The 142,815-nt window shown below is 51.2% G+C and overlaps 1 protein-coding gene and 2 long non-coding RNA genes across 10 annotated transcripts; 1 reads left to right on the top strand and 2 right to left on the bottom strand.

The window, feature by feature from the left end:
• Positions 1-18,409: 18,409 nt before the first annotated feature.
• Positions 18,410-20,379, bottom strand: LOC117033117 (uncharacterized). The gene is made up of 3 exons (XR_004424838.1): positions 20,201-20,379; positions 19,009-19,137; positions 18,410-18,532 (listed from the first exon to the last, which is right to left on the bottom strand). It is a non-coding gene; the product is annotated as an uncharacterized LOC117033117 (long non-coding RNA).
• Positions 20,380-24,789: 4,410 nt separating this feature from the next.
• On the bottom strand, positions 24,790-142,581 carry DNMT3A (DNA methyltransferase 3 alpha). 8 transcript variants are annotated; one of them, XM_033125329.1, is made up of 23 exons: positions 142,420-142,581; positions 102,545-102,798; positions 89,729-89,833; positions 75,643-75,913; positions 69,648-69,691; positions 69,050-69,196; positions 44,899-45,114; positions 44,477-44,635; positions 43,955-44,062; positions 43,522-43,678; positions 43,046-43,195; positions 42,893-42,937; positions 42,056-42,135; positions 41,307-41,419; positions 40,985-41,168; positions 40,651-40,735; positions 38,308-38,453; positions 37,396-37,486; positions 37,066-37,214; positions 35,953-36,038; positions 34,129-34,198; positions 33,210-33,328; positions 24,790-32,455 (listed from the first exon to the last, which is right to left on the bottom strand). In XM_033125329.1, the coding sequence occupies exons 2-23, from the start codon at positions 102,605-102,607 to the stop codon at positions 32,314-32,316; spliced, it is 2,730 nt and encodes a 909-aa protein (XP_032981220.1). In that variant the 5' UTR covers positions 102,608-102,798; positions 142,420-142,581; the 3' UTR covers positions 24,790-32,313. The 8 variants fall into 8 exon arrangements, with proteins under 8 accessions (XP_032981220.1, XP_032981216.1, XP_032981215.1 ...); XM_033125325.1 differs by lacking the exon at positions 142,420-142,581 and adding an exon at positions 129,104-129,298; XM_033125324.1 differs by lacking the exon at positions 142,420-142,581 and adding an exon at positions 128,544-128,681.
• LOC117033251 (uncharacterized) lies at positions 127,266-134,229 on the top strand. Its single transcript, XR_004424860.1, has 3 exons — positions 127,266-127,418; positions 131,929-132,416; positions 132,541-134,229. It is a non-coding gene; the product is annotated as an uncharacterized LOC117033251 (long non-coding RNA).
• Positions 142,582-142,815: the final 234 nt, after the last annotated feature.

Below are 142,815 nucleotides of genomic sequence, written 5' to 3'. Positions count from 1 at the left end.
ACCGGACGTTTCTAGGGCCCCAGACGCTGCATTAGCACCCCTTTCGCTATTCCCCTCCTCTCATCAACAAAGAGAGTGAAGGGCTTCAGGGGGTCTGGCAATGCCAGAGCCGGGGCTCTTAGGAGAGCGACCTTGAGTTCATCGTATGCCTTCTGTTGGTCTGACCCGCAGGCCCAAGGGACCTTATCCTTGGTTGCCCCATACAGAGGTTTTGCTATTTCAGCATACCCCAAAATCCACAGCCGGCAGTAGCCTGTCGTCCCTAAAAACTCACGGACCTCTCGTGCTGAGGTCGGGACTGGAAATCTAAGAATAGTCTCTTTCATGGCCTGTCAGCTATCTGGTTCCTTCTTTCAGCTTATACCCCAGGTAGGTGACTGTTTGCCTGCATATTTGAGCCTTCTTTGCACTGGCCCGATAGCCCAACTGCCCCAGCTCCTGGAGGAGGTCTCCAGTGGCCTGTCGGCATTCGGCTTCGGAGGGGGCCGCCAGAAGCAAGTCATCTACGTACTGCAGGAGCGTAACTGAATTATGGCTCTGGCGAAGCGAGTCCAAATCCTGATTTAGGGCTTCATTAAACAGAGTTGGAGAGTTTTTGAAGCCTTGCGGTAGTCTAGTCCAGGTCAGCTGCCCGGGGGTTCCCGTATTGCTATCATTCCATTCGAAGGCAAAAATGTGTTGGCTGCTGGGTGCCAGGGCTATGCTAAAAAACGCATCCTTTAGGTCTAAGGTAGTATACCAGACATGTGAAGGGGGCAAGTGACTTAGTAAGGTATAAGGGTTGGGGACCATGGGGTGGATGTCTTCAACCCTCTTATTCACTTCCCTCAAGTCCTGGACTGGCCTATAATCTTTTTCCCCCGGTTTCTTAATGGGGAGAAGTGGGGTGTTCCAGGCAGAATGGCAAGGTTTCAGTATTCCAGCTTCCAGTAAACAGTTAATGTGCGGGGCAATCCCTTTCCGCGCCTCTGCAGACATGGGGTACTGGCAGATCCGGATAGGCTGGGCCGAGGCTTTAAGTTCGACCACTACTGGTGCTCGGCGGGCCGCCCGGCCCACACCCGCTATTTCCTCCCACGCCTGAGGGTACATTTTAAGCCAATAATCCATATCACGGGGCCATTCTGTAGAGGGAGGGTTGTAGGGGTTGTCCTGTAGGGCGAACAGGCGATGTTCATCCATAAGAGACAGGGTTAAAATGTGGAGGGGCTGTCCTTGGCCATCCAATACCTTAATGCCATCCGGCTCAAAATGGATCTGAGCCCTGATCTTAGTCAGGAGATCGCGCCCCAATAAGGGGGCAGGGCATTCAGGGATAACTAGGAAGGAGTGGGTCACTTGGTGGCGGCCTAAGTCCACTTGGCGCCTACTAGTCCACCGATAAGCCTTGGACCCAGTTGCCCCTTGCACCAAACTGGTTTTCTGAGATAAGGGCTCTGTAGGCTTATTCAAAACTGAGTACTGGGCTCCTGTGTCTACTATGAATCCTACTGGCTTGTCGGGGATAAAGGGCTTAAGCCAGGAGGGAGGACTCTCTACTAAGGCTTGCCACATCAAAATATAGGGATATTGGTCCGGATGGCGCCGATTAATAATATCTCGGACCTTCTTAATAATGTCTAGGCAGAAATTTCCCTGGGGGGGCCAGCCCACATTAAAAGTAGGCCATTCTGCAGAGCAGAAGGTATCAAACTTACCTTTCTTCACTTCCACACCATGATTACGAGCCTTGGCGCGGATTTCAGGAAAGTGGTTCAGGAGCAGGGTCTTAGGTGTTACCTGAACCTGTCCCATAATTGTCACAACGAGAAACCAAGAAAAGGCAAAAGAAAGGACAAAAGACACAGTGCCAGCAAAAACACAACTTCGCACGGGACTCTTCAACACCCACCGGCCGGTCAACCACACCACATCCACAGGCGCCGTTTCAATCACACCAGTCTCACCACGCTCAAGATCCTTACCCAGGGCCCGTCCAAACGGCGTCCACTGCGGACGTCGCTGGGCCACCTTCTCGTCGGGGACGTCTCCCACGACTTCAAGTAACGGAGCCTCCAGGGTCATAACCCGCACTTTCCTTCCCGTGAGAATTCTCAACTGGGACCGGGCAGAGACCTGTTTCAGTCTCTCCGGTCGAGGACCTGTTTCAGTCCTCCCCTGTTGGAGGTGGCCAAACCTCCTTCCGCGGTTCCCTATGTAAACCTCGGTATCGGGAGTTGTCTGTTCCCCTGAGGGGGGGCATCCCGGACGAGCCCCCAAATGTTAAGGTCCGGAATTGTCCCCCCTCAGACAGACAGAGAACCCGCACAATAATGCAAGTCACACAGCGAGGTTTATTTCCAGCCAGTTGGGGTCCGAGTCTCTGCCCGACGCAGCGGGTTTTAACAAGGACCCCAAACACTTAAAACCAAGGGGTTATATAGCATTTTCAAGGCTTTCCATAGCTTCTGAGAGTACTAGATAAACTTACAGGACTTACATAGCTTCAAAGAGTATAAGATTTACTACAGGACAAGGAGACCAGGAGTATAAGATAAGCTACAGGACTTGCATAGCTTCAAAGGGTATAAGATTTACTACAGGACAAGGAGACCAGGAGTATAAGATAAGCTACAGAACTTCTAGTCTCCATGCTGCAACTGCCCACATCCTGGACTTTTATAATTATGTTGTTTCAGGCTAGGGGCTGTTAGCCCTGACCTAAAGATAGCAGTTCTCATGCTAACAGTCTCTTACAGAGGCTCTCCTACATGATGTTCCGACAGCCACTCATTCCAGACAGGGCCCCGGAGCCAGCAGCCACTGTTCTGATGCATAGTGTCCTTTTGTGGGGAAACGCCTTTGTTAGGGCCTCTGGCATGACAGCCGCTTTTCCAGAAGAATGTGAGTTCTCTAGCCAGGGTTGAGACAAGCAGAGTGACGTAGTGGCCAGGAAGGACTGACGACGTACATCCATTAGTGCCTCACAGGAGAGGCATTCAGAGGCCCCGGAACTGTCCTCCTACCTTCAGACCCAACAATGGCTGCGTGGAGGGGGGTTGAAGTGGCCTTTTTACAGGCACTTAGCTCAATCCCTCTCTCTGAGCCCCGCCCACTGGGAGCCCATCTTCCATTTTTGTGTCCCGATCAAAGGCATGGAGCAGCCACGACTGAGGCCCAGAGAGCCCACGCCTGCCCTCAAGTCCCGTTGTCCTGGGAGAGTGACGCCAGTCCCAGGCAGAGCCGGTGCACAGTGACCTGATCTGTGGCAGCTCCAAGGGCCCATTTCTCTGCATCTGTGACCGAACCTGTGCAGTCGTGTGTGGGCGTGCGCGCGTAGATGATGTGACAATGCAAGGACATCTGGAAGGTAGTTTGGTTTGGTTTTTAACAAACTGGCCATAACCTTTATATCCAGATGAAAGTAATTCCCTTCAAAATGTCCCCTGGGCAGTTGTCCTTGATGCCCACGGTGGGGCCGGGGCTCCAGCCTTTGATTGACCCCTCTGGGGGAGCCGCTTCCAGGATCAGTTTCTAAGTCTCCTGAGAAGTCCTGTCTGCTGACTCCAATCACATTTTTTTTCCCCAAGTCAAGTTGTTGTCCTTTCAGTCTTAGTTGTGGAGGGCGCAGCTCAGCTCCAGGTCCAGTTGCCGTTGCTAGTTGCAGGGGGCACAGCCCACCATCCCTTGCGGGAATCGAGGAGTTGAACCGGCAACCTTGTGGTTGAGAGCCCACTGGCCCATGTGGGAATCGAACCGGCAGCCTTCAGAGTTAGGAGCACGGAGCTCCAACCACCTGAGCCACCAGGCCGGCCCCTCCAGTCACATTTTTAAAATGTATGAATTACATTCCTTTTACTTCTCCTTTATATTATAGTTAGGTCTTTCTATTAATTTTTTTCTATTCATGATGGGTGTGGGAAGGTTATATTACCTATGAATTTTATTTCAAGATAGTAAATAAGATCTTACACAGATCATTTGCTCTTAAAAGGGAGTTTTGCTGCTGGCGGGAATATAAAATGATGCAGCTACTTGGGAAGATAGTTCGAAATTCCTCAAAAAGTTAAACATTGTTAAAAACAAGACAACAGGCTCAAAATGGAGCTGCTTATGCTAAGCCCAACATCACCAAAACCAAGATTTAACTTAATTACAGTTTCAGTTCTCCCAGAAATAGAATCTTAAACCAGTCAATCCAGAATCTCCTGATTAGCCCCAGTGAGGTCACTGCCAGGTAGACCCACATCATTCCAAAGGAAAGTAAGTAACTTTGCAATAACCAATCTGCTTTTTGTTAGTATAACTTCCTTGTTCCCACTCCCTTCTGCCTATAAAATTCTTTCATTTTGCACAGCTCCTCGGAGCTCCTTTCTATATGCTAGATTGGATGTTGCCCAGTTCAAATTAATTTTTGCTCAAATAAACTCTTAAAATTTCTAATATGCCCCAGTTTATCTTTTAACAACATATAGTTACCACATGACCCAGAAATTCCACTCCTAGGCATTTACTCCAAAACTTACACATGAATACCCATAGCAGCATTATTCAAAATAGCTAAAAAGTGGAAACAACCCAAATGTCTATCAAGTGATGAATGAATAAGCAAAATGTGGTCTATCCACATATCCACAATGGAATATGATTCAGCAATAAAAAGAAATGAAGTACTGATAGATGCTAACAACACAGATGAATCTTAAAAACATTATGACAATTGGAAGAAGTCAGACACAAATGGCTACATACTGTTAAGGTCCGGAATTGTCCCCCTCAGACAGACAGAGAACCCGCACAATAATGCAAGTCACACAGCGAGGTTTATTTCCAGCCAGCTGGGGTCCGAGTCTCTGCCTGACGCAGCGGGTTTTAACAAGGACCCCAAACACTTAAAACCAAGGGGTTATATAGCATTTTCAAGGCTTTCCATAGCTTCTGAGAGTACTAGATAAACTTACAGGACTTACATAGCTTCAAAGAGTATAAGATTTACTACAGGACAAGGAGACCAGGAGTATAAGATAAGCTACAGAACTTCTAGTCTCCATGCTGCAACTGCCCACATCCTGGAATTTTATAATTATGTTGTTTCAGGCTAGGGGCTGTTAGCCCTGACCTAAAGATAGCAGTTCTCATGCTAACAGTCTCTTACAATACTACATGATTTCATTTATATAAAATGCCCAGAACAGGCAAATCCATAGAGACAGAAAATAAATCAGTGGTTGCCCGGGACTGGGGGTGTTGGGGAAAATGGGAAGTGATTGTTAATGGGTATAGAGGTTTCTTTGTAGAATGATGAAAATGTTCTAAAATTGTAGTGATGGTCACACAACTCTGCGAATATAATAAAAGCCATTTCACTGTACACTTTAAATGGATGAATTGTATAATACAGGAATTATATCTCAATAAAACTGTTATTTTAAAAGGGATGATTTTTTTGAGAGATAGAGAAGTAGCTACAGAGAAAGCTACGTGTTGAATCATCATAGCATTTGAGGAGAGAATCCTCTAGATGTGAAACTGTGAAAACCACCCTGACCTATTACCCCTCTGTGTAAGAAACCATCCAGTTTAACCCTTGTATGCCTTTCCTGTGAGTCTCCTTACTACTCACACAGAACACATCACTTCTGACACTTCTGGTCACTAAATGTGTGTTGCCGGGGCGGGTGAGGGAAGGGTTTCTCCACACCAAGAAATTCTCCACCACAATAGCTGGTATCCTACAATTTAACTCAATTCTGACACTATCTATATGTGAAAGAATGCTTATTCAAATACAAAATGCATTAGGAAAAAGTGTGGTTTCAGAGATAAAGACTCAATTTGAAGTAATGCAAGAACAAACAAACGCAAGAGAAAATAAAATTAAAAGCACAGAAAAGAAATAAAGTGTAAAAAAATAGGTAAAAGAAAACTTAATAAGAAAGAAAAAAGAAAGAAAAAGCTTCCAGAGGAAATGATGAAGAAGCTGGACAAAGGAGATATGACACAAAATTTATTAGAGACCCCAGAAAAGAAAACCAGAGCAATGGAACAAACACATATTTAAAACTATGATTCAAGGAAATGTTGCTGTAATAAAAAACTTGAAAATATAGACATACATGTATGTTAATATTTATATTGATAGGACATTCCATAACTTGAAAAGCAGACTCCATAAGAAAGAAAGAAAGAAAGAAAGAAAGAAACAAACAAACAAACAAACAAACAAACAAAGTTGACTCAAATTTTTCAATACCAACAAATATTCCAATATGATCTTTGGGCTTTAATTATAAGGAAAATATTCTCTGAGCAAAATGCAAAAAGTCCAAATCCATATAAATCAAAGAAAAGCAAAAGAAAATCAGATTGGCATCCGACTTCTCAGTAATATTTTAATTGAAGCAATATTCTCATGGAAAAGTTTGAGCCAAGGATCTAACCTTTAGCTCAACTCAACTATTCTTCAAGTATAAAGGCCACAGACAACCAGTTATGAGCATGCGGGAATCTACCTAAGAAAACTACAATGGGGCGGCCGGTTGGCTCTGTTGTTTAGAGCGCAGTGCTCATAACACCAAGGTCGCCGGTTCAATTCCCACGTGGGCCAGTGAGCTGCACCGTCCACAACAAGACTGAAAACAACAACTGGACTCGGAGCTGATCGGTCCTGAAAAAACCCACTGTTCCCCAATATTCCCCAATTAAAACAAAGAGTTTAAAAAAAGAAATAAATAAAAATAAAACAATATGATATGGATTCTTCTTTGTATTTCTCAGAAATCAAGCACATGTTTAAAAAAGAAAACTACAAAAATTGTTTTGAAGCTTCAGCATAAGTCTGGGGGAGGGAGGTTTCATATTACATGCAAGTAACGGCAGAACTAAAACTAAAAGATGGGCAGAGGAAGACGAAGCTATAATTAAGTGTTATATGCTCTGACAATGTCAAAATAATTCAACTAACTAAAAATGGGAGAATCAGGAAGGCAATAAGTATAAAATAAAATAAGGTCTTTGACTTTCTTTGGTTAGTATATGAAATATAAGGTAATATGACAAACGAGGACCAAATAAATATACTCATATATGTAAATAGACTTGCATCATCTATAAAGAAAAATATTTTTAGACAGGTTTTAAAAGATCCAATTTAGTGCTGTATAAAGAAACATACAAAAGAAAGGGAGAATGAGTTTGGAGGAAAATTTATTTTAAAATTGTAGTATATTTATAGAACTACTCAGGAGTACTACTCAGCAATAAAAAGGAATTAATTACTGATACATGCAACAACAGGGACGCATCTCACTATAAGGCCACAGTATCTCAAAAACATTGTATCAAGTGAAAGAGGTTGGAAGAGCTAACACCATATGCTTCCATTTATATCAAGTCCTCGAACCCTGGCCCAGAGACAGTCACTGAGAAGACACCCATGTCGTCAGGGGCCCCGCCTTTCCAGCTGAAGCTAGTGGGGAGAGAGGTCTGCCAGGCTCTGTCTTTCCCCAGTAAAGGCATGGCCTCTTCTTGGGCAGTGGCTGCCTCCATTCCACAGCCTAAGTGGACAAGGAGACAGGGAGGGAGGTGGGAACAAAAGAGGGGAGTCATGTCTCTATCTCCTCGCTCTGCTTTTAAAAAGCTTGAGGAGCTGAGAGGGCAAGTGGTTTGCTCAGGTAGATTTCCCAGATGGAGCCAGCGGGGGCATGGACGCGGGGAGCGGACAGGCTTTCAGGAGAGCGTAGCTCCTGCATGAGTGCCAGCAGGGGAGCCATTTGTCATTGTGCTCATGGCCTTCAGCCCTCTGCACTCTGGGTGAAGTGGATGCGAAACAAAGGCCCCGGAGCCCAATGAGTTGCAGCCCCATGAATGTTTCCGACACTAATGATGGCCAGACCAGGGTAATGGCATGGGAAGGGCACTGGGGGTGGAGGAAGGAAGGACGGAGGCTGGAGGTGGGGGTACCTCTCGGAAGTCCTCAGGGGACCTGGGGTCTCTCCGGCACAATCAGCCTCCCCTGCTGCCCTCTCGGGACCTGCTGGGCCCTCTATAATGACAGACTCGAAACCCCAAGGCTCACTCATGGTTGACAGGCTTGTGCCCTTCATAGTCAGGGGAGGGACAAGGACGCACACAGTCCCTCAACCCTGATTCTGGACAGAGCATGTGGCCTAGAGAGGTCAGCCAGGACCAGGGCCAAGTGGGGGTTCTCTTGTCTACCACCCCCAGGGGACAAGGCAGGGCCAGCAAACTCATGGCCGACATATGCATGAGAGGGTTGTTACCAACACAAGCACCCAGAATTCTCTCTCTCAGGTTGATTGAATTAAGTTCCTCCATGTTGGAAAAATGTATAATGATGTGGAAATATGCTCACACTTTTACTCAGTGAGAAACAGTAGGTCATAAATCAATATGTATGATATGATGCCATGTTTGCTGTTTTAAACGAGATCAATAAGAAAATCAGAAACTCTGGAGGCAGCATACCATACGACGGCTGACAATTATGTTCACGTACTTGTTGCACCAATGGTGCCAACCTTTTTTGGTATCAGAGGGATTATTCACTATGAATTTGTACCAACTGGACAAACAGTGAACCAAGTTTACTATTTGGAAGTGCTGAAAAAACTGCGTGAAAAAGTTAGACGACCTGAACTTTTTGCCATCAATTCATAACTCTTGCATCATGGCAATGCACCAGCTCACACGGCGCTGTCTGTGAGGGAGTTTTCAGCCAGTAAACAGATAACTGTATTGGAGCATCCTCCCTACTCACCTGATCTGGCCCCCAATGACTTCTTTCTTAACCCAAAGATAAAGGAAATGTTGAAAGGAAGACATTTTGATGACATCCAGGACATCAAAGGTAATACAATGACAGCACTGATGGCCATTCCAGAAAAAGAGTTCCAAAATTGCTTTGAAGGGGGGATTAGGCGCTGGCGTCGATACACAGCTTCCCAACGGGAGTACTTTGAAGGTGACCGTAGTGCTACTCAGCAATGAGGTATGTAGCGCTTTTTCTAGGATGGGTTCGTGAACTTAATTGTCATGAACTTAATTGCTAACAATGCTTAGCCAGAGGTTACTGGGAATTTTTCTCTTCTTTTTGTCTCCTAAATTTTCTAAAATAAGTACATAGTCCTTTTGCAAGGAAAAAAAAATCAACTTTTTATTAGTAATACGTTGTTAAAAAAATACAGAGTTCTGTCTTTCACATCCTCCTGTGATCATCTGAAACCCTCACATCTGAAAACAATCGTTTAGGTCAAGGCTTTGTCTCAAGGAGTGAAAGCTGAGGCTTGAGGGAACCATGCTTGTGCGGTTGAATGTCCCATCTCATCATGCTTCCAGACTTCGGCATGCAGCTTCTCCACCAAAGGCACCTCGGTGAAAATGTGTCACCTCATGAGAGGAAGTGTGTGGTCACGAACAGGACACAGGCATGACCCCAAGATGGAAGGACTCGGCATCCATGGGCATGATATGTGCCTTGAGATATCATCAACCGTGGAAATCTCAGAACTCTCGGAGGTCTGTGCAAGGACCAGTCTTCTGAAACTTTCATACATGACTCTCAAGAGAGGGTGCCAAACAATATCTGCCCTTCAAGGTTATAGGTGACACGGAGCCCTACAGGAGAGTGAAATTCTGAGTTGCTGGGGACAGATGTGAAGCAGAGTGGGAGGCTGTGTGTTTAACATGGACCAGGCTTTCTGTCGAGGCCAGGAAATGAATTAGAAAGACCGTCTGTTCCCTAATGGACTAGAGGGCTAGTGTGGCCAGAGAGACCACAGCCTTGATGGACACCAATAAGAAGGACATCAGAAATCAGACACAGAACGAGGCACACCCACCACCTTGGAAGTGGGTCGGGAGTCCTGGCCACCACATCCGGTGCAGGACACGATGGGAAAACAACTAGATAACCATCTCCCACCTTCCAGATCCATGAAGATGTTTAAGTGTGCTCATACCCAGGGCTAGGGAAGGTGCAAAGAAACTGACTCTGACTGATGGCTCAGGGAGTGTATACTTGAAACGACCTTGCTGGATAGCAGTCTGCATTTGTGTGTCCCTATTGTCATTGGGCCGCCCTTTATCGCTGCAATCCCATTTCTAGGATTTTATCCTAAGAAAATGCACGAAAATATATGAAGGAGGGCTTTTGCATTTGTAAGGGGAAAAAATGGAAACAATGTAACTATCCACCACCTGGGGATTGGCTTAATAAATCACGGTGCTTTCATATGCTGGAGTGACTGTGAGCCCCGTGAGGGCTCAGTGCATATCTGTTCCATCAACACTATACACCTAACATATAGGACAGTGTCTGGCACATAGTAGGCATTTGATCAATGAAGAAAGGGACAAATGAACAAACATAAAAGCTATATTATATAGCACTTTAGAAGAATGAGGCTGAGGTCTGGTACCGACTATATATTATAGAAGGACAGCCACCATAGGTTGTCACAGGTCACAACCCAGAATGATGGATCTGTATATGTGTTTGCTTAAGCCTGCAAGAATTCACAAGAAAACAAAACACAAAAGATTTGGAAAGGATACGCTGGAGGTATTAGCAGTGCTTCTTGACAGATGAATTAGATTATAGAGTCCTTTCTATTTATTATTTTTGTTTATATTTTCTGGCTTTTCTGTAATAACCACATTTCGATCTTATCAGAAAAAACACAAAGTTATGTTAAGTTTCAAAAACGATAAATGTGGAGATAAATTCCTGGCCCACAGAAGCCTTGAGCGTCATAAAATTGTTACTCTGAAGCTGCAAAACTTAGGGGATTTAGCAGTAATAAGAACCAAAATAATGATGATACAGAAGAGTATTCAGACTTTATAGCTCATTGTTCCTAAATGTTGACTATGGTTCCATTACAGAAATATCCTACAATTTGTCCAGCCAACGATGGCCATGTACATTGCCAGTGTTTACTGTTCCCTTATTCCATAAACACGTATTGCCAGGTACAGAGTGAGGTGCTGGACGCTGGGAATGGTCTGGTATAAAAAGCAGGCTTTGTTCTAGAAGCTTATGTTGCAATGAGAGACAGACATTGAAGAAAAGTAAACAACCAAGTGAATGTATAATTACTAAATGTGAGCAGTACCATGGAGGGGAAGAAACCTCCTAGGAATCTCTAACATGGGGCAACATTTGAAAATTATCAGGATGATGATGATAACAACAAACATTCAGAGAGTGACACAAGCAATTAGAAGCTCCAGGAAGAACAAAAAGCTGCCATAAGGAAGGCAACGTAGTCAGAGTACAAATTTGTAGTGAACAATGTTTACATAGTCCTAATGATTTAACTAAATGTAAAATATCAGTTTGGGGAATGATGAAAAAGGGGTTAGGTCAGAGGAAGTCAGTAGATGTTTAAAACGGATAAATCAAAAACAGCAGAAGTAGTATGTTGTTTAGGGAAACTGAGTTCATTACCAGAAGAAAACAATGAGAAGTGATTACCTCTGAGGACAAGGACTGGAGCCTGGGAAAGAGGCGGATAGTGGAACAGCTGTTTTGCATTCGTTCCTTTATTCATTCAACTCATATTTACTGAAGCTACTTTGGTGCCAGGCCTTGTTCTAGGCACTAGAGATACAGAAGTAAACAAAACAGCCACAAAATTGAGCTTATATTCTAGAAGGGGAGACAATAAATAAAATAAGTAAAATCCATACTATGTTACATACAGTAAGTGCTATGAAGATAAAAGCAGGAGAGAAGGATGGGATGGGGAAGGGGGCTTATGATTTCAGACCAGATGGGCCAGAGATGGTATCACTGAATGATGTTTAGGTAAAGAGGTGAAGGAGGCAAAGGAGAGAGCCAGGTGGTGATCTGGGAGAAAAGCATCCAAGCAGCGAGAACAGCAAGTGCAAAGGCCCTGGGGTAGGAGTGGTCCTGATGGGTTTGAGCAGCAGTAAGGAGATCTTGAGGTTGGGGGAGAGGTAGGAGGTGAGGTCAGGGAGGTAACTGTCAGTCAGATCTGGGAGGGGTTTGTGGGCCATTGTACCTTCTGGTAATAGTTGATTCTTTTCACCACGTGTATGTATAACTTTGGTTTAATTTTTTTTTTAATTTAAAAAAATCAACTCTGTCAGACAGTAGATTGGAAGGAGCAAGCCTGGAGGGTGGGGACTCCAACAGGAGACTACAGAAACGATTCAAGTGAGCAACGTTGGTGGCTAGCGTGTTGGCAATGGAGATGAATAAACTGACAGGTTTGAGATTTATTTGGGAGGTAGACTTGAGAGGACTCGATGCGTTTATTGAGGAAGTCAAGATTGTACGTAAGTGGTTTAAAGAACGATCCCTAAGTGTCTGCCTTGAACAATTGCGTACCAATTACCAAGACAGAGAAGAGTGTTCTGATATTGACACATTGAGTGCGAGAGCCCTCCGAGGCCTCTCACGGGAACCTCAAGAGGCTGTCAGTGAGAACCGCAGACATTGTTGGGGGGAATGTAAAATGGTGTGGCTGCTTTGGAAAACGGTTTGGCAGTTCCTCATAAAGTGCAACATAGACTTACCCGATGACCCAGTAATTCCACTCCTAGGTGTATATGCAGGAGAATTGAAAACATATTCACACAAAGACTTGTACACAAATGTTCATAGCAACATTATTCATAATAGTCAACAAAAAGTGAAAATAGCCCAAATGTCCACCCACTGATGAATGGATAAACAAAATATGGTTTATATGTATGGCATACAATAATATTTTATTTGGACACAGAGGTATGAAGTGCTGATACACGCTACGACATGGATGACCCTCAAAACCATTATGCTAAGTGAAAGAAGTCAGACACAAAAGGCTATCTGTTGTCTGATCCCATTTATAAGAAAAGTACAGAATAGGCAAATACATAGACAGAAAGATTAGTGGTTCCTTCGGGCTGAGGGGAGAGAGTGATGGAGAGTGACTGTTCATGAGTACGGGGCCTCTGTTGAGGGCGAGGAAAATGCTCTGGATTGTTCAGTGGTGATAGTCGCACAACCCTGTGAATATACCAAAAACCACTGAAATGCATACTTTAAAGTGGCAAATTTTATGGTACATGAATTATATGTCAAAAAATTAAATAAATAAAAGCCCGTTGGCTGACTGACACTGGAGCCACGCAGAGGTCAGGACTGGAGACGTGACCTAGGGAGAGTCAGTATAGAGATGACATTTAAGACCAAGGGAAGGGAGAGTCACACCAAGACAGCAGGCAGAAGGGAGAAGCTGTGGAAGTCTAGGGCCGGAGACACAGCCACATTCAGAGCTTGGGTGGCAGAGGAGAGGCCCACAGGGAGACAGAGAAGGGGAGGCAAGAGAGGGAGGGAATGAGGAGAGTGAAAGTCACAGGCTGCAGAAGTCACTTCAGATCATGCTATTTCAAAATACAGTGCACTGAGCAGTGATCCCTGGGCATGAATCTCTGCGTGTTTCTATAGGATAAATCTTAGAGGAAGAAATTCTATGTCAAAGGGCACGTATAATTTTGACAGATGCTGCAAATTCTCTCGTTCACACTGCATGAAAGTATCAGTAACAGATAAAATCTATTTCTGTTCTGGATTGGGAGTGAGAGAACCAAGGAGCCTGCCAAGTGCAGAGAGGACCTGAGCCAGCTCAGGGTCCCAGGAGAACAAGGCAAGGTTTGGATTGCTGGGCATGATCTGCCTGGGCTAGCAAGAAGCAAGAGTAACCAGCAGACCTCACCCTTAGGGGTGAGGCGATTCCTACAGTGGGAACAGAGGAGCCCATCTGAGAGCCTGGGGAAAGGAACAAAACAGCAAGAGATACACAGTGCAGGGCAAGAGTCCTCATTTCGGAATCTCAGGTGGCCACTAAGCTGCTGTTTGACCTTGGATGAGTGACCTCACCACTCTGGGATTCAGATAGCTCATCTGTCAGATTCAAGAACTGGCCAGGCATTTCTGGCCAGGATCCGTTCCCTGTTGGAACTCTGTGGCTCCTGTTTGAGAATAAGAATACATCTTCCTTTTAACTCCAAACACCAAAATCGGGGAAGTTTTTCCTCCCGAGGTTTTGTTCCTGTGGTGGGGTTTCCAATCTCTTTGGGGTCAGGAGGTCATGATGTCAAGCAAGCTCTGACCGGACAGCTCAGTTCAATTCAGAAAGCATTTACTGAGTCCCCAGGTGCAAAGTCACCATAATTTCACCTGGATGACCACCTTGCATCTCTGCAGACTCTTCTCAATGCAGCAACTCACTCTGAGCAAAAGGCAAACTCTAGAAGAGCCCACAGGATCTGTGGGATCTTGCACCCCTACAGGACCTGCACCTCACCACACACACTCATTCCCACCACAGCATACTCCACCTCAGGGCCTTTGCACATCCTGTCCCCTCTGCCTTCTCCCAGATGGCCACTAGTCCTGCTCCCTCACTTTATTAATGTCTCTGCTCAAAATTAGCCTCACCGGAGAAGATTTCCCTGACCTCTGTGTACAAAACAGTACCCCCAGCACATCACTCTCGGTCCCCACATCCGGCTTGTTTTCCTTCATTGCACTCATCACCACCTTTACACTGTGTCCTTATTTGTTTGCCTGTTCCCCGGCTGCCACCAAACTGTGAGCTTCCTGAGAGTAGGGTCTGCAGCTTCCCCAGTCCCCAAAGCAGTGCCTGCACAGACGTGGCACTTGGTGCATATTTGGGGGAGAATCAATGAATTCTCCCACAAGTCTGTCCCATGAGTCAGTCCCACGTGCTTTCTGAATGGACACACGAATAAATAAGATAGGTTCCTAAATCAAGCTCTTGACTTTTTTGCAAGGGTTAGCATCTCTCCAGGCCTGAGTTTTCCTGAGTGAATCTGAAGGTTAGCAAGCCTGGGGCAAGCTCCATGAGGGGCCGAACAGAGGCCTGTCCACTGCTTATCCCAGAGAAGAGTCTCGGAAGGAGCTCAACATGTAAAAATGGTTATGCAAACCAGAGATGCTTTTGCCCCGTATCTGGGAGTCAAGATCTAGGTGAGGGGGAAATGGGATTGATTTCCCGTTTCCTGGATACAGGAAGGTCCCAGGCATGTATTAGGTTGGTGCAAAAGTAATTGTGGTTTTTGCAACTATTAACCTTTTAAATCGCAATTACTTGTGCACCAACCTAATAAGTCAACCTCTGTATTACTTAAAGCCATTAGAAGAAACTTGGTCTGGCGCTTGCTTACAATCCCCAACAGTAGCACAGCCCTGCCCTCTGGTGGCCGCCTACTGCAGTGCCATCGTGGAAAAGCTTTGACAATTTAGGAAAAACTTTTCATTATGCAAGGCTCCATTATAAACAAATGGGAAAACATAAAATAAGGAAATAAAAAGTAACCACATCACCTTAATACCCTTGACGTTAGTCAAGCTTCCAGTCTGATGCCTATTTTATACCTAGTTCATCGATTGAATGAAGACTTTACAGAGCACCTACCATGTTCCAGGCACTGGCTGGGAACAAAACAAGTCACTGCATTTGCGCCACTTGCATTCCAGCTGTCATCACACTGTATTTTTCATTCTGATATCTTTGCTTCTATCATAACCTATGTTGCCATACACTCTTCATAAAAATCATTGTTGAAGGCTGTGAGTTTTACTGCCCCCATGTCCTCAGTCCTGGACGCCTGGATATTCATGTCCTCAGACCTGAAGTCAGGCCACATGATTTCTATTTAAATAAGGCGCCTTCACTCAACAACTACCACCTGCTGACACTCTTCTAGATGCTTGGGATAGAGCAGTGAGAAAGGCAGAGAGAGCCTGCATCTCCTGTAGAACCGTCTGGTGGGAAGGAGGCTTGAAACGCCATCATAATTCTAATTCATTGTCATACGTGGAAATATAAAAGAGGTGTCCCAGCTTTATCTGATTTCACCTGAGGCGTCCACTTCCCTAGGGAAGTCTCCTTTAAGCTCAGAACTCAAGGAGCAATCAGGCTGGGGCCGGGGAGAAGGCAGGTGTGGCTCCTGGAGCCCAGACCTCACAGGCTTTGTAAGCCAGTTAGGGAGTGTGGGGTTTATCCTAAGGGCAACAAGAAACCACTGCAGAGTTGTTCCCATTTTGAGCAAGATTGGCCTTTTAGAAAGATCCCCTGTAACAAACATAACCTGGAAAAAGAGTCTGTTGATAAGAGTAACACAAAGAACTACTTAGAAAGTCACTTATCAAGAAACATGTAATATGCATCTAAAGAAAAGCTGTAAACTTTACTGAGAGAGGAAAAGAAGACTCAAATAAACGGAAAGACACATTTTGTCTTGAACGAAAGACAGCATTGTGAAAATGTGAAGTTTCCTTAAATTTACCTACACATTTGCCACATACAGATAATAAAACCTGAATTGTAGGGCCCCTGGTTTACACTTTCCCAACTCCCAGGTCTTTCCCCCCCATAACACATACTGTGTGATTCAATTATTTTTGTAATTACATGTTTCAGGCTGCTGACTCACTACACTGATAAAAGAACACCAAATTCATCTGGAAAATATATAAGTGAAAATAGCCAGTAACTTCTAAAAAATAATCTTAGCAGGTAATAAAAATATATTCTAAAGCTAGCGTAAATAAAGCAATTTGGCACATATAGTACAATAGGCAGAAAGATCAATAGAACACAATAGAGAGACCTGAAGTAGCTCCAACTGTATGTGGAAATTTAGAATATGATAAAAGTGGCTCTATATCGGGGAGGAAATGGATTATTCAGTAAATAGCGTTTGAAAAACAGCTAGCCATGTAGAAAACAATTAAATGTGGATCTATATCTTTCTCCTTCACATCAAAATAAATTGCAGGTGGATCAGAGATTCAAATGTAAAAAACTGAATCATGAAACCATGAGAAGAAGACATAAATATATTTCTTTTGTAATTGCAGAGTAGAAAAGCATGATACTGATTCCATAAACCATGAAGGAAAAGATTAATTTGATTCTAAAAAGCATAAGACTTCTTTGCAACAAAAATGCAGAAGTCAAAAGACAAACAGAAAAGTGGAAGAAATATTTGCAACAGTCTGAGAGACATGTGCCAAATCCCTCACCTACAAAGAATGCTTAGAACTCAGTAAGTCAAAGATAAAGAACACAGTAGGAAGAACAGGCAAGACAGCACATAGAAAAGGATTCGCGTGGGTAACAAGTACACTAAAAGCTCAGCCAAACCCATAATTTTTAAAATACAGATGAAGATAAGTTACTGTTTTTTTACCTATCAGAGTGACAAAGATATGGGGACATGTCGGCAAGGGTGAGGAGAGATACCAGACCGTTGGGAGGGAGAGCAGTAGAGCCACTGTGAGAGGCATTTGGGCAATAACTATCAACAATTTCATCACACGTCCCGTGAAGCCAGCAATTCCTTCCAGGAATTGATTTCACTGCAGCATTACAATAAGAGCAAATCACGGGGAACAACAGGGCGGCAGCCCTTGGATATGGTGATGGGAAAAGAGCTCCAGCAGGCACTTTGAAGTGAAAAATGCAAGGTGAGAAGTCTGGGTTGTTTGTTTTTTAAGGTTACATGTATACCCACAGGTATAACTATACATTAATACAGTATGTGCAGTTATGTATACACCCATATAGAAAAGCATTTCTATGCTTTGAAAAATTTTGGAAGGATACAGAAGACACGGATTGCCTCCAGGAAACAGGCCTGGAAGTTGGGGACTAGGGAGAGAGGGTTCTGCCTTTGTTTTCACCTTACATCCTCCTTTACTATTTGAATTTTGACCATGAGCACGCACTGCTTTTGTAATAGTGCCAAAATGTGCCGTTGCTGTTGTTTTAAGATGGCTCAGGCTGCGGTGAAGTGAACTGGCCAAAGGGGCAGCCCGTGCTTGTGGAGAGACATTTGGCTGTCCAGATATGACATGTCCACTGCAATGGTGTCGGTGGGGCTGAAAAGAAATGAATGGATTCCAGTTGTACTTAAAAGGCAACCTCAACAGGAAGGAGGCAAGAATGGAACCACTCTGTGCTCCCAAAGCCACTCTCCCACCCAATTTTCTGCGCCTCGGCGAACATCATCCCTCACCACCACACTAGAAGCTCTGTGAGGACAGAGACCATGTCTATTATGTTCTCCACCATTTGGAACAGAGCCTGGAGGACCCCCCAGGAGGCCAACAGGTACCAGCACTGGCTCTAAGAGCTCAGAGCCTCAGAGTGAGGGTCTTCCCATGGGGCTAATGCAGAGAAAGGCACAGAGCCTGGGGGGACCTCAGGGAGGATGGCAGGATTTGAGAGGGCTCTGCTCACCGACGTCCCCCCCACACACACCCACACCCCCTCATAGGTACAAGCCTCAGCACCAAATGGGAGCCTGCTAGGCACCTGCTGAAGAAGGATTTGAATGGGTACTACCTACCCCAGATCCGGAAGGATATGCAGGCAGGCTGCCCTCCTGGCAGGTGCACCACCTACCTCCTCCACCATTCACTCCATCCGGCCAAACCCTGGTACCTGCCCAGCAGGGAAGGACGACAAACTCTTCTGATTGGCTGGACCTGGTCCGGGAGGAAGGATGCTCAGACTCCCCCTGCATCCTGGAGCCCTGGCCCCCACACTCCTTGCCCCGCCCTTTCTACTTGCTGCTTACAGGAAGTGATCCTTCTCTGGCCAACCCTGCTGCCCTTCCAGCTGGGCGTCCCTCTAAACCTCAGCACCTGTCAGCCCCAAATCCATAAAGTAGGGAGCCGCAGATTTGTCTTAGAACCACCAGGAAAGACAGGATGGGTTCTCAGAGGAGGCAACATCTGAGTTGGGCCTTGAAGCATGAAGAGGAATGAGCTTCTGCCAGATAAAAAAGGAGAAAAGAGGGTGTAGGTGTGCACAGCCCCAGCAAGCTGTTTGTAGCACGGGACTGAGCATCTGGCGAGGCTGGGTTGGCGGCAGCAGACTGTGCAACACTCTAGGGACTTACAGTCATAGTAGTGACCTCATGCCTCAGTGGACCCCCTGATGCCCTGGTGCTGCTTCTCACCCAGGTCTGTGTGTGGTTCATCTTCTCTACCAGACTTGAGTTCCTTAAGGAAGGGCTGTGGCTTCCATCTCCGTGCCCAGAGTGCCTGGCACACCCTAGGGCACAGGGGCTCAACAAATGTTTGTTGACCTAAAAAAGGCAGGGGTGGGGGGATATTTGTCATTGTAGTGATCACACAACCATTAACATAGGTTGAAACTCAGTGAATTGTCTACTTAGAATGGATAAGTGTCATTGTTTGTGAATTATAGCACAGTAAAGCTGACAGGAGGAAGTACAAGCACGTAGTAGGGTGTCTGTGCTTTGCAGTTCACCAGGCACTTTTCACATCACTCATCTTGTGTAAACCCGGCAACAGCCCCATTTCTCAAATGGAGACACTGAGGTGTCAGTGGCTTGCCCAGATCCTGCAGTGGCCAACCTAAGCCCCACTCTCGGAGCTTGTTGCTGGCAGGATACGAGCCTGAAGGACATTTTCAAAGATGTGTGTCAGTCATGGTTGGGAAAAATCCAACGTGCAGAGGTCATGGCTCCCTCTGCCGGTGCCAGTTGGTTCCCTTCTAAAATCCTGGGGGCAGGGACAGTGACTGTAGGCTGGTTACTGCTGTGACTCTTTCTATCTTGCCCTCAGGAAGCTCTGCCCTGTAGGACAGGTTGGGTACTTGGGTTCTGTTCATTGGGTCTCCTTGTGTGTACCTGGGAGACACTGGGTGACACCCACACTCCTGCCCCAATCCAATTTGACACGAACTGCTTCACTTTCTCTGTTAGGTATTAGGGTTTTCATTCAGCTTTCCTCCAAAGAAGGCTTTTGACAGCAAACAGCGTTGCCAGCTTTAAATAAAAATACAGGACAGAATACTTGGGACATACTTATACCAAATAGGACATACCAAACAAGATATACTTACACTAAAAAAATTACTGTTGCTTATCTGAAATTCAAATTTAACTGGGCATCCTGTGTTTTATCTGGCAATCTTAACTGCAAAAACATTTTTTTAAATTTAAATTTAAAAAGAAAATTAAATTAAAAATAAAATACAATAAAGAAACAAAGCAAAACAAAAAACAGTAACATGAAATATAAAAATAAAGTCAAATATAAGATACGATCTTAAAATAAAACACAAAATTTTAAAAATAAAATATAAACTAAAATAAAATTTAAAAATAAAATCAAACAACACACCACCAGTGGGCGAAGGCCCGCGCCAGTCCCCATTGCCTTCGCAGTCACGCAGGATGGCTGTGGCGTCTCCGAGGCCGCCCTACCCAGCACTTCAAGCCCTTGTCTCCGACCTCCGCGACGACGCGCGGCGGTAGCGGACTCCGGAAGAGTGACACAGAGGCCCTCAGAAAGCTCTAGAAGAGAGGTGGCCCAGGATTCGCCCTGCTGCGCCTCCACGACGGCGATCGCCCCCAAGAAATGGGAGCCTGTCAACCCAGCGCCCTCCAAACCGGGCGCCCAAGGGACGCAGCGGTTTCACAACTGTTTTTAACGGAATCCAGCGTGTTCTAGAAAAGGCTTTCTGCCAATCTGAAAGGAGAGCCGGAAGGGTGAGCAAATGCTGCTCTGTCTTTCGGAAAAGTCGCACCCCCCACCCCCACCCCAGCCTCTGCTGCTTAGTCTTGCTGGGGAGAAGGTCGTGTGCTCCACCCATGTCAGTGAGGTCCCAGGACGCCCGCCAAGGTCCCGTGGGAGGGTGATGCCGGTGACAGCTCCTCTAGCTGAACTTTGCTGCCCCTGCATTCTGCCACTCAAATCCCAGGTGACACTGCGTATGTAGGTAGAAACGGGTACTGGGGGTTCCTTGTTTTTCCCCCACGAATCTGAATGTGGAAAGGCACAGCAGAGAATTTTTGCTGGCTTGGGAAAAGGCCAATTTTGAACGTTAGCAAAGGCAATAATAATAAAGGTATCTTAGTATTAAATTAATAATACATAATATGGCCACAAAGTTCCATCCAACTTACGGCCAGTAACCCCACTCCCTGGGAATTTATCCTGATGAAATAGGTCAAAAGAAGAAAAGTGTTCTGTGCATAATAATGGCATTATTTGACAGTGGCTAAAAATTGGAAACAACCTAAAACCTAGTAAAGGAGAATGGTTAAGTAAACAATTTTACACCCAGAAGAGGGAATGCTGTGCAGCCATTAAGTGACTACTGCCAGGGCTGTAAAAACATGGGAAATGTTTATAATATAATCTTAATGAAAAACGGTTTACCATCAAATGGTACATACTTGTGGATCACAGCTCCTTCTGAATTGCTTTTTTTTAACTGAAGTTTTATTTAGATAATTGTAGATTTCACATGCGGTTGTAAGAAATAATATAGAGAGATCCCACTTTTACAGTTTCCTCCAAGATGGTAACATCTTGCAAAACCAGGCTTTGACTTGACAGTGATATAATCCACCAACCTCATTCAGATTTCCCCAATTTTATTGTGTATCTGTGCATTTAATTCTATACAATTTTATCATGTCAGAATGTTTTTTTAAAGAACACGTGCATGTTCTACCCGAGCCCACCACACCCCTCCCATCATACTCTTCTCTGCTGCTTTTCTCCTGATTGTGCTGTATTTGTGTGTGTGTGTGTGTGTGTGTTTTACAAAAATACATTAAAAGGATGCTGATTAGTGAAGGAACATGATAGAATTCTCATTCACTTCAGCATAGTCGATAACAGCACCCTGCAAATAAAAGACAGGAAAACAATACAAATGTCCAAAAACAGAGGATGGGTTAAATAAATCATAGTGCATCTGTGGGATGGAATAGTATGCAGCCATTAAAAATGATGTTTTCAATGAATGGTAACGTGGGGAAATGTTCACAGTCACATGTTAACAAAGTTATGATCTGTCACCGAGTGCGTTCTCACTATTAGTAATTATTACAAACAATATAATAATGAATCATACAATTTTAAATTAGTAAAATTCTAAATGAATCTAATGCAAAAGAAAAATAGAGAAACAAATTCCAATAACAATTATCTCTGGGAGATGGAATGATAAATATTTTTTTTCTTTTTAGTATTTTAAAATTTGGTGTAATTAATATACTTTTAGAATGGAGGCGAGTCATGTTCCATTAATTTTGTTAAAAAGCTATGGTCCACTCTCTTCAGTGTAGAGGTTGCCCTGAGACCACAGGCACACCTCCTCCACACACTGGGCAGATGCTCCTTTTGAGGAGGAAACCTGGAAGATGGAAACAGTCCAGTCGACTGGGATGTCAGATGGCACCTGTGTCCATCTTCTATCTGGAAAGTTACATAATCTTCATGAGCCTCAATGTTCCCATCTGTAAAAGGGGCATAATTACCTGGGTATGAAGCCTTTGCATGGGAATTAAACGAGACTGCATATAAAGAACTTGGCACAAGGCTGGATCCATGGGAAGTTCTGTCACTCTTGGCAGCTGCAGGTGGCTACATGAACCTGGGCCTCTGGGAGAACTCGGGGATGGGAACCCTGGAGCCCTTCAACATTTAGAGAACAGGAAGAGTAAAGGACCCAGTGGGGCAGGAAAACACACGGTATGAGGCCGGGAGCCCAGGGAGGGGTGTCAAGGAGGAGGGAAGTCACCCGGGGCCCCAGCTCCTGAGCGATCACGTGGGATGGTGGGTGCAGGCCCTGCCAGGTGGGTGGAGTTGAACGGGAAGTGAGAAACCAGAGCTGTCAAATACAGGCAGTGCTTTCAAGTTTTGCTGTCAAGTGGAGCAGAGAAATAAGGCATCTGGAGGGGAGTCAAGGGACAGTATGTGTTTAAGATGAAAGGGTGCCATTAAGGAAATGCTGGGGGGGCTGCGGGCTGGGGGGGATAGAGTGGAGAAATTGATGGTGCCAGACAGAGGGAGCCACAGCCCCGTGAGCAGACGGGGAGGGTGGGATTCAGAGCTGGTGGAGGGAGATCGCCCAGCAGAGCAGAGCAGCTCTCTCCTGAGACAGGCAAGAGGGGTGGGTTGGGGGAGGAAAGACAGGGAATAACGGAAGTCCTCACACTGGGCCAGGCAGCGCCCAGGAGATCAGTAAGGCTCGCAAAGTCGTGGCCAGCAAGTGAGAGACAGAGAATTTTTCGCTCTGCTGGTATTTTTCCTCCCTCCCTCCCCCCCCCCCCCCCCCCCCCCCCCCCCCCCCGCCAAGTGTGGGCCTTGTGATTCCCTCAGGGCCCAGGCGTCCCCAGAGGCCCCGAAGTTCCCGTCCTCCACCCAATGCGCCACTTTGGCCAAAGCCCTGAACACAGCAAGGGACACAGGGCGGTGTCTCCACAGGCAGGGCTCCTTCCCTCCCCAGACCCAGAAGCCACATGCTTCTCAAGAAAATCAAAGCCAGCTTTCCAATGAGAGGATGGAGGCTCAAGACAGGTAGCTAACCTGCCCAAGGTCACAAGGGACTTGGATCGGACTCCTTCGAATTCCATGGTCTTTCTTCTGACACAGTTCAGGACACCTGGGACTTCAGGCTTGAAAGTGAGGGGTTGACTGAGATTTGAATCCAGCTCTGAAGATGGCTGTTTTAATGGTGTATCTCTCAAGGCCCTCAGCCCATAACCTCCCCAATCTCCAGGCACTTTCCTTCCAACCCAGCTGCAGCCCCTCATAGATCCCAGATGAGTGGAGGGAGAAGTGCCCCTGAGATGAACGGGCTGTGGCCTTTTAAAATCTATTGGGACCCAGGAGAAAGGGTGCTTTGGGGATGACACCAGGAGGCTGTCCCAGGGAAGCCCCAAACCCCTTGCATATGACTTCCTTATGTCCGCATTTCCATACACTCTCTTCCCCTCGCTGCAACCCCTCACCTAACACCCACTTCCCCCAGGAATTACACCCACTGACATGGCTGCCGCCTCGGGCCCTGCTATGGATGGTTTTGGCTTCTCCACCAGTCAGCTCCCAGGCAGCCTCTTGTCTCCCTCCCTCCTCTGTTCCACTCGACCTACTGAGTCAAACTTGCTGAACCCAAGGACGTTTCTCTTGAACCCATAAACCTGGGCCTGGTGACGTGTGGTACCTCCTCCCCTCCTGGGCAGTCTCAGTGGGCAGGGGACCCCCTCACTTCATAACTGTCCAGCCCTGACTCTTCCCTGTCTCTCCCTACACCTCTACTACCAAATGACCGGTGTTTAAATCCTGGACGTTCACAGGATGGTTTTTACGAACGAAATGGCCCCAGCAGTGCCCTCCCTTAGGCTCTGGACAGACCATTCCCAGCTCAGATGACACCTGGCTTTCAGAGCTCCAGGGCACCCCTTTCTCCTTAACCTTGAACCAGTCTCTCTAAGATTCGGTCTGAATTCCATCTCCCACCAGGCTTCCCCCAGGTAGGCACACCAGGTGAGCTAATTATCAAAACTTAGAGATCAAGTAGTGTTGTTTCCACCTCTTGCTTCTCAAAAAAAAGTCTTAAGTCTTTACTTCCCTGCTGAGGTTAACATGTTTCTGAACTGGCCAAACTGAGGACATTTTTGTTTGTTTGTTTTTTTCTGAATTGAGGGTCTCTGAGCTGAAGATGAGCTATCTGTTTTGACCACTGGGAAGAAATCAGGCAAATGTGTCAGGAGTCAACCAAAATGTTCATCTACTTTGCCCCAATAAGTCTCATTTCTGGGAGTGTATCTTAAGGAAAAAAATACAAACTATACGGGGTTAAACGCCAACACAGATATTTATTGCAGCTCTATTTATAGCTAAAATAAAATGCATATATATAGAAACAAACATCCAACAAGAAAACGCCATGTAGCCATTTAAAAAAAAAAAAAGGAATTCTACATCAACACTGAAAAATATTGAGAAAAAAGTCAGATAAAGCTAAATGCACATTTACAATTTTGTAAAGAAAAGTGCCCATGAAAAAAAAAAGCCTTTTATTTTTTCTCAAAATTTCCTCTTATAACTTCTTTCAAAGCTGCCAGCAAAGTGGTGCAATCCTAAACCTCCCCCGAGTTTGATGTGGGCAAGAAACCTTGACCAACCCTCCCTCCTTAAAGGAAGAAACCATTGAATGGACCTGTTTGGCACTTAGGACGACAAACGCAGCACAGAATGTCCGGGGTCTTAGAGTGAGATGGGGTAGGAAGTCGCTCTTTTTATGTGCCTTCCGATTCAGTCTCTTAGATGGTGGGGACAGGGAACTAGTGACAGCCAGGGAAAGATTCATGAGGATGAAGGGGCTTTGTGTGTGAATGGGCTCTTCAAACCACAAGGCACCATCCACTTGCAAGACAGTTCTGAGGGGGGGCCAGGCAGGGAGAGGAACCCAGACTTGGGGTCTCCAGGAAGGCCACAGTACCCCCACATGGCTATCCACTTCTTAGCTAACCAGGGCTCCCTGCCCTCTCGACGGCCTCTTGCACTGTTGGCCAGAGGTGAAAAAGGATTTTCCTTATGCTCGGCTGAAATAGGCCGACTTCTGCCACCTGGCCCCACTTCTGCCTTCCTCATCGAACTACCCAGAATAATCCCAGCCCCTTGGACTTGCCCTGTGTTTGCAAACATCTCTCAATTTTCCCATGTTTAGGCCAAATGCCTGGTTTCATTGTAAGGTCCCTGCACAGTCCAGACTGCCCACCACTGGGTTGCTCACGTCTGGACACCCTTGTGTGTTGGAGAGCCCCCTAGAGAGGTGAGTGCTGCCCACAACCAAAAGCCCACCACCTCATCTGACAAGATACTGGCACAAAGCCCTCTCCTCTCGCCACTCTAGTCTGAAAACTTCTACCACTCGGCCCAGGACAGAATTCACTTTTCCAGCAAACTTGTCTCATCGTAACTTATCTTGAAGCTTCACGTCAATCAAACTGTCCTTTTTCCCACCCAGTTCACAGTCCCTAGTGAATGCTCAGGCAGGCGATGTTTGAAAGGGAGGAACTGCATTGTCGGGACCCAATGCTAGTAGTACTTAACCCCTCTGGAGAAGGCTGTGAACAGTTATGTCAGGGGAAAGGAGACGCAAGACAAAAGGACATTATTACGGTGCTTTTTCCATTTTTCTTTTTGCACAAAAACAGTCCATTTATTCAAGTGTTCTCCAGCACAAGTACATTAGAAAGGAGCTTTATTATATTCTTCTGGGCACAAAAAAAAAAAAAAAAAAAAAAAAAGTGATGAAGGCGGAACTGACAGACTTTCTACATCTGCTGTACGCATTGACCTCTTTAATTATTTCATAAACAGCTATGTCACGAGCATCACTTACACAGAGATACAACAGAACACCGGAGAGCGGGGGTGGGGACCCACTCAGGGCCCCCTTGCACGCGCCCCTCCCTGGATGTCCCAGAACCAGACTGTGAAATGTACATTATTATTGTCAATAAATAGAGAAGCAACCCTAAAAAAAAAAAAAAAAATACAGTGGTGAAAGGATGCTGGAACCAGGAGAAAAACAAAAAAGGAAAAAAGAGGAACTGAAGAGAAAGGGAAGAGGGCTGGGAAGGGAAGGATCTGGGGAGTTAAGTCCTGCATTTAGCTGCGTGGAATGTGGAGTAAAAGTGCTCTGCCGCCGGGGTCAAAGCGAAATCGTCTGTAACAGTAAAAGTTATTACCAAATCAGCTACGGAGTTTATTCTTCAGTATGAATACATGATTTTCCCACAAATAAGTAAGCACCCGCTACTTCAATGCCTCAGCTAAAACACATGAAATCGCTCATTTAGTTTTCAAGTACAAAGTTAAAATGCCTTTTTAATAATAATATATCAGAGTAAAATAATAGTCTCTTTTAAACTCCACTACAAGAAAACAAAACAAACAGTCATTGTCCAGACAGCAGACTTAATTTAACAATATATATTTTTAATAAAATGTTTTAGCACCTTGTTGAGTCACCTCCTCCCTCTGCGTATTCTAAGGAATTTCGGCATTTTTTTTGTTGTTGTTGCTGTTTGTTGAATTCTAGGTCTGTGCAACCAAATCAGTCTGTGAAGTGAAATGGGACTAAGGTGAGGCTTTCAATCCCTGCTCATCTCCTCAGGTGCGGGGCTGGAGGCCGCCAGACTGGGGTTTGAGAAAGCCACCCTCCATGCCCCTCGTTGGGGGAGTTTTCCAGTTACAGGAGCGCACAGGTCTCCATTTGGGGGACTGAGCCAGTCACGACTAGCAAAGAGACTTCTATTCTTGTCCTCGTCTGCTGTCCCCTTCCCCCAAACTCCACTGCCCAGGGTCAATGGTGAGCAAGAGGTCACCAACCAAAGGCCACCTCAGCTGGGTCTCTGCAACACACAGGTACAGGACGGGCTGCCCTCACTCCCCAAAGACCCCAGCCTTCCTTTACCAAAATGTAAAGATTTGAGAGCTTCTGCCAGAACAGTGGAGTCCATCCTTTATTCTCTTTCTTCCAGGATCCTCCAAACACTTGCAGGGAACGGTGGGAGGGCCATGCTCGCTCCAGGCTAGGTTTCCATAACACCTTCCCCATCCTGCCTTGGAGGAAAGACTTCAGCTGCTTCCTGCCAGAGGACAGGACAACTCCAGTGTCACCTCTAATCATAAGGACTGGGAACAACCTGACTAGTCAGTGCCAGATGACAAATTCAGATTCCTCATCTCTTGGATCAAAATGGGGCCTGGCTAGAAACTCAGTTCTCACCAGAATCTTGGCTCTGCTGCTCCCCTGACCAAAGCAAACAGCCCAAAACAAACAGCTAGCCCTTTTCAGCTCTCACTGCCTGGCAGGCCCCACGGCCCTAACCCACAGCTCCCCCCCCTTGGGGGGAGCTCAAGGGGGCTCCTGCAAGTTTCCGACAAATGACGCTTCTGAAAGACACCAGTGCCAAGGCAACTCTGCACCAAGCAGGACAACAGGAATTCAAAACCGCCTCCAGCATCCACTTTATATATACTTATATATAAAGGTATGAAAACTTGATTACGGTCTTGCTGCACAACATTTCCATGGCCCCGCTGAATGATTCTTTCCTTTGCTCTTATGGACCTTGCTGCAGAGATGGCGGGTCACTCCCATCTAAGCTTCCTCAGAATTGCCAGCTAAGCGGGAAGAGCGAGGAGCCAGCCCTTGTTAGACTAGCTCAATGTCCAACGGCCTTCCTTCCTGCTGAGTCTGCCTGTCCCAACCTGCACCTTAGCGACCCACCAAAATTCACATGGGCATCTCCACCAGCCAAGCACTCCCAGGCCTGTCCCCAAAGCTAAGAGGTCCTGGATGCTCTTCTACCAATTTCTCACAGGATGGCCAACAGAAGAAGGTTCTGCGGTCTAGAGAGAAAAACGGATCGTAACACACTAATGTCATCTGCCAACTGCAAGACCCCTTCCTGCTGCCAAACCTCACGGGCTGCTCCCCTAGCTGTTTCCCAGTCACAGGGTAGGGGGTTAGCACCAGCCAGCCTGAGGCCCACCGAGCTCAGCAGCCACCTGCTGGAGACCAGCTTCCTTCTCAGGCCGGCAGGCAACGGCTGTGACCCTGGCACGAGTCCCCCACTACTGCCCCAACACAAGCCACAGACCTCTTTGGCACCACACTCCACTTGGCACCTGCAGTACGTAGGGGGGCATCATCCTCAGTCCCTAGAAGCCTGTTTCCAGGGGTAAATGGGCCTGTTCTTTAGAAAGAATCTCTCACTGGGCACACACTCCAGAATTTTCCCTAGGCCTTAGTTTCTCCTGCACCACTGCCTCTACCCTCAGCCTCCTCCACAGCAAGTGTAACGATCCCCACCTTAATCCTAGGATGGCCCTGTCGAAGCACAGCTCCCCTTTAGGTGACCGGGTACCTGTCCCCAGAAGCCAGCCCCTCACGACTGGACGTGGATTAAGAGCATCCTGGCATGGCCAAGTTGGCACATTCCCCAAGTCCCCTGCACCCCACCAAGTTCTACTGTGGGACTGAGCCCACAGGTTGGCTGGAAGAAAAGCTGGTAATCGTTAGCTCATTCCTGCGAGGGGCACCTGATTAGGTTGCTAGGCCGGGCGATCAGCCACCAAGGAACGTCCTCTGGGAAGCTGGCCTGTCCATACTAATCCTCGGGCCTGCCACGTCCCTGGCTACCGCTGGCTACCACCTTTCTTCCTCACACCACCCCTTGGGGGGAGCTCGGGCCATTGGGAAAGGCAAACCCCTTCACGTAAGCAGCGGACGAAGGCCTAGGAGAGCCCAGAGAGCTGAAGGTCTGCAGAGAAAGGCCCAAACTGTCCCCCCACGGGGGCTGGCCAGCGGGGGAGGGAGCACCTTGGACTGCCTGAGGCAGCCCTCCTCCCCCCAGCCTTCCTGGAGTGGTGCTGGTGGACTCCAGGCCAGGAAGGAGCCTGGCCGGAGCAGAGGGGACGGGATGAGCACCACAATTAGGTACAGGGACTCCAGACAGGGAGGGCAGAGGTATCCCCCCTCTCCTAACCACTCCAGCCCCCTGGGGGCCGACCATCACCGCCTGCCACCGTGTGGCAGAGCTGGCAGGAAGCAACTGGGTGTGACCTTCAAAGCCAATCTGACAAGGAAACTAGTAGACTGGGGTCCAGCACTAAGCACCCCTAAAAGGAATGGGAGACTGGCCACCAGCAGTGAGCTTACTCCTGAGCAATGAGCAAGGGATTCAAAGCCTTGGTTTAATTTTGTCACCAATTACTAATTTGCCTTATTCAAAACACGAGGTTCACCGTCCCATTGATTTATTTTGAATGGAAGCCCCTTGGCCAAGACAGACCTGGGTGTCAATTGTCCTTTGGTGGGGGAAGAATAGGTAGGGGGAGCTGAGGGCTGACTTGACTGGTGCCTCGAGTTGCAGGTCAGTATCACAGGTTGCTAACAGAAGAATCTTTTGACATCACCAGGGGCAAAAGAGAGAGAACGCTACCTGCTAGAGGAGAGCACCTGCTAAAATAAAACCTCCTCCTTTTCCTGCCTTCAGCACCTAGCAACTTCTGGGATTGACAGTCTACCTGCAATCAGGGCAACAGAGGTAAAGAGCTGCAGGGCCTGACTCCACCAAGTCCTGAATCCGGGGAGAGTCGTGCGGGGTGCTCCCTGGCCGCGTGAGTGCATTTGTTATGCAACGGTATAGAAATGTTCCTGTGGATGCGTGTGGGATTGATTGATTGGTGTGGGGCTTTTGTGTGCAGCGGGACCTGAGGCTCAGCACGAGCCCCTCCCTCCGCTCCCCACTACATAATATTTCGTATACATGACCCTATCTATGTATTTATATAGCGCCTATCACCGTAGGCCCTATCTTTCTAGGGATGCGAACTGGGAGCCATGTGCTTCACAGCACACCTCCCAGCCCTGCCGGTCCCAGGAGGTGCCATCCCCCCTCCCATTATAAAATATATATCTCTATATGCCACATATCTACACCCCATCTATCCAGGCAAGCATCTGCCCATTGGGCCCTCACCCTGGAGCCGCCAATGCCGTCCCCGCCTACCGCCAACGCCAGGCTGCTCGCCTCGGTAGGAAGTGGAACCAAGTGTCATGCACTTGGGGCTCCAGGTGCTGCTGACTCGAGGTAAGAGCACAGCTATCATCAGACCAAGCACTAGAAAAGAAATACACACCACTCCAATCACACACACGAGGAGAGAGATGGCCTAGTCCTCCCTCCAGCCCTGACACACACGACTTGAGAGGAGGGGAAGTAGAAGAGAAGAGGGACGCACCGGAAGGCTGGCCGGGGACATTCCCTGGCCGCCCAGCTATCGCTGCGCCTGGTGGCCCACCTGGCCCGAGGGGTAGGGAACCAGGGCACCAGGACCACCACTGACTTAGAAGCACCCTGCTCCCCGCACCTTGGTTTGAAACCTAAAAGGAGGGGAGGGTGGGTTTTTGTTTTCTTAAAGAAAATCTGAAAACAAACAGAATTATAACCAGAACCATAAGAATAATTATAACAAAAGGTGTCATCAGCCTCCCAGTAAAAAACTGCAGCCGTTGGAGATGACCAAAAACATCACGTTCCAGGGGCTGGAAGCCGCCTTGTGCAGAGGGTGGATGGTGGGGCCTCATAAAAGAACACACAAAAGGCGACTTTAACAGGCAAGCACCAGTACGTTTTGTATGTTTTTTTATTTGCTCCAGGTGGGGTTTTACTGTCACTTTCCCACACTCTGGATTATTTCTGATCCCACCACGAGGAGCCCTCGGTTCAGCTAATGTTGAGAAACTGGGAATGAAGACCCCTTAACCTGCCATCTTGCTGAGGGAGTCTCCTTTTTGAAAAAAAAATCTAAAGGTTATTATGTGAGCCTGGATGAATTCCACTCTCAGCTGTCCACCGTCCCGACCACCTCATCTCACCCCCCCTTTTTGGCAGGGAGAAGCAGGAAAACGCTGTTCCCAAATTCTCCTTCATTTCGTTAATACCAAGGGAGGAAACCCCACCTCGGTAGTGATTCACCTGCAAGCTATCTCCCTCTTTTCCATCCTTGATTAAAACCCTTTGCACATAAGGCAACGTGGAAGCTGATGTTTTTACTCATCTCGCTGTTTGAAAGCACCATTATGAAGTCGGGTTGTACAGTAGTTAACAGTACCTTTTATATATATAGCTCATATCTATCATATATATATAAACTGTAAACAAGAGGTAACAGCGGCTTCTAGAAACTGATTTTCTTCAAGGTTTCCTGTGTGGTAGGCACCTGAAATACTGTATAAAAGGGTCTTGTGTGGTGTTCTCGTCTCCCTGTTGCTAGTTGGGTTCTGTTTTGCGTGACCAGGAATGGTGCTAGCAAGACAGTTCAGTGGCTGGGAGGGAATTCTGCCGCCTGAGTGTCTCTATTTTCTGTCCCCTGCTTTGTTCCTATCTGATCAGGCTAGAGACAACAACAACAAAAATATATAGTTTAAAAAAAAAAAAACCCAATACCAATATAGATTTCTAAAGAATTTCCTTTTTTCTGTCTCTCCCATCTTTCCTCTGCCAGGTATTGTTACGATTTTTTGTTACTCATTTTTGCTGCAATAAACCCTCTTGTTTCAGTCACAGCAAGAAACAAAAACCCAAACAAACAGAAAACCCCTCTGAAAAGAGAAAACAAAAGGTTTGACCAAAAAAATAAAGGAGGTGGGGGGGGGCGGGGGGAGAGCTTGGTTGTGTTTTTAAATAGGACTGAAGATTAACATTGAAAAATCAGGAGATGATGTCCAACCCTTTTTGCAAGGCAAAGCCCTCCGGTGTTTCCGCCTCTGTGGTTTTTGTTTTAAATTCCTTTTTCTCTTCTGGGTGCTGATACTTCTCTCCATCCTCACATTCTTGGTGTTTTATTGTGTTTTGTGTTTTTTGTTTGTTTGTTTAACTTGGTGTCACTACCTCAGTTTGCCCTCATGTCCCTTACACACAAGCAAAATATTCCTTCAGCGGAGCGAAGAGATGGCGGATGACCGGCACGCTCCACGACCGGCCCAGCAGTCTCTGCCTCGCCAAGCGGCTCATGTTGGAGACATCAGTATAGTGGACAGGGAAGCCAAACACCCTGGGGAGAGAAGGCAGAGGGCAGGGGTGAGCGCTGGCCTGTGGGATTCTGCTGAATCTTCCGTCCTTTATAACCAATTCAAGACTCGGGCAACCCGCTACTCTGTGGATTTGAAGAAAAGACAATCACAGCCTAGAGATTTATCACACAATAGAAACAAAGTTAGTATTTGTAAAAAAAAAACACCTGCAGGAGGACAGGCCCCACCTGAGATTTAGATCCACAGTGGGTATCGGAAGTCCGTAAGTCCTAACAACACATCCCTAATACCTTCCTCACCAGAGGGGTGGAAACCCTATAAAGGGGACTCTTGCCTGACTTCAAACGTTCCAGGAATTCCTGTTGACTCTGGCTGTTTGTCAACGGTCTCTTTGGCTAAATCGCAGTGACACTGGAGGAGGAGGTAATCTAGCCCGTGAGTCCACGGTGCTCAGGCTGTAAGGCCCACCTGGCCCTGTGCTGTCCTGGTTTGTAAGGTACGTAAAACGAGCAGCTCGCGTTAAGGAAGCTCCTGTAGCTGCCATGTTTCCTTGGAGTGCACAGGACCTCTGAGAGCCAGGGCATCATGGAGGGATGCCTCTTACTTTAGGACCATCCCCAGAAACCTGCCACGTTGGGAAATGCCTGGGAAAACCCACGCTGACATGCATCTGTGGAAGACACAAGTCTGGCCAGGAGAGACAGTGGTCCCTGCCTCAAGGACAAGTCAGCACACACACACAGCCCCACGACACCTGCACACGGCCCTGGGTACCTTTCCATTTCAGTGCACCATAAGATGTCCTCTTTCTCATTCATGAAGACGGGGAAATGCTGGTCTTTGCCCTGCTTTATGGAGTTCGACCTAGTAGTAATGGTCCTCACTTTGCTGAACTAGAAGGCGAGGAAAGAGGAATGAGCATCATTCGCTGGTCGTGCATTTACAACGTGTTCCGGGCGCTCGCCAGGGACTGGTGTCAACCCCTGCCAGGGCCTGGTCCGTCCAGGGCACCGGCGAAGGCCCCAGTCGTGAGCCTCCGAAGACCCCACCGCCATGCTCGTCGTCTTCCTACTTTGAGGTCACCCGGCCATCCTCAGTCTAATCCCGCTGGCCAAGGACCTGAGGTGTAGCAGCTTGAGCCACTGTCCTTCCTAAATCTTCTAAAAATTGCTTCTTTCACAGTGTAGTGACTTGCAGGCAAAAAGATGCCCAATTTCTGGGACTTGAAAACACCCCAGTGCTGGCACTTGCTCTCACGGAACCTCACTCGGGGAGGTTTCTCCTGAGAGAAACACTGCTTCCACATCACAGGAGAATGTCTGCTCTGAAGGCTCATGAAATAGGTCCTGGCCAAAAAATTACAAAGCCCTAGGAGATCTGGGGCCCTCAGCAAAGATTTCTCAGTGTCCGCCCCCCATGGGACAGCAAGCGATGCTCGACCAGAATGGCTGAAGGCAAGCAAGGACTTCTGATCTCTCTCCTGGCCCTCCAGGCTTTCCCCTGGACCCTCCCATTGAACCTACTGTGTGCGTGACCCCGTGTCACCTCCTAAACCACATTCTCCACACTAGCTGCCCGCACAGAGCCCTAGGGCAGGCAGAACACAGCCCTGGTGACAGCTCATCCTGTCCTCTGCCCTTCTCCTTACCCCCCCCCCCCCCCCCCCGCAGAGGGCACTGACGCTGGGGCTAACCTTGGCTATTCGGCCATGCTCCAGACACTCCTGCAGCTCCAGCTTATCATTCACAGTAGATGCCAACGGCCTAGGAGGCAGAAAAGAGAAGGTGACAACAGAAACCAGGAGAACAGGAACACACTCAGCAGTCATCTGACTCACACAGGTAAGCAAAAGGGGACTCTGTTTCCCACACCTGTTGGAAGCCCTTCAAACTCCCCCAGAACACGTGCACACACACTACAGCCATCCAGACACAAAACCGCCGAACATTAATCCTTAAAGGTGAATTCGAAAGTGGTCTCACAGTACAAATAAGCAGGTTAATACCTGCCCAGAAGGGGGAAAACCTAGTATTTTTGTATCAGTTATTTTAAAATATACCGAGTTTTAAAAGCATCCATGGCAAAGCAAGCTTGGGGGGGACAGAATGTTGTGTATCTTGGCTACGGTGACCATGACATGGGTGTGTACACTGGATGAAATTCACTGAAGTGTCTACCTTAAAGGTACAGTTAACCCGACTCAAATTCTGCAGACTCCCCTGAAGACTAAAATTCTGAGACACTGAACGTGTCACTTCTCAGAGGGCAGTTCAGATCACCGAGTACCACCCCCTTCAGCGCAGGTCTTGTCTGCCATTTGAAAATACTTAAGGGTGCACATAGTGGTCCATCCTCTCAGCGTGGAAACCACAGGGACCCACATTCCAACCGCCCCTCCCGACTCCTCCCTGTTTCGGGCCCCCATACACTCCACTTGGTCCCACCTGGTACCCCTGCTCCTCCCAGAAACTCAGAGGTCTAGAATTTTAGACTTGGAAGAAGCAGGTGGGGACAATCCCGTAGGACCAAGGTCTGTCAGAAGGCAGTTAGTGGCTCCATGAAAATACTGGACTATGTACAAGCCAGTCCATTTTCCCACTACACACGTCCATCTTGGGAACCTTAGGGGGGCACTGAGTGTTTTCAAGTCAGCTGCCCCACTGACCTATCTCTTTTCCATCTCCTTCAGCTCTGCTGAATGCGTATGAGACTGGGGGAGTTCCTGTAACTTCGTGCTAATGGCAGAGATGGAGATGAGATACCTGAGGCCAGGCTAAATGATGTTTCCAATTTACAGGGTATTACCAAGGAGGTTTAGAATCCACACTCAAAACATTCTGGAAACTATTTCCCTCCCTAAGCAGTATCTAGAGTGGCTGAATCGCACTCTGCTTTTGAACCGCTCGCTCTCCATCAGAATTCCTTTCTCCTCATAGGACTTTTTATAATGCAGCTATTACACTGAAGAAATGAAATTTTCTATGTGTGTAACCTAAATAAAGAGTAACCTTCCCACAAACGACGTGAAGCCAACTAAGTGTGTGGGTAATAAGTGAAGCAGGACCCTCTAACCTGCATGGTGCTGCTTCAAGATGCCCTCTGCTGGGGCAGGATGTGGCCGGGCTGTGGGCACCTCTTTGCCATCCCAACCCCATCCTCTACGACTTACCCTCGGGAAACTAAGGCCCAACTGACTCTAGACACATCACCAACGTAGGAGAACCAACTATTTAACTCAGCAGCATGTTGACTCTTCTTTTGCATAAATAGTGTGCTTTTAAAGGTCCTATATTCAACCACTAGTTATCCGTTTGTCAGGCAAGTATTTTCTATACCCTGACTCCCCTTCTTCCTCAAGAAGGAAATGGAGAAGAACACAGCAGAGCAGCAAGCTTGTCAGCCGGGGAGGCTGCCCCAAAAGGGCCCACTTAGTGATCCCCTCCTCGAGCCGGCCTGCCGCCGTCCTGCCTGCAGACACCAACCCGCAGCCACCCCAGGCCCGGGAGCTCTCACCAACCTGTTCATACCAGGAAGGTTCCCCCAGAAGTAGCGGGCCCTGTGTGCAGCTGACACTTCTTTGGCATCAATCATCACAGGGTTGGACTATAAAACAGGAGAGATTAAAGATGAGTGAGAGAGAGAGATGATGATTAAATAGTGCCAGGAAATTTTGCTAGTTTAGAGCCTTGAAGCGTCAAAGGCTCTTATTTCTCTCTCAGGAGGCCACACACTGGGACAGCCTGAAGCCTCCAAGAAAAGCCCAAGTTAAACCTAGCCACATTCCACATGATCTCACCAGAACATTCTAACCGGCACAGTCCAACTGAACATTCTATGATAAGGGAAACATTCTTTATCTGCGCTGTTCACTCCAGTAGCCACCGGCCCACCAGCTACAGGTGTCAAGTGAGGCGAGTGTGAATTTTAATGTTTCTCTGGATACCACATGTGGCTGATGGCTACCACACTGGACCACAAAGCTGTAGTTCACCCAGAGGCTTTGAGAAAGGAAGTTCCAACAAGTGTGGACGTGTTCACTGGACGTCCAGATTATGAGCCAAAGATACCTACTCGCATTCATAGTCAGAACAGCAACTTGAGGTGTTGACCCTCAGACTCGGAGCGTGGGCTGGACTCCCAGACCGCCCACGCTGAGAACGCCTCTGGCTGCAGAAATCCTCTGCGCACAGCTCAAACCTGGCTCAGGGCCGAGCTGGGACCCACTTTATGAGATAAGCCATTTTCTTCACAGGTGTCATAAAGCATCCGTCACAGTGCCAAGGAGTGAGGACAAGCCATTCTGGTCGGGAAAATCAACTTTGGCGTCTCCAAGGTTCCCCCATGAAACACCACACAGAACCCCAGCCCTAGGAGTCTGGCACCCCACCCTCTTAACAGTCAGGGCCTCCAAGCTCTGAGGCCCGTACCCAAATACCACCTCTTAGAGTGAGACCACGGGTTCTTTCCAGAATGGGCCTCTGACAATGCTTCCTCCCTGGCTAACTGGGAAGCCCTTGCAAAGCGGAAGTCCTCAGTCCCCAGCTCCACAATGCAGACGAGACAGGGATAAAGCGGCGGTCCAAGGTAGAAGCCATTAGTGAGCTGGCCAAACCAAGGGTGCTGGCTATACCTCGAGAAATCGCGAGATGTCCCTCTTGTCACTAACGCCCATGGCCACCACATTCTCAAAGAGCCAGAAGAAGGGGCGGTCATCTCCCTCCTTGGGCCGCGCGTCATGCAGGAGGCGGTAGAACTCAAAGAAGAGCCGGCCAGTGCCCTCTGAGAGGCGGAAGAGAAAGCCGTCAGCTGGGCTGTCTGCAGACAGCGGTGTGGCTCGGGCACAGGGAGGGCAAGGGAGGACAGGGTCATCGGGAGTAGCCGTCCCAGGGCAGAAATATCCGAGTAGGAAACCTCCGTGCAGAAGCACCAGCTGAGGTGGCAGGGGGAGCACAGCACCTACCGTAGAGTCCCTTGCGGGCAGGGTTGACGATGGAGAGATCATTGCAGGGACTGCCCCCAATCACCAGATCGAACGGGCCCCACTCCTGGATCTGGGAGGATAAAGGTATTGTGATGGGCCTGATGTCCGGGGACAGAGGCAGGAAGGAAAAGAGAAATTATCTGTGACTTAGGCAAAAAAGTACTGTGGCATGGGCAAGAGGTGACCGGCTTTGTATGCTCACTACATACACATTCGCACATGCACCACGACATGTATACACGCACACGCACACTGTGCAGCCACGGGCCAGTCACTAAGGCCCTCTGGGCTCAGTTTCCTAAACAATAAAGTGAAGGGACCAAACTGGATAATGTCTGAGGCCAGCAGGAGAAACAGCCACTCAGGGAGAAGGCGGTCCTGGCTGGACAGCTGAATGTGAAGGGACCTTGTGCTCCGCGCACTTTGGGCAGGGTGTCTGGGCCATGTGAGTGCCCTCCAAATGCCCTTCAGGATTCCTGAGGGCCTAGTAATAAACCTTACCCTGCCCAGTAGGCTGCCTTCAGGAGCAGACACAGATAACTTACAGGCAAAGGGCCACTTAGGCAAGGCCCCACCAGAGCCCCCAAGGATGGAGGCTGGTAAAGCTGCAACCTAAGCAAGTTGCAATCTAACTTGCTCAACTAAAAAGGGCTCTGAAACTAACCGGGGAGCAGCCCGAGCCCCCAAAGTCCAGCTCCCCAACTCCCATTTTAATCTGCCCATTATCCTCTTGAGACAGGACGAAAATGGAAGAGAGGCAGAGAGGCTTGAGGGGAAAACAGGCAAAAGAAAAGAATAAATGAACAAAACGAAAGGGGGCTGGCGCTGCCCCCAGGGGCTGAGTGCAAGGGACACAAGGGAGGCGGGACGGGTCCCACGGCCCTGACATACATGCTTCTGCGTGACGCTGCGGACGTCCCCGACGTACATGATCTTCCCTTGGTGCCTCACCATGCCCACCGTGATGGAGTCCTCGCACACCTCCGACGCAATGTAGCGGTCCACCTGAATGCCCAAGTCCTTCAGCACCAGAAGCCCTGCGCCAGCCAGCAAAAGGCACAGTCACCGGGTCACCTCCGGTCCCCTGGCCTTTGCAGGGGAGCCCTCTGGCCAGCCAGACACATGGGTCGGCCATAGGCCTGTACCCTACGCTGCCCAGTAAGCTGCCTTCTTTCTGGGTCAAACTGGAATATCAACAACAAGGACATCGAGGCTGTTTCATGCCTAGTTTGATCTACTTCAAAAACGGTCAAGGCCGGGAAAGACTGACCAGACAGGAGATGGATCCAGGGAGAATAGCAGTTAGCTTTTGGGTGGCCTTTTCTTTGCTGTTTCTCCACCTCATACACACTGGTCCTTCCTTACACTGCCCTCCAGTATCACCTCCGGCTGCAATTCTCCCCATCCTTCCAGACTCAACATAACGGTTTCATCCATGCCTTGCTCCACCCCACGCCCCTGGAAGTACCTCCCGTCCTCCGTAGGCCCCAGCCCTCTGCGTCCCTCTCCACCTCATTAGAGGAGCCAGCATGTCAGCATGTATCCCTAATTCAGCCCTTTTCTTGAGCTGCAATGGTCTTCACTCATGGGTTCCTCCTGAGCTAATGACACTCACTTCCTTACCACGACCCCTCTACAAACGCATGCTGAATTGAGGCATGGAAACAATGAGAACAGACCCTGAGAGCTTCAGGAGAAACAGGCCACCATGGCCCCAGTTCCAATGCTCCCAAGAGACCTCCCCACCAAGGAGCTTTTACAGCCACTTGTCGGGGGTGCGACATGGTTTAAGAAGGCCTCAAAGTTCTAGTCTGGAAAACCAAAGCTGTACATTAACCTCCTGCGTTTTATAGAACGTCAGCACTGAGCTGAGAACAGAAGATGAACATCTGGGATGCCATCCCCACCCTGGCCCTTTGGCCAAGGTCTCCGGGCACAGACTGGCCCTCTCCCTCTGGTCACATGAAGGCAAGTTCTAAAGAGGGTTACTCCTTTCTAAGAACTGAGAATCCCTCAGCCTGTGGGCAGAGCAGAGGGTGGATAATGTCAGTGCCACCTTCCATGAGGGCTGCCAGGTAAGGTCAAGAACTGCATAACAGGGCGGACGGGTGGCTCAGGTGGTTAGAGCGCAAGTGTTGCTGGTTCTCAACAACAGTGTTGCTGGTTCAATTCCCACATGGGCCACTGAGCTGCGCCCTCCACAACTAGATTGAAGGCAATAAGCTGCCACTGAGCTGCTGGAGGAGCGGCGGGATGGCTCAGTTGGTTAGAACGCGAGCTCTCAACAACAAGGTTGCTGGTTCAATTCCCGCATGGGAGGGTGGGCTGCGCCCCCTGCAAGATTGAAAACAGCGACTGGACTTGGAGTTGAGCTGTGCCCTCCACAACTAGATTGAACGACTTGGAGCTGATGGTCCCTAGAGAAACACACTGTTCCCCAATTGAAAATAAAAAAAAAGAACTGAATGAAAAATACAGTGCCTACACGGTGACCAAGTGTTTCCTAAAAGATAACAGTCTAAGCACATAAAGATGTATGTCTTGGATGCTTGTCACAGCACTGCTTGCGACAGTGAAAAGAACAATAAACCTCCCAATAGAGGGTTAAATAAATGATGGTACTTTCACTCAATGAAACCCTACTCAGCATTTACAAATAAAGAATGCAGTTCTATACTGGTTGAGACAAAAAAAGCAGTCATAATATCATAAATGAAAAGGCATGTTACAACACTAGGCATTTTACTATTCGTTTGTTTTATCTATCTATGTATGATTATATAAACACATATACATGCACACACAAAAATCTGAAACGATGTACACCAAAACACTAATTATAGGATTATGAGCGATTTAAATATTCTTTACTCTCTCATTTATAGCTTGTTTTCTCCTACGACTTACAATCAAAGCACAACTGCCCATGTTTTTGTTTTGGTCGCCAAGCCGATCCTTGGAGGCTCTGTGAACATGGTCAATATCTCTAATGATTGCTCTGTCCTCTGCTGGGCAGCCTTCCCCGTTAAGGAAAGCGCCCACTGGACATGCTGGTTTACCACCTTTTTTTTTTATATCCTTTTCATTGAACACACAGTTCCCTCTTTAGGGTCATGTTTTAACAATGGTATGTTCACTCCCGTGTTGTTTTGCCCCAGTGAAACACACAGCCCCAAGCAGAGCTCCACGTCCCAGGACGAGCATGCCAGCACCTCAGCACCTGTGCACGCTCACCTGTAGCAATTCCATCAAATAGAGACAGCACCCGGATGGGCTTCCTCTTCTCGGCTGGGACAGGTGGGTAAACCTTCGGAGGGTCCTAGGCAGTGAGCACAACAGGCCAGGTGAGTGCCGGGAGTGTGCCCGGGCTCCACGCAAGGCTGTCCTCCCAGCCAACTGGGAGCGCGTCAGGCTGTAAACCTGCACGGCCCGCGTGCTGCACCGGCACCTCTGCTCATCGCCAGCCCCAGGACCAAGCGAAGCTCTCCATTCAGCCCAGTCTGCCCTCCGGCTCCGGCAGGCAGGGGGTGACAAAGAGCCAAGAGGACGCCCTGGGCCCGGCACTCACAAATTCCTGGTCGTGGTTATTGGCAAAGAACATCTGGAGCCGGGAGGGCCAGTCGTCTCGCCGCCGCAGCAGGCCGTACGTGCCCTTGTGTCCGCACATGTAGCAGTTCCAAGGGTCTTCCTTAATGGCTGCCTGGGCAGCCCCTGGCCCCACCAAGAGATCCACACACTCCACACAGAAGCACCTGCAAGGAAGGCCAGTGCAGCAGAGGGACGCTCAGCCCCAGGTGAGGCCTGGATGGGGCTGGGCAGGGCTGCGCAGGGGGGGAAAGCCCCCCTACGGGCCAGAAGGGAGGGACGCTACGGGCTGGGGGGTCCCTCACCTGCAGCAGTTGTTGTTCCCACACATGAGCACCTCACGACCCCCACAGCAGATGGTGCAGTAGGACTGGTAGCCGTCGTCATCGTACTGGTACGCACACTCCAGGAAGCAGTTCTAGAGAGCAGGGTGGAGGGTCGGACCACTAGGCAGGGCCTCAGACAGCCAGGGTGCAGGTAGGCTTGGAATCCAGCCTCTGGGCTCTCACCTTGGAAACCTGACTCGGCCCTGGAGACATGACCTTGCACCCCTGACCCCACCCCACCGACCTCCATCCAGCCAGGGTCCAGCCTGAACCACAGATCAGGGAAGGGGACAGGTCTCCCCAGCACAGCAGTGGACAGAACCCGGGAGGCCTGAGCGAAGGCCAGGGAGGCAGCCACACCTTTGTCCCGGGCTGTGGCCCTGGGTTTTCCTCCTGAGCTCCGAGGCCACAGCAACCTACCTATCAGTCAGCCTGCCCTCCGCCACTGCCCACTAGTGACTGATGTGGGGAGCCCCCCCCCCCAGGGAACTAGAATGGGCCTCAGTGAGGGGGAAGCATCTTTCAGAGGAAAAACAATGGCAAGTGAAATGACTGAAGCTCAAGGGTGTGTTTGTCAGGACCCTGCTTCCAGAGCAAACCTTAGAGCTAACCTCCCAGCTGCCCCAGGTGCTGCGCCTTTCCCCCCACCAAGGCCAGAGGTGAGGAGATGCACTCAGCCAGGGGCCGAGGGGCGCCCTCTGTCATGTCTGTGCTGCCTGTGCGCCCACCTTGCAGTTTTGGCACATTCCTCCGATGAAGAGAGGGTGTTCCAGGGTGACGTTGAGGCTCCCACACGAGATGCAAATGTCTGAAAAGCAGAGAAAGCAGAGTAGCTGACATTCACTGCAGGGCACCATCCTCTCCCACCTCGCCTCAGGCCCAAGCCAGCTCCAAAAAAGCTACAAAAAGGGGATGTGCTGGAGCCGCAGCCAAACGGAAAGCAGGAAGGATTCTGGGAGATGCCCCATGGAACAGGGAGGCGCTGTGGCCCCAAGCTCAGAAAGCCATTCATCTCTCAGAGCGGCAGTGCCACCATACAGGGACAGGAACCTGCCGACGAGAACAGGGCCCTGCCCCGGGGTTACTCTGGAGAGACTCCTTGGGCAGTCCTTAAGTCCTAGGCCGCTGTCCCCATCGTCCCTGACACAACAGCACCAGGCCAAGGGAGGCAGACATGGGAAGCTCAAGGCCACGGGATGGGAAGTGAGGAGGTGAAAGGTCGTGTTCAGGCCAATTCAATCAAATACAATGGGGGGGGGCCACCCTGTGTGACCCACTGCGGTGTCCCAAACCCTAATGACCGGCCCATGCCATTGACAAGACAGGAAGATTATGGCACCAGGAAAACAGCTGGGGTGTATGAAGCAGCCTGGAGAAGGTGGGACACACAGGACAGATGCCGTCACCGAGTGCCCATGTCCCACGTCACTCAAAGCTGTCTAAGCACAGGTGCCTCTGCCGCAGGCACCTCTCTAGGAGCCAGCCTGCCTGCCTGCCCGTGTGCCCCCAGAGCAAAGACCAGTGACTCCCAGGAGTCGGTGTCCAGCCGCCCCATCCGGACTCACCTTCGATGTTCCGGCACTTCTGCCTCACCTCGTACACCAGCCGCTCTGCAGAGGGGGGAGGGAGGGCCAGCATCAGAGGCGGCCGCCAGGGCCTCACTCACGCCTCTGAACGCGGCCTCACCACGCCACTCTCTCCCGAGCCAGGCCAACTACCTCTTGTGCGTTCGTCAATAATCTCCTTGACCTTGGGCTTCTCAGTTGTGCTCTTTCGGGGCTTTTTGGCTGGTGGGGGTGGTGCATAGGCAGCTGCTTCAGGTTCAACCCACATGTCTGTGTAAACTTCTTTGTAGGGGTTCTTCTCCTCTGAATGGGGAAAGCAGGTGACGAGGTCAGGGTTACCGGCTGATAAGGAATCGCAGTTCCCTCACCTTCCCCATTCTACCTAAATGGGGTGCAGCCTGGTCCCCAACTTGTCCCTTGCTCCCAACTCTGGTGCCAGCAGGCCCAGAGGGAGCAGATTATTCTGCGTCCCAGAGCAGTACTGCCCCCACCCTGACTCCAGGAGAGGGAGACTATGGGCATTCCCACTGGGCCCCTCAATGGAGGCCTTGCCAGCTCTCCCTGAGCATGGCTTTCCCAGGCCCAGCTGGCAGGGGTCCCACAAGGCTGGGCTGGGCACCTGCGTTTACCTTCCGGAGGCTCCAGGCCCTTGGGGCCAGAGGGCTGGAAGCCTCCAAGGGCCCACTCAATCATCTGTTTGTTCTGCACCTCCACGGCCTTGGTGGTGTCGCTCTCGTCGCTGTCATGGCACGCTGGGAACAACTTCCCCGCGCGGCTGCTGGCCACCTGCAGGGGAGCACATAGTGGGGGACAGTCTCAGGACAGGCTGGACGGCAAACTGAGTAGTAAAGGTGGGCAAAGGTACAGGGAAGGGGAGGACTGCAGGAAAACATCTGGGGAGGACGAGTGCAGAAAGGGGCGAATAAGGCGGACACAGAAGGAGTCCACGGGTCTGGCAGGTGGAGCCTCTGCCCAGGCCGAACCTCCAGGCTCCAGCTTCCAGGCCAATGAGCACTCCCTGAGTTTAAGCTCCCTCTTCCGAGTCCCTCAGAAGGCGCTCACCTGCAGGACTTCGTAGATGGCTTTGCGGTACATGGGCTGCTTGTTGTAGGTGGCCTGGTGGAAAGCACTGCAGAAGGAGCTCAGCGGCATCAGCTTCTCCACACACACCTGCAGGGACAAACACCCCCCTTGTTTTTCCTCCTTCCACACTCATCGAGCACCCGCCCCTCCCCCACACACCGTGCCTGGCAACTGGCAGCGGTTGTGCGTATTAAAAGTGGGCCTCTGCCCTTGAGAGGACCGGATGCATCAATAATTACATGACTGAAAGGACCTGAATGCAAGCGGGTAAGGAATTCTGGGTAGAGGGTTCCTGGAAGGCAAAACCTCCCCGAGCACCCTCGTTCTCTATGCCGCCAGTACAACCTAATCATCTCTTGGATTTCTTCTAGCAGCACATGTACAGTCGGGGCAAAGAGAGCCCACTTCTACCAACCACCCCAATTCCAGAACATGCCCCCAATCAAAATCCAAGGCCCTGTGACCAAGACTCCAAGCTATCACCAGACACCGTTAACTCACCACTGAGAACTTGCCGTCTCCGAACCACATGACCCAGCGGGTGCCTTCGGCTGCTCGACTCCGGCCCGTCATCCACCAAGACACAATGCGGCCAGGCCACCAGGAGAAGCCCCGCAGTTTCCCCCACACCAGCTCCCCAATGCCAAAGCCCCGGCCGTCCTGCAGCCCCAAGGAACAGAAGTCACTACAGGGCGTCACGAGTCCCTGCCACCCTGATCCCCCCCCACGGCAACCCCAACCCTGGGTATCTGAGGGTTGGGAGAGCCAGGAGGGAGCTCCATCTGAATGGACCAAAACAGAGCGACACTGGGGAGACGAAGTATTGGCATCAGGTGGAGAGAGGGGAGCAATACGGGAGGAGCTGGCACTGGAGGGACCCAGGACAGGGCTGGACGAGGCCGATGAAGAAGCAAGCTGCTCACCTCGTACTCTGGTTCGTCATCAGCTGCTTTGGTGGCGTTCTTGTCCCCAGCATCGGCCCCCACAGGCTCAGGAGTGGTGGCCACCGTGGGGGAGGCGGGGTCGGTGGGCTGCTGTACTGCGGGGGGGCTGGCCTCCTCCACCTTCTGAGACTCACCAGACCCCTGGTTTTCTTCAACTGCATTCATTACTGCAATCACCTTGGCTTTCTTCTCAGCCTGGGAAAACAAGGAACAGAAGTTACCTTGACCTCTCCGGGAATTAGCAACGCCACCTGACCTACTTAGGATGCTCTTCTCAATTTCTCTGTGGTCTGGAGACAGTGATGGGAAGTAAAGGGAGGAAGACAGTTCTTCCCTCATCAACTCAACTGGCCTGCCACAGAGAACAAAGATTTGAAGATTTGAGAGGTCAACTCCAATCATTTGGCTCAATTCCAGCCTTTTCTGCCTAGGAAATCTTCCTCCTAGGTCTAACCTTTCCCAACCAGTCACCATTATCAGTTGCCCACCCTCTGACAGGGAAAGATTACTTCTATTCCGATTATGAATCATGCACCTTTGTTTAGACACAGACCTTGGTTCCATCCTCTCTTAGCGTATTTCCTAATCAAGAACTGGATCCTTTCCTCCACAGTTACCCTGGGCAATCAATACTGTCTCTGTGGCTTCCAGACCACAATTCTAGTTCTGTTGTGATGTCTACTGATGATGAAATCACTGCTGTTTAAAGAGCACGTCTCGTTTCCCATCTGCTCACACACCACAGAAAACCCAGTTAAGAGCCTGCCTGCGCCCGTGCTCACACGCCATCCTGGAGTTCTCAGGATGACATCCAATGCATGTTCAGTCACCAGATTCACCCCTTCCTTCTACGTGCATCTTTCAGTGCCGTACATAAATACATTTATTCTTTTAACAAAAAGTCTTTACTGAGCATACACTATAGGCCGGGCATCCTTTCCGCCATCCCGACAAACTCACCCAAACCCCACTGATGTCCAAACTGGACAGCCTCCACCTCTCACCATCTCACACTTCATCTTTCAGACTCTGCCCGGGCGGCCTGTTCCTTCTCACAACCTGCTCCGGGATTCCCATTCCCTTACAGAGGACCATGAAACCCTAGACCCTTAGCTCTGAGAGCCGTTCAACCTCATCTCACCCCAGCTACGAAATCTAAAACACGTGGCCCTCAAACTTCAAGGCTCTGCACCCGTTCCACCACACCACATTCTGAGGGGGAAAAAAGCCCATTTTTGACATGCCTTTCAACATGAAGCTTTCCCTGAGAGCTGAGAGCTATGAATGGAAACCCATCCTCAACATGAAAAAAGAACATCAGAAAGCAACCTGGAGTATAAAGCTCTAAGCTGAAAGCCGGAGGTCTGCATCTCTGTCTCAGCCTTGCAATTCATTAACAGCTGAAGCTGGAGCAGCCCCTTCTCTTCCCAGTTGCTCCAACCTACAAAGTCATTTAAACGCAGGATTTCCTTTCATCTTCTCTGAATGGTGTAAGAATCTGATGTATGTATGTATCAGGAATTCCAAGGACTCTCCAAAGCCTGCCAGTGAAACACCACCCCCATCCCGGGGTTCCAGGTTAAGAACCTTGGTTTTAAGCTCAATGGCCTACTGTTTTGCAGATTCATTTCATTTCACTCAATCTTCAAGTCTCTGCCTTCCCAATCAGCTTCCGATGGTGATTCCCCAAACACTGAGGATGAAGTCCTAGCTCTTTCTCTGACTCAACAGATTCTAAAATGGGTAAAGCATCCTTTGCCCCCCCCTCCCCACCCCCTCCGACCCACAAACAGCTGGGAGAAGGAAGTGGAAGAATGCAGAGTAATCGCTCATCCCTCCCTCACCTGGGGGACTCGGCCCTCCCCTTCTTACTATCAATTATCTACCACCTCCAGCCCACAAGAAGGTGTGCCTAGGTACCACTCCCACTCAACCTTAGGGGGAAGGGGATTCTCTTGTAGCATCATCAGCTGCCAGCCCTAACCCAGCGTCAGATGCCTAGCTGTCTCTGCTCGCTTCCCACCATCCTGCCTCCTCCAGCTTCAGGCAAGATGACTGATCTAGACCAGGGTGCTGCCTTGGATGACTCAAAGATCCCGCTTCCAGGACAAGGCCCCTCAGCCAGAACAAGCTGTGCAGGTGGCAGAGGGCAGGAGGGAGACAGGGGCCTTCAGAGAAAAGGAGCCTTAGTCACTTCCACCGTCAGCAGCCACCGTCAGCAGCAGCCGGTGGGCGCCTGGCTCCCCAGGTCTAGAAGCGAGTCACACCACCCTCCATACTCCCCCACAGCCTTTGTCTCTCTTCTCCATCCCTCCACAGCCAGTTCCTGAACATGATTCTTCCCCCACAACTTCCCCCAGCTTGTCAGAGGCTGTTGCTGACGGCTGTGAAGAACCCCCGACTCAGTAGGTGCAGGAGAACATGTACCCTGCACAGTTTTTGGCAGACGGAGAAGGAAGGGGGCCTCCGTCATGACAAGGCCAGCAAGGGTGGGGGAAGGAAGAAGCGGGTGGGTTAGCAGCAGGAGGCAAGAGAAAAGGGGAAGAAGGGGCAGAGATGGTGGCTAGGTGGGGGAGGGGCCTCATTAGATGAGTCTGCCTAGGGCAGTGCAGTAATGCCTTTTTTTCCATGTTCACTCCAACCCATCTCCCCAGGCAAACAAAAGGAGAAAGAAGGGTTAACTCAGGACTTTGGCATTTGGGCTAAAGGCTCCCACCCCCAGTTCAGAAGACCCCACCCCAGGTGGCCTAAAGACTGGGCATGATCAGCAAGCCAGTACCAGGGCTCAGTGAAGCCACTTTGCTGGAGTTTGTCCCGCCTGGAAAGCCACTAGTAACTCCACTCTGGTGAGGCAAGGCCTCCCTGTCCAGTCCCATCTCCCCAGCCAGCTGTCCCACCTCCACCTCCCTCTGCACTCGGGCTGCTTCCTGTTCCAAAGGTCAGAAGTCTGGGCGCCCATGCGGACTCCCCACTGGTGCAGTAGATCCTGGGCTGTCCCAGGCTGCCGCCCACAGCACCCACAGATGTGCCACAGCCCCCTGTCAGGGCTGCACTGCTCCCTCCATCCCCAGCACCACTTTTTCCTGGCGGCCTGCCCCAGTGGCTCCCAGGGAGGAACAGATGAGGAAACTATCCCTCTCAAGAGGCCCAAGGTTGGCACAGCCTGAGGACAGCATGGTCCACCAGCCAGGAACACAGGTCAGCAACGAAATGCCAACAAGCCATCTGCCAACCAGGTCAGCAAAAACGCTGCTTCCAGCCCAACTCTGGGGCTTCCAGCGCCCCTGGCTGGGGCCTGCTCCCCAGTCCTCATTGACCACTGCCCTGGGCTCACAGCACTGCTGCTCTTCCTGGTTCCTGAACCGCCAGGTCCCACCTGAGCGCAGGGAGGAGTAGGGCTTGGGACTCCTGAGGAGGGAGTGGTGGGGACAGCAGTAACTCGGCATCTCCAGAACTCGGGCCAGGCAGGGGAGCCAGCTCTTGCGGGCCAGGGAAGCATACTTGACTCTTCTTAAACCCAGAGGGCTGCAGCGGCCCAGAGATCCTCCCACCAGCACTGCCGCCTCCCCGCCCCCAGCCTCCCCAGGGCTCAGTCCAGGAACCTACCCATAAGGCCAGGTGCAGCCCCTCTGTGGTCCCGCTCAGGTGTGAGCCCCGGCCCTGAAGCTCTGTAAGTAGCTGCCCGTCTGGGGGGAGGGGAAGGGGGCGATGGGGCTGGGGGCGGAGGGGGCCAGAGAGAGGGGGAGGGGGGAGGTGGGGGGGGAGGGCTTGAACATTTTCTTTGTCTAGAACTCCAGGTCACGTGGGCCCCACTGGAGTGCCTGGTTGGCTGCGAGCGGGCCGGGGGAGGGGGCCGGCTCTCAGACGCTGGCAGTGGGCCAGCCCCTCTCCTCCGGGCCGGGGGGCGCGGGGGCCTGGGGGCGCGGCTGGGCCTCCGCCCGTTCCCAGGGCCCGCCCCGGCCCAGGCTGGAGGCGGTGCCCGCCCCCTCCTCCCAGGCTGGCCCTCCCCGCCCCCTCTCTCCTAACTCGGCAGGAGCTCCACGCGGGGCCAGGGGGCGAGGCGAGGAGCCCGCGGGCAGCGCTGGAAGGGAAGGAGGGGAGTCGGGAGGGAAGGGGCTGCCCTCCAGCTGCGGAGGTAAGCTGGGAGCGCAGGCGAAAGGAGAGTGGAGGTTCCGGACAGTCTGGGAGAGCCAGGAGAAAGTTGTTAAAAGTGAGTCTTTCAGAAGCACACACACAAAAAAAAAAAAAAGAAAAAAGAAAAAGATTATAGATGAGCAAAGAAGTCTAAGAAGCTGTAGGAAAACTCCAAGCACACAGAGATGGACAGAAGGCGCCCGCAGAAAATTGGGAGCACTCCAGAACAAGGGGCGGGGGGTGTCTCTCTTCACACTACAGGTGGATAGAAAGGAGTGCCTTTAAAAAAGCTGGCTGGCGGAGCGCGGGCTTTGAAAACCGCTTCCTGGGCAAGTCCCCGGGTCCTTTAAGTCACTTTGGGGCTCCCTTGGATTTCTGATTTTCCTGTTTGCAAGGTGCGGGGGCTGGGGGGGGGTGGCCGCTAGTTCAAAGGTACCGTAACCCTTCCCTAATCAGCTCGCTATTGGATCCAAGACCCGAGGGGTTGCCTGAAACCTTGGAGAGTACCCAACTCTATACATACCGATTTTCTCTCTATACAAACCTATGATGAAGTTTAATTTCTAAATTAGGCAGAGTAAGGGATTAACAATAACGAATAAAATAAGAATAATTATAACCGTATCCTGTAATAAGTTATGTGCATGTGGTCTCTCAAAATACCTTTGTACTGTTACTCACCATTTTTCTTGTGATGATGTGAGATGATAAAATGCCTACATGATGAGAAGTGAGGTGAAGGATGAGGCAGTGTGACTGGCCTTCTGACGGTACCTCAGAAGGAGGATCATCTGCTTCGGAGGATCTTGGATCATTGAGCCTTGGTGGTGTCAATGGCTGGGGAAATTTATTATTTTCGACTGTGGCTGACCTCCAGTAACTGAAAGCTCAGAAAGCAAAACTGTGGAGGGAGTGGGGGAACCACTGTATAGCAGTTCCTTCTGTGCCAGCTGCAAGTCTATGCAGCTCAAGAAGACTACATTCCCCTTCTGGAGTCTCCAGGTGGAGCCTCCAGGAACAGCCTCAACCCTTTCAAGCTCCCTCCTGAGCAAAGGCCCCAAGGAGGACAGACACACAAGGAATTGACAGATTCAACTAGACTTGGAGAGACCGGAAAAGGTCCCTGAAAAACAAACATCCGTAAAGGCAACTGTATCACAAACACGAAGCCCAGTGGGCTAGGATGGCTTAGAAGCCAGCGAATGTGAAGTATGGATAAATGAGGTTTAAGAGATCAGTGCAGAGCAGAGACTGGTCCTGGAGGAGGAAGCAGATTTGGAATGAGGGAGGATAGGTAGGGAATAAGGGCTGTTAGCCTGGGGAGGGAGGAAAACTGTTGCCCACCTCCCACCCCCAACATGACTAGCAGTGAAGAATAAGCACAGGTTTTCTGACAAGAGGAGATGAATAGGTATTTTGGAAAGATGAGCCGGGTTTCATTTTGCAAGATGAATTAGAAAGAAGAGCAAAGGAACTGAAGGTGAATACTCCAGAAGCAGGGCTGTTTGGCCAGTGGCACTTGTCAGAAGATCTGGACTTGGATCTTAGTTCCATCATCATGACCTTGAACAAGCCACTTACCCCACAGAAGTATGTTTTTTTTTTTTTATGTGCAAAACAGGAGTGATGACATCTGCCCTCCTAGACCCTGAAATACCAGCATCTCTAAAGGAAATAATGCCCTAGGTACCTGGCTTCCAGCCACAGCCAGCTGGACCATATAATACTAGCGAGAAAAGGTGCTGGTGTGATGAAGTCGGTTGTGCTGTGAAGGAGAGCCCACCATCTCATCTCCTAGGGCTTAGCACCTTTCTGAGCAAGCAAGCCCTGACGAGGGAGGAGATCTCCCAATCAGAGTGCCTTCTCCAAATAATATTGGGGAGTACAGACTTCTCTCTCCCACCCCCCACTGAGACCCAGAATCCATACAACAAGAAGGAGCCATTTGACCAAAAAACAGGTCCTCTTCTGCTCCAACACATCTTTCAACCCAGTCAATGTATCTGCTTGGTACAATGTTTAAGAGACCCCCTAACTAGAGATGAGAAGCCCTGAATTTATACCTCTTGCATGCGTCCACGCTTTAAGGAATGCCATATGACTTGCTTAGCTGTTTCTCTCACTCATTCCTCCTGGGCATCCAGACCCTGTCAATAGGCCATTTTAGACCTTTCCCCAGTCCTCTCAAAATGACATCTGTGCTCTGGCTCGGTGGCTCTTTTTAATATCACTCTATCTTATCTATGGCATCTCCTTTCCATTATTACATATGGCTGAACACTCGGTTGGTCTTGAGACTTCTTCAGACAGTGAGGAACAATGCCTACGCCTATGGCCAGGTCTCAAAAGTGTCAGAAGGGACCAGGGTCCTCGGTTTCACTTTCTCTTGGCTGACTTAAAAAAGTAGCCTCTCCCTCCAGCTGCCAAACTTCCTCATTCTCATTTGTTAAAATGAAGCTCAATCTTACCTCTTCCACACAGCTCCCAAGTTAAGCAAAAGGAAGCCCAAACTCCAAGGTGTCCCCTCGCCAACCGAGGGCTGGGTCCCTCTGCGGCAGCTATCGGACAGGAAAAGTTCCTTTTCTATTCTATCTGAGATTTATGCCTTCTTTGTGCTCTGTGGGCAGAGAGACAAGACTCCAAAGCAGATGGGATCCCATCTAGGACAACAGGTGACTTTAGTAAAAAGTCAGGAAGAAACCAGGTGGCCTTCTAGGATCCTCAGGTCACATATGTCCTCAACCTTCCAGAATAACCCTCCTGGGGCGATTACTGGGCTAGGTCTTTCGACTGAGATAAAGGTAGACAACCTAAAATAGCAGGGTCATGTAAAATAGCCAGGTTCTTGGAAATGTTATTTTAAAAAGTATGTTGAAAGGAGAAAGTCCTGGATGAAAAGGAGATCTGGTGAATGTCAAGAGCCTAAAAGAAGTGTTGGAGAGAAAGTCTCCGGCATGGTCCAGAAGAGAGGGTGACCTGAAAGAGAGGGCACGTTTCCTGTTTGGCAGGCAGAGAGCGAGTGATTCAATAGGCCTGATGAAAATACCTCCTAAGGACACCTGACTCTCTCAGTCCTGATCCTGTATTCATCAAGCAAACTTCTAATTTTAATTACATTTTCCAGTGACTCTGATACCAGTAAGTTGCCAGAAAACAGCAGGACAAGTAGGAGGATGTGTGTGGCAAGGACACGTCCTCTAATAAGTTGGTAAATTTAACATTCTGGTATGTACGTCACTCTCGTGTGTCTCTGAAGAGCGTGATGATAATAAATGCCATTACTTTGACTTTCCATCTCACAGAACTGCGATGAGACACGAGGCCATGATCCCCAACCAAAGGGCCGTTCCCACAGGTCCAGGTGGTCATTGCCACGCCTGTGTGAATGATTTTAACATTTATCACGAGTCCCTTTTCTCAAAATCAGAGAAGCCACCATCCCTAGGAAGCCATCTGCAAAGCCACACATTGGAAAAACACTGCATCTTTGCTGCCACACAAACACGCCCAATGACCCCCAAGGCCAGGAAGACTTTATCCAGATCAACGGCCATGAGATCCAGAGGGATGTCTATTCTGCCCCGGTCCTCCTCCCACCTCTGGCTTGGTAGCCTCGATGGGATGCACTAGACCTTGGACTCCTGCTGATTACATCAGCACTCTGCGTGGCACTCAAAGCCCCCACAATCTGTCACACTTACGTCACACAGCCTACACTCAGCCCACCCACTTGCTATTCTCCAAATACGTGTTTTTTTGTGCCTTTGCTCATGTTTCCTTGCCCCTCCCCTTCAACTCCCACCAGCCCAAATCCCACCTATCCTCCTGGCCCGGTTCACCAGTTACCTCCACCATGAAGGTTTCTCTAGACCTCAATAAGGTAGCCATTGGCTGCAGGTACTATGTAAATTAAATAAAAATAACAATTCAGTTCCTCAGTGGCGCTAGCCACAGTCCAAGTGTCTAAGAGCCAGTTGGGGTTAGGGGCCCCTGTACTAGATGGCACAGATTTTAGAACATTGGTAGCATTGCAGAAAGTTCTACTGGACAGTGCTGGTCTGGGCCCTCACCCTTATCTACCCCCACTAAAAATTTACCCTGCCCCTCCCCCAGCACTCCCATAGCACTTTGTAATACTCTCTTAGCACCTGCCAGTTCTTGCCTGTGCTAAGGTGATTGAGTACTCATTTTTCTCCTCCACGAGATTAAAAATTCCTAGAGGGCCGGGACTGGATCTCATTCAGCTTCATATGGAAGCAGTGTGGGCCAGAGCTCCTTGCGAATTGTAGAGGATTAAAACAGTGATTGCTGAACTCAAGTCAACATTCCAGAGCCTCATCCAGAATCCACTGCCCAAGTTCTCAGTTGGGGACAGGTTACTTTCCATAGCACAATTCTAAATGGGCTAAAAGATGCAGGTCCCGGGCTCCCCAGAGAGGTGGGAATCTTTGTTTTCCTATTCTGCTGCATGCAGTCCACACGGAGGTTGCAAGCAAATGACCAGGACTGGGCTGCTGGCAATGAAGCTAAAAATAGCCACAGAACCAACAGCAAGGAGTTAGCAGGACTTGTTGCTAGGGAGACCAGTGGCAGAGAGAGCAACTAAGCAGGGAGAAAGTGTCAGACTTGCACCAGGGAGAGCAGAGGCCATGGGAGGTGGAGGCGGGCCCTAAGTTGACAGGGGTCCAAGGCTCCCACCTGGAGATGGTCTGCCTTCTGGCAGCTCCTGACTAACGTTCTGAGTGGGGCAAATGCTTCCCCTGTCCCTCAGTAACCCATTTCCATGGAAACCACCATGACTGGGGTGAAGTACCAGCCCCTGGAAGGGAGGCCTCTGCCTAGAGCTGGTTGTTATGGCAACATTCCCCCTTCCTGTCATTCTCTCTCTCCTGTCTTCTCCTGTGAGGAAAGGTGGGGGCCTGGTCTTGGCTTAGCCAGCATGACCAGGAAACACCCACTTCCTGACAAAAGTAACCTGCAAGGGGCTTCAGAAGCTCCTGGGAACCCAGAAAGGCCAGTCAGGCCCCAGCACAAAGCAGAGCTTCCTTTACTTTCCACAAGAGCCTCATAGATCATCGCCATGAGAATCCCAAACTCACTGGGGTGTACAACCTCCACCCAAAGGGGTTTTTAAAAATACAGATTCCTGGGCTCTCCTATGGAGATCAGCAGGCTTGGGGTAGGGCCCAGGAACCTAACAAAACCTCCCTGGTAATTGTGGTATGAGCCAGGTGTGGAAACCATTAATGGCCCTGGCTAGCGCTCTTCCAACTAAGGAAACTGATGCCCAGAGTGGGGGAGCCCACCCAAAGGGTCAAAGCCATTAACTGAAGAGGAAGTGGTTTGGAGAGGGGCGGGGTAGGTAGGAGATGCAGAGGTAATCTCTCTCAGTGCACATGTCCGGGGTGAGGTCCCATCTCCAGGGCCTTTGCCTCCTGCTCCCGCTTCAAGCCAGAACATGCTTTTGTCCGAGACTGGATTGTGATACAAAAACGAGGCTCTCAACAAGCTGTCCCCTATGGCAGAAGTGGAAGGTAGTGGGGCTGGGCAGTCTGGTTCCCAGAGTATATAGAATGGAGGCAGCCCAGGCAGACAATTTGGACTGAAAGAGAAATCCATCTTCCTTCAGAGGGAAAGCAAAAGGGTCACCATGGCAACCCACAGTGTGCTGGCCTGGCTGGGCTCTGTGCCATCATCCCAAACTTGGGCCCAGGAGAGGCGCAGCATTTAGGCAGACGCCATGGGGCAGGGGGCCCCCACCCCCATGCCAGAAGAGTTTTAGAACCCGAAGAGGCTGGAGCCCACCTCTGAGCCTGCCTGCAACACTCTTAAACGCTAGGATCCAGGAGTACTAAGCATCCTGAGCACCTGCAAGAGCCAGGCCAGGGGAGGACACTGAGGAGGCAGAGGGCACGGTGGAGACAGGCCTCCACCCTTCTGTTACTCACAGCCCAACTGTGAGCCCAAGAGCCACCACACATGGAACCGCAGCCCTCATCCAAGACACCATGCCATCAGATGGTACATTATGTGGTCAAGATGCTTTCTCTGTGTGCTGAAGGAAATTCGGGGAGGCCGAGATCTGCAAAGGCAGGGAGACTCAAGGGAGGAAGGGAGGGTGAAGTAGGAATGGCGCAACCTCCCTGCTTTCTCAGACAGGAATGGCCAGATTTCTGGGGGTATCTGCAATTGCATCTGCTTCCTGGCGGTGAAGGAAGGATGAGAAGCACAAGCACAGCTGTCTGCCTATCTGCTAGGGAGGAGGAGCAGCGTGGCGCCTGCTGTACGATCCCCTCAGATAAATTCTGATCAAGAGAGTAAACGAGGGGTCAGGGAACCACCTTTCCGCTGACCCCTCACTTCGTCTCTCCCGCCTTCATCACAAGCAACCCTCACTCCTCCCCAGTTTTCCCATTCTCTCCCAGTCACCACTACACTTCCTAACGGTGTATGCGTGAAAGCCCCAACTGGCCAGACCTGCCCTAGGCTCGTGGAACTTCAGCTGCTATCCTCTTCCTCACTGCGCCCATCTGCTGCCCTCTCTTTCCCTACAATCCCAGGCTGGCTCCAGACGGGGAAAGCTTCTTCCCAAACTCCAATCTCCTCTCCGGGTCACTTTCATCCCGCCTCCCGGAGCTGCAAGGTGTGCACAGCTCCACCTGTGAGTGAGCGGCTTCTGGGAGGGGACCAGCGGTGGGGGCTGGAGTGCTCCTGACCAGGAAAATCACCAGAAGGAGGAGGCTGTGACATCTAGGGCTGAGCAGGGGGTCACAGCTGATGACAAGACCTTCAGTCTAATGGGACCGCAAATACCTGCTTAATATTACAGATAAGATCAAAGGAAGTCAGGAGGGCGGCACATTTGAGAGGTGGAAAGAACCTTATGACAAGTTTGCTTGAGGACATGTCGATGTTGTCACTTCGCTTTAGAAACCGGACCTTAGAGAGAAGTATAAATTTCATACTTGCAGGGGGATGTGGGTCAGAAGGAACCTCGTAAACCCTAAAGGCCTGGGCTACTTTCCCCTCCCCCAGGCCCTTTCCTCAGGCTCCAGGGGTCAAAGGGAGGGGCCTCAGGGACCACCATTCAGATTCAGGCAGAGCATTGCAGTAAACGACAGCTGGAAACAGCAGGAACGCCTACCATCTCCATCCCAAAGGGAAAATTTGAATTCCTGTACCAAGTCCTTTCCGGCCTCTCACCCCACCCAGGCTTGGAAACGGTTCCCTAGCTCTGCCTGCCTTAGAACCCATCCTTCTTCCTTGATTCGAGATTCAAGAGGGGAGTCTCAACCTTGACTGTACTTTAGATTCACCTGCAGAGCTTTAGAAAGATCTGGGCTGCAGCCCTTCACTCGACTCCAGATCTAAGGACTCCAAAGGAGGGGCCCAGGCGGTGTCTGTTACAACAAAACTTCCCCCCACACCCCACCCCCCAGTGATCCCAGTGTGCAGTGACACCGGCCACCCCAACCCCATGTGGGTGACAGGGTGGTAGGTGATACAATAAACACATCTTTGGGGGACTCTCTTCTGTGCCAGATTTGGTTTACTTCAAATCATTCGAAGTTTGATGGTTCTCAGACTTTCACAAGGCCCAGAACCATCTGGGCACCTGGCTGGGAAATAGATTTCAGGTCCCATCCCAGAGATCCTGCCTGCCTCAGTTCAGAATGAGGCCCAGGAATGTGCCTTTTTATTCCACTGCCCAGGTGATTTTGCTGGAGTAAGACACAAACCCACCCCTTAAGAAACACTGAATTTTGATAGCATATTTCATATGTATAAAGCATATCCAATTCAATTTCTGTTTTTTTGGCCGCACGAAGTTGCCTTTCAAACAGCATCTAGGGGCCGGCCCGGTGGCTTAGGCGGTTGGAGCTCCATGCTCCTAACTCCGAAGGCTGCCAGTTCGATTCCCACATGGGCCAGTAGGCTCTCAACCACAAGGTTGCCAGTTCGATTCCTCGACTCCCTCAAGGGATGGTGGGCTCCGCCCCCTGCAACTAAGATTGAACACGGCACCTTGAGCTGAGCTGCCGCTGAGCTCCCGGATGGCTCAGTTGGTTGGAGTGCGTCCTCTCAACCACAAGGTTGTCGGTTCGACTCCCACAAGGGATGGTGGGCTGCGCCCCCTGCAACTAGCAACGACGACTGGACCTGGAGCTGAGCTGCGCCCTCCACAACTAAGACTGAAAGGACAACAACTTGAAGCTGAACGGCACCCTCCACAACTAAGATTGAAAGGACAACTTGACTTGGAAAACAGGCCTGGAAGTATACACTGTTCCCCAATAAAGTCCTGTTCCCCTTCCCCAATAAAATCTTTAAAAAAAAAAAAAAAAAAACACAGCATCTAGATCCAAATATACAGGATACTGACTGTTTTATCTGTTTTTAATCCGAGTTGGAAGTGAAAAATTAAAATATACTGCCCATCATTCATTGACTAAAGAGGAATAGGGCAACAGTCATAGAGAATGTTATAAAAGAATGGCAAGTCAGAAAACTGCTGAAATTCACACACACCGTCGGCAGGGAGAGTGTAAATCGAGAGGTGAAGAATCAGGGTGGCCACAGAGATCTGAAGCAGGTTAGAGAGGGCTCCACAGGTAGGTGGAAAAGGGGACTTTAGTGGGTCTCTAAATGGTTCTGGGACTCCTTCCAGAGCCTGTTCTGGATGCCAGCTGCTCTCAGACACCCCAAGTCCCTGGCCCGCCCTATCCTGCTCCTCGCAAGGCAGGGCTGCTCCCGTGCTTCAGGCTCTTCCCTCTCTCCAGCCAGCACTTGCCCTCCATGTGGATGACGAGTCTGGTTCCAGGCCCATCTTTTGAGCTGCTGGTTAACCCTCTCCCCATGGACAGCTTCTCAAAAGCAGCTTGTCCAAAACCTAAGTCAAAAGTCTACCCCAGCCGGCCTGGTGGCTCAGGTGGTTGGAGCACCATGCTCCTAACGCCGAGGACGCCGGTTCGATCCCTACATGGGGCAGTGAGCAACAGCTCTCCTTGGAGCTGAGCTGCTCAGGTCTCCCTGGAGCTGGGCTGCCATGAGCAGCCGGAGGTTGGCGTGAGCTGCCACGGATTGCTGAGTGCTGCTGCGGGCTACTGTGTGCCAACGTGAGGGGCCGGTGGCCAGCGTGAGCAGCCGGCAGCCGGCGAGAGGTGCCATGAGCTGCTGTGAGCGAGCGACCGACTGACGACTGGTGGCCGACAGCCGGTGCGGGAGCACAAGGCTCATAATACCAGCATGGGCCAGGGAGCTGTGTCCTACTCAACTAGACTGAGAAACAACGGCTTGAACCAGAGTGGGGCGGGGGAGGCGGAAGAAGGGGGGAAAAAAAGAAAGTCTACTCCCCCCTAAGAGAATATCATGACCTTGGGAAAGGCAGAGAATTCTTAGCGATACACACATATACACACTAGCCAATAAAAGAAAAAAAAATGGATAAATTGGACTTTATTAAAATTAAGAGCTTCGGTTCCTCAAAATACATCCTTAAGAAAATGAGCAGTCACACCACCTTCCTGCCCAAACCTGCTCTTCCTCCAGGATTCCCTCACTCAGATAATGATACCCTCCACCATTCCCCAAACACCAGGCAGGTTTCTACCTTCCCTCCAACCAGAGACAAGTTTTATCAATTCAATCAAGCCCAGCTCCGATGACCTGGCCCTCAGCAAAGCCGAAGGTAATGCCCCCCACTGGTCCTGCTCTACATGTCCGCTCTCTGGGCCCCTTACAATGCTGTCGGCCTTGTCGTCCTATAATACACTTCCAATGCTCTCATGTTCCTGTGCCCTACTGCACACTGATGGCACAAGGAAGCAGAAATTTCTCATTGACAGGAAGGCCTTTGACCTTCTGACCATCTTCCTTTGTACTTTTATCTCCTCTTACACTTCCTCCCCAACTCTCACACTCTACTGAGAGATCTCTTGCTGTTCCCTAAACCCAGAAGTTTCCTGCCTCCTTCTCTTTGCCCTTAGTAGTTCCTTTCCCTGAAATGCCTTCCTTATTTATCCCTAGTGGAATTCTCAAAGGACACCTCCTCCAGGAAGCTTTCTGGGAGTTCCCTGGCCTTCCTTTGTGCTCACCACTGTCTGTGCCAGAAGCACAGCCCCAGGCTCCACCTGATGATGAGGCTCTGGGTGAACACTACACACTCCCACGTCCTCCACGAGGCAACCTGTGCCTCTAGGACAGTGTCCAGCCGGCTCCTGGGAGCCGCACAGTGCTGTGTGTATTTAGAAGTACTGAGTTCAAGTCTGTTAACCCCTTCATCTAGTATAATGGCTCCTTAACAGAGTCACAGAGTCCGGCCGACCAACTGAAGCTTGAACATCCCAGGGGTTTCCTTCACAAATGGTCTGGTCTTTAGAACAAAGCAGAGAAAACATCACCATTCTGTCTTTCCATTGTCTGCCTCCTAGAAAGTGCTATGAAAATGCTTCTAAAAGTTGAACTAAATACGCAAGAAATCTGGAGGCACTCTAGACTCCAAACTCCCAGAGATTTCTTAGACCCCCTACCTTAGGATCCCACTCAATGCCCTTCCCCACTGCCCCCATCAGGCAAACTCCTGTTCCCGTGGCGGGCCTGCACCATGTCTCTTCTTAGGCAAGCCTTCCCAGAGGTCCTGAGGCAGGGCTAGTCAGTTGCTCCCACAGCCCCGTTCCTCATAGTTCTGCAATGGCCCTTACTGGGTTGCAGTGCAATTTATACACTTACATGCCCACCTCTCCCAGGGGAAGGTGGCATCCCAGGGCGGGATTCTGACTTTTCTTTAAATTTGTTTCTGTAGTGTCTAGAAAATGCTGGAAGGCGGTAGACACCCAGACACTTTGGGTGTTATGGTAATCTTTAAGTATGTGCTCAGTAAAGGTTCCACAACTCTGAAATAATGAACGAATGATTGTGTGATTAGTGAAAGGCAGCAGGAAGGGGCAGATCTAGGTAGATGGTGACCAAAGCCGGAAGCAGGGATGTGAATTCCGAGCTAAGAAAATGCGCCCGGAAGCTGTGCGTGTCAGAGGCTGGGCACACTTCACAACATCACCTTTTCAGTGATGAATTCAAGCCCTTCCCTCACGCCTAAGTCTAGTGTGGAAAGATGAGCATTGTGTCCCAGCTTTCTGATCCAGGCAAAAACGACACAGAAGGAAATGGGACAGTAGTGAAGAGGAAAGGAACACTACACTCCAGCATCCAACGTGAATTTGACGAGTTGTTTTTTTTTAAGAACCTTTAAAGGAGAGTCATATATGTGAGGTCTGAGAATTCACTCAAATATTTAACTTAGAGTTTGTGGACAAGGTAGGATCGGATATAAGAGACCAAGGGAGCTACAGACCCTGATTCCAGTCCTCTTCCTCCCAAATTATGAAACTCTAGAATCTCTGGAGCTGTCTAGACTATTTCTATCACACTACAAATGAGGAAACTAAAGTGCAGAGAGGAGAAATTGTTCAAGGGCAGAAACTGAGAGCAGCACTGAGGACTCCTGAATCTCATTCCAACATTCCGTTAATCCAATCTCACAACATCAAACATACTCGTATGATCATGAGAAAACAACAATTCGAGACTAAGGGCTCGGGACCAAATGAGTGGAGCAGGGGGATCCGCCCTAAGTGCTTTAAAGAACGCAAACCTGGGGCCGGCCCGGTGGCTCAGGCGGTTGGAGCTCTGTGCTCCTAATGGCAAAGGCTGCCAGTTCGATTCCCACATGGGCCAGTGGGCTCTCAACCACAAGGTTGCGGTGTTCGACTCCTGCAAGCGATGGTGGGCTGTGCCGTCTGCAACTAATAAGAGCAACTGGACCTGGAGCTGGGCTGCGCCCTCCACAACTAAGACTGAAAGGACAACAACTTGAAGCTGAACGGCACCCTCCACAACCAGGATTGAAAGGATGACAACTTGACTTGGAAAAAGTCCTGGAAGTACACACTGTTCCCCAATAAAGTCCTGTTCCCCTTCCCCAATAAAATCTTTAAAAAAAAATTAAAAAGAAAAAAAAGAAGAAAAGAACCCAAACCTGGCAAAAATGGAGCAGCCTTAACCCCCATAGCTGCAGAAGCCAGGAGAGGCGGCGGGTGGCTGGAGGGCTGGGCCGGCCCCACCCCTCTCTTCTAACCCCACACTTCAGTTGCAGGAGAAGCCACGACTGAAAACCAGAAAGACTTAGTTCTAGTTGAGTCATTTGGGTGCAAAACAGAAGCAGCATGAGATCTGGAGTCCAGTTTTGCCCACGCAGCCTCTCCACAGGAATACCCATGGGGCTCTTACCGACTTACCTAGGAGAAATCTCAGATTCCTAACAGTGAAATAGGGATAAAAATAGTTCTTATAGTAATTGCGGATCAACCTGTCTGTCAAATGACAAAAATAATTCAATTTAGTAATGAGTTTGATGGCCTTTATTCAAGGGAGAACAATCCATGGATTGGGGGGAGAACAGTGTCTCACAAGCAGTGGGACATTCTTCCCGGGGGATTTTGGGCTGGAGTGAGTTTTACAGGGCGTTAGAAGAGCTACCACGGAAACAAGGCAGGATTGGCTGGGAAGTCGGGGATTTCCTTATAAGGCTAGCAGGTCCTATTTTCTAGGGTAAGGTAAGCTAGCTAAAGCTGAGTTGGAGGACCATGATTGGTGTCTGTGTTAGGTTTCCTTGACAGGTGTTTCCCGTAAGAGCAGGCTGACTTAGGTTTGGATCTGTGATGTGGGCCGGGCCACTGGGGCGGCCTCCATTTCATGGGTCCCGAAATACGAATTAACTTTATCCTAGTTAAGGATTGTGATGAAAGTTAGTGCTCTTGGCACAATGCCTGGCATGTAGCAGGTGCTCGGTGAAGTCCTTCCCCTTTGGCCTGGTTCAGACTTTGCTGTGGCCAGATGCTTGGACCCTGGGCAATTTACTACGGCCCTCCCCACTGCTTGCTTTCTTACCACTAAAAAGTGGGGGTTGTTCTGAGAGCTTTTCTGTGTTCCCAGATGAAGCGAACACTCCAGTGTGCAAACAGCCCATCCACTTGGGAGACAACGGAGAGCTTCTATGAGGACAATTTCACAGCCTATCCGAAAGGCCAACAGCCCTAGACGTCACTGTGGGTTCCAGGCTGTCATAGGAGTCCCTTTGAAACGTGCCCAGCCTCTTGGCAAAGTATACTTGTCATGCTTGCTCCAAATGGCATCCTTTCTTTAAAGGCTGATGTTAGTTTTGAGGCCACCCTGCAAACGTTCAGGTTTTCCTTAGTTTATATATGGTGCATAGGTGAGGAATGTCTGCCAGTCAGAATACTCTAAAACTGCTACCCACATACTTGGCTAATAATTTGGTGTTGTCCTTAATGGTCTACTTTGCGTTGCCATTTCTCATGTCTCCTGTACTAAAGCCCAGGAGATCACACTTAATTCATCTATTCCCAAAGCCCCCAGCACAACGCCCCCTACTTAGGTGTGTAGTGATGGCTTATTAAATGGAATATAGCACAGCAGCAGAGGACCCTCTGGACAGCCACAGACTATCCTTCCCAGGGCAGACAGCGAGCAGAGTCTGCTGAGACTGCAGGGTTATAAGCAAAAGGAAGCAACATTTGCTCGGCTCACAGAAGCAGCAGCAACCCAAATGGCCAATAAACATATGAAAAGATGTCTAGCCTCACTTATTATCTGGGAAATGCCAATTAAAATCATAACAAGATACCGTGTTTTTTTTTCCCCACCCATTAGATTAGCAAAATATTGATGTTGGCAAAGGTGGGAGTCTTCTCATACCCTGTTACGGGAGCATAAACTGGCACTGCCCTTTTTGGAGGGCAATTTGGCAGATTTTATAAAATGTAAAATACACGTTCCCTACGACCCAGCATTTCTCTTTCTAGAGAAACCCAGATGCACAAAGAGGCATGACCGAGGATGTTCACTGCTGCAACGCTTACGCAGTAAAATACTGTAAACAACACAAATGCCCACCAAGAAGAGAACGGTTAAATAAAATCATGGTAATCCATATGGAGAACTATAACAATAATTACATGGCTAGATTGCCCAGACCTACTGTAAGTGAAAAACCAAGCTGTAAAATGAAACTAGTGCGGTTCCACTTACATTAAAAAAAGAAAAGAAAAAGCAATTATACATTTACGCACACACATATAGATGGATAGAAAAAAATCATGTCATATACACACCAAACTGAGAGTATCAGGAACCTCTGGTGGAGGAATTAAAATTGGGGGGGGGGGCGGGGTTTTTTACAGTAAGAATGTATCTGCGTAAAACTTATGTAATTTTTAAATCATTTTAAAAAATGATTGAGCTCCTACTAAATGTTAGCCCTGTGCTAGGAGCTTTAAATGTTATGTATTACCTTATTAACCCACACAACTCTGATATTAGAATTATTCATTCAGCAAACCTTTATCTAGTCCCTCCCGAATGCCAGCCCTGGGGGCAGAGGTGCTCAGAGTGCCAGCATTGAACAAGCTCTGGGTGGGTAGAGGCAGAAAACAAACTGGTGAGTGCTGCTCTGCTGGAGGTGAGACACGCCTGCGAGAGCCGAGTACAGCCAAGTCTAGCCACAGTGGAGGGACCTCAGCTTGGTGAGGTTAAGTGATGCCTAAGGTCCCACATCCAATAAGAGGCTGAGTCAGCATTTGAACTAACCTCCAAAGGCACCCTTCCCTTCAGGAATGTCAAGTATTGCTACCTGCTGGGCAGCCTGCAGAGAGGGAAGGGAGGGGTCGTATCTGAGTGTCGGGTGGGGGAGGGGAAGGGAGGGGAGGGGTGGAGTGACTATGATATTTCGACCAGATTATTTATCACCATTATTTCATATGTATAAAGCATCTAATAAGCGTAAGGATGCACAAGTCCTTCTCTTCAGGTTGGGAACCAGGAAAGACACCAGCTCCTAGATCAGCCTGATTGCCTTGAAGTAATTTAGAATCGGGTTGGGGTGAAGAGATTACTGTGAGAGCCATACTGTCACGGGCTACCGCTGAATCCACAAACCATGAAGTAGTGATACAAACAGTCCACAGCCCTTCTGGCTGGATGACTATTCCAACTGCTTGGCTGAACTCTGCACCCCCTGCCTCGGGTGTGGAGGACCAATGAAGCACCACCTGTGAGGAGCCCTTCCCAAACCCCCTAAAGCACTCCCTCGGGTCCCTTTGTTCTGAGCATTGATAGAAAGAGGAGCCCTGGACTTGCCTTCCTTCAGGAGGACCAATTGCCTCACCTCTGCCCTCCCACCGGCCAACCTGGGCCAGCTCTTCCAGGCCCGAGAAGGCTCTCCTCTGCTCCAGCACAGCACAGACCCAGTGGGAACAGCAGGAGCGCAGGGTGGAGACGAGTCTGGGCACCACTCTGCCTCTGGGGGCCTGCCCACATAGGTCCCCTGGCCCCAGGCTATTCTCCAGATAAACCTGTCAGCACCCCTGGAAACCAAGGGTCGAGCCATCAAGGTGGAAATCCAAAGGCCAAGCTCTCTGAGAAGGGGTCCCCTATTCACCAACTTCCTAACTGCTTAGCCAACCAACAGGTAGGTAGGTATTTACTGAACCTGTTCTCCCTGCCCAGCACCAGGTTGGGCACAACGGGGGAAGACATGATTAACACATAAAAAATAGTGAAAAATACACTATGAAATTGAGTGCTAAGTCCAACAATATTATCAGTGGGGGCTACAGGGGTGCAGAGAAAGGAGGAAGTCAGTGTAAACTAGAGAAATTCTAGAGAGCTTCATGGAAGAGGCAGCAGCTCTTGGCCTCAACCCTGAACGGATAGGGAAAAGCATAGTAGGAACAAAGGCAGGGAGAAAGGAAGACGCATGTCAAGTATAAAGGGGAAACAGTTCCCTCATATTACAGAACGGTAGTAAAGTGGGGTGGGCGATTGTGGAGGTCACAGTGAGAAACAGCCAAAGGATTTCTGATGTGATGGGGACACAATAGGGAGCCATTGCAGGTTCTAGAGCAGGGCCTGGTCACAATCGAAGCACAGTTGACTCCTTAAAAGGATTAGTTAAGAGGTGCAGCGACAACAACTTCCCAGCCAGCCCTAGCAGAAATTCCCACTTCCGCCCCAGGGAAGGAAGACATGCCTCATTTTCCTCATCCACTGATTTTAAATTTCATTCATTTTGTGATTTTTTTTTTTAATTAAATTTATGGGGGCTAACATTGGTCAATAACATTATGTAAATTTCAAGTGTACAACTTTATCATCCATCTATATATGCAATTGTGTGCTCACCACCCAAAGTGGTGATATTTTTGTGATATTCTAAGTCTTCTTAAATTTTATTTTATTTTTATTTTTATTTTGGAGGGGAGAGGAAAGCCTGGGAAGTAGGTTATCTGGGATGGACGGAAAAGTAAAGAGTAGCCCTCACCCAAATAACTGTGGACTGACTGACAAGGGTGGTCAAGGGGAAAGGAAATTAAGCCCAGGAAGACATTTGGGCGTGTGGACCAGGGAAGGGGCAGCGACAGACGGGGTCTGGCAGGAGCCCCACAGCAGGGCACACAGCCCTCATACCCTGCCTCGGCTCCACCGCCCTTCCCAGGACCCTTCCTGCTGCTCTCAGCCCCCATGCCCAGCGCCCCACCACGACCAACTTCCATTCCTGAAAAGGCCGTGCAGTGTTGGGCCTCAGAACCTTTGCCCGTGCTGAACACCTCTTCCTGCAATGCCCTTCCTCCCCTTCCCTAAATTCCAGTTCATCCTTTAAAAGTCAAAAGCCACCTCTTGCTGGTGTGTGGATGACCCCTCAGGTGACGCTCTTCCTGAGGTGCCCAGAACGCTCATCCTATCGCGGGACAAGTGAGAGTTCTCGAGGCTTCCAGTAGCCCCAGGATCTTACACAGCGCTCAGACATGGAGGGCACTGGGTACGGTGCCCTGCACGAACTTTGAACGAGCAGGTTTCTCCTGCTGAGGTCAGGAAATGCTGGCTGGACCTTCAAGTGACACTGCCTGGGAAACAGCAGGAGGGGAGACATCTTTTGGAGAAGGAGGATGGGTCATAGGGGCTATGAGATCACAGAAGTGGTCAGGGGCTCGAAACAGGCAGAGAGTTGGGGCAGAGATCTGGGGGTGCCAGAGATGAGGGGCAGAAGAGGATGCTGAGGAGATGCAGTTGGAGGAAATGGGGAAGAAGCTCAGGGACAAGGGCAGGAAGGCCTTAGGAGGCGGTTTCAGAAGAAAGGGTCAAATGCCAGAGAAGCAAGATGAGACTGTGACAGGAGGAAGGATTTCTTTCTCCTTGGTAAGCCACTTAGAAAACGAGCCTGATAGTGACAGTTAACTACTCTTTAGTCTTAAAAGGGACACTAGGGAATCTTGAAAGCGACCTATCTTTCCCCAACATTCTTGTTACCTGCTGCTAGCCTTCCTCTCCCCCCCAGCAGAGCCCCAGAGGGATAAGTGTGGTCTTGGGGCCAGGCCCCACGTGGCAGGAGGACGCGTGACTTCTAATTCCATTCCAGTCCATTCCCTGTGTGCTGTGTGAGCTTGTGGGCCAACATATAACGGCAGCGCCAGACCCCTCATCTGAAAATAGGGGGAATCAACAGTTCTAACACTTGCACTGCAAGTCATGGAATTCCTTACGGATATCTTTAGTTAGATCGTATGACTGAGGAACAATTTTACGAGCAGAAAATATATTGTGTTGGTAGGTCTCTGTAGCTCAAGTGGCACATACCTAAAATATTTTATAAATCAAATAAACTTTTAAAGTTTTTCTGTTGATATGCACTGATTACCTATATTGGTTGGGGGGTGGCAAAGCAGATGCCAAAGGTTTAAGATTTTTCTGGAAAAGCTTTCGATGAACGTTGAAACTCAGTCAGTGATATGTTCATGGGCGTTCATTATACTACTCTCTCTACTTCTATGGGTGTTAAAAGAGGTTCCTGATAAACAAGTTTTTAAATTTTAGTAGAAAACTTAAAATTGAGAGAATGTATCTATTATCTTAATTTTCCTGGCGGTTGAGAAAAGATCCCCTTTTTTATCGCAACTGAGGACAAGCCCCCATACTGCTTCTTCAAGGGAGCACAGTTTGAGGACCACAGAATTTCTAGAAGCTTCTGCAGGTTGAAAAGTTATTATGGATAGCTTCTGACCCCAAGGCTAAGAGAGGGCAGAAACAGCACCATGCATCACAAGGGGTTAAAAAGCTAAGCCCCTCCAGTGGTGGGGGCACTTGCCCAGATAGGGCAATAGCCCCAGTTCTCAATTTTCATCCCAAAGACCACACTTAATGCTCAGGGTCAAGTCCTTCTCTCCTCCCAGACCTTGGACTGGCTGCCCCTTTTCCAGGCTTTTCCAGGAAAGTAATCTCTGCCTTCCTGGATCCAGAAGGAACTGAAACAATCAAGTTGCCAAACCCCCACGTTGTTTTGAACTTTCTCTAGAGTAAACTCTCACACAATGTAACAGGATAACACCTTCCGTTGTAGGCCTGGGGTAAAGGCAAAAGAGAATGCAAGTGAAACGCCCCAGGTGGTGGAAATTCACCACTTTTCAGCTCCCTTCCTGGTGCCCATAGGTCCGTCCATATGCCTTCTCTCTACTAATCAGACAGACAGGAGAGCAGCCCCGCCAGTCGTGCTGGGTTGACTGGGGTGGACTGGTCGTCCCTTGGTGTTTCGGTCTCCACTGCCTCCGCTCCTCACCACGGACTGGCTCCCACCCACCTCACCACCCCAACAGAAGCTCCTCATAGAAAAGTCACCAGCTACCTCCAGTACATACAATGCAATGAGTATGTCTCAACAAATTCAGCTTCCGCAGGGCTGGGCGGCCCTTCTCACCAGAAAACCTTCTCCCTGAGACCCCACTCTTCTTCTCCTGGCTTCTTCTCAGGCCCTGCTGCCTGCCAGTCCTCCTTTCTCTGAGGCCCCAAAATGTTGGGGTTTCTGTGGACACAATCCTGGGACTCGGTCTCTGCCTGCGCCGTCGTTCCTCCCTCTCGCTTTTCCACCCCCGCTCCCCGCCCTAGCTCATCAGTTTCCATGGACTTAAATGCCCAGGTTCTGCTCTCAACACCCTTCCCACCGTTGTGTCTGCAGCCTGCATCTCCTCCATCCAGGCTCCAGGCACCTCAGCATCTCACTTGGAACTTGACCTCCATGCATCCTAAGCCTATGCTTCCCAAGTCTTCCCCATCCAAGGAAATGACACGCCCATCACCAGGCTTCAGGGGTCTTCCTTGAGCCTCTCAGCTCCTTGCCTTTCTCCACCCCTTCCATCCATCAGCAAACCCTACTGATTCTATCTCATACATATATCCTGGATCTGTCTTGTGTCCATTGCTGCCCCTTTCATCCACATCAAATCGTTCCTCTGCATAGAAACCTTCAATGGCTTCCCAGCGTACTCAGAATTCAACCAGCTTTGGGCCGGGACCTGCAAGGTCCTGTGCGATTGGAACCCTGCTTCCCTCCCAGCCTTGACTACCCACACTTTCTCCCTTGCTCATTGCACTCTGGGCATACTGGTCTTTCATTCTGCCCAAAACGCCAGGGCCCTGCTTGTGCTATTTCCTCTGCCTAGAACATCCTCCGCCACCCCTTCCCCTCTCGCACCTCACAGAGCCAGCTCTTCCATTCCTTCAGGTCTCAAATGCCACCTCCTCCAAGCAGCCTCTTCTGCATTCCCCACCCAGAGCAGGCCTCTGTTATCCTCTTTTTCAGCCCATTTACTTGTTTTCTGTCTGTCTCCCCCATCAGAATGTCAACTCCACGAGGCAGGAATTATATATGCACAGAGCCTAGCATACTACCTGATACACGGGGAAGTATTCAATAAACATTTGACCTACTGCCTAGGGATCAAGCAGTTCCCTGAAAGTGTGATAGGTTAACCTGAAGGGGAAACTTAGGCTCAGCCAGGGCCTGCCAACAGCCTCAGAGGGTGGCTGAAGCTAACTTCTGGTTTTCCAAAACTATGGGACTGGCTGGGACCCAGGCCACAAGGCACCTCACCTCCCTTTTCCAGCGTGCCAGCCACTCGTCCCGCTTGCGCTTGCTGATGTAGTAGGGGTCCCCCGCCTGGAAGGTGAGCCGCGGCATGGGCCGCTGGCGGAGGCTGGACTCCCAGCCCAAGCCCCCCCGAAGCCGGCCCCGGGAGCCCTAGGACAGAACGACAGAGAGACAGACTGGCATTAAGATGGGCACTGGCAGCCCCACTGCAGGGTTTGTTCCTCCTGGAGGGGAAACTGAGGAGGCACTCACCTCAAACAGAACCCAGGAGCCCTGACTCCTGGCCAGAGATGTCAACCCGCAAGTACTGGGCAAACCCCTGTCTGGGCTGGAGAAGTGAGGGAGTGGGGTGGGGGTGACCCGGGGACATAAACCAGGAGGGGAGGTGCCTAGTCTCAGAGGGGGACCAGATGGCTGCCTTGGAGGACTTCCAACCTCCACACCCACTTCCTCTCCTCCTCACAGAGGGGCGTGTAAAGAAGGGGACAGGGGCCACCTCAGGCTCCCCTCACACACACTCGCCACAGGTGGTCAGAGCAATGGCTTTCTTCTCCTAGAATCAGGATCCACAGAGCCCCTGGGGGTTGAGGAAAACACTTGCCTCCATTTTCATGGATTCGATGTTGGTCTCCTTCTGTTCTTTGCCTGTGGAGAGGGAAGAACAAAGGGACTGTCGGCAGAGTTACGGGAGTGGCTCAGAGGCCCCCACCTTGTGCCTGGGGTCCCTGTCATGGGGCAGGGGTCCTCCAACCATGTAGTTGTTCATGTGTCAAATCTGATGGCCCACCACGTGCCAGGTGCCACGCTGGCCCCGAGGACGCGGAGCATGGCCAGAGCAGAACAGGGACTGGGGCAGGGTCGGAGGCCCGGATCTGGACAACAGAAAAGCCAGGGCTGTGGCGCTCGGCCCATTAACTCGGTCTCAGGCACACACAGGGGTCGTCTAGAAATAGCCCCACTCAGTTCTTCCTAGTCAAAGAGCTCCCTTCCCAGAGGAGGGGCCAGACTTCACAGCCTCCCCTGGCCCTGGGAGGAAGCATCCGTTTCTATGTGTGGGGCCCTGAGGGGGTGAGGGGGGCACAAGACTCTAGTGAAGCAATGTCATCTCTATGAGACTCATCTGGAAAATAAAGATGCTGGAGGTGATTTCTAAGGTCCTCCTGCAGTTCTCAATAAGGTGGTTCTATCATTAATGTCTGCCTCTATACCCCATTCTCAGGTTCCTGAGCTCAGCCTTTCTTCTAGAAGCCTTGGATTCCAACTGTCTTCGTGTGAGCTGTGTAGCCTCTCCTAGCCTGCCTCCTCACTGAATCATGGTAGACACCCTTCTAAAATCTTTAGGTTAACGGCAACATTAAACGCCTAGAATGGGGCGTGGCATATAGTGGGTGCTCAGTAAACGTTAGTTTTGTTCCCCTTCCAGAAGGCAGCAGTTTCCTGCTCTTCCTCCCCACAATTCCTCAACTGAGCCCTGATTCCAGTTGGGGGGGCTCCCCTGGGGGCAGAAGCCCCAGCATTGCTGACTTGGGACAGCCTGATCCTCATCCTGTCCTTCTCCTCGCCCCAAGCAGCAGGGCAGCCACACTCCTCCAGAACACCCCTGCCCTCCTACCCTGGTCCTCTCAGGGTCCTCACTTGTCCTAGCTGTGGGGTGGGGTTCACTGTGCCTTCCTGAGCTTCCCGCGGGAGTTCAGGGGGAGTGAGTTTTCCTCTTACCTGCCACCCCACAACTCCCTTCTCAGAAGCCAAGACTACTGAGCTTGGGCTCAAAGCAGGAAGGTCACTAAGGCTGGCTCAGGGTAGCTGGGGGAGGGGGACACAAAGAGCCAAAAAACGGAAAAAACAGCCCCTACTTCATCTCCTGGCTCAGAAGCGGAAACCAGCCACAGCACTGAAGGCCTCTGCCGCGCGGAGAGGATGTTTCTTTCCCTCCCTCTCACCAGAGAAGACCTGGGGCCGTGTGTCTCACTCAGGAAGGGCCCGGGGCAGTTCTGGATTACAGCGGACAGGACAAGAGCCCTGGGGGAGCTGGAAGGCAGGGCAAGCACCTGCGGGGGGCGCCCTGGATGCGTGGACACCCGAGACGACACTTGGGGTGCCACACCCAAAGAGCGAGCTGGCTGCGGAGGGGCGCGGGGGAGAGGAAGCGCGTGTGTCTGTCGCGGGTGCATGTGGGAGGGCATATGTATAATCGCTGACGCTTGTATATGACAGGCCTTTCAAGGTATGTCTCACACAGACTTTCTGTCTCTTCCTCCGTGTTTCCATTAGGCCCTCTCGCCTCACCACTGCCAGCTCCCCAACTTTTCCTCCGGCCTCCTAGGGCGAGGCTCCCCCTCCCACCAGCCGGGGGCCTCCCTCCTCCCAGAGTTCCGCACCCCCCCACCCCCACCTCCGACCAGCATGTTCTACCCGGCGAGGCTTTGTGCTGCCAGAAGGGGGCACCCGCCCTCGGATCAGGCTGCACCAGGAGGTCCTTAGGACCTCACAGGTTCCCTACTGGGGACCGTCAGTGGCATTTGATCTACGGAAAATCACTTATTTATTCAAATGAAAGAAAATCAGCGCTGAAAGGAACTGTAAGGATGATGGAGTACTCCTCCAGCCCCTACATATTGCCGATGGGGAAACTGAGGCCCTGGGAATTGGAATGCCTTGCTACTAGAGCTGAGAAGACAGCTCACTTGATACTACACCCTCCTGGTGTTCCCCCTTTCCCATTCTCAGGCCCCCCCCATGCACCCCAAAATGGAATTACTTTTCTTTATGTAATCTCTAACTGCCTTCCTTCTGGAATTTTCTCTGTGACAAACTGCGCATGCCCGCTTGTGTGATATCACACACACACTTGGGCAAGCAAAACAACAAACTGGGCTGCCTCAGATTGCTGCACTGGTCCTGAGTCAAGGAGGATGAGCTGCTCTCTCAACTCTCCCTCTGCAGTCCATCTGCTCCTGGCCCAGACCCAGGGTCCCAGGCAGGGCCAGGTGGCGGTGTGCCTTCCAGGGTGGCCCTGGCAGGCTTAGACATGACCCTAGGGTATCTCAGGTCTTGGAGACAGTGGAGACCAGGGCGCTTCTAACACTTACCTGTTAGTCTGAGACTATGCTCAGCAGGGAGCCCCCCAAATTCCCTTTAAAATGAACCCAAATCTCAATGGCAGGACTGAGGTCAGGCTTGCCCCAGAGGGCAGTCACTTGCCCCATAGCAGGTTCTCAGTCTGAGGAGAGGAGCTCTGGGCTCACCCTAATCTGGTCCTTTACTCGTTGTATTACTTTGGGGAGGTAACCTAATCTCTCTGAACCCTCAGTCTCCCTATCTGAAAAACGGGGATAAAAGAGTCCTCCTTGCGTGATCACAAAGATTAAAGAAGGGAATACATCAAGAGCTGGGCTTCTCAAACTTGACTATGCATCGAAACCCTGAGGAGCTCTTTAACAGGTACGTTCTGATTCAGGAGGTCTAGGGTGGGGCCTGAGAGTCTGCGTTCCTAACCTCTCAGGTGATGCCAGGTGATGCGTGGACCACATTGAGTAGTGAGGATACAGAGCACTCAACACACAGTCAATATTCAGTCAAAGCAAACCACACCACCACTGTTACTGTTAGCATCACGACGACATGACTGCAGGAGTGCACGAGCCTGCCCAAGGCCACCACCTGCCTGTCCAGGTGGCTCTGGTCCTGATTACTCATCATCTCCCCTGCTCCTCCTCCTTTCTCCTGGCTGTTCTATCAGGATCTGGGGCTCCCACAGTGCACACGGAAGGGGGCCTAGGCCAGAGGAACATGCCTTAAAGGCTTCCACTCTCCCTGTGTAGGACCTCACGAAAGAGGTTCCAGGAAAGACAGATGGAGTCCCCTGAAAAGAGACCCAGAATGAGGGGAACTGAAAGGAGACCATGGCCACGTCACTTCCTTGCTGGGGCCTTCGTCTCCTTCCTCCTGGGGATCAAGCAGCTGAGCATGTGTTCTGTATGGCTGACTGCTGGAACGATGGCTGAGCCGCCAGTGGGCTACTGCCCACTCCTCCGGGTCACCCCTCACGAGTCTCAGCATCGAGCAGCTCACAGTAGCCTTCAGGAATCCCACCCGCTCTGACCCCTGCCAGCATCTCCACTGCTTGGATGGCTGCGGCCAAATTGCTCTGAGTGCTCTGAGGCCAAATTTTGGAGATCAAGGAGACTCGGAGCATTTTTGCCCACCATGCTCAGCACTAAAATTCTGAGGAAGATCCGCCTAATGCAGGAGTCACCCTTGAACGATCTCTCCCTTTTCCCCTCATGTCCTTGGCACTCATCCATCTCTCTCCATGTCTGCTGCCACCTAGCTCATCAGAGCCACCCTCCTCCCCTCAAAAGATACCTGCAGCAGCTCCTAACTGCTCATCCTGCCTCCTGGCCCCTCCAACCATTCCATTCCAGGATACAGATGGCAAAATGCAAAGCATATCATGTCACCCCTGGGGGGGTGGCCTCAAAGCCTGCCTTGCCCCGTCTGCTCTCCCCTCAGCTCACCTTCCTCCCTTGCTATCTCCACTCCAGCCCTGTGGGTTTCTGTCAGCTCCCTGGGTGCCCTGCTCCCGCCCACCTGGGAGCCTTTATATTTGTTCTCACTCCCTCCCTGTGTCACCCCTCACCTGGTGAACCCTAACTCATCCTTCAGCTTATGTGTAACAGCCCAGGCCAGCTGCGTTCCTCTGGTATAGTTTCTCATAGAACCACGTTTATTTTCTAGGGAACTTATCTCTGTATAATCACACACTTTTCAGTGTTGAGTTTCTCACTAATGTCTGTCTCTCCAGCTGACTACGAGGTCCTTGAGGGCAAGAACTAGGTTTTTGTTCATAAGGGTTTCCCCAGATCCTGGCACAGACCAAAGCGGTGTTTAGTAAACACCCATTGACTGACTGAAGAAGGAGCTCCTGAGAACAAACAGAAATGGAGACAGGGAAATCCCAATTCAAAAGCAAACCCTCAAGGGTGCAGAGCATGCTTGGAGCTATGGCTCCATCCTACCAGTCACAGATCACTGCCTGGGCCCTGGGCAGTGGCTGGGTGCCACTGGTGGTGGGGTCCCAGGAAGCTGGGAGTCAGCCAAGACCTGCCTCTGGGGACCAGCACATGTGGCGGGAAAGGCTGACAGGTTCTGTTCTTGCACACCAGGGCGTTTCACCAGGATGGTATCTTCTCCCTGTCCTCTGTTTTACTCCACTCAGGCCCCTTTTGACAGTGCCACCAAGTGTCAGGACACATCCCAGGAGGCACTCAGGTGAGGCTAGGGGCTGTGGTCATCTCAGAGCCAGCCCTCCTGTGCCCCACTGCAGAATAAAGGGGCGAGTGGAAGGGCACAGGACTCTGAAGCCAGGATGGAATAAATCCCGGACCTGCCACATACGGGCTTGGGGTCCCCGAGCAAGTCACTTCATCTGGTCAAGCCTCGATTTTTTTCCCCACCTTACAATGGGGATAGTAATAGCTCCTGAAGAAGACTGCTTTGAGGAGTAAAACAATCAACACAGAGCACCTCAGGAAGCGCTTTGCACATCACGGGAGCACCATAAATATCAGCTGAATAATAAATGCATGCAAGATATTTTTCAATAAATTTGGAAATCTCTTCTCTGGAGATGCTCTCAATCCTGCCTGAATATGATGTTTGGATCCATGCAAAGTGAGTTATGCCAATTCATCAATTTCCTCATTCCATCGTACACACTTGGAAGGAAGACTTTTTGAAATGAAAATGCACATGTGCAAAACAACCTGGCAGGGTCCTGGGAGGATCCAATGCGATAATGTATGAGAAAGTGCTTCGTAAACTGTGAAGCCCTGTACAAATGCTAGTTGTGCTCATTACTAACATGTTTACAGCTCGCTTGGCCCTGAAATTGCTGGCTTAACCTGAAAGAGAAAAGTGGGCAACTTTCCAGGACTCCAGGCCTAGGCCAAGAAGTCCAGGAGGAAGAGGCCTGGGTTGGACCACCCGCCCCTCCCCCACCCCACTCTGTCACAACCAGTTTAGTCCAGTCAACGAAACTGTGGTGGGCTCAGGACATCTGTGCTGGGGAAGGCTCACTGGGCTTTTAATGCCCAAACGGGCGTCTGCTGCCCTCGAGCACCCAGGCCAAGGGCTACAAACACAGAGATCCCTAAGAGTCGCAGGTCTTGCAGGCAAGGTGGGGCTGAGGGAAACAGGTGCGTAACCAACCTGGGGGGTAGGGAGAGGCAGCAGGGACGTGTAGGGGGACAGGCAGCCATCACCCCAGTCCAGCAACCACTGGCATTATGCAAACCCACTGCTGCCAGAGATCTAGTTTTGTTTTGTTTCATTGAGAAGCCAAAAAGCTAGATCTTTATGTGAAATATCTTGATTTTTAAATATCGGCAACTAATGTTTTTAAATGTTTAAAACACTACGTGGGCCAAATAAAACCTGTGTGCAGGCTGCATCCAGCCAGTAGCCTCCAGGGCACAGCCCGGGCATGGAGACCTTCAGCTTCCATGCCCAGCCCACGCTTCCAGCCTCTGCTAGGCCCCTAGTATCCAACCCTCAGGCAAGCCCGAAAGAGGCGGCCCCTTGAGCCAGGGACTCACCTTCTTCTGTGGTGGCTCCTCGGCCATCCTTGGGGGTGCAGCAGCCATTCTCCACGGCTCTGGAGGCTTCGGGCGGGGTCTCGGCTGCACCCTCTCCTTCGGCTGGGGCCCCGCCCTTCTGTCCCCCAGCGGGGCTCCCCTCCTCTGGTTGGGGCTCACTCCGCTTCTCCAAGTCCCCATTGGGTAAAAGCTCTGAGGGGCCTGAATCCTGGGCCATGGACGGGGACTTGGAGGTCACCGGGGGGTCCTTTGGCGTGTCACTGCTTTCCACCTTAAAAGAAGAAAGAAAGAAACCCGGGAGAGGGTTAGACCAATGGTCTTAGTCTGTTTTGGATCACTGAACCCTCTGAAAGTCTGGTGAAAGTTATGAACTCTTTGTCCAGAAAATTGTGTTCACCTGAACATTCATGCAATTTTGCATGATTTTCATACAGTCACAATTTTACTCTCAGTTTCAAGGGGTTTGTGGGCATGACCCTCTGAAGTCATGGGGTGTATGGACTCCAGCTTAAGAAATGGGAAAAGAAACCAGTCTGGCTGCCCAAGCTACACCCCCACGCACTCACTGAGGTGACACAGGACTTTCCAGCCTCTGCAGCCCCTATTAAAAACAAATGCTCCTTGTGCTAATTAGGACCACTTTGCAGAAGATTCTAGTAACCCCGGGCTGATCTGACTCCTGAGTCAGAGTCCTCCAAGCTTTCCTTTCGGTCTCTCAAGGCCCAAACACAAATCATCACTAGCTGCCGGAGCTTGAGGGTCAAAGGGGTCCTCCCAAAGAAGTGTTCCTCTGGGCCCCAAAGCCCAGTGCCATTCCTTCTCTCAGCTATGGCCCTGACAGGTTATCCCAGGCACTCAGACCCCCGGACAGCCAAGGTCCCAGCAAGAGTCTTCAGCATGCCCCTCCCTAGCACATGGTCCCAGGTTCCCCGTCTGAAATATTGCTTTGTCCCCAAGAATCTAAGAACAGAACTTGCTACACGAATCACATCAGGAGCAATCACAACTGTCCTTCCTAAGCATCACGGCAGCGTGGGCAAAGCTTCTTCTGACCTATCACCCCTCTAGGGCCACTCACCCTCCCTGGGAGGCTCTCAGAGAATTCTGTCATTTGCTCTAGGTCACACACTTTGTGAAGACAGAGTGAGCGCAGGAGAACCTGGACAGCACTTCGCCCTTGGCCATGGGGGACAAGTAGGTTGGGGTATCTCAGAAAGAATGGAAATGTCCCACCCGTGCTTGGCGCTCCGCCACACCGACAGGCAGCAGTCTGCTTTTGGCAACTCTGCCCGCCGGCTCCATCCGCAAGATGCCTGGCCCTTGTGGGGCCAGTATTAGCTCAGCAGATGCCCTGTTGGCCTGCAACCTCAGGTAAGGCGCTGCCCAAGAGGGCGCCTCAGTTTCCCCACCTGTGAGGTGAGATGACGAGGCTGGCCTACTGAAGGTGTTTTCCTTCTTTTCAAGTCCTTTCTTTTTCTATTTATAAAAGTCAGACATACATGTTTTGAAAATTCAAACCACACAAAACTGGGTAGTGTTAAAAGGTGAAAGCCCTTATTTCAATTCCCTACCTTCAAAATCACTGTCCACAGGTAAATCTTGAATAACAGTTTGGCAAGTATCTTTTCTAGACTAGTTTCCTATGCACCTATCATCACATGTAAGTTACGTGTTTATACATATGTATTCACACATACATCCAGAATTTTTTTTCTAAAAGGACATCCTACTACGCATACTGTTCTGCCAGTATTTTCCCTTAACAAGCAGAGTGGGGCCTCTCTCCATCCCCATGCTATGGATCTGTCTGATTCTGTGTCACAGCTGCTCAGCACTCTCTCGAGTGGATGCTTCAGAAGTTATTCACACCGTTCCCTAGTTGTGGGCCTTTGGGCAGATTTGCTTTCGCTGCCGTGAACCCTTGCACTTTGAGCTCTGTGCACCGGTGGATTTCTGTAGGCTGGAGTCCCAGAAGTGGACTGACGGCGATAGAGGGCTTGCCAATCTACGCGTGAAAAGAAACAGCCAAATTCCCTCCAAAGAGTTATATCCTTCAGGTGCACCCCGACGGCTTGAGAGCGCGCCGGTCTCCCCAGGCCTTCTCTGCACAGCCCGGCAACCTCCACGGCTGCTTCTGCTGCAAGAGTCTGAGACTTCAGCGCTAAGCCCGCGTTGTCTGGTAAGAAACCCCCAGAGGTGACAAACAGAGATAAGGGCCATGGAGGGAAAAAAACCAGAACAAAACCAGAGTCTTCCCTGGACGAGGCTGCGTGCACACACAGCAGCAAGAGGACCACCCAGCAGAGAGGACTCCAGGGCCCTTGCCAATCTGTTCTCCTGGCTGCACGGGGTGGCCTGGGGCAGGCCTTCTTCCAGGAAGAGAACCTCCCATGGAAAGCTGCAAACGTGTGTAGTCCTCAGCTGTTGGGGGTGGGGGCGGCTGCAGCAAGAGGAAGAACAGGCCTCTAACGGAAGTGAGAATTCCTCCACTAGGCTTGGGCACTGAGGCCCAAAGCCAGCAGAGCCAGGAGGTCAAACAAGGATGCTGGTGGAGCACGAAGGCCCCGTGTCTCTCCTCGGCCTGTCCCCACATGTCATGACCCACACACTCTGTCCAAGGGTCTTTCCCACCTCCCTGCTCCAAACAGCAGGGCTCCCTGGCCTGGGATGCCCCTCTCTGGTGTAAATCCTCTCACCCCTCAAGGCTTCCTCACGTGAGAAAGTCAGATGGGCCAGGCGGCCTGGACAGTGGGGCACTTTGGGCCCCCTCAGCCACCCCCAGGTCAGGCTGCCCCAGGCACCACAGAGCCCTAAATGTGGCACTCCTGGGGAGGTGGGCATGGGGGTCCCACGGGCCAACTTGGGCTGAGAAGTTTAGGTCAGAGCCAATCTCTTACCATGGCCGTGTCCTCCTTTCCTCTAGCTACTTGCTGCCCCACAGACACCTCAAGTTAGGGCAGGTTCCCGGCCCCACAATGCTGCTCGAGACAACTCTGCTGTCATTCACTTCCTGCCTGGGGACCAACCACATGGCCCCCTCTCACCCTGGGACTCACTTCCTGTTGACTGTCAGCTCCATAGCATAGACAGCCAGGAGCACCTGCTCTGAGACCCAAGAAACCCCAGGGTCCCGACCCACACTAATCAAGCCCCCCTCCCAGGCCTGCCCTGGAGGACCCCTGTCTGAAGCGATGTGAGAAAGTGGTGTGAGGCACACCATCCTCCCCGAGGTGGGTGGATGAGGGGGAAGAGGAGTACTCTGCACAGCTCCGGCCCCAGGGCGAGCTCAGCGGGCTGCAATCCGCTCCCACCCCCACCCCCACCCCCACCCCCACCCTGCCAGTCCTCACCCCCCTTTCTTCCCAACCAGGCCATTCTCCATTGCCTGTCCTCTCTGGTCCTGGATGAGCCTGAATCAACCAAAGCTCTGGGATTAGAGGGAGCTGCTGATTCCTGCCGTGGACCCCTTGGTCCACCTTACCATCAAGAACCCACCCTGAACCCCTCCCTCCCTGGCCCTTTTTCTGGGGCCCAGGGTAACTGGCAGGTCAAATCCACCGATAAGAAACCCCCGAGAGGGAGGAAGGAAGTCCACAGGCAGATGGACTGAAGTGACTCTCCAAATCTCTGGGGAGGCACTGGGTGCTTCCTAAAAGAGGCATCTCAGGTGAGGAGAACAGCACGATCCACAGCTGGAAGCCAAGGGCGGAGGCCCCTTCAGGCGGCCTGCACCCTTTTGCCCCCACCTCAAGGCCTTCCTCTCACTCCCGCCTCTCCCGGTAACCACTAGCCTGTGCCTCCTGGAGGCAGGGGCTATACCCAGTTAGGAGAGCATGGGGCGGGCAGTGGCCGGGGCTCAGTACCCCTCATTGCTTCCTTACCGCCACAGATGAGGCTAAGAGGGAGAACAGCCGGCTCCCACAGAGGGAGTTCCAACTTTGTTGTATGTCAGATGTGACTGTTAAAAATTCTGGTTTTGTTTGCTTGTATTTTTACAGTTGCCATGAAAGGAGACGCAGCACACCCCCAGACGCTCATTTTTCCTATGGAGAGAGGAGGGACTAGAAGTAGATGCCCTGGCCATTTTAGAAGTCCCCCCCCACCCCCCGCCCCGCAGCAGCTGTAGGTGACAATTTCAACTTCCTCTGCTTCTCACCTATGGGACTGGGGTGCAGGGCAGTGGGCAGCAGAGGTGGCAGAATGGGAATGGCAGCAGTGAGCGCCCTCACTTCTCCCTTGGGTGGGTGGGTGCAACCAATTCGAGTAAAGCTTGATCCTATCACCCACTGTGCACCTACCCACACCTGCCACGCCTCACTCTGGATCTTCAACCCTTGCCCACCACCTCCTGGGGGCCATCCGAATTTGTTGATCTATGCCTTCCTTCTTGGCGAGCCCTCCACCGGGGGACAACTGCCTCTTGCTTCTCTGTCGCCTACTACCCACTTGGTTCTCTCCTACGAGCAGCTTATCCCAAGATGGCGAAGGCAGTGGTTCTCAACTGGGGGCAATTATGCCTCCAGAGGGCATTGGGCTGTCACACTGGGGTGGGGCAGACTGCTGGCTTCTTGTGGGTGGGGCCAGGCACGCGGCTCAGCACCCAACAAGATACAGGACAGCACCCACAACAAAGAATTCTTGATGCAGCCCCAAATGTCAATGTCAAAATGGGCTGTTGCTGGAAAACCCTGGGCTGAGGGTAGGGGCACTAACCAGGGCACTGCCTTTTTTCCTAAGGACCATTAAAAAGAAACACAAAAAACTTAAAACAATATTGTGGTAAAATAGACATAGTCTAAAATTTACCATTTTAACCATTTTCAAGTGTGCAGTTCAGTGGCATTAAGTACATTTACATTGTTGTCCAACCATCACCACCAGCCATCTTCAGAACTTTTCCTAATCCCAAACTGAAACCCTGTACCCATTCAATAACTCCCCACTCCCCCTGCCCCCAGTCCCTGGTAACCATTATTCTACTTCCTGTCTTCTAAGGAACATTTTAAAGTCTGCCTGTCGCGTGCCCGCGCGCTCTCTCTCTCTCTCTCACACACACACACACACCTGGAAGGATCTGTGCTAGGCTCTGGTCTTTGGACCCTTCAGCTTAGCCCCATCCCCAGCTCCCCCCGGGGTTGGCAGGCTGCTGGTCCCAGCCCGGCCCTGAGGAGTGGGGGTAAAGACCCCTCCAGTGTTCCCTGCACCCCTCAGCCTCCTGCTGCCTCGTTTGTTTACATAGAGCTTTCACACCCTATCTCATCATAGCGCTCTTCACACTGTACTAATTATTTGTTTACTGTGTCTCCCTCCTAAACCCAGAGCTTTGCCTTGTTTATCTTTTTCATTTCTCTCCCTTCCAACCACTCCATCTACAGCTCACCAGTACTAAGCACAGGAGCTGGCAGAAATATACGATTAATAAATTTAATTACTCCAATTATCTTGATGGGTAGTGTTACCCTCACTTTCCCGAGGATAAAGGCTGGGAGGTTTGCCCCAGGTCACACACCTTCTAAGTGGTAAAGCTTCCAGAATGACCCAGGTACAGGAGAGGCATTTGAAAGCTGGCTCCCCCTCTGGGTTGAGTCTCCAGAAAAGCCCAACCTCAAATCCCACGGGTTCCAAGGAGGAAAGAGGCTTTGATGGGCCTAAGCAGGGCCAGGGGAGGGCTGCTGGCTGTTTCCCTGGCAGCAGCCACTGCAAGGAAAAGCCAGCGGCAAAGCAAGAAGGAGCCCTCCGCAGTGAACCTGTCCAGGCAAAAGCCAGTTCCCCAGGCGCCACCTCCCCCTTTGCTGGAAGTCTGGACCAGACCCCAGAACTCCCACCCCTCCCTCACACGGGAGACCTTGTCGCCCAAGTTACGGAGTGTGGAGGCTCCAAACAGGGAAGTGATTTTTCAGAGGCCCTTTACTATAGTTATAATATTTACACACAAAAGATTTAAACCTGGCAAATAAGAGGTGAGGGAAACAACACAAGGGAGATTGGGGCCCAAGTATCAGTGGGTGCAGAGGGGCTGCGAGGCTCACCTGGGTCCAGGTGTAGAGGGGGAGGCCCGGGGCCCTGGAAGCCCCTGGAGGTTGGAGCTAGGGCTGGCTCTGGGCTCCTTACTTGCCCTCCAGTCCCGTGCCAGGGGCTATGGCTGAAAGGGGCCTTCTCCCCCCGACCCTAGACAGCTCTGGGGAGGGAAGCCCAGAGGCCAGCAGATGTCGGGATGGCCCCTTCCCTGCCCTTCCTCAGCCTCACCCTCCCTGGCGTTCCCCTCGTTATTGCCATTGTGCCTTTAAGGCCCTTGGCAGCGCTCAACTCCGTGCCAGCCGGGAACCCTGGCGTCAGGCCAGCATCGGCCTCTTGATTAGACACACAGACGCACAGTCACATGCACAGACACACAAGGTTGTGCACCACCGCCCGGAGACACCAGCCTGCCACAGGACCAAGATGCCACAGGGCGATGTCAACAAACACACAAACAGTCCCCCTCCATTCACACCCGCAGCTCATTTCAGTTCCCGGGCTCCTGTAGGCCCATCAGCGCCCCCACCAAGGCCTGGATTTTTCCAGGTTGACTCCAGTTTCAGGAAACAGCCACACAGTCCACTTAAGCAGGGCAGCCATGCCCTCCCCCCTGCCCAGTGTTGGCACTGGGCCCTAGCTCCCCTCTTTCCCCTGCTCCACACCTTCCGGTAGCCCCTGCCCCTGGCAGCCCTCTGATCTGATTGGCCGGAAGTGGCCTTGAGGCAGAGAGAGCCAGAGAGGTCCACCCCACGCTCCCTCCCAACAGAGGTCCCCAATGCCTCCCTCCTCAGCCTTCCCGGGGTAAATGGAGCCAGGCTCCAAGACTTTGGAACTAGAAGGCTGACCCCCCCCCCCAATTTCCTTCTCCCAATAGAGAGCCATCGGTGGACAGTAGGACCAGAGGCCAAAGAGGGGCGACTTCAGAGTGTGGTCCCAGTCTGGGCACCCACCTGTAGATTCCATGTCCCTCACCTCTTAGGCTGGGAGCTGCCCCAAGCCCACTCCTTCAGAGGGGTGTGTGTGTGTGCTTGTGTGTTGAGAACCTCAGGGCCCAGCAAAGCCTCAGAGGTCACCTCGCCGGTGCCCCTGCTGGCCGCGGCAAACGGATACAAGAACGGACAGCCCACTCAGGGTTCCGCTTCCAGCAGGGACACCTGTCCACCTGGAAGGGGGCCTGGCTGTGCTCTTTGATGTCAACCTCAAAGGATTTCAGGGTGAGCTGAAGGCTCCCTTGAAAAAACCACGATGTATAGAAGATCCACGTATTTAAGTAAACCTCTTTTCAAGGTATATCTATTTTCAACCTCTACCATCCATGCCTAGGGTGACAGGATTGTGGAAAACCTTGCTTTCTTTTCTGAGCTTCATTTACCTTTCTTAAGTTTCTAATGGGCATCTCCCCACCCCACCCCCCGGCCCCTAACTGGGGTGTACTCATCCATCTTGCCCCACCCTTCGACATGATTTCATAGCTTTAATCACATCCCCTCTCAGCCTTTGTCTCTCCAGCCTGGAGAGTCATAATCTCTTTAGTGTGCCCTCACTTGGCAGCTTTGCAATCCCCTTGATCAATTTAGCTGCCCTTCTCTGGAACTTATCCAGCTCGGTTATATCTTCCTTGGGGTGGCAGAACCGAAACACACAAAATTCTCTAGGTGAGGATGATGAAAGAAAACCAATGTCAACAACCCTGCCCAGATGCGTGTGCCGGCGAGTACCTGCCAAGCAGGAGTGGCACAGGTGCAGCTGGGGCTCTAGAGAAGCCCGGGAGGCTGGTGCCTGAGGGAACGAACCACTTTTGCTGGAGGTGGCCCTGGAATGTGTGACCCTGGGGAAGGGGCCAGGGCAGAATGGAAATGAACAAGGATCGCTGGGAAAACGAAACAGCTCCCCCAATAAGACCCACAACCTAGAGTGGCCTCCAAAAGGGCCCCTGACAAATCTGCTCCCTTCCAGAAGTCTCAGCCTCTGACAATAACACTGACGCCATGTCTGAGGTCTGGAAACATCTGTTTTCGCCCCTTCCTCTCCCTGTCTGCAGCAGCCAGCAGCGCAGGCCCTGCCAATTCCACCCCAGCACTGCCTCCCTGCAACAGGCCCTGGGTGTGTGTTTTCTGGCATCACCCGACCCACCCTCCTATCTCCCTGCATTCTTCTGTGCTCAACCCATCGTGCTCATGGATGCCAGAGCCAGCTTCCCAAAGCATGACTCCCATGGCTTCACGCCCCCCACCTCCTCAAAAACGCTCCAGAAAAACACAACACATTTTTGAGAGGATCAAGTGTAAACCACTCGGGCTGTCTGCAGACTACCTCCAACCAAGATGGAAAGCGTTGCTACAAGAAACAGCCCTCTACCCGGCGTTCAGGCCTCCCCACAACATGTCGTACCCACGTGCTCATTCTGCCCTTCACACCTTCGCTTAGGAAGGTCCTAAGGGAGGAAGGCCTCCCCCCACGTTGCCTTGACTTCTAAATGTTACCTCCCGTCTAAGGCCCAAGTCCAGCCCCACCCCCGGCATGTCTTTGTACTTGACGTCCAGCCCACGGACCTGGCTTTGTGGGACCGAATGCTGCTCTGACCCATCAGGTCAGGGAATGAGCAGATGAAGCTGCAGGGCACAGCGACAAGGAAAGTCTCTAACCTCGTGAGAAATATGACAGCCCGTTTTCCTCACACCTTCAAGAACATGAGAAGACAGGGGTGCAGCCGCAGCCATGTACTGACGCAGGCTCACGCGTGGGGAAGTCCCCTGATGGGCTGGCCAGGGACTGGGGCCCAGCAAGGGGAGATTCTCTTTCAGGAAGTTTTGTGCATAAAAACAAGAGGGTTCCAAGTCACTGAGTCAGATTCCCAGGAGTGAGTGAAGGAGCTGCTCTGACCTGGACACAAAGAGGGGATTTAAGCTCTGTCTTAACTTGGAGATGAATCAAAAGGTCATATTAGGTTAGCAAATGAGCCAGTACTGCGGCGTCCCAGCAGCTGAGTTAAACTGTACCCAGCTGGTTAAAGCTCGGCAGGATGGCTCCCTAACGTCCCCCAGTTTATACCCCCAGTCTTTTGCTCTGAAGAGGGGCAGTTTTGCCCTCTTGAACTCACTCGCTCAGGCGTTGTGTTGAAGGTTCCGCCTCCAAAGCGGAGTAACACTGGCTTTGGGCCGGCCTGGCTGAGCTCAGCGCCTGCTCCCAGCCCCCTTCTCCTCCTCCCCCTTCCCTTCCCTCCCTTTCTGGGTTATTCTTAGCAAGAGGTGACCTCAGAGTACTCCCACTGAGCAAAAATAACCCTGGAGGAAGTTGGTGGGTATAAATCTTCAATGAATAAATACATATAGCTAGTAAACAGGGCGCAGAGTCCCGCAGGGCCGGCCACCCCCCAGGATCTGGTGGGCAAGGGCAGAAACTGTCGTTCCTGGTGTCCCAGCTCTAACCAGCACACAGGACAAAGGCAGTCCCAGGGCTTGTCTGGGCCTGTGACCGCTCAGGAACCAGACTTGGACACCCTCACTTCTTACTCAGCAGGGTCCTCGGGAGCTGGTGAGCAGGGAGATGCCTCTTCCGCCCGCCCAGAGGCTCACACCCACACGCAGGCTCACTGCAGAGACCAGCCCACATGCCACTGTCCCCTCCTCCCTGTCCACAGGCCCCAAGTCCAGGTGCCAGCTCCCTTCCTAAGCCCCGCCCAGCCCTGCAACCGGCTTCCTGTTTCCTGTTGTTGGGCTTCGAGCATCTTGGCTCCAAGACCAGTGCCGCAGACCAAGTCGCTGCCCGGTTGTAATGGGCCCACCGCTCACTCCTCAGATACCCACAGCCTTCCCCTTTCCCCCACGGGCTCTCTGGTGTTTGGGTCAGTCACCCTCCTCTATGTTTTCTCTGTACGCTTTTCTGACCAGGTCCACACACTTGTTCCAACAGCCCTGCATTCATATATTAACTTAATTAAAATTTCGACTACCCAGTCTTCCAGATCGCGTAGCTGGAGGGGTGAGGAGGGACGGGCACTGTGGGCTTTGCAGCTGGGAGGGGTGGAGTCCATGCTCTCCGAACCTCAGTCTCTCCATCTGAATGTGAGGAGGGTGGTGGCACCGGCCCCTACCTACCTCGCACAGGTGTGCTGGCAGTGTCACATGAGGTCATTGTTGTAGGCCTTTGTAGGCAATAAAGTGCTGCTCAGCTCTGAGCCTCTATTCAAGGTCTCTGTCGTCAGTGAAGTGGCAGACAGTGCACAGTGGCTCAGCTCAGTGACTGTACATTGCCAGATGGCACTAAACGTCTAGACCAGGGGTGTCCAAACTTTTTTCAACGTTTTTCACCAAGGGCCATATGCGGTAAAACACACAAACAGCCGGGTCACTCACTCGAGGTGAAGTCCGTATTGCCCCACCTGGTTTATTTAAGTAAACTAAATATATTTTTGGAATTTGCTGCGGGCCAATTAACAATGGATCATGGGCCGCAGTTGGCCCGCGGGCGCAGTTTGGACACCCCTGGTCTAGTGGAAGAGACAGGCCCTCTGCACCTGCTTTTCCAACTGGGGTTGAAAGGCCAGGTTTTTGCTTTTGTTTTTGTTGTTTTAATTCCCAAGCCATCCAGAAATGGTACTTTTGTAAAATAAAAAATCATGCACTTGGACATGGTGACAATATCAAATTGATACATAAAAGTTTCTAAATATTTATTCTCAAGTCCTGTACAGACAGGGAACAAACAGTTTGCAGACCAGTGCTTCTAAGTCAGGTCTGCGGACCATCGCCGCCCGGGCACGTGAGGGCGTGGGGGGGTGGGGCTCATAGCTTGCCTTTTATCTTAGTGTCCATTTTGATTAAATTTACAAAAGGCTCAAAAGGGAGAGCCAGCGTGGGCTGCGATGGCTGAACTGGGCTGCATTTGCAGGGCTGTGGCTCTGGGGCACGCAGAGTGAAGGGGCTGTGCGCTCTGCGTGACGGGCCCGGGAAGCAGGCAGAAGATGGGGTTTCTATGTTCCTTTGGCAAAAGATGTGACTACTGAACACCATGGCAGGGGCGGGGGAGATGGAGCATTCCAGATCTCGTCCCATAAGAAAGAGAGTCCCTGAGATTCTTGAATAGAGGTGTGCCACGGACTGTATCTAGTATCCTTATGTGCAGTCCCCTCTCTCTAGCTCACTAGGTTGAAAGAAAAGTCTTACTGAGCTGTATGTCTTCCCTGACTCTGGTTGGTGCTCAGTAGGTGCAAAGTGTTTGTCCCAAGGGGAGGAGAGGCTGGCAGTTGAGAAATAATCCTGGGGGCAGGAGGGGTCTGGTCTGGGTGAGGGTGCAGCCAGGAAACAGTTGCAAGAGCAGGAATGAGTGGAAGGCTCCAGCGATGGAAAGGCCTTGGGGGCAAAAGGAGGAAAGAGACAAAGATTTTCCAGCCTTGGGCCTGGGGGATGGTGAGGACACTTGTGGATGTATCTCATGCAACCTTTGTACAAATAATGAGCCAGGCCTGCAGCCAGGTTTTCCTCTCATGCTTCCCACTCTGTTCCACCTGTTGGGCACTGAGCCAAGCTCCCTCCCCTCTCCAGGCTTAGCTGGATGACACACATTCAGCTGCTTTAAAGCTCCCTGGACAATGGTTCCCAGGGCCACAGCTGCACCAGGTCCCCAGCTGCACAGGGGCCCCCAAAAGCCCTCCCTGCTGTGCTCCTCTGCTGGGGAGGGGAGGCGGCTGGGGCAAGCACCTGCTCCACGAGTGAACTAGCTGGCCTGTGGGCCAGAGGGCCATGGGCTGACCTCTAGCTGCACCACCAATTTCCTCATATGTCCCTTCCCAGGCCCTGCTGCCCAGGAAGGGCGGTGCTGGCGGTCTTCTCTGGGGTCAGTCTTTCTGTGTTTCCCCAATATGCAAGGGGTCCCTTTCACAACAGCTGCCTCGGCCCCCTACCTCCCCAATCAGCGTTGACTTCGCCGCTCTCTCTCTCATCCTGGGGCCTCTCTGAGGTGTCACCGAGAACACATCCAGACTATGACCTGCACAGCCTCCCATGGGGGTTGCTGAGAAGCCAATGGTAGGCTTCTACTCGAAAGGTCTTGCAGGCATGGGCCCCACTGGCCCTGCAGGGAAGCAGGTGTATTACACTGCCAGCTGCCCACATCTGGATTCCACTTTACTGTTTGCAAAGCACTGCTGGAGGTGGAAAGGGCAAGTATTGCTGGCGGCCATATTGCACCAAAATACAGAATTTCCGAGAGGTTCAGTAACTCGCTGAAGATCACACAGCTGGGAAACAGTAAATCGTGTGCTGTTTCTTCTGTCAAACTGAGGTTGCTGGGGCCTCCTGAAGAGAGGTTTGGCCAGGCAAGGGCAGGACTGACCTTTGCTGAGCTTTTGGTGCTTGAACCCATTTAATTTTCACAGGGGTCTAGGAGGAATGCACCCTTAGCATTTCTGTTTTTTTAGAAGAGAAACCCTAGGTTCAAGGTTACACAGATGGTGGAGCCAGGATTTAAACCCAGGTCTGTTGGACTCCAAAGACAGAGCTTCTCCTTCCACATGGGGCCCTGTTCCAGGCTGGGGGGATATGACCCACTGATCCTTCAGCTACCCAGCCGTGCCCCTCTTCACTCCTATTGGTCCGTGTCCAGACACATTTCCACACACCTGTCCTTGATTTCCTTGTACCCTCTGCCCCCCGGGGCTTCACCCCACATCTCAGTGACGTGCCCTTCCTCTGGTTCCAGGGACTCACAAGGAGGAGTCAAAGGCTGCAGGACTTTATTTGCTATAGGTGGGGGCACATGTCCCCAGAACCTGGATTGCAAAAAGGCAGAGTCTTCTGGGCAGATCATGGGCACAGGTGCAGATGCAGAATTACCAGTAGGCTCTGACTCAGCCTGGCTCCCCCACCCACTCCAGCCTGCACTGTGCCTCCACCTTCTCCCATTAGGTGCCCTATGGGGGAGAGGAATGGAGGGCACCTGGGGAATCTGGGGGTACAGCTTGGAGTCAGCTGCAAGCTGGACGTTCCTTTGAAGTCCCGTTTTATCTTTCAACTCATGTGAATTTGTCATTCCAGACCATGAATATTCCAGGTCATAAAATATCTGTTTGCTTTAATATTAAAATGTTTAAAATTACTTACTAGTTAAATAACAACTTCTGTCCTCCTCTTCCCCCCAATCTTCAAGCAGAATTGGCAGCGGTGTACTTTAGTACCCGGCTGATTCCCAAAGCCCCTGGCTGAGAAACCCCCCTCAGGTCCAGCTGGTGCAGCCCTCCCTCCCTTTCTCTGCCAGCTCCTTTCACTTCAGCCACCATTCACCCTGACTCTGCCCCAAGAGAGAAAATCCTGCTCTGCTGAGAACATTTCCTTGAAGGGCAGAGTTACAAATCCGGAGCTCCTGGCTCCTCCTTACCTCCATGCTTCAATTTCTCATTCTCAGCTGGAAGGGGCTAAAAGAAAGGAACCAGCTGTCTTTGGTGCTGGCAAGTAATTATTGCTCTGCCTCTGAGTTTAAGGCACAAGGAAGGCAGGCTCCTACAGCCCACGGGCCTTGCCCTCCACAGCTCCCCCCAGACTCAGAGGCAATGGCCCCCCGAAGCCTGCAAGTCAGCTCTGTGGCCTATACTTCTACAGAATTTAAACTGAGCCCAGCTCTCCTTCTCTCTTACAAAGGGACTCATCAGCCTGCATCTCTTCCCTACTCGTTTTGATCCGACTCAGACCTCAGTTCCCTTCCTCCAGGTTCTCCAGGTGGAGCTGAAGCCCAGGGTGGGTGTGCGTATGAGCAGCCTCGGGAAAAGCAAGTTCTGCCCAGACAAAGCCATGGTGGGGAGTCTGTCAGGACCTCCTGCTACTCTTTCAGAGGAAGTGAGAGTCAGGGGCCTGGTTCAAGTCCCAGATCTGCCATCTCCCCTGGTCTCTAGGGATCTCCCGTTCGATGCAGAAAAGGGAAGTAGTGAGGGTGGTTATGGAGTTCAAATGGGGAAGGTAGGTGAGCTCCATCGCCGGAGGGCCAGGCCCCATCGCCGGGCCTTAATGTTCACAGGACCCTGCAGGACACACATCTGTGTGTGTGCGCGTGTGTTGGGGGGGGCCATGACACTCACCAGGGGGTGCTTGCGCTTCCTCCCAGGCCGCCCCACCTTCCGTGCAGTCGTGCTGGGCTCCTGCCGCTCCTCCTTGGTGCGCGCCTCCTCCTGCTCCTCTCCCTCCTGTGGACATAGACACACAGCCTGTGAAGCCAGGCCCGGCTCCAACAGGCCTCTTCCCTGTGCCACCCCCACAACAGCCACACAGTCCCCGACAGGGATGAACTTCACCCCCTTCCTGCCTGGCATAGCTGAGCCACCCTTAGAGCCCCATTTAAATATCCCCTTGGGGGACAGACCCCTGCCCCAGTGGCATGCAGCTCTCACGCCTGGTGGCCACGTATCTGAACTGCAGAATCATGACAGGCACTGACAAAGAATTTGTTTCTGGATATGAATTTATTTATACGAAAAGAATCTCACACAGTACAAAAATTAAATTAGCTGTACATTGAACAAATCACCTTTATTGAAAAGAAATAACATCGCAAGAAAAGTATGGAATCAAGCAACGTATATTGGAAGTCCATACAACACTTGGGGTGAGGACGAGCGTAGGCAATGGAGGACTTACAACCACTGTAAATATACCTGCCCTGAAGCGTCTGCCATGTCTTACTGGCATTCCATATGCCTGTCACCCCACAGGGGCATCTCAGGGACAACGTCTTGGCTTATCTTGATTCCCCTCATTCACTGAGTGCTGGACCAAACGTTTGACTTTGTTACCCACACCTCACCCAGCACCTGCTGGGACTGGGCCATGTTTGTCTGGAGCACAGAGACAGAAACCTAGAAAGTCCTCCTGCCTCACTGCTCCAGCCTGGCCACAAACCACCCACATGTCACTTCTGACTCAGCTGGCTCCTGCATGACTAATCACGAGCAGAAACAATACTGGGGAAGACAGAGAAAGGGACCCTGACTCAGCAGAGGGACAGGCTGCTGCATAATGTCAGGAGCTAAAGATGGCTTCGCAGCCTCCCTGGGGAGGGTGCCAACCTGAACGGGGCTGGGGCCACGGAAAAGAAAGGGAAGGTGCACAGGTTCCCTGAGGACTTGATCGAGGTGGCCCTCGACGTCCCACTCAACTTTCATTTTCAGCGATTTCAAAATAGCTTGTGGTTTGCCACATTAATTTTCAGGTGATGGCGGGACACGCAGATAGAAACCTACTGCGGCCAATTGTAGACATTGGAGCATCCATCCATTGGAGGCATGTCTGGGAGACAGACCCTCCCAAGAGGGAGATTTAGGGGCATCACAGCTGAGGGTCTAGGAGTCCTTTAAAGAGATACAAGTAGAAGGTGAACAGCGGCGCCAGGACTTAGCACCAAGGAGAGCCTCCAGTGAAGTTGGAGTGAGGGCAGAGCACATAGAGGAGACGGAGCGTGTTCAGAGGAGCAGGAAGAGGACACCGGGGTGTTGTAGGTGCAAGGAAGGAGAGAGCTGCCAACCCAGAGGCCAACGTCGTCGGATGCAAAGAAGTCAAAGACGCAGCAATTTGGCTGGGAGTGGCGATGGCAGACCTGAGAAAGAGCACGTCCATACGCTGTGCAGAACGGCCTGGCAACAAGCATCAAGGGGCTGAAGGGACCATTTAAGGAGCCCAGCTGAGAAAGGTCTGAAAGAGAAACTAGGGAGCCGGTGCCTGCCTGTAGGTGAGAGGGGAGGGCACCGGGCCAAGGGATGGGGAAGTCTCTGGTGGGGAGGCACATGCCCTGAGCTAGGCCAGGCTGCTGGTTTCCAAGCTGTCTTCGGAGACCCCATAGACACTCCCGTTTAAGAAAAGAACACTTGGATCTCAAAAAGAAAAAATATTAGCAATACAGCTTAATATCTGTGAAGATTTCAATTGGATCTATAGCACTATGGTGAATTTCAGGCTGAGGTGGTGCTTTTGGACTGATCCCACCACTGCTAAATGGGTGCAGTCTTGATCCTTCTGATCAAGTAACTCAGCATTTACGAAACAATGAATCAATATGAGGTCATGGAAAGCACAGGGTGTACAGCGAACCAAAGTGCACATGAGCCCAGCTTGTCCATTTGCTAGTTATAGGACCATCCTCTCTGAGCCTCAGTTTCCTCATCCATAAAATGGGTGTCCATCCTGCCTGCTTCTCAGGTTTTTAAGAGGAAAGACGAACAAATGACTTGTGCCTTGTTGATTTTGTTCACTACTGGATCCTCAGAGCCTAGACCAGGCCCAGCACTTAGCAGGTGTTCCACGTGCCCCCAGACAAGACCTTACAGACTCCCCAGCAGCGGGAAGCCTGCCTAGGCCCCATACTTGCCTAGAAAGCACTAGGCCAGACCCCGCAGAGCCTCTGGCCATTCCTAGGAGTTGGGCCCATGGGCTGTAATGCACAGGGCAGGAGACAAGAGGGGGTGCCAAAGTGAGTCAGGATCAGCCTGGGCAGCCATGGGGTCCAGAAAGACTCCTGCTGCCCAGAAATTCTGGGCTCTGAACTGTTTCTTTAACAAACTGCACTTCTTACAGAAGTTTCATTTGATTTTCTCACTTTTATTCTGAACTAATCAGAGATGCGAAAGCCAATCAGAGCCTCTGATCAGGAAAAAAAGGAACCATGGACAGACACCACACAGCATTGATCCCAAAACAAAGGCACTTGACATTTCAGGACTGGCAAGCCTCAGCTTCCATCAGCATGTGGAGAAAGCCTTTGGGTCCCTTGATAGACAACCCCTGTGCCATCTGCAGACTTGCTGTCATTCCTCACCTTATGCCACATGTTTTTCCCTCTTTCGAATTCAATTCAGTGCAACACACCCCAGGAGGAAGGAGTGGGGTGCCCTAATGCCACGCCCCCTTTCCAGGTCTTGACCCGTTGAAAGTGTGGAGATCACCAGAGCAGGCTGCCGTGTACTGAATCTGTACCTTGGGGTGGCACAGAGCAAGGCGCTTTACGCCCAGGCCAGCATTCACCCCAAGTTGTGCTTGAGGAAACCAAGTCTCCACGAGAGCCTGGGTCAGGCCTTGTACCCAGGTCTGAGTGACTCCGTGCCCTTTCTATCAGGTCCTGAGGCACAACTTTGTGAAAGCTTGTTATCTGGGGCCAACATATCATTCTTCCGCGATGCAGTTACAAGTCAGAGGGCAAAGAGGAAGGTGATACCTTCTGCTCCGGGCCTGACTGCGTTCACACGACCAGTTAGAGGGGGTAACACCCGGAGAAGGCGGAGCAGGTGGCTCTGGGCCATGTCCCTTAAGGAGGCATAGCAAGGGGTTCATTCTCACATCTGTCACGGGGCCTGTTCCATTCAATATCTTTGCTGCTGGGTTGGGCAAAGGAATTTAAAACATGCTTATCAAATCTGCAAGTAGCACTGAATTAGGAAGCGTGGCTAATACTGTAAAAGGGAAGAATCTGATCCACAGTGACTTGGAGCAGCTGGAAAACAGTAACAAACTTAGCAGGAACAGATCTGAGCCCAGGTTGGTTTCCTCATCTGTCAAGTAAGGGAACTAATTAGTCAATCCTCCCAGTGGGAGGTGGCAGGGGGAGGCAGAACTGAGCTCCTAGTTAGGTGGGCTTTGGGAGGGCAGAGGTAGACTGGACTTTTTGCTCTGCTCTTTACTCACAAGTAACTTCCAGCTATTTAACCTCTCGGAGTCTCACTTTTCTCACCTATAAAATGGGGATAATCGTATCTACCTCACGGTGATGTTAACAACAATTAAATGAAGTTATACAGGGAGAGTTAACATGCGATAGTCACTCAAGAATTGCTAACTTCCTCCACTCCCACAGGACATCCTGACCAGAACTATTCACAAAAGTGCCTCCCTCCCTCCTCCGTCCTCCTCCCTCCTGCCCCCATGCAAACCCCAGCTCACGATCCTGCATAAGCAGCCATCACTCACTGCTACAGACACACCCCAGCATTTGGCTGGTACTGCTGTCGTGAGCTACTCAAGAACAGTGGGGCTCCCTGATCTTCCCCAAATGCGAAGCTGATTCTGTCACTGGCAGAGCGTAAGCCCTTGCTGAGGGGCTCCCGGGAGCCTGCAGGATCAAGCCAGAGCCCCTTAGGACATATGAAGGAAGGCCCCCAGGATCTGGCCGGCAGGCTTGGGCTCCTCTCCCCACTGCCCTCCTCCCACCTGTGCACAAACAGACCGCACCAGGTGCCAAATGGGGCTGCTGCCCTCCCCAGCACCTCAGCACTGACCCTTCTTTCTGTCTTGCCTGCCTTCCCCTCAGGTTGACCAGCAAACCCTTATTTTCCAGTCTCATTTCCTGGGTTCCCTTCCCTCTCATCCTCCACCTAGACTGAATTCATGGATGCTTCTCCTGTAGCACCCACTCCTAGTACTGCAGCTGCCTGCTATTGTCCTGGCCAGGCCACCAGCTTCTTGAGGGAAGGGACTGTTTCTTATTCATCCTGGCTTTCCCAAGCCGATGCACCTGCCACAGGGGAGGCACTCGAAAACAGTTGCTGAGTGACTCTCACATAGTAGGTGCTCAATAAAGAAGTCCACACACACACAGAGAGGCACACGTACAAATCTACCAACCCGCACAAGTACAACCATGCCTGAGTCTCCAGTGCCGCTCTGGTCATTGTTATTCCAAACCAGGAAACAGGAGGACTAAAACGTACCTTCTCCGCTTAAACATAATCATTTCACTTTACATTTATGTAACTCTTTACAGCTTTCAAAGCACCTTCACATTTGGTGGCCTGTTAGATTAGGCAGCTACCATTAGCCTCTCTCAACTTCTGAGGCCCTGATTTGACCTACATTTTAACACCGCTCACTGGATGGATTATTTTAAGCCACATACAACTTCTCGTTCTGATGAGCTGGGCCACGATGACAATCATCTCTCACATTTACACCGTACGTGGTAATTAACAAAGCATTTTCATATGCACTATTTCCTTTTAATTCTTTATACTTTACAGAAAGCAGAGCTGGTATTATTTTTTTTCCATTACACAGGCGGGAAATCTGAAGCTCAGAGAGGTTATCTAACATGTAAAGATCAGAGAGCCAGGAAAGGAGGACTTTAGAAGCAAAATTTAAATCTTTTGATTCCCAGCCCATGGGTCTTTCCACGGCAACATGCTATCAAACCCTACGAGGCCGTGTATATACCCTACTGATGTGTATACACACACACACACACACACAGGGAAACCTCAGGATACTGTAAAGGTACACAGTGGCATTCACATGCACACACCCGCACGTAGCTGTCCCAGGTACTATGTCACACCTAGACATAGCACTCTTCTCCCCAAGAGAGATGCGTCCCACGAGGCCCTCCCCCAGACACAGCCAGCCAGACATATGTGCTCCCTTCAGAACACACACCGGATGCTACTGACCCGGCATCCATCGAGCAGATGTCTCAAGGTGGTGTTTGAGTCAAGGGGATGAACTTGCCGGATCTAGCCAGCCACTTGCCAGGGCCCCTGGGACGAGAAGCACGCACAGTCTTTGCCAACTGTCTGGCTGGCCTCCCAGGGCCTGTCTGTGGTCACGGAATTCAGTGAAATGAACTGGCTTCGTGGGCAGGCAGAGCCCCGTTCTGGGCCACCAGGTCTGCAGAGCTATTGCCACAGGAGCCCACAGGGCACACTGTGCTCACACGCACACAGTCTGCCCAGGTCGGGCCTGCAGACAGGTGAGTGACTGGTGCGCTGCCGGCAGATGGGCAGAGGCTGACTGTGTGAATGGCCAAAGTTACACGTAGTGGCACCAGGAATCACTAGATGCTCACCAAGCGTCCTACTTTTTCTGACCTCAGTCACCTCTCAAAGCTTACTGGATCTTTGTTTCAATTATGCAACAATATTCAACAAATATTCACTGACTGCCTAGTGGGTTTCCTATTATAATTATTGACGAAAGCCTCCCATCCCTCCCAAAAGGCCGCGCTCCTGGAGGGCGGCCACCATCTCCTGTTGGCCCCTCCAAGTCCCTCATAGCTCCCCGGTCCCTGCACACAGCAGATGCCCCAAGGTCGTCCTCCACACCCTATACACCACGCTGGGGACACACTGCCATCCGGAATGAGACTCCGCGAAGCACGTGCCCAGCACACTGCAGCCCTGCCACGCTCCGTGGCCTCAGGGCTACTGCGAGGCCAGCCCAAGGCTGCGCTCAGAAACATTTACTGAGCACCTCCTTGTGCTGGATAGAAAGATAAGCAAACAGGGAACTCAATGTAGAGAGAAAGACAACCTGTAGCTGAGTGCCTGACCCTGAGCTCAGGTCAGAGTGGAGCGTGCCCATGCTCGGCCGGCAGCCACCTCCACAGACACCCAGCCCACTCACACCCACGCCTTCAGCAGCGCTCTCAGGCTCTGCACAGCCCACGACCTCCTCCCCACCCAACCACGCACCCTTGCTTTTTGGAGGGAAAGAATCCAGACAAAACTACTTCACAGACACGTGCCCTTTGCCAAGTTTCTTAACCTCTCTTCACCTCAATTCCTCACCTGTAAAATGGGACAATGACAGTTGGCGCTTCCTGAGTTATTGTGAGGGTGAAGTGAGTTAATTGCCGGGCAAAGGAAACTTCTTTGCATGCCCTTCCACACGGTGCAAACGTTAAGTGACATGATTATAAGCCACATCCCGAATTGCCCTGTGGCTCTCCGCAGAGCAGCTACAGAGCCTGACCAGGTCCTTCCTGTGCCCAGCCCAGGTACCAGAAAGAAAGGGCATCTCACCTGCCCACCCCCCATTTCCCAGTCGTTCTGGGACACCCACTGCAGCCCACTTCCCTGCCTGCCCTCTTCCCCTCTGCAGCTTTCCTCTCCCCCGCCCCATGGGACTCACTTCTTGGCCGAGGTGGGCTCCATCCCCAGGAGGGTCACTTAGGACATGAGGGACCCGAGGAACCTCAGGCTCAGCTGTGGCCCCTCACCCAGGCCTCTGAAGGTAGCCACAGACCTGGTCAGCAGGAGTCAGGTCTCCCTGCCTCTCGCCTCAGTTTCACTTCTCTTCAGCGGGTAAAGGGAGAAGAGACGTCAGGCCCACCGATGCCTGCAGACCCAGAGAGACACAACCTTCCTTCCACATGGCAGGTTCTCAGCGGACTTTAAACCCACACCATTTACATCCCATCTGCATGTTTTTCACTCTTCTCCCATGGCCTGGCGATTCTAAGGACTGCAGGGGGTCTACACAAATGTGCAGGTAGGTGGGTGGGTAGGTGGGTAGCTACACAGACAGACAGACAGACAGACGGACAGCTAGTTAGCTATCCAAAATAAATTATAAGACTGACTTACTGTGTGCCGAGTTAAGTACTCGCACACACCATCTCATATAAACCTCTCATTTCCCTGCTCAGAGGTCACAGAGCTGGGTCACACAGCAGAGTCCAGGTTCAAACACAGGTCTGTCTTCAGCGTCCAGCTGACCCACCCCTCCAAGACTACTGACTGCAAGGTTAAAAACTTGACGTGTAGTAATATCTAACTTTGAGAACCTGAAGCCTGAACGGTAGGCCCTGGGTAGCAGGAGTGGGCACTATTGACACCACCTGTCTGCTCTACACGTCCAAGCATCTAATTGACTCCCCTGAGGTAAAATTGGATGCACCATTACTATTAGCTGTGTTCCTGAAGAGGTAAGGGTAAAGCTGCCTTTTCTGTAACTATTTAAATGTACTAAGAGGGATGCTATTTAAAAGACCCCTACAGTGACTATTAGAGCCTGCCCTAAGTGACGGCGTGTGTGCATCTGAGTGCCATAAAGGCAGAATGTGCCTGGCGTGGGTAACAGGACTGTGGGCCAGCAGAACAACTGAGAGGGGAGCTTGAGGCATCCACCCAAGGATACCCTTGAGCTTGCACAGCAGAACGTAGGAAGTGCTCAGTACCCAAGGGAAATCAGTACTCACCAGGCCTGTGGGTTGGATTTAGGTGAGGAGGGAGGAGCCCTGGCCACAGTGCTGACCTTAAATGCACACACACACACACACACACACACACACACATACACACACACACACACTTGCTGTGCTCCTCCCTGCAGTTTCTACCACCCAGCAGCAAGCTATTGGGTAGGCATGGCTTACTTATGCTTGTATCTTCCTATCCCCTTCCATTTAGGTCCTCTAGGAATGTTAATTGGGTTCACTCAACAGACTTGTGGAGCCCTACTATGTGCTAGGTACTAGAAAAGGTACCTAAGTTGGAAGAAAGGGAGGGAGGGCGGAAGGAAGAGAAGGAAAGAGAAGCAATGTGCGCAGAGAGGAAGGAAGGAGAGAGGAGAGAGGGAAGGAGGGAGGAAAGAATGGTAAGAAGCAATGTGTCTTCATTGAAGACTATGTATCTGCTGTGTGTATGTGCGCACGTGAGCCCACAGGCACGCATGCTAGCCTGTGTTTGTGAGTTATTGCAGTAGATGAAGTGCCCCTACCATCCACCCCAGGGCAAGAGCAGTTACACAGAGAAAAGCAGTCTCTGACCACCCCAACTTTCAGTCTGAACAAATGTACTTGAACCGGCAGCAAAAGAAACGTGAGTGGGACTATGGAGCATCACAGCTGGGCGGCACCATTCACTCTCTTCCCCTTCACGCATGAGGCAGCCAGAAAAGCAGAAGCCAACAGTACAGGCTGCCTGGGTTCTAATCCCAGCACCAACACCTACCAGCTGTGTGAGTTTAGGTAAGTGACCTAACCTCTCTGAGCGTCGGTTTAAGTCTTTAACAAGATAAAGTGACGAAAATAATAGAGCCTACTTTATGGAGCAACTCTAAGAATGAAATACGAGAATGCAAGTACAGAGCTTACGAGAGCCCCTGGCAGACGGTCAGCACTCAGTGCATCTTAGATGTTATGTTTCTGAGGCCAGAAGAAATTGGGGAGCAGTAAGATCAGGGGCCCAGCCAGGGGCTTGGATTCCTGGCCAGTCACTGATTCATATTTGGGGATCTGAAGAAGTCCTGCCAGCTGCAAGGCTTGGAATGCTCTTGGTCCCCTTTCCTGCTCCTTTTGCCCCTCCCCCACCCTTCCCCAGGGCCTAGCACCCTACCTCCCTGATCCCCGCTAAGCCAGGACCCAGGCTGCTGGCCTCCCTGCCGCTAACCTCCCACTCATCTCCCAAAAGGTCAGCTCCCCTCCTTCTGCTGCCGCCACATGTAACCAGGTGACTCACCGCGGCCGGAGCACAGTGGCTCACACCTCCAAAGCTGCCTCCTCCCAGCTTCCCCAAGAGGCCCTTTCTGCCCCCCATATGGATGCGGCAGTCTGCAGGGAGCAGGGAGGCTGGGCAGGTGCCAGGGAGACACCACTCACACAGACCGCTCTGAGCATGTCCTTCCACAGCCCTGTACCCCGCTGGCCTGATTCTGGGCTCTGGGATTGCTCTCCTGTGGAAGGGTCTTACCCACTCTCATTTTCCTTTCTATCCTAGCCGCAAAATATTTCCTGAGCACCTATTCTGTGCCAGTCAAGCCCTGGGGCCAGCAGTAGGGCTGGGTACTGTGCTCACCAGTACTTCTCCAATCCCCTAGAGAGCTGCTTGCAAGGATTGCTGGGCCCCATCTCCAGAGCCTGTGATTTAGCAGGTCTGGGGTGAGGCCCAAGCTTTCGCATTTCTAACCTTTCCAGGTGCCGCTGATGCTGCTGGTTTAAGAATCATATTTTTTATTATTATGTACATTTCAAGTGTACATTATAATTTAACATCTGTATACATTACAAAATAATCACCCCCAAAAGTCTAATTACTATGTGTCACCATGCAACTGACCCCCACCTCCTCTTTCGCCCACCCCCAATCCCTTTACCCTCTGGTAACCACTGATGTGTTTTCTGAGTTTATTTTTGTTTGTTCATTGTTTTGTTTTTAGATTCCACATATGAGTGAAATCATACAGTATCTGTCTTTCTCTTTCTGACTTATCTCACTTAGCTTTATACCCCCGAGCTCCCCTATGTTCATTGCAGCTTTACGTATACCAGCCGGGATGCAGAAACAACCTGTGTCCATCGATGGCTGATTGGACAGGGATCACATTCTGAGAACCACTAGTCCGTCACAAACTGTAATTCAAGGCAAACTGGAGCAAGGGCTTTGACCAGAGAAGAGGAGAGAAAATTAGGGAAAGGGCAGAGCAGGCAGAGGAAGCAGCATAAACAAAGGCCTGGCAGCTCCAGGAAGTGCTGGAGTGAAAGGTGCATGGAGGTGGGGCGGCAGGGTGGCTGGAAGGGCACGTGGGGCCAGTGGGTGGTCACACCTCTTCCCTCTGGCTCCCCCCAAGCAGTTCCTTTGTGCCAGGTACCCCTGGCAACTCTGCCAGGCTCCTTGGACTCTAGCCCGAGCCCATCATCCCTCTCCGCAGGGACACGGCACCCCCGCCCCAGGCCTGCCTTTCACAGGCTGCTGTGGGTGGCTGTCAGTGTTTCTACCCACCCTCCCCGGGCGACTCCCTGGAACTGCGGGAGGCAGCCCAGAGGTGCCAGGGAGATTTGCCAGGTGAGCAGGCATGTGTGCTGTGGGCGTGGTTGGCCGAGGAGGAGCACCCGCCTGGCCCCTGCTCCTGTCTACCAGCTCACTCTATCTGCACCAGGATCTGGGGCTGGGTATGTGTTTGTTGCCGCTTGAGCCAGAGCAGTTACTATGGGTAGATAATAATAGCAATCGTAATCCCTCATAATTGGACCAGACTTTGCTATCTGCAGGGCACTTCCATGCCCATGACCTCATCTGACTTCCACAGCCACCCTGTAGAACAGGCACAGCTAGAATTACTATCCCCATTTCACAGCTGAGCAAACGCAAGCCCAGATGGCCTGAAGTCACATCTCCAGGAAGTGGCATACCCAGGCCTGGGACCGGGGACTTCTGAGTCTTCGTTCAGTGCCCTTTCTCTATTGTGAACCATCATAACAGAGCACCCGGTCTGCTGCTGTCCATGGGAGGGGCCAGCAGCTCTGCTCCCCAGGGCATCACAGCCCTGTAACAGGAGGGGTTTGGCCTGGCTGCCCCACCGTCCCCACCTGTGGGAGGCAGCTGGCCACCAAGTACATGGACACAAAGCTGTCTAAGCACCAGTTAGGACGTCGGACTGGGGGTGGAGGGTCAGGGTTCCCTGATCCAACAGAGGGGCAAAGCCAGGCTCAAGGAGAAGAAGGAATCATGCATGGCCACAGCTGCCACTAGAGAGTACAGGTGGCCATAGATGGTCCCGACTCGGTGGTGGCAGGGTCTGGATATGCTGCTGATTCCCAGGCAGGAGCAGCGCAGGAGACCCGTGGGACCACCTGGACCACCTGCTTATTTTTCCATGGGGTCAGAAACATGGCAATGAGCAGTCACCCCTAGGAGCCCTGCCCAGTGGGCCACAGCACGTACTTTCTCGCTAGCTTCCTAAGTATACACCTGTCCATGACACTCAGCAGGATTGCAGGCTGGGAAGGCATGTGTCTGGGCTTCGTGCGTGCATGCGTGTGTGCGTGCATGTGGCCATAACCAGACCCACATAGGCGGGGCAATAAGAAAGGCTCCGATCTAGGAGGAGGGAGACCAGGCTCCCATCTGGACCCACCACTGAGTAACTGGGCCCAGCCTCCTCATCTGTAAACTAGGGCCATCTGTCCTTGCCCCACTTGTTTCAAGGGTTGTCCCCGAGGACCAATTGGATAGAAACCACCCAGAAAACAGAAACAGTCTCTAAGAATGAGTGAGCTCAGGAAGGAGCTGAGCACGTGTGAGGGAGGGTGAGCAGAGAGCAGGTCTCATAGGTGACCCTGACGGCAGGCAGGCCAGCAGAGCTGACACTCCTCAGAATACTCAAGGCTCCACATTTGGTACCAGGTGTCCACCCTTGTTCCAGAAAACCAAACTGTGCCCCATGAACACACCCTGCTACCCTGATACCACCAAGCATCACCATCCCTCACCCCTGCTCAGGGGAAGAAGAACAGGCAGAGGGGATTATGGAGACCAGGGCATGACAGATAGGACACCACAGGAAGGCCCGTGGCTGGCACAGCTTCCTGGGAAGGGTGGCGGCAGGGTTTACTATCCCGCTGACAGGGAGAAACAGAGCCTAAGTGTTGAGGGTTCGAGGTGGCTTTGCATATAGGTGGACACAATTTGGTGAGGTCCCCAGGCAACCTGTCAGGACCTATGAGCAGGGACTCCCACCAGTCTGCTATGGCCTCCTCTAACTGATTTAGACCCTGGATTTCGGCAGAAGGGTGAAGAGGTCACCTCTCATGGGGCTCTGAAAACAAGGAAGTAAGTAGCTCCACGGGCAGAAATGACACTTGCTCAGACCCTGGGGTGGCGGTGGGGGATGGGAAATCACCGTCTCCCCATGACGCTGTCATCCTGGGCATACAGCACACACTGCCCTGGGTCTGACTCTCTGTGCCAAAGGGGAGCCCTCATTAGGCTTCACGTCAACCAAGCCCTCCTGAACTTGTCCTTGGCCTCCCAGAAGCTACTGCACACCGCGGGGGAACAGGCAGCTAAAACAGGTCAAGTGACTCACCTGAGGACACAGCCAGTAAGAGGTCAATCCCAAAAGGAATCTAGGGCTGGGGACTCTGCAAGGCCAACCCAACAACTGCACAGACCTAGGGTCTGAAGCTCTGCTCAAACACCCCCAGGGGATGAGGGGGAAGTTTGGGTCCTGAAGTCTGACCACCAGGATGTGACCTCTGCAAGCCTCAGTTTCCTCATCACCAAAAGAGGCTATTTGTCCTCCCTCTGCCCCGTGTGCGAACTGAGCAGTGGTCCGGCACTCAGCACGTCTGAGCTGTCATGGCTGGGGGACGGCCCTCCCCCTCCCTGGGCTCCGAGAAGGTCCCCAGCAGAGCCCCTGCTCACCTTGCGGTCCTCCTCCCGCTCTGGAGCGGAGCTGCTGGTGTCCCCGGGGCCGCTGGAGGGCATTGCGGGCAGCTGGGTGGTGGGAGGCAGGCTGGGGCTGCGCGGGGCTCGGGGGCCGCTTTGCTTTGGGGAAGGAATTATCGTGGTCTTTGAAAGCAAGAGTTAAAACTTAGACATAGATCCGGGTGCTGAGTGAAAGTCCGGTGAAACTCTGCCTCAGGCTGCCTGTGGGTTTGGGCTTCCGATGGCTCCACCTGTGAGGGAAAAGAAGAGGGGTCAGCAGGGCAGGCACCCCCAACCCAGGCCCCACCTGACCCCCAAGCCCTCCCCTGGGCGAGGCCCTCGGCCCCAGGTCATGCTGGCCTTTGAGGCCTGTTTCCCCAACCTCACTTCTCTTCCCAGCCTCACCGGCAGCTCAGGCCAGCTGAGCACTCCAGAGAGTAGGGGAAACCAAGGCAGACTCAGCTCACACGGCACTGCCTAGCTTCCCTCAGGGCCACCTCCGGCCTCTGAGGCCTCCACGTTGCCGTGGCACAGTGGGCGCCACTTCTGGGGCTTCCAGCTGCCTCCCGCCTCCTCCCTTCTCTTCATTCACGTCTGTTCTTTCATTTGAAAGCTTCCCGCACCCTCCCTCCCACCCCAACCACCCCCTGGGAAATCCCAGAGGTCCCAGCTCAGCTACATTTTCCTTCTAATCTGTACTCCCCACATGCCCCCACCCCCACACCGCTCCCCCACCAAGTGGAGGAAGTGATCGGCAGTCACAGGATGTAGTGAAATGAATGTCACCTCACTTTAGGACCAGCGCCTGTGCCCAGAGAAAGCTAAGGCTGAACTCAGGCTGTGCAGGCTGAAGGCCTAGGTTTGTAGCGCTGTCAGGAGAGGACACCCTGGTGGGGGAGGCCACAGCCACGGCCACCCGAGGGAGGACGTGAGGCCCCTCTCTCCCCCACCCCACTAACAGGCCCCATTTGCCTTCAAAACCTGGTGGGCTCGAGGGGGCCCTCTAAACCCACACAACTGAAGTTTAGGGGATTTTCATCCTCCCTGCCTCAGGTGTGGGCCTCAAGCCAGTGAAATAACAAAGCCCTTGCCGTAGGCCTCAGCTGGGGGTTGGGGTGCTTCGGCTTCAACCCTTTTCACTCAGAGACACAGTTCTCCTGCTCCCCACCCCCCAGAAGGAGACATGGGCCAAGCCCCTGCCTCCAGGGCGCCAGCCAGGGCCGGGAGGGGATTGGCAGGAGAAGGAAAGTGGGAGGCAGGCTGGATCGGGGCCCACCCACACCCTTCCCCTTCCAGTTCCTGGTTCTGCTTCCCCCGGCTGCCCCTCCCTCTAGGGCTTCTTCTCTCATCCCTCTCCAGCCAGGCTCCCTGGAAAACCAGGAAGTGGAGACAGCACAGGCTTGGGTCTCCCAGGGATACAGCCTCGTCCCCAGGGATGGGTACCTGGCTGGGAGGCAGGTGCCCAGTCCCGGCTCTGCCCCAGGTGTGGAGGGGTAAGCTGGAGCTGGGAGGAGCCTATTTAGGGCCAGGACAGGAGCAGCCTGTAAGTCAAAACCCAGAGAGGCTGCAGGTGCTCCATGCCCCACAGGTGAGCCCCACGGAAACCCCACGTGTGTGGCACACTTCTATGCTTAGGACTGTGTTAGGCTCAGTGAATGTCTGCTACCCAACACAAGTGGGAGGAGATAGCGATAGAGATAGCAGCTCCACGCGTCAGACACTGTGCTAAGCACGTGACAGACATTCCTCCTTTGGGCAGCTACTAGTATCATGACTGTCCCTAGTTTACAGTTGAATCTAAGGCTCAAAAAGGTTAGGACTTGTCCACACTGCAGTGTCAAAGCAGAGGCTTGAATCCACATCTCTGACTCTAAAGCTCTGAGTGGGTCTCTACGAAGCTCCATTCTACAACTTACACCACCCCACACAAACAACACTTGAGAGCCCACTAGAGAACTGGTCCAAACCAGAACTCCACAAAGCTGCCATCCATTATCAGCCAGCGATTCCCCCTCAAACTCACTCCCTGTTTTTAGCACAAACGTCCTCAAGCACTCCCACATCAACGCCTTTGCCTTTTAAAGGATGCGGAAGCTAAGAGAGGCAGAGTCTGGTTAGAAAGAACACTGAACCCAGAGTGAGCAGTGGGTTCTAGTCTCGACTGGGGCTTCTCTGGCCCTCAGTTTCCTCATCCATTAAATGGGAGAGTTGGACTAGATGATCTATCCACAAGACATCTTCTACCTTGGTCCTGCCAAGCTGTTGGAGGCCCCCAAGAGCAAATGGGGAGCAGACAAGGCTGGGACGTCTTCAGGAGCCCCCAAGAGTCCCAGAGTGGAATCCGTAGAGACACAGGCACAAAGTAAGAGGCAAAAAATGTTGCCTAGAAACATCCAGGGGGCTTCTGTGAGGAAAAAAAAACACTTTCAGAGAACCTCTGGTTGCCAGTGAGAAGAGGATGGAAGCAGGAGGGAGAAGCAGAACATTACACGGCATTGACCCTGATGGCAGACACCCCGGAAAGGAGAGGAAATCTTTCCTCCTCCCCTCCCTCCAAATAACTCTTGCTATGTGAGCTGCGTACACTGTCCTCGCAGCAAATGCAGCTGACATAGGTCAGTCTTTAGGTTCCTTTGTGCTCCTCCCTGGAACAGACCTGTCGGTAAATGTCCCTCCTCATCACCCAGCATCGTCTAAAACCACGCAACATATGGCCAGGCAGGCCATGCACTGCACAGCTCCAGGGGCCACTGCGATGGCCAAGGGCCAGGCCTCGACACAACGCTTGCCGCCTGCCCTTAGAAGCTCCCTTCTCTCCAGCAGCTCTGCCAAGGGGCGCGGCCTGCTGCTGGGCCCACAGTCCCAACACAGCGACATGTGTCCACCATGACAGTTCACCAAGCAGCACCCTGCTGCTCCTGGCACCAAAGCCTTCCCCGCAGCCGTGCCAAAGGCTGCACCAGAAAAACCACCACCAAAGAAAAATCCTTGCCAAGACCCTACCACCAGGACAGGCAGCTTTGATTTCCTCCCTTATACTTCTAATGTCCCCCGTGGCCATAAATAATGTTTATAACAACCACTTTACAAAAATATTTTAAGGAACCCCATCACGAAAATGTCTTGGCAGCACAACTGACAAGGTCACCGTCATCACGATGTCCATGACAAAACTGCTGTGGAAAAAGAATTGGGACTTTGAATATACACACCGAATTTCACTATCTTCTCAAGCCAACTCAGTACAAAGACTTAAAAACAAACAAAGTCATAGATGGGGCCGAACAGAGAGGAGACCCCACCAACAAAAGGTGTGACAGCCAAATTTCAGAAAGCACACAAAAGCTGATTTATAGGGGGCCGGCCCGGTGGCTCAGATGGTTAGAGCTCCGGGCTCCTAACTCTGAAGGCTATCGGTTCGATTCCCACATGGGCCAGTGGGTTCTCAACCACAATTGAACACGGCACCTTGAGCTGAGCTGCCTCCCAGATGGCTCAGTTGGTTGGAGCACGACCTCTCAACCACAAGGTTGTCAGTTCGATTCCTCAAGTCCCGCAAGGGATGGTGGGCAGCGCCCCCTGCAACTAAGATTGAACACAGCACCTTGAGCTGAGCTGCCGCTGAGCTCCTGGATGGTTCAGTTGGTTGGAGCTCGTCCTCTCAATCACAAGGTTGCCGGTTCAACTCCCGCAAGGGATGGTGGGCTGCGCCCCCTGAAACTAGCAACGGCAACTGGACCTGGAGCTGAGCTGCGCCCTCCACAACTAAGACTGAAAGGACAACAACTTGACTTGGAAAAAAGTCCTGGAAGTACACACTGTTCCCCAATAAAGTCCTGTTCCCAATAAAGTCCTGTTCCCCTTCCCCAATAAAATCTTTAAAAAAAAAAAAAAAAAAGCTGATTTATAAAGGAGTCCTAAAAAGACACTTGACATGATAGTACCAGGTGCCCTGGGACCTGGGGAAAAGGACGTGTGTGTGAAAATAAAGAGGACGGAAGGAAAGAAGCAAAGCCCCTCGATTCACCTCCCCCAGAAGTCTGGAGGTTTATTCTACGGAGAGCAGAAGGGTCTGTGCAAAGAATCAACTAGCACAGTTGAGACCAAAGGTAATATACCAAAACCTAGGAGATGCAGGTTATAATACATGTGACATTGGGTCCTGCCAGCTATCCCCACTTTGGGCTCCTAGAATACTGGCAGCCAGACCTTTATCTTCGTCTCTGGAGAATCTAATCAGTCCAAGAGGAAAAGCCTAAGGATACAGATACTGACACCAGAATCCAAATGATGTCCAAATGGCTCCTTTAGGACCTGTAAGTCAACAAGCCCCACCCTCATGCTCATATCCTCCAATCAGCTTTTTAGTCCCCTGTTCGTAATCTTGAAAGGATGACCAAGGACCACTAGACATCTGAGGAAAGCCTCTAACTTGGAAGATAGAGACCAGAACAAATAAACCAGAACCAAAACAAAACACAACACAACTTAAAGGCGACAGAATTTATGCACAGAGAAGATAGGACATCCATGAAACGAGAATGTGATGCTATTAAAAAAGGACATTCAGAGAACAAAAAGAATGCCCAGAAATAAAAACTATGCTAGCAGAAATGCAAAACTCAATAGAAGGGGTATATTAAAAAGAAAAATAGAAAATAGGCGAGGATGAAAAAGAAAATGCTCCAGAAGTTTCCATATCTGAAAAATAGGAGGTGCGGAAAGGAAACAAAAAAAAAAAAAAAAAAAAAAGCAGGGGAGAAAATTACCAATGAAATAACTCAAGAGAACTTCCCAATTTCCCAGAACTGAAAAACATGAGGTGCCTGATTGAAAGGGCCCACTGAATGTCCCGCACAATGGATGAAAACAGACCCACACCAAGGCACATCATGGTGAAATTCCAGAACACTGGGACACAGAGAAGATTCTACAAATTTCTAAAGAGGGAGGAAAAAAAATGAAATACAAAGCTACAGAACTCAGAATGGCTTCAGCTTGCCTAACGTTAATATTAAAAGCAAGAAGACAAAGGACCAATGTTCTTGAAATTCTCCAATTAGAATTATTTACCAAGCCTTATTACAATTTAAGTGTAAGAGTAGAATAAAGAGATTTTCAGACACTCCTTTCTCGTGAAGCATGGGAACGTGTCCTCTAAGACACCGGAGAAAAGGGAAGGGAATCTCCAGAATTAAGGTGAAAAGAGGCCAGACAAAGCCATTGAGGACCACTGTTCAGATGTCAGACATGTGGCTAAAACTCACGTATGCTGAATGCTGTCATCCCCATGCCCTCTACCATTGAACCGTCTTTTTAATCTGAAAAACCACAGGTGTTCACTCACTGTTTGTACTCTGCTGTCTGAACTCAGGAACTGAATGGATTTGGATATTGACAGGTATCTGTCCTGGGTGACGTGTTCCAAATGGGGGAGTAAACAAAGCAAGAAGACATGAGATCTAGAAAACAGGAAATCCAATCAGAAGACAGGCAAAGGATATGCCAAGGAAGTCACCGAATGGCAGCTACAATGTGCCACGTACAGAGAGCAAGAGAATGGACAACTCAAAAAATGGAACTGAAACATGTAATACTTGACATGGCTGTCCTTGTGGAAAGCCATGCTGACAGCTATTAGAAGGTGTAGCAGGAATTAGCAAAAGGTACAAAGAGAACAAGGCAGACGGAAACACAAGATAGTTATTAACTTTAGGGAAAACAAAAAGAAACTATGGTAGTACACTATAAGACTCAGCTATGAATAATAGTGGCATTAGTTGATTTGACAAATATGTGTATATATACACGTATGTATGTATGTATATACACATATATATGTAGTATACACATACACTACATAGTATATTCATTTCCCATTTGCTGCTCTTACAAATTACCACAAAATTAATTGCTTAAAACAACACAAATTTGTTATCTTGCAGTTCTGGAGGTCAGAAGTCCAAAATGGTTCTCATCACAGGGTTAAAAATCAAGACGTTGACAGGTCTGCATTCTTTTCTGGAGGCTCTGGGGAGAATCCATTGTCTTGACTCTTTCAGCTTCTAGAGGCTGCTCACACTCCTTGGCTCATGGCCCCTTCCATCCTGAAAGCCAGCAATGGCCAGTCTTTCTCCCATTGCGTTACTCTCTGCTTCCCTCGCATCTCCTCTGATGCTCCTGCCCGTCTTTCACTTATAAGGACCCTTGTGATTACACTGGGCCCATCCAGATAATCCGGAATAATCTCCCAACTCTAGATCCTTAACTTAATCACATCTGCAGAGTCCCTTTTGTCACATAAGGTAACATATCCACAGATTCAAGGGATTAGGATGTGGCTGTCTTTGGGGGGCAATTATAATGTCAACTACATACCTACATCTACAAATATTAATATATGCATAAAACACTTCTGCAAGAACTCTGGGAGGGACTGTTCATAATATGCCTACAAAAACTATTTAGGGCGATGGCTGGAGAGCAGAAAAGTTGGCCATGTAAGAGAGCCACATTCTTATTTACTAAATAGGAAATTAACGGACAATGTCTAAAAGGGAAGAGTAAAAAAAAAATGCACATTACTAAGAAACATGAGTGTAAAATTGCTAGAAAAAAATAGCTAAAAATGGTCGCCTCGGAGAAGAGCAAGAGGGCGGGAGCAGGCAAGGAACAACTGCCTTTGGTGAAAATATATCAATACTGTTTGACTTCTTAAATTACATGCATGTACTACTGTGAGGAAATAAAAAATAATTTGTAAAAAGAGAGAGAATGGGGATGGGAATGCGGGCTCACAGCCGCATGCAACCATTGGTGGGGCGTGGCCTCCGTCCTCCTCTGTAAGAGTGAGCTACTTTCACCTCTATTGCTTCACAAAACCATCACATCCCACAGAATAACCATTATCAGCTCCTCACACCCACACAGAGTTCCGTCACCGGCTATAAAAGTGGTACCTCCCCCCACCCCACCCCTCACAAAACGTCATTTCCACCACGTCCAGCCCATGCACACCGTGGGTCACCTCCCTCACGGTCCTCCCAAACTGCACCTGTGCCAGCCATTGCGGCCTACATTCCGCACCACGGCCCGGGCTCACTCATTAGCTCAACTCACACCAAAGGCCCCCAGTTCAACGGTTTCCTGGAGCCTCTGGACCATCCCAGCCATCAGCTCCTACCCTCCTCACCACAAGGCCCCCAGCACCATTTCCACCTTCTTCACCAACGCCAGCACCAGGAGCACCCCCCGAAGCCGATCATCCCGAGTCTCACCTTCAGGCTTGCTCCCACCAGCACCAACGAGATGGTGACCCCACAGTCTTGCCTCAACAAGGGCCTGCAGAGAATTATCTTCTTCCAGAAACAAAACCTTATTTGCTGACAAAGCCGAATGCTTGCTCCATCAAAAACAGTCCTAATGGTACCACCATAAGAGCGCCTTCGGCTCCATCTCAAATCCTCTCTCTGAATTGCTGAATAGCACGTCCTTCTTCCTCCCTCTATCTGAAAGTCTATTTTTCTCAAACTGGACTTTGCTTGGTTAAGTCTACCTACTAGACACCTTCCCCTCCTTCCCAGGGTGGGTTTGCTTGTCTACGCTGACCCCACCCCTAGTCACGGGGTGAGCATGTGACCAGGCAGAGCCAATCAGAGGCCTCCCAGGTACATGTGGGTGCAATGGAAAAATACTAATATGGTAGGATATGAGTCAGGAGCTGCTTGCTGGCTGCTACGGGGAGAGCTCACCTGAGAACAAAGGGATGAAGACAGAGGGATGGAACACTCAAGTCATTTTCTGGGCCCCTGGATCTAGCTGTACCTAGTCAGGGCATCTGTGCATCTCCGGTGAGTGAGTCTGTGCCTTGCAGCTGACAGTCCTGACTCATATGCTAATCTCAACCTTCAGAAGTCCTCCCCTGGAGGCTACGTGGGTTCCCATCCCAGCCTTATTACTTATCAGCTGTGTGACCTGAGGCACAGCAGTGCCTCAGTTTTCTCAGATGTAAAATGGGGAAAATCATATTAGCCGTTTCACAGGGCTGTTGTAAGAATTAAAATGAAAAGCATTAAAAATGCTTACCGTAGAAGAGTGCCTGGCACAAAGAACATGCTTCATACATTTTAACAATTAGTAGTTCCTGACTAATCCAGCCCCCAGTTTTCTCTCCTTTCTTGAAATCCCTGGCGTGCTCATGAGCGCACATCATTCGAACAGGAGGTCGTATTAGTAAGCTACTCTGACGTACCAGGCCTGTGAATAGAGATTTACAATTTCAACATCTTGTTCACCCCCACACCTCACTCCAACCCTTTTCAGTGGGTGCTATTATTTTATCCCCATTTTCCAGATCAGAAAAATGAAGTATAGAGAGGTCAACCAAGCTGCCCAAGGTCATCCAGTTAGTAAGTGGGGGAGCCAGACACACACCCCGGTCTGTCCCACCCTGAGCCCGCGGTTTTCCACTCCATCATGATCTCTTACAATCAGCATGTGACTATTGCAGCCATATGAACTTTGTGCATGCACTGGTCAGAAAACAAAGTTTCTAGTTAGTCTCCCTTTCCTGGTGAGGCCTGCCTGCCATGGGGCAGAGGTGGTGGTAGGCACATAACCTTCTGATTGGGGCCCTGCCCAATGTGGGAGTCCTTCATTTATTCATTCAACTCTTTACTGAGCACCTACTGTGTGCCAGACCCCGTGCTAAGGGACGTGCATTGTTTCATTTCATCCTCATAACAATCCTGTGAAGTCTATGAAATCGGTTCTGTCATCCCCATTTCATAAAAGGAGAAACGGAGCCTTAGAGAGGTTTATTACCTCCCCAAGAAAGGCCAAGGGCAGGATGACGAATCCAGGTCCGTCTAACTCACATGGCAGCACTCTGTCACAGATAAGCAGGCTGTCTGTGCCCCTGATGTGACACCAACCCACAGATTACAGACTCATGCCTGAATTTCCTATTTGAGCTTGGGAGGACGTGCAAATGAGTCCTGTGGGTGAGAAGCCGAGGAGTGTCTTGTGCCCACGTCCCCTAATCATCTGCCAGGGTGGCGAGAAGCTCCAGGCCTGGTAAGCTGGGGACCAGCAGAAAGCTGAGGGGAGACAGCAGGGCCTCCTAGACAGAGATGTCTATCTGCCACAGGCTCTCTCGGTCACAAGACTGGGGCAGGCTGAGGAGGAGGAAGAGGTCCCAGTGCCACTTTCTGATGGCTCCTTCTCTCCCCACGAGTGAGATGCACGTCATCGTACCATTACTCTGATTTTCAGAAACGTCCCTCCCACCCAAACCACCAACTGCCTGTAGAACCCCCAAAGCCACTGGTGATAGGCCAACAATCTTGTCATTCTGTTCCTCAGTTCAAAGCCCATCTACCTGGCTCTGGAGTCATAGCAAGATGACTTATGGCTCTTCTACCACCATCAAGGCCAGGATACCACCAGTGTGAGCATTTATGATCACACCAAACCTCTGCCACGATGGTGGCCACATGGCAGAGACGAGTTGAATCAGACTCTTCTGCTCATACTAATGGTTACCATGACACAGCCCCAAAAGCAAGGAGGGAAAAAGAAAAAGGTTTATACCCAAAATAGACACTGGTGAGGAGCTGAAGTTGTTCTTAAGAGCCAAAATGAGCCAGTACAGACTTCCATTAAGGAGCATGCATTTCTGAGGGTGGCGAGTCAGGACAGGCCCTGTCGTGTGTGCTGTGGCAGTCAGATGGGTTTCCCACACCCTGGGGGTCAGGGACACAGGGTGGCCAGGCTGCACGTCCACGTGACAATCAGCCATGTGGACCTGGGTGTGGCTGGCTGTCTGGAGCACCACGAGCATGTGTCTGATTCTGTCCTCCCTCGGGAGTGGCCCGTGGCCCACACCTGTGTGTTTCTATGCTTTCCCAGTATTCTCTAAGCAATGGTCCACACTCACTGGCTCCAGAGCCTCTTTCTTACTCTCCCCTGGACCCCTGCATCTGGTCTCCACTCCATCCCATATCTCTGAACTGTCTAGGGGTGCTGAATGTGTAATGCTCAAAGGGGACACCCCAATGGTCCCGTGGGAAGAGAAGTCATCCACCTGGCTTTTTTGGACCCCTTATGCCATTGAGCCGACAGACAAAAAAAGGAGTTACTCCACTGTCTGGATCCTAGTTCCCAAAGAGAAATTGGGTTGCTGGTACACATCAGAGGACGACTGTCTGGAACTCGTGGGATTCTCTCAGGTACCGCTTAGAACTTCCATGCCCCAAAGTAAGGGTTAATAGAAAACTATAGCAACCAAAAAAAAAAAAAAAATGCAGGACAACTGAGGATTGAGATCCTTCGAGAATCAAGGTTTGGGTCCCTCCATCAGGCAAAAGAAGCCTGACCTGCCAAGGTTCCAGCTCAGTACAGAGCAAGTATAGGATGGCTAATGGGAGAAGGAAGCAAAATGTGGCCTTGTAAACAAAAATAAAAATGAGAACCGCAGTGGTTTTGCATATTTTCTATTTACTTGATATATATCAAGTTTATTCGTACATGGTAACCGTTTTCTTTTTCCTCCTTCCCATTATTTTATATACAAGTTGTTGGAAGTTTATAATTGAGTCTTTGGGTAACAGAACATGTGATGGAACGGTGACTGAATTTGAGAAATTATTCATGTCAACAGTGACTGATACAATGATCGCTGGGACTCGTCATTTGGGGGAAAATAAGTAAAAAAAAAAAAGTATCCTTCATATAGCTGTGTCTTGATGGGCAGAAACAGCTATTTTGTTGTTGGAGGAGAGCTCAAACGTATGTAAAGGGTGCAAATGGAAGCTGTGAAGCCAAAGCAGGAGACGGTGCCAGTTAAGTTATTCGCCCTCCATTGCCTGCTCTGTGTCAATGGAGCCAGGCCCTTCACATAGTTCTTCGTTGCCAGCTGGCACATGAATAGAGGCCAGCAGAGACACATTGGAGGAGGTTTCTTTCCTAGACCCACTGTGCTCGCTTGCAGGGTTCCAGCACTGTATACAACTTCTCCAGCAGCCAGGTCCTGCCGTCCTTTGTGGCTTCCCCAGTGCCCAGACCTGTGTGGCAGCTTCTCCTGCACCCGGCTCCTGCCTTGTGGACGGCTTCTCCCGCACCTGGCTCTCGCAGTGTATGACAATCAGCAACAGCCAGCAGCTTCACCCAACACTCCCTTTGGGTAGTTGAGTAGCAGTGTGCCTCCAGAAAGACACTTCCTCATGAACAACTCTCCTTGGGACCCAAAAGGGTGGATTTCCAGTGAGTTCCAGAGGGCAGGTTTCCAGCAAGTTATGCCAATCTGGCACCAGAGTGACTTCTCTGTCATTCAGGGAGTCATGGCTGTGCCCTCTCCATCAAGATCAGGATGTCGGTTGGGGGAACATCTTCTTCGGGCACTCCATGGCAACCCTCGGTGGAGTGGTTGTTCTCATATATGTTATTTCTATATTCTTTGCAGTTCTTTTTATTTCTTACTAGCCAATCTCTCATTATGCCGATCGCCTGTTATAGTTAATAAGTCTTTATATTAAACCTTTCCTGTTCCGATCACTATGTGGTTTCTGTCTCCTGAATGGACTCTGACGGAGACAGTCACCCACAGCTTCAAAGAATCTTTTTCCATCCTTAAGGTCCTTGAGCTCAATTCAGCATCCTTGCCAGCTAATCACTGCCTGCTTCAAGCACTCACTCAGCAATCATTTATTGAGTGCCATAGCCAAGCCGGGCACTGGGATGAAGAAGACACTGCTGCTTCTAGAAATTCACAAGTCAGTGCAGTCTCTGCCTCTCTCCTGTCCTTGACTCCACTGGGCTCCATGCTCTTGGTTCTCTCCCACCACTCAGGCTCCTCTGCTCTGTCTCCTGGGCTGGCTGGGGTCTTGCTCCCGCTACTGCACAGTGGGTACCCCTCATGGGCCATACTCTGCCTTTAGTTGTACTCTAAATTTTCCCCTGTTGAGATACCCAGGCTTAAATGAATGCAGACCTCTTACTGCAGCGCGTCCATCTTTATTTTCCCACTATCCCCACCTGGATGACTTGCAGTCGCCTCAAATCCTCCTCTTCCAGAACCAGATGTCTCATGTTTCCTCTGGCTTCTCTCTCTACGTGGAAGGGTCACCACCCTCCCCTCAGCTGCCAAAACTCCAAACCCCAGAGGGATCTAAGGTGCCACCTTCCCCTCAATCCCTACACTCCATCAGATACCTCATGTCCCGGCCTCTATTCTCCCTGTTCCCTCCAGGCCCTTTGCACCACAAGTCTAGACCTTGGCGGTGATTCTGTAATGGGCCTCCCTGCCTCTGGTGTCTCTACCTCCCACCCAAGCCTCTCAGCAAATGTTTTCCACACATGGCTTCCCAATCAAAAGCTATGATGCCTGATGAAAATATTCTAAGATTGATTATGGTGACAGTTACACAACTTTGTGAATGTACTAAAAATCATTGCATTGTACTCTAAATGGGTGAATTGTATGGTATGTGAATTATATTTCAATAAAGCTGTTATTAGAAAAAACCTATGATGCCAATGATTTTCACACACAGTAAAATCTAAACTCTGGTCTGGTCCTACCCTGGCAGCTTGCTACATGTGACCTCAGCAAATTGTTCAGACCTGGCCTCCCACCTCTCCCAGCGGATCCCATCATTCCAGGGCCAATCACTGTCCCCCCCCAGCTTATTAGCCCATTTCTATACTTGTGTCTCCACTCCCACCATTCTCTCCTCCAGGGGGCTCACCCCCCAGCTCCATCCTCCACCCCTCAGCAACCCTCCACCTCCCTCTGTCACTTCTTAACCACCCACCCAGGGGTCTTTAATCCGTTTCCGCTGTGTGGTCACTTAGCTTTCCACGTGTATATGGATGTGTGTGTTTCCCCAAAGAGATGGGGTCAGAGTTCATGTCTTGCACCTTGCTGCTCCCCGGAGCTCGGTGCCTGTCCCCACACCCCCTCCCCGTTCCGGGTGACCCTTGAGGCAGAGAGGACTGTGTGAAATCACTCCCAGGCAGCTGCAACATGCCCAGCACAGTGCTGCGGTGCCCAGAGTGACCGCCCACAGCCCCCATTCTAGGGCTCCCTTGGCACTGAGCCAACGGAATGGCCCTCTGCGGGAGCTCCTAGGCTCCTGAGCCACCTTTTCCCAGCCAGAACATACACCTGCTGTGGGCTGTGCAGACCCCCGCAGCCCCCAGATGCCCCAGGATGAAGGGGGTCGTGAGGGTCCTAGGTCAGGGTTCCAGAGAACCCCAGGAAGCAGGGCGCCTGGCCTCTCACCCCTCCAGGCCCTTGAAGGCTGAGACCCTGGCTTGCCTGTGACCAGTCTCTCCCCACACCATCCATGCACATGCTTCCCCTACCAGCACTTTTTCAACCTCCTCCCAGACAAAGGGACCGCAGTCGACAACCCATCTGACCTTCTCTCAGGCCAGAATTCGGAGGTCCCCCAAAGGGGCTTCAGGAGCTGCTATTGGAGCACAGTCCCTCCCTGGCCACAGAAGCAGGAAAGTGCCTGCTGCTGTCAGAATTACCCACTGGTCCTGGGTGGTTTTCTCCTTCCCCTCTGCCCCAACCGAAACCAAACCATTTGTGGAAGGGGTCAGGGAAGGAAGAGGAGCCCAGGGTGTTGGCAGCACATCCCCAAATCACTAATCCCTGGCCCAGCAGCCCTGGCGCATTTCGTCGACCCCCTTAGCCGTAAGGAGGCTTAGCTGGACCCCATCCCACACCCTGGCTCTGCCATTCAGAGATGTGGCCTCACTTTCCCAATCTGAACAATGGGGTGAATGAGTCCCTATCTCAGAAGTCTCTTTTAAGATATGAGAGACTCTGAGTTGAGTGTTTAGCACATTGCCTAGCACATAGTAGGTATTCAATAAATGTTAGGTTTTTAAAAAGTATCATGTGATTAATTAGGGCAAAAGGTCAGTAAAGTGTCCTTAGGAAACCTAGACTCCAGCTTAAGACCACACCCAGGAGTGGATCTCACTTGCTCCTGGGAACGGCTGCTGTGGCCTGAGTCCTTTCCCAGCTAGCTAACTGCCCCAGTCTTCCCCTGATCCCCCAACCCAAGGCCTCTTGCCACCAGAATGTTTACCCTCTTTACCAGAGCCCTTAACCTGCCATGGTGGTCTCTCACAGCCCCCCACACAGACACATACACAAAGAGACGCAGACATGCACACGGACACACACACACAGATACACACACTCCTCTCATGCTCTCCGCTCGGAAAGCCTGGAGCAGGAGGATTCTGGGCGGGGCCTCCCCTGCACATGCGTTGTACATTTCACCTACAGCATGGGCCAAAGAGGCATTTGGAAACCAGCTTGGGAACCTCATAACCATTCATAACATTGTTCTGAGAGAAAATACAAAACATTGTCCTATAAACAAACATTTGCAATAGAATTCCTCCAAGAGCTAGGAATTGCCTGTGCTAGAAAACTAACAGAGCAAGAAGAGAAAAACCGCATAAACTTAGTTTGCCTTTGCAAAATTAATACTAATTACAAAAACATTTATGTGAACTGCTTACCATTTACACCTAATTACCATGCAGCACAATTATGCATACCATTAAGGGTATGCCAGATTAATTGTGCTGTATGTTTCATTTGTTTACATCACCACACCCTCAGTCCATATATGCCCAGCTTCCTGCGGGCTGCCAGCGGTACGTGTGCAGGTCTGTGCAAACCAGAGAAACGTTGGTTTCCACGTTCCAAGAGGCAGTGGTCCCCGCCCCAGCCCACCCCAGCCAGAGACAGCCTTACTCCGGCCCAGGCCTTCGTGCCAACATCGCCACCACAAGAGTCCCTGCTAAGAAGTCATCTTCCCCCCAGAGCCTCCTCCGGAAGGCAGAGATACTTCAAAGGTCTCCCCACAGGTGTGGCTGCTTGTCACAGGGCCCAGAGACAGCCCAATGGCCACCACGTGTGCCTGCTCACAGAGGAAGCTGGCCTCACTGTCCAGACCAAGGTCACTCCAAGTTCATTTCCCAGACCCCACTAGGGCCCTGCTCCCCTTTCCCAGGCACACTGAGCCATCTCCGGGGCAAGGTCCCAGCCATGGTGCAGCCAGGCCTTGCATGGTTCAGAGCCTCTCCGTCCGCTCTGCACACAGCCATGGAGCTCTGCACAGACCCTCCTCTCCTTTACTAAAAAAGGAAAGGAACTGACCCCCCAACTCCATTCCCATTTAGCTCAGCAAATGCTCTTCAAACGCACTGGGGTGACTCAGGTTTGGGGAACAGGAGAGTCAATGGAACGTGATAAATGGACCTTCCCAGGAACGAGGAACTCAAAACTGACAGAGCGGCAGGCCAGGCGGGACAGGCCTCCCAGGAGGCGAAGAGCAGGAAGCAGCTCAGCAAGTAAGAGAGGAAAGAAGGGGCCTGTGTGTGTGTGTGTGTGCTTCCTTGTGCCACACAGGGAACACGCGTGGCTGAACAGTGCTCTTCAATTCAAACACCCGTGAGACCAACTGCATAAGGATTCTTTCAAAGAATGAGTGACGTACAATATCCAGGTTTGGTGCAAGAAAAAGTGTTTGAAACAAGCAAACAAACAAAAACACCAACCTGTGAGGTTATCTCCATTTTGCAGATGGCAAAACTGAGGCTAAGAGAGGTCAAGTGATCTGCCCAAGGATACACTTAGGAGGTGGCAGGGCCAAGGTGCCTCAGTGATGCGGACCTGGCTCACGTCATTTTTCTTTGGCAATTGCCCTTCCTGTGGCACTCAAAACACTCACTTCTATTTTAGAGAAATAGCTTCATTTGTTTGTTTCTGTTTGCTTACCCAAACTACTGTCCTCAGCATGTCCCCACCTATCTCAGTGGAGGGTGGATGTCAACTTGGCAATTCACATACCATTCTCAAAGGGTGTCAGGAAGTACCCTAGGGAGTGCAGCTGGGGTCTAGGTCTTGCAGCTCATCTTTTGGGGGAGCTCCTGAGAAGTACAAGCCCCAGTTTAGGGCCTCAAACATCAGCATCCCTGATGCATGTGGTCTGAATGCCTGGTTAAGTCACATCCCTCCTCAAAAATCTCCAGGGGTTGCTACCAGTTACGGAATAAAATACGCCTGCTTTTCTAATCTATCATTCTGGACTTTGCCCCTCCTTGGACCCCCATCTTCAGGCCTGGTGACACAGGCTCTCTCTCCTTCTGGCCCAACTCAGGCTCTAGCTGGGCAAATCCTAACAGACCTCAAGTCCCACTCCAGTGCTGCCTCCCCCGTGCAGCACTCCCAGGTTTCTCCCCCCAACCTATCCCCTCACAGTGTATGGCATCTCCACCCATGCAGCTGGCTGAGCCAGACACCAAAGGCTGCCCGGCTTCCCTCACCTCCTCCATCGCCCAGCCGTTCCTACCAGTTCTGACTCCTAAATGCCTTGCAAAGTACCCCTCCAAGCCCACAATGCTGCTCCCCTGGATTTCTGCACCAGCCTTCTGCGTGGGCTCCCTGCCCCCATCCTCACCTGTCCAGCTTCTCAGGATGATCTGCCTCAAATATATACATGGACGTGTTACCCCCGGCCCGCCTGCCAATGGGTAACAGCCCGGCCTCCCCAGTCCAGCGCTGGCCCGGCCTCCCGGCCTCCCCTCCCATCATTCCTCACAGCTCATCACTCTGGCCACGTCAGCTCAGAAAACGTCTTTGACCACTTGGCTACTGCTCCCCACCCTTCGAGACTCAGCTCAAGCATCCCCTCCTTTAGAAAGCCTTTCCTAATCTTCCCTCCCCCTGAATGAGATGTCCCTTCTCTGAGCCCCCTTACCGCCCCAGGCACACGCTGCCAGAGCTCTCTTCATCCACCCACGATGTAATGGTCACCCTCTCCAGACTCTCACCTCCACTGTAGGCTCCTTGAAGACCAGCTCAGTCTCTTTCATCTTTGTAACCAGTGCTTGGCACACAGTAGGTCTTCAGTAAATAAATACATGAACACTATTTGTGGATCTAAAGCAAGGGACCTCTGGAGAAAAAACTTGAAAGCGACCAGGCCTGCCAACTTGGGGCCCTGGTGTCTCACGATGCTAGACCCAGGCTCACTCACAGAGTCCAGGCTGCTTGGAGGGTTCTGGAGGAGAAACTGCAGAGGCAATTGCCCAGCCCCACTAGACTTCCCAGCTGAGCTTCCTATACCAGGCAGGCCCTCAGGCCACCGCCAGTTGGTCTGGGAACCACCAGTTGGCCTGTGAGAGGATGGCAACAAGCACCACATTGTTGCTGGTAATAAAACCATTAGGAAACAGTGCTGTGTGCCAGCTGTGGTCTGGACCCTCCCATGCCTCTAGGCCAGGGGGCAGAGCCAGCCATGCCAGCAGGCCCAGAACCCAGAGGAGAAGCCACCGCTGGCTCTGGGGCCAAAGAGACCAGAGGGCAGGGAGGGAGGGGACTCAGGGCTTGGGGGACCTGTGGGGTCCCCAGTGGGCACAGACTCTGAAGAGACTAATGGAATACATCAAGATTAAAGGCCCAAAGACCAGAGGGCCAGGGCTGGGGGACTCAAATCCTGGCTTTACAGGGGAGTGGAGGGAGGACCTAAGGCCCCTAAGGAGTGATGAAAGTGACAAGCAACAGTTGTAGGGTCTTATAGTGCACCAGGGACGTCACGGGGTCATCATACACAGTCCCCAAGGTCACCTTCATGCAGCCCAGTCATGACATCACTTAAAGAAAAGGAACTTACATCTCCTGAGCAACTACTATGTGCCGGGTACAGGGCTGGCTGTTTTCATAACATATTTCATTTGATTCAGTTAAGAAGATGTCTATACTCTTCTCTTCTCCCTGATACACAGATAGAAAACCTGTGGCTCAAAGACGTTTAGGCCTTGCAGCAACTCATCAGTAGTGGGCCTGAGACGCTCATCAAGGTCTGCCCCCCACCCCAGGTCTCTGCTTTGCCCTGCACATCTGCCCCCTACCAGCCTGGCATAGAGGCAGAGGGTCCACAGAGGGACCAGCTCTGCGCTGGCTTCCATGCTGCCATTTTTTTCTTTTTCTTCCAGCCTTATTCAAGGAGCGGGGCCAAAGAAGTACACACCGCCTTCCTCATGTCGTATTCACAGGGACAGCCTCAGAGGGAAAGCAAAGCTCCAAGAGGGTACCCGTGGGTAGGCACTGGGGTAGGGGACTGTGGAAGGGGGGAGTGGGCACTATTGCCAAGCAACAGGCAGAGGAATTACTATCTGCCCCTTACTTCTCTACCTTGCCACCTGGGTCACTGCCACCTGCTCGTGGGCCTCCACATAAGTCGGGCACAGCTTGAGCCCACATACCAGACAAGTTCCCCAGGCATCCCTCCCACCCACTGACAGGGCCTCCTGTAGCCCCATTTTGCCCTCCCTGTGTCACGTTATGCCAGGGCTGAGTCACCTGAGCTCCATACCAGACTCGGGCCCTGGTACTACCTCCAGTTCCGGGGGGACCATAGATTGAAGCCTTCTGGGAAGCTCCTCAGTGATTAGTTTCCCATCCTGGGTCAGAACGGAGAGTTGCCAGCTACCATCCTGTAAAGATAACTCGGTCCACTGTGCCTGGCATGTACCCGGCAACAGCCAGCTGCCTAGTGTCCACTCCCACCCAACCCCCATCCGCTCAGGCTCCCCTTGGAGGCCTCGGTGCCTGCAGTATTTCTCCCTGCACCCTTCCCAGAAAAGACAAGTACCTGAGTAACCCAAGCCTTTGCTGTCAGTCTCCAAGCCAGTTTCTTATCCACCATAAAAAAAGAGTCCATTCTTTCAGCCCTAGGGTGACTCAAATTTTTTTCATATTCTTATCCAGAAGCTTTAGAAAGTGTGGTTTTGTTTTTGTTGTTGTCATTAGGAAAGCAACAAGGTGCATTTACATTTTTTCAAAGATTACAAAGTACATGAAGTGTATAAAGAGAAAGGGCAAAGTCTTCATTGACGGGTTTGCTGTCTACCCTTCCAGACACCTTCTCTTATGCACGCCTAATCCTATAAATGTGTATATTTGTATATATTTTAAAGAAATTTTACAAAAACAAGATTACACTCTGCATACAGCTTTTTTGGGTTACCCAGCGCCATACCATGGACATCTAACACATCAGAATAGACACGCTTACTACCCCAATTCAAAGGCTTTGGGAAATCTAACCAGATCTCCGTTTATCCATCACACGGGACCACTCTCATAAGAGGCCCCTCCCCGTCAGGTTCCGCTGGCTTGCGTGCTGGAGGATCCCACCCGCCTGGCAGGGCCTCAGGGCCCTCGACTGCCCCTCCCTGGGCCCTCTGGGGAACCTCTGAGGGGAGGTCTGCTCCCAGGGCCTCCAGTCTCGCAGGCCAGGCATTCCCGGACATTCACTGTGACTCGGCCCACATCCAACCCACAGCCAGTAAACCACGGATGTGACTCCACCATCCCATAGGTCCCCTCTAAGCCTCTCTTAACCTTTTCACATAAGGACACCGGAACACGGGAATCTGGCTGACCTGTGAAGTCGGGAACATCTGCGCCACTCCCACCCCCATGCCACTCCCACCCCCATCTGCAGGCACAGCCGAACGGCAGAAAGAGCGCCACAGGGGGCATCAGGACACCTAAATCCCAGCCCTCCAGGGACTCGCGGCTTGAGACGATCCTGCCCCCTCTGTGCACCCAGAGGGGGCAGCTGACAACTGGCTCAGAATTGAAAATGACCTTGACTTTTGAAACAGAAACAGAGAGGGAAGATCAATAGGGATGACAGTGAGCAGGGCCATGACCACAGGAAGAGAAAATAGGAACCTGATGATAGATGTAAATGAGGCTGAGAAGCCTTAGGGGTCGGAGACCCCAGCAGGACGGGAGCGGGCAATGCTGAGCGACAGTTGAAAAAAAAATTCCACTCCCTGCTGGGATTTGGCTAGGAAAGCCCCCGGCTTTCAGTCAGCACCTCCTCCCCCTGTCACTGTCCTCCAGACAGGCCTGCGACGTGATCAACAGGGCAGTGTGGCCCTGCCCACACGGGCAGTCCTCACTCGGGGCGGCCAGGCACCAGCAGCCACACCTGGGGGCACCTCGCCTCCACGTTGGGGGCTCAGTTCTGCTGTGTGTGGAGGAGGGAGGCGGGAGGGCAGAGCGGAGTAAGTTCCAAGTCCCCATTTCCCTCACATCCACAGCCCCTTGCAGGAATGTTCTGGATGCTGAAGCACCTCAGCCTGGGGGAGGGGATGCAACTGGGGACACAGAGACCTCTGGGAAGCCAGGTAAGGGACCCTCCTCCCCCCCATTCACACCACAATTGCCATCACTGGCACGCAGACCTTACCATGGCTGGGGTTCCCCTCAATCTCCACAACCCCCTGGGGTTTGTGTAATTTAAACCCTGCTCTCTCCAAGTCTGAGCTCTTAAGCTCTAGTCTACAGAATAAAAAGGCATCATCAAGATCCCAAACCAAATGAGCTCAGTTGGCCCCTTCCCTGCCCCCCCCCCCCCCCCCCCCCCCCCCCCGGTCTTTGCTCCACCCCCAAAGCCACCACAAGCAGAGCAGTTCAGAGTGATTCTCTACTGGCCACACAGGAGTTACAGAGTACAGGGGCCCATGCTCCCAAATCAATACCGGGCCTCAGCCGGGACTCCAGCACACCTGAGGCCCTGTTCTGCCTCCCTAGCGGCTCACCCACACTCCAGCCACCCGTCCCCGACAGCCTGGCTTCCTCCTCTCAGCCTGGAAGCCCCACCTCGGTGCCTGGAGGCCGATCTCTGTGCCACCTCCTCTAAGAAGCCTTCCCTGATCTCCTCAGTTGGTTGTGACCTCACTGTCCTTTGAGCACTTCATTTCTACCTCTCCTGAGGTCTACCTTGGTCTGTAGTCATTAGTTGGGCACATCCTAAACTCACTCTGTCCCCTCAAAGCCTAGCACAGGGCCTTGCCCACAGGAAATGCTCGCTACGTTTCTGGTTAATGGAAACAAATACACTGCACTAAGGACAGAATTACAATAAAGAGCCGAAACTACAGCGTGAGGGATTTAAGGTGGATACAAAGACAACCTGTTGACCACGTGACTGCTAAGTGGCTCTGAGGAGTCTCCTACTTCCCAAGAGTTTTCAGTCAGAAGCAAGACTTTCTTCATCCTTCTAGGGTTTTGCAAAAGAGGCAGGAAAATGGAGAAGACTTCTCAGAGCACTTCCTACAATGCCAGTCCATGCGAGCTGCCCAAATGACGAAATAACACAGCTAGCTAACACTGGGCACGTACACTCTGCTACGAGAACGCACACTATCTCCTTTAATCCCCACAACCTCTGAGTACAGCCTGGTCTTATTCCCAGGTTACAGGTGAGGAAACTGAGGCTCAGAGAGATTAAGTTAGCTGCACCCGATCCCGCAGCTGGGAAGTGTCAGAACTCAGCTCCTTCTGATTCCAGGACCCTCAATTCAGCTGCCTTACAATGGGCTCGTGCCTAAGCAAGTCGCATCGATCCCCACATATCCGCACACTGTGTATACAGAAAGATGTGTACACAGAAACATGCACAGTGGCCCACATGCACCACACTGTCTTGCCCACACACTTAGCCAAGTGGAGGCAGGCTTGGGTACACACACAAATCTCTGACAGTGCATGGATCTCAGATTTGCTTGGTTTTTTTTAGGGGAAAATAATCAAAGAGAGAAATGACTGAAAACGAACCCTCAAGATTTGCTTGGAGAGGAATCTGGCACCTTTAGCTTACTACGAAAGCCTGCTCGTGAGCAGCAAAGCACACAGGCCCACGGAGATGCCCAGCTTCAAGGGCAGGTGGGCTCCTGACAGGCTCCACTCTCTGTTAGATACCAAAATGGAAGTGGACTCAATTCCCGCAGGCCGTGCCTTGGCCCTAACTGTTGGCTGCTCCCAAGCTAGAGGCCAGAAACACATTTAACTCTCACTGGGGCATGGGATGGGGAAAGGGGACATGGGCACCAAGTTAGGGACCCCAGGCCCACCCAAGTAGAAGGCAGCAGGAAGTGCCAAGGGAGAGGAGCATGTGATGGGCACACAACTGGCCTTCTGGCCTCAGGCTCTGGGGTAGCACTTCCAGCTCTGGAAGAAATGGGGCCTGACCCCACACTCAAACAGCCCCCAACCTCCAAGTGTTCTTAGGGCTTAAAGTTCTCTTTCAACCCCAAATTCCACGGCTTGGATTCTAATGGTAACATTTCAAGCCCAAAGACTGGAAAAGGGTGGTCTAGTTTTATCACCAATCAGAGAGCTGACAAGACTGCTCTTCGAGTCCCCCTTTTATTTTCTTTTTCTTTTTTTTAAATAATTGGGGTGACAACTATTAGTAAAATTACATCGATTTCAGGTGTACAATTCTGTATTACATCATCTATAAATCCCACTGTGTGTTCACCACCCGGAGTCAGTTCTCCTTCCATCACCATATATTTGATCCCCCTTACCCTCATCTCCCACCCCCACCCCCTTTTCGAGTCCCCTTTCTATCTGGTTCTCCAAAAAAGGAGACTTCAGGGAGTCCAGGCTCTTGCTGGGAAAGAACTTGGGTCTTTTGGGGAAGCTTGAGCCTAAGGAACTGGCCTAAGAGTAGGCGATGGCCAACAGGGGAAGGCACAGCGGCAGCAAGCAGAAAACACAGCCACCCAACCTGCTTAGAGAGAGAGAGGACAGGGACCAAAACCACAGATGTGCAGCAAGCTTCCCCGCCACTCATGAAGGCCCCACGAAATGTCCGATGGGGAACCCAGAGGCAGCCAAGGCAATGTCCCTGTCCCATGGAGACCACGAACTGAGAGGAGAGACTGACACACAGAGCAGCAGCCCAGGAGAGCCTGCGGCAGGGACAGTCTAAGTTCCCCGGAGGGCAGGCCTGGCCCCACTTTTTCCGTGCTAAGTCACCCTGGGCAAATATTTTTGAGCTTGTCCTGTCTTTCTCGCAGGCTTTTTCACAGGACCAATGGCAGGGATGTGTGTGACTGTGATAGTAAAATATCCCTCAAGGAAGGGGCTCAGGCGGTGACTGTGAATTAGACCTGGGAGGAAACCTCAAATTATGCACACACGTGGATTTACACGTAAACCTACAGAGGGACACGTGTGAAGGCTTAACTGGAAGCTGTACTTTTACAGCCTCTCTGGAGTCAGATGTGACGAACCTGTCTTCTGTAGGGCCCCCAGCCCTCATACCACCTTCTGCTTTCAAAGGTCCATCCCCAGGGAGGGGACCGCTCTCTCTCAGACCTCCTCTCCTTGACAGCCTTTCCTGATTACTGCTGTATGGTCCACTCCGCCCCCATTCCTGGGTCTGAAATTCCACCACGAGAATCAGAGCCATAGAACTGAAAAGTTGGAATGGACCTTCAAGCTCCAGTCCAACCCCCACCCCACAGAGGAATCCTGTCCGCAGACACCCTGACAGATGGTCATGGTCAGCCTCTCCTATGCTTGGGGAGCAGCCCTTGCACTGTGGACACGTCAATCCGTGAGTCTAGAAGGAATTCACCTTTTCTAAGGTCAGCCTCCTATCACAGGCCCACGTGCCTGGGAAGGACACCAAGGAGAGCCTCCGTCAGCCTGAGCCTGGAGCTGTACTTTTGATGAGTAGCTGAAGACAAGCACCCAGGCGCTGGACAAGAGGCTAGAGAGGGAGCCAGGGCCCAAAGAAGTGGGGTCCAGAAGGGAGGCAGGCAGGTGCCAGACACGCTGCGCAAGTTTGCGTGGGGCCCCTGCCTGGGTGCAGCACATGTGTACACATGCACAGACTTAAACTTTCACAGAGTTGTCTGTCAAACAGCCAAACCAGGGCCTCAATGGGACCCGGAGGCAGAGGAGGACCACCTTGCCACAGAAAGCTAGAAGGAACTCCTGACAACCCAAGCCTCCAAGCCCAGGCAGCTCAAGAAACCACCAGGAGACCGCCCCTACCAACAGCCCAGAGAGGGTCCGCCTGACAGTTGGGCTCCAGAAATCCCATGGCCAGTCCTTACACTCCAGCACCGGCCTAAGGAGAAAAGCTTCCCTGGCTGCAGCTGTCACATCTGCCTGGGAGGGAGGAGGCACAGCGGCGCAGCACCTGATCCCAGGATCCCTTCGCAGCCTGTGGGCCCAGAAGGCCGGTTCAGCCACTGGCAGCCCAGGGTGAAACATGAAGACTGTACAGTCCCTCAGGGATGCTGATGGCAGTCTCTGGGCAGGGCAGTGAGGGGCACGCTGGGTCACAGGGCGGAGGGCTCTTCTCTCGCGGGCTCCTATTCCTGCTGGTTTGGGAGCGAGTGAGTTGTGTGGTTCTGGGGCCCCGGCCCTTCCTCCCGAGCCTGACGTAGGCTGGAGCAGCCCCGCTGGGTACGGGACGCCATCTTGGGTCAAGGTGCAGCCACAGGGGACTCCCCTCGCGAGCTAGGGAAGAGAGCCCTTGACAACTGGCGAGCTCCCACTCCCCACCCAGGGCGCCAACACCTAATCAACTGCCTTTGCAGTAGAGAGAGGAGGAGGCGGAAGGACGGAGGGGATGGAGAGAAAAGGGGGGAAACAGAGATGGGGTTGCAAAGGAGTGGGTGCCCCCAACAAGCGAGGCTCCAGGAAAGCCAAACGCAGTTTGGCAGCCGGAGGGCGGCGGGCCCCAGCGATGGGGGGCTGGGGGAGGCCGGGGGCGGGTCCTGGACCCACGCCAGCTCGGTCCGCGCTGAGGGAGAGGGAGGGCAGGGCGGCCTGGGGGAGGGGAGCCGGGGTGAGGGCGGGACAAGGACCGCGTCCGCCTGCGGCTCCGAAGCTCGGGGTCTCCCAGGGCGCTGGGACTTGGGCCCGAAGACCCGGATCCGCAGCCTCAGCGAGGCCTCGTCCTTCACAGTGCAGATGCGAAGCTTTCAAGGACACGTCTGCACCGGCCCAACGGGGGTGCGTGTGCGTGAGTGTGTCCGCGTGCGTGTGAGTGTGTGCGGGGGAGGGTGTTGATGCTGCAGGGGCGACCCCGGGGGCCCCCACCAGCGCCGCTCCCGACCCCGATCCCGCTGCTCCCATCCCGGCGTTTTCCGGCCCCCGCGGCCGGGGCCCGGGATCTTCGCCCGCCCCCGCCCCGCCCCCACACTGCGGCGGCGCCGCCGCCACCGCCACCGCCGCCCCGGCTCCCACGGCCCGCGGCGGGGGCAGGGAGGAGGCAGGCATAACAACCCCCCCCACGCGCTGCCCGGCCTTCCTCAGGGAGGTGTGCCCCCCAAGTGGCACTCTCTTCACCCCCGTCGCCCCTCCCAGATCCGCTGGCACCCCATACCCCCAGCCACAGGTGGCCGAAGGAGGATCACTGCGCAGCATTCCCCAGCCCGGCCTCCAGATCACCCCTCTGACAGCCCCCGGAGGCCTCCGGGGTCCCCCGCTCCGCCGGGCAGAGGAGGGCCAGGAGCCGAGGGGAGGGGCGGGGGGCCGGGTACAGCCACAGCCAGGTCTGCCATTTTTCTGCGGCCGCTGAGCCTGCGCGGGGCCCGGCCTCCACCCCCCTCCTCCGCTCCCTGCGGGCCGCGGCGGGAGCCGATTATTTCGGGTCGGGGTCCGAGCCCTCCTGCGACCCGGCCGCAGGCCCCAGGAGGGGCTCCCGGGCGGCGGCAGGGCCAGAAGGCGGGGGCGGCCGGTCCGGAGCCCCTGCGGCAGCGCCGAGCCGGGCACCCGGGCCGAGGCCGGCGGTGGAGGGGGCCCCCTGCGGCATTGTATAGACTTGAACTTGAGCCCGGAGCCGGGCGGGGGCGGGGAGGGGGCTCTGTGCCGGGAGCGGGCGGGACGGGAGGGGGCGCCTGCGGAGCCCGCGGGGACATAAACAAACCCTCATATGCCCCGCGACGTCCTGGCCAGCCCGGCCCGCCGTCCCCGCCCGCAACCCTGGCCCCGCGAGCTCCCGGCAGCGAGTTGCAAGGGTCCCGGAGTATGCCCCGAGCCGGGCACTGCCTACCTCCGTGCCCCCCGCCCGGCCTCCCCTCCTCCCCGCCCGCCTCCGGGCCGGCCGCCCGGGCCGCCAGTAGCGGCGCTCATTACCGTGTGGCCGGTGGGGTCGGGCCGGCCCGGCTGCGCGCCCTGGTACCGCGGCGCCGCGTCCCGGCTCGTCCTCTGCACTCGCCGCCGCCGCCCGAGCGCCGTCCCTCCCTCCCGGCCCGCCTGCCTGCCTTGCTCGCTGGCTCCCTCCCTCCGATCCCTGTCGCGCTCCCTCTCTCCGCCTCCTCCGCCGGGTCCCCCCCTCCCACCCCTTTTTTCTCTCCGCCTTCCTCCTTCCCTCCCTCCGGCCGCCGGCCGGCCCAGGCCTCGCCCCCCGTGGCAGCGCTGGCCCCGGGCGCTGCGGAGCCCACCCGGGAGGCAGCGCCGACTGGGGTCCCCGGGGCGACGCGGCGGGAGCGGCCTGGGTGCGCGGCCAGTCCTAGCGCCCACATCCGACTTCCCGGCCTCTGCAGCCCCGCTGGGGGACCCGCACGCTGCGAGACGGGCTGGACCCCGCAGCTCCCCGACCCTGCGCTGGGCCGGGGCACCCCGCCTCCGTCGCCCTCCGGGCCACTCCGCCGGGGGCCTTGCTGCAGCCCTCCCCCCGCGGGGCGCTCCACTACCTGGCGCTGCCTCTGCGCTGGGTCCCCGCATCCAGCACTGGCCGCAGGGACAGCGGCCCCTCCTCTCCCCGGGCCGGTGTCAAGTGCCTCCCCCCCGGCAGCCGCCGAGCCCCCGGCGGCCTTCGCCCTGCAGTTCTCCCGACCTCCACCAGAGCCCACTGCACTCTGCCTGCCTCAGCACTGGGGCTGGGGACAGCAGCGCCAGCCCATCGGCACCGCAACTCCCACCCCACCCACCAGGTGCCACTGCCCAGTGGAGGCCAGCCCACTCATTAGGGCCAAGGTCGGGACGCCAGGCCCAGCCAGGCCGTCCTGGAGGCTCGAGGGCCTCTACAGGATGAGCTCCCCTGAAGGGAGTGAGCTCCCCGTACCTTGAGGTGTCCAAGTAGAGTTGAGTGCCCTTAGTTGGATGGTGGAAGACTGACAGATTTCATGGGATTGGAGGTTGAACTAAATGACATTGAAGATCCCTTCCAGCTCTAAGATTCTGTGCACTCCTACACGCCAACCTCATGCTTACTCACCCCTTTCCTGTGGGGGTTGTTCTCATTCCCATAGTTCTCAGGACTCCAGGTTTCTGATTTGGGCCATCTCTGTCTACTTCCACCAGCTCAGCCACCCTCTGTTCATCACTCTCCAAACTGCCACATCTAGGGCTTGGTGCGGGGCTCCCTGGCCTGGCTCCCTGCTTCTGCCTGCACCTCCACCAGCCATGTCCCACTGTGCAGCCCCATTCCACCTGGCGCTTCTGCTACATGGAAGCGCACTGAGCATTCTGACCCAGGACATGGGGTGCTCCCTTCCCCAGGCACCCAACTGGTTGGCAGGGGCAACTGAATAGCAGCGCCCAGGCCCTCACCGCTGAAAACAGTACTACTTTTCCCTTTCCCCCACCACCTTCACACCTCTGAGGAAAAGAGTTACCTAACTCTTTGGGACATGGAACTGACCTTTCATCCAGGAGGTTTTCCTTCTGGAAGTCCTCTGATGCTTCCAGGACCTTTGGTCTGCCCTACTTCCTGAACCTCAAGATCAGAGAGCTCCCTCCCCACAATTGTCCTGACCTTGTTCAGTATCACCCTCATTCACGTGGTCACCCCATGCCACTGATAATAGGTCCTGATATCCATGGTCTCTAGCTGGCCAGTTCCAGACTCGTCATGTTCCCTTCATGAGGAGAGGGATCACATCTGTCATATCTATAACCCAGCACTTGACACACAGTAGGTTCTCGATAAACCTTGGTTAAATTAATATGTGCAGTGCAAGCCCCATGCCGTTTTGCTTTCGACATCAAGGTGGGCATCCCTGAACACTCTAAAGCTGGGTAAGGGGACTGCCGTGTTTAGAAATATGGCTGCCATTCCTCTCCCTTCCTCAAGAGCTTATATAATACTGCCTCCAAATAGCAGCAAGTGTTTACTGAGGATCTCCTGTGTGCCAGGCACCAGAGTTGGCACTTTTCCCTTAGTCCTTAACAACACTTGAAGGTGGTTTGTATTATCCTCACTCTACAGATGAAGAAACTGAGGCTTAGTCAAAGCCACACAGTTGGGAAGCGGCAGAGCCAGCATTCAAAGCCTGGTTCATCTGTCTCTTAAATCAGTGCCTACACCTTTAAAACATTATTGTTGCTCTCAACAACTGAAATTCTCAGGGGTGAGATGAGCAATGTAAGTTTCTACTCAGTAGAACTATTTATGATGAAATCATTGGGAGCCTATGATGTGTGTGACCTTGGATGTGTGTGTGTTGCTGGGGTTAAGAAGCCCAAGGTGACCATATTAGGGGTGTTGTGTCCACTAAAAAACATCCCTTTGGCTACAGGGCTGATTCCAGAGCCTGGCCCTGATGTCTTTGGCATGAAGTGGACCCTCCAGGTGGTCCTGAGAAGAGGTGTATCAGTGATGGCTAACCCTAGTGGGCCTTCCTCACCACGCATCACATTGGGTCCAGCTCAAATTGATTTAGCCGTTGGGCTCCTACACCCCCCTCACTTGTGTCTGCCCCACTGTGGCCTGACTAGTATCCTGGTTGATCCTAGATCATCTGGGGTTATCCTGTGACTAGGTTATCCTGTGGTAACAAACAACCCCAAGTCTCAGTGACTTAAAACCACAAAGATTCTATGGAAAACGGTATGGTGGTTCCCCAGAAAAACATAGAATTACCATTTGACCCAGCAATTCCACATCCAGGTATCTACCCAAGATAATTGAAATCAGAGACTTGAATAGATATTTGTACACCAGTGTTCATAACAGCATTATTCACAAATAGCGAAAAGATAAAGCCAACCCAAATGTTAATCAACTGATGAGTGGATAAATATAACATGTGCCACATACATATAACGGAACATTACTCAGCCTTAAAAAGGAAGGAAATTCTGACATGTACTACAACATGGATGAACCTTGAAGACATTATGCTAAGTGAAGTAAGTCAGACACAAAAAAGGACAAATACTGTATGACTCCACTTATATGAGGTAACCAGAGTAGTCAAATTCAGAAACAAAATAGAAAAGTACTTACCAGGGACTGGGAGTAGGGAGGGGTGGGGACTTAGTGTTCAATGGGTACAGAGTTTGTTTGGGAACATGAAAAAGTGCTAGAGATGGATGGTGGTGATAAATGCACAATATGTGAATGTACTTAATGCCTCTGAACTATGCTTAAAATGGTTACAATGGTACATTTTATGTGATACATATGTACCCTTTCAATAAAAATAGAGCATAGTACAACTGTAAATTGAATGTATTTAATATACTATAAAAAAAAAAGTACATTTTCTTGTTACGTGTCTGTGTCTGTCTTTAGAGGGGTAGAGCTCATCCTCAGACCCAAAGATTGCTCAACCTCTGAAGGAATCTCCAGGACGCCAGGACCATAGGAAGCTGGGCCTCCCCAAAGAGGACTTCTTCCCTGCAGGGCCTCAGGCACAGCCATGGAGAACAATGAGCCAGGGAGATTCTTCCAGGAAGCTGGACCAGGACCTGGCTCCATTGTGGGGAAGTGAGCCCTGGCCACCCTGTCACCCTGTCAGCAGCGTATGGTGTTGGCCATGGACTGGCAACCCCTGCATGCTCTTCCCTTTTCCTCTCTCCCAAAGTTGGTCTTTATTGTGGATAATCTATTTTCTCTCCACCATCATAGATTTTATGTTTTGAGGGTGATTAAATTTATAATTTAGCCACCATTACAGATAATAAGCCACATCTAGACCTCATTGAGAGGAATGCACATTATGCAGAGATCCTGATTTTGGAGTTGGTCAGGACTTGGATTACCTTCCTTTGAGAAGAGGAGTAAGTGCATTTTTAGTTGTAGATAGCATGGGGTTTTTTATTTTAGTAGGAGCATTTTTAAAATATCTTTTTTTGTCGAGATAGCATTCACACAACACTAACTACTTAAAATTTTACATTTCAGCTTCTGGTCAAGGTGGCAGACTAGGTAAATGCTGTGCTCACCTCCCATGACTACAGCAGAATTACACCTAACCTACAGAACAACCATCATTGAGAATCACTTGAAGTCTAGCTGAACAGAAGTTCTATAACCAAGGCCATACAGAAGAAGCCACATTGAGACTGGTAGGAGGGGAGGTGATGCAAAACGGGCTGGTCCCACACCCATGTGTGTCTGTTAAGAATCGGAAGGGCTATCTCGGCTGCAGAGGTCTCCCCCTGAGGAGCAAGGGGTCCAAGCCCCACACCAGGCTCCCCAATCTAGGGTTTCAGTGTCAGGAAGAGAACTCCCCATAACTTCTGGCTATGAAAACCAGTGGAGATTGTGGTTGAGTGAGATGGAGGGCTGCTGGAGTCCCAGGCATTCCTCTTAAAGGGTCTGCATGTGCACTTATTGCTGTTGGACTCACTCACTCTGAGCTCCAGTGTGGGAGTAGCAACATGAACAGTGCCAGGGATATATACAGGGAGGAACTGAATTGTCTGGACTGACACCAAGGGCTGAAGGGGCAGCTTTCTCCCAGACGAAAGTGTTGGCAGAAGCCATTGTTCCTTTGTTGAGCCCTCCCCCTACCCAGCCTGCCTGTGGAGATGGGCACAATATCTGAGTCTCCATCAACCTGGCTAATACTGTTTGCCCTGCTCTGATGATTCCCTGAGACCCCATCCCACACAATTAGCAGGCCCACCTAAGCCACTTCCAATGGCTCTTCCATACAAATGGCCTGTCTTGGCTTGTGCTGTGGACTTTCCTAAAATCTCTCAAAGGTTCGCAACCCCCAAACAAGCAGCATCCAGCCTCGGTGTGCCCCATACCTCTTGCTAAGCAGCCCCAAGTACAGCACTAGTGGCAGGCAGCCTCAGTTTGCAGCTTAGCCTCTCCTAGTCACCTCCAAGCCCAGCACAAGTGACAACCATCTGAAGATCATGTTGTAGCTCATCCCAAGTGGCCCCAGGCAGGGCCTGCACCAGAGCACCTCCCAAGAGCCCCAGGACCAACAAAATTAGTGACCAGCTTCAGACCACACAGGAGCACCACCAGGCCACCTCCACAGATAACACACCCAAAAGACAGACTGGGCAGGCACCATAGCCCCACTAAAGAGAATCCTGCTCTGTAAGGTCAGCCTCTGCACAACAGCTCCTCCACTGTACTCACAGCCAGTCCTCACATCCAATCAGCTTGAGGGTCAACTCCTCCCACTGACATGTCAACAGCAATCAAGGCTCAACTACAACAAGAGGACACACACAGCCCACACAAGGTACACACCTGTAGCAACCAGCTAGTGACCAGGGAGATTGCACCACTGGGAACCACGGGACACTTACTACATAAGGCCATTGTACCAAGACAAGGAGACATAGCAGCTCTACCTAACACATAGAAATAAACAGAGGGAGGCAGCCAAAATGAGGAGACAAAGAAACATGTCCCAAATGAAAGAACAGAACAAAACTCCAGAAAAAGAACTAAAGAAAATGGAGACAAGCAATCTACCAGATGCAGGGTTATACAGTTTCTCAATTATCTCAGTGAGAATTTCAACAAAGAGATAGAAAACTTAAAAATGGAGATAGAAAACTTAAAAAAGAACAAGTCAGAAATGAAGAATAAAGTAACTGAAATGAAGATTACAGGGAATCAACAGTAGATGAGATGAAACAGAGGACTGAATCAGCGACTTGGAAGATAAGGTAGCAGAACACAATCAGGACAGCAAAAAAAAAAAAGAATCCAAAAAAATGAGGATATTTAAGGGGTCTCTGGGACAATATCAAGCATACCAAAACTCGCATCATAGGGAAGCAGAAGAGAGAGAGCAAGGAATTGAAAACCTCAGAAATAATGACGGAAAACTTTATTAAACTGGTGAAAGAAATAGACACACAAATTCAGGAAGTGCAAAGTTCCAAACAAAATGAATCCGAAGAGTCCCACACCAAGACACATTACAATTAAAATGCCAAAGGTTGGGGATGGCTGGTTAGCTCAGTTGGTTAGAGCATGGTGATGGTGGCACCAAGGTTGCCCGTCCGATCCCCACATGGGCCACTGTGAGCTGTGCCCTTCCAAAAAAAAAATTAAAAAATAAATAAAAACTAAAATAAAATGCCAAAGGTTAAAGACAAAGAGAGAAAATTAAAAGCAGCAAGAGAAAAGCAGTTAGTTATCCTCAAGGGAGCTCCCATAAGACTGTCAGCTGATTTCTCAACAGAAACTTTGCAGGCCAGAAGAGATTGGCACAAAATATTCAAAGTGATGAAAAGCAAGGATGTACAACCAAGATCACAAGATAACCCAGCAAAACTATCATTTAGAATCAAAAGAGCTTCCCAAACAAGAAAAAGCTATAGAAGTTTATCACCACCAAACCGGTACTACAAGAAATGTTAATGGGATGTCTTTAAGAAGAAGAAGGGGGAAAATAAGATCAAAAATAATAAAATGGCAATAACTACATATCTATCAAAAATTACTTTAACCTCTCTTGGGTCCTCGCTTCCAAGATGACCAAGAAAAGAAGGAACAATGGTTGTTCCAAAAAGGGCCATGGCCATGTGCAGCCTCTTTATTGTACCAACTGCTCCCAATGCCTGCCCAAGGACAAGGCCATTAAGAAGTTCGTTTACGAGACCGATGCCTTACCACTTGGACACCGCGCCTCTCAACTACAATATATATATATATACATATATATTTACAAGAAGCGGAGTACAGCATTAGGAATAGAGACAGTGGAAATGTAATGGTTGTGTGTGATGTCAGAGGGGTAGTGGATGGGGGGAGGGGGGTTGTCACTGTGTGAGGGATATAAATGATAACTGTCTAACTATTACATTGTTTTGTACACCTGAAACTAATTTAAAAAATGTAAAAAAAAAAAAAAAGTGGAAAACTGACAAAAAAAAAAGAAGTTCGTCATTCAAAACATGGTAGAGGCCACAGGCGATAGGGACATTTCTGAAGTGAGTGTCTTTAAAACCTGTGTGCTTCCCAAGCTGTATGTGAAACTACAATACTGTGTGAGTTGTGCCATTCACAGTAAGGTGGTCAGGAATTGTTCCTGTGAAGGCCAGAAGGACTGAACAGCCCCACAACTTAGACCTGTGGGTGCTTCCCCATGACCTCTACCAAAGTCCATGTAAGGAGCTAAGTCCTTAAGGACCAAAGAAATATTCTCTGGGGGAAAAATAAAATCGAAATTATACTTAAAAAAAACTCAATTACTTTAAATGTAAATGGATTAATGCTCTAATCAAAAGACATAGGGTGTCTGAACGGATAAGAAAACAAGACTCTTACACATGCTGCTTACAAGAGACTCACTTCAAATGGAAATACACACAGAGACTGAAACTAATGGGATAGACAAAGATATTTCTTGAAAATGGAAACCAACAAACAAAAAATCTGGGGCAGCAATATTTACACCACACAAAATAGACTTTAAAACAAAGGTTATAACGAGACAAAGAAGAACCCAGTAATTCCACTTCTGGGGATTTATCTGAAGAAACCCAAAACACTATTTTGAAAAGGCATATGTACCCATATGTTTACTGCAGCATTATTTACAATAGCCAAGACATGGAAGCTACCTAAGTGTCCATCAACAGATGAATGGATGCAGAAGATGTGGTACATATATACAATGGAATATTACTCAATCACAAAAAAGAATGAAATCTTGCCGTTTGCAACAACATGGATGGACCTAGAGGGTATTATGCTAAGTGAAATAAGTCAGACAGAGAAAGAAAAATACCATATGATTTCACTTATATGTGGACTCTAAAGAACAACAAAAAAATGAACAAACAAACAGAAACAAACTCATAGATACAGAGACCATTCTGATGATTGCCAGATGAGAGGGGGGTTGGTGGGATGGGTGAAAAAGGTGAAGGGATTAGAAAGTACAAATTGGTAGTCACAAGAGTCATGAGGATGTGAAATATAGCATAGGGAATATAGTCAATAATATTGTAATAACTATGCCCGGTGTCAGATGGGTACTAGATTTATCGGGGTGATCACTTCATAAGTTACATAAATGTCTAATCACTATGTTGTACACCTAAGACTAATATAATATTGTATGTCAGCAGTAATTGAAAAATAAAAATTTTTTAAATAATAAAAATGTACAATCAGTGGCATTTAGTATGTTTGCAATGTTGTGCAACCACCACCACTATCAGGTAGCAAGAGCATTTTGAAAGTGCTTATACAGAGAAAGAAGGCGCACATGGATGCCAGGCAGCCATCAGGGGAAGTGCAATGTGTTTGGCCAGTGCCCCTTGCTTTGGGGAACACCCCTGTCCCTATTCCATAGGGTGCTGGCTGGATATGTCAGTCCCAATGTCATGTCCTACACCCACTTATGGGTGTGGGCATGTGATCCACGCTATCCCACTGGCTAACCCAGAACCTGTTTCAGGGTAGGTTTGTGACCAAAGCTAGACAATTGAAGTAACATTCACCTGTTGAAGGATATCTAGGGTGTTTCCAGTTTTTAGCCTCAGATTGGAAAACTGAGGCAAGGGAAGTGAACCAACTTGCACCAGTGCACACAGGCAGAATGTGGTAGAACTGGCATTCAAACCCTGGTCCGTTTGCTACAGTCACATGGGGCTACTGGTGGGAAACATCAGGCAGGTTCAATGGGAAATATGGAGACTTGAGAGTCATTGACAATCTGACGTCTTGAAAGTCGTGCTTAAGGAAGATGAGTCTGAGTCACAGGGAGGCAGCTCAGTGGCTAGGAGATTTGTGCTCCGCCCCAGCAGTGGGTGTGGGGAGGCTATGAGCTGCCTTCCAAAGGGAACATCTATTGCTGACTGAAAACAGAGATGATGAGGAGAAACATGTTCACTGATTTGGGTTGTTATAGTAACAGCCAGATAAAATATATATTCGGGGGCCAGAGGAGAAATGGCATTGCACACAAATGAGCTGGAGGAATGGAGGAAATGACTGGAAGAATAGCACCGTGGCATGCTACTGACTCATTGTCGATGCCATGAATGGATGGGCTTTCTCACTGAGGAGTGTGGAGACCTGAGATGTTGGGGTAGACCACAAAATGGGGGTGGGAAGAAATGATGGCAAAGGAAAGCGAAGGAGGTTCGTGGAGGCAAAGGGAGAGCCAGAGGAGAGAACGAAGGTCAAGGACAAAGGGGCTGAGCATTGATGAGGCAACGAGGTCAAGGAGAAAAGAGTGTATTTGTTATCTATTGTTGCATAACAAAGTAACCCACATGTTAGTGGCTTAAATATTTATATCTGACAGTTTCTGCATGCCAGGAATCTGAGTGACTTAGTAGGGCTCTCTGGGGTCAGGGTCTCTGACAGGCTGCAATCAAGGTGTCTGGCTACCGTCATCTCAAGGCTTAATGGAGAAGGACACATTTCCAAGCTTTCGCACATGGTAGTCGTTGACAAGATTCAGTTCCTTACAGCTTGTTGGACTGTGGGCTTCAATCCAGTGGGGGCTGTTGGTCAGGGGCTGCCCTCAGTTCCTAGACATGTGGGCCTCTCCATAGGGCAGCTCCCAAGATGGCAGCTGGCTTCATCAGAGAGACCAAGAAGGAGATACTGAGAGTATTTGGGGAAAGTGGAAGACGCAGACTGATAAGCGAATCTGAAAAGTTTTGCCCTATTCTCTTTGTGAACAGTAAGTCACTAGGACCAGCCCACACTCAAGAGGAGGGCATCACACAAGGGTCTGAATGCCACGAAGCTGTTTTAGAAGCTGCCTACTACAGGGAACAAGGACAAGTGGCTGGACTGTCCCCTGAGGGGACAGTGTCAGGAGAGTGCAAGAGGCAGAAGACAGAATGAAGGGGAACAAGTGATAATACCCAAATCCCCCCTGTCCCCAGCACCTCAGGGAGAAATGGACAAACTCAAGACTCCACGTCACTTTAGGTAGAGCCCCAGCCAGTTACCAGAATATCCCAGCCAGTCACTTGCCTGCTTCCTGCACCCACCTCTTGCCCGCCAGCAGAGCAGAGCCACAAAGAGAGGCAGCACCTGACTCACCATCTCCATTTCACCAACTGGTACTTGTCATCAAGGCACAGGAGACTTTGCAGGGCCTGGGAGGATGGGAACCAATTCCAGAACCTTCTGCCCTCCAGGACTGGCACCGTCTGAGCTGCCGCAGCCAGCAGCAGGCAGCCCCCTGTCCCATCTGGAGAGTGATTCCTCCTCCCCAGCTGAGCCTGGCCAGCACCCTGGGCTGTTCCCTGTCCCCACTCCAGCTTGGGGCTGTCTGGCTCAGAGGTAATGGGTCCATTTGTGGGAGAGACACAGAAAAGGTAGGTACCAGGGAGACAAGAAATGGAATGAAGGGGAAACACTCAAGGGATGAGGCTGGGGCTAGACACAGGGTTTCTGAGAAATCCATAGGAGAGAGTCACAGGTACATATCTCTACCCACATGTCAGATGTGCAGGAAATGGAACTATTTTTGGAAGTCCCCTTTGGGACAAGGGGCATGTGATAGGCAGAATAACATCCCCCAAAGATGTCCACGTCCTAAACCTTGAACCTGTGAATGTGTTAGGTCACATGACAAGGGGAATCAAGGTTGCAGGCGACCTAGAGATGGGAAGGTAAGTTGGATTATCGGGGTGGGTCCAATGTAATCACAAGAGTCCTTAGAACTACAGGAGGGAGGCAGAAGAGTAGTGTCGGAGTGACATGATGTGAGAAGGACTAAACCCACCACCGCTGGCTTTGACGGTGGAGGAAGGCGCCAGGAGCCGAGGAATGCGGGCAGGCTCTGGAAGCTGGCGAAAGCAGGGAAGTGGACTCTCCCTTAGGGCTTTCAGAAAAGACTACAGCCCTGCGGATAACCGCCTTTTCTCATTCTTCCCCCTCTGCTCCGTGCTGGGGCCTGAGCCCAGCGAGCTGAGAGCAGCCTGGGCTAAGGGCTGGGAGATCTAGATTCCAACCCCAGCTCCATTTCTAACTAGCTCTTTGACCCTGAGGAGTCATTTTTCCTCATTGGACCTTAGTTTTCTGAAACATGGGCTTGGTAACAGGCTTCCTGCCACCCTCCTGGGGTGGCTGAGTCCAGACCAAACGTAGGGATGCTCGAAGGCTAGGAAAATTCCGAGGATCCACTTTAGGGCCCTGGCCCCCACTCTAGGTTTGACTCCCTTTTGCACTTTCATTTCTTTTCTAACCCAACATAGGATCGGGGCCAGGGATGATATAAATGACCCCCAAGGATCTGGCAGGGACTCAGAGAGCAAAACCCCTTGTTAAACAAAAGAGGGGACGGAGGATCAGAAGAGTTAAGTAAGGTGCCCAAGTCCACACAGCGAGCTGGGGCAGCGCACTCAACTCAGGTCAGACTTCCAGCTAAGGCATTTCCCCAGGCCAGGGGGTTTCACCCTTAGGGACACTGCAGTCCCAGGATGGTGCTGTGATAAAGGCAGGGGCTTCGCTTCGGACAGATATGGATTCAAGTGCTGGCCTGGCCACTCACCAGATGTTGCGAGCTTGTAAGTACTACGGGGAGTGATGATCCGGCCTGACTCACGCGTTGTTGGACGAATTAAATGAGAGAATGCCGAGTGCCTAGAACAGCGCCTGGCATATAGCAAGCACTCCACAGATACCAGCTAACGGTACTTTTATTACTTGCCTCCCCACTTCTATCTCTTGTCTCATGAGAAGAGAGGGGAATGAGGAACATTCCCTCCATATTTTCTGATGGCTTTCAGATTGAGCTCTCATTAGGTCCTAATCACAGACTTAAAGATACAAAGTCCAGCTACTGTTGTGCCAAAGCCACTGAGGTCCAGAGAAGTCTCTTGGCAAGTCATTGACTGAGTGGGAGCAGACCTGGACTTCCTGGTCCACTCTGTGCCTACACGGCGTTTCCCAGAGGGGCCAGCGCTCCTGCAGGCACACGACGCTGGCGGAGGCAGTGGACCCACGCTCGTCTGCTCCCCTGCTACACGCCACACAGCGTGTAGGACTTTGAGCTCACAGCTCTGTCCCTGTGCAGGTCTAACCTTAGCCCTGGCCTTGCACTATCCTCCCCCAGTGTCCCAGGATCCCAGCATCCAAAGAGCATTTCGAAAACACACCTGCCCCCCAGACATCTTGAAATTTCTTTACTTAGAGACCAAGCTTTGTATTCCACACTTCATGAATTCCCAGGAGCTGAATGTGACCTGTTGCCCTGGGGATCCTGGGAGCCAGGAACAGGGCAGGAGAAAGGTGGAGAGGCAAAGAGAGGCTTGGGAAGGGCCTAGGCCATGGGAGTCAGTTTTCCTGACCAAAACTCGGGTTCGCGTGATCCTGGGGACAAGGGAACTAGGAGGACATTGGAACTAAGAGGGGAAATACAGGCTGGCTATACCAGAGGGAAAACAATGCTCCGCAGCTCACCCCCAGTGCAGGCTCCTTGACTTCAACACTCAAGGATTCTAGGGGTTGGGGCCTCTCACTCAGGGAGTGGAGGAAGAGCATATCTTAGTTCCTGGGGTGCTGCTGGCTCTGCCAGGCTAATGTGGGTGCCCAAGAAGCAGGTCTTCTCTCACTACCATGGTGGTCTTGGACAAAGTGGCTCCCCCCACCCTCCTGGAGCTCTGACTCAGCAGATTTCCTGACTTGGTGGCTGATGGAGATCTTCCCTTCCTCGTCGCCCGCGGCGAGCAGAGCCCATGGAGTGGCCCTGTCCAGTCCCCTCGCCCCTGGACCAGGCACATCATCTCAGAGTTTCCAGAACTCGTTTTTTTCAGAAACCTCGGGCTTCTTCCTCACCCACCAGGGAGAGGCCTGGACCTGTATTTCTAGTTCTCACAAGTCCTCTAATGCTAATCAGACCAAGATCTCTCCCCTTCTCAGGTGATTTTGGTGGTATATCTCGGCCTTTCCATTCTATACTCCCCAACTCCCACGTTTTGGGGGCCACAGACAACAGAAGCAGGGCCAAGGGGTAGAAAAGGAGCCTAAAGGGATATTCTCCTCTGTATAAAATTAATATGTGATATCCAAATAATGCATATTTTTAAAACCATATTTCCTGGGCCTCTGTGAGAAAACTGCTGTCCTGGTCACAAATCTAACATGGTACTTGGCACATAGTAGGTGCTCAATAAAGTAAAAACAGCTCTTCCCTATACTCCTCCTCCCCCATCTTCCTCTTATTGGAAGTGCTGAAAGCACCTAGACTTCCCAGATGTCAGGCTGTTCTCCTGCCACCCCAGCCTGAGTGGACTCCCTCCTGAAAAAAACACCCCTGCAGAGGAGAGCAGGCACCGCCCACAGGCCTGTGCTGAGGGCCACTGAGTGACAAGGGGAAAATCCACCTTGAGCCAAGCAGGTCTTCGGTGTCCTCAGAGGGGATACTCCTCAGACCTCCTTCCAAACTGGGAACAAGGACCATGAAATGAATAAGGATGATTTCAGTTCTGGGCCCTGACCACGTGAGGGAGAGCAGAGCTGATGGTCACCCAGTCAGGCCCATTCAGAGAGCGGGGGGATGAAGACACCTTGGCTGTCAGACCTGGAGTTCTGGGTGCAGTGCCAGCAGCCTGGGCTACTCCTGGGATCTCTGGGCTACTGGAGGAAAGTGGGGGGCAGTCCCTGCACCCCTATCCCAGTGACTGGGGACCAGGGAAAGGATCCACCCGCTCTCCACATCCACCTGCCTAATGGAGGTTGGGTTGGGCCTCAAAGAGATGCTCTTGAAGCATTTAAAACCACTACTGTGTCACTTTTCTAAGCCACTTTTCCTCATCAAACCCATTCGTCTGGTCAAACAGGGATAATTTAGAACAGAAATTAGAAGAAAGTTGTGGGAAAACTCACTTGAGTAAACGGGTTAAAAATCGCCGTTGACAGTTCCTCAGCGGCTCCGCCCTGTACGAACGTACAGTAGGTGCCTTGGCGGTCTGGCTGGTTCCGGATCCGGAGGCCGAATCTTCACCCGCCACGGAGACCGGGCCAGGTGTGCGGTCTCCGCCTGGCAGAGGAGCCTCTCGGCAGGCGCAGCATTTGCACTCCTCGACCTCCAGGTGGCGCTGGGCTGGGGGCGGAACATGCTGTCTGTCACCCATGTGGCGGGGAGGGTCCTTAGAAGTGCTGACTTCTGATTGGTTGAGCTCAGTCTTGCTTTTCTTCCGTGTCCTGAGCGGGTCTTAGGGAGGGCACCCAGAGTGTCTGAGTTACTGGAGAGGAAGTGTGTGTGAGTGTGTGCGTGTGTGT

The sequence above is a fragment of the Rhinolophus ferrumequinum genome, chromosome 13 (genome assembly GCF_004115265.2).
Source record: "Rhinolophus ferrumequinum isolate MPI-CBG mRhiFer1 chromosome 13, mRhiFer1_v1.p, whole genome shotgun sequence".
NCBI lineage: Eukaryota > Metazoa > Chordata > Mammalia > Chiroptera > Rhinolophidae > Rhinolophus > Rhinolophus ferrumequinum.
Note: the sequence above shows the minus strand (reverse complement) of the source record. Positions and strands in the feature narration are given on the sequence as shown.

Bases quoted from the DNA above. Each gene is read 5' to 3' on its own strand.
- DNMT3A (XM_033125329.1), bottom strand. From the start codon at position 102,607: ATGCCCTCCAGCGGCCCCGGGGACACCAGCAGCTCCGCTCCAGAGCGG. The intron at 43,196-43,521 runs GTAAACGCAGGT...TTCCCCATTCAG, and splicing joins GGGCCTGGAGCCTCCGGAAG to AGGAGAAGAACCCCTACAAA. The intron at 34,199-35,952 runs GTTGGTGAGAGC...TCTGCCTCCTAG, and splicing joins AACCTTCCTGGTATGAACAG to GCCGTTGGCATCTACTGTGA.